General features: G+C 41.5%; 1 protein-coding gene across 2 annotated transcripts; it reads left to right on the top strand.

Annotated features, from left to right (window-relative positions):
- Nucleotides 1–26,197: 26,197 nt before the first annotated feature.
- LOC133402666 (PDZ domain-containing RING finger protein 4-like) lies at nucleotides 26,198–97,741 on the top strand. 2 transcript variants are annotated; one of them, XM_061676652.1, is made up of 8 exons: nucleotides 26,198–26,406; nucleotides 73,735–73,988; nucleotides 78,963–79,065; nucleotides 86,378–86,476; nucleotides 90,074–90,136; nucleotides 92,750–92,851; nucleotides 94,630–94,758; nucleotides 95,412–97,741. In XM_061676652.1, the coding sequence occupies exons 1-8, from the start codon at nucleotides 26,338–26,340 to the stop codon at nucleotides 96,846–96,848; spliced, it is 2,256 nt and encodes a 751-aa protein (XP_061532636.1). In that variant the 5' UTR covers nucleotides 26,198–26,337; the 3' UTR covers nucleotides 96,849–97,741. The 2 variants fall into 2 exon arrangements, with proteins under 2 accessions (XP_061532636.1, XP_061532637.1); XM_061676653.1 differs by lacking the exon at nucleotides 26,198–26,406 and adding an exon at nucleotides 67,752–67,807.
- The last annotated feature ends 25,664 nt before the right edge of the window (nucleotides 97,742–123,405 follow it).

The following is a 123,405-nucleotide window of genomic DNA, read 5'->3' as shown; positions in this document are numbered from 1 at the left end:
TATGACTGGCGCTGTGATTGACATGGCAAATGGGGTATGGGATTGGAGATGGCTGAGCAGAGTGTTGGCGTGAGGCTCAGTTGTGTTCCCTTCATTAGACAGGCCAGAGAATGACCCTGACGACTCCGGGCTGACCCCTCCAACACAATTACAAACCATAGGCCTGGCCGCCGCTTATTGATGACCGTCACCGACATGAGCTGATGCACAGGTCCCGCTCACTAATGTGGCCGCCTGTCAAACGCACTGAACTATAGACACACACACTGCAAAGAAAAACAAGAGTGGACCTGTTGATTAGAAGTTGGTACCTAGTAGCAGTAATGTTAGTGGGTGTAATCAAAGGTAACTGGAGTAAGACCAATGAGTTATTGTGTTACTTTCACTTTGGCCATAATAGCAAGAAACAGGGAAAGAGTAGATTTAAACATTAAAGGAGATGCATAACACATTTGTTCACAATTTGAAACAGTTCCTATGTATCTTATGTATAAAACATCTGTGACATGCCTTCATCAAAATTAGCAATTATATACCCCGCCCCATGTACTTCTGGGTCAATGGCAAGTCTGACTTTTGTTACCACAACGACCACAACGTCTTGACTACAGTGGCTTCGACTTGTGAGAGTGGAAAAAAAGTGAGTGCCTATAAAGCAAAAAAAGCATTTTTCTCGTGGCGGTATCAACTTTACCAATTAATCAAGCATGTACTGCTTATCAGAAGCTAACGCTAATTTGTGCATCCGACAAAAACTAAATGTAGCTTTTCTTACCTTTTTGGCTTTGACATGAAAACATGCCCATCATGCCTGTGGAGGATATGGGTGTTTCTGCACAATAGTGCCTCCACATGATCATGTTTCAGACAGTGTAGTCCAATGGATGGACTACAGCAGTTGTTTGAAAGTGGCTCTGGATCTTCTCACAGACTAGCTGATCATGTATTCGAGAGAGAAACTCAAAATTATGTCCTTGGTAGCGGTAATTTTCTTCTTTGTCACAAAGACAAACAATGAAAAGAAATAAAAATTAGTTCGCTCGCTAGCTTTCCCTAATTTTTACACATATTTCTATAATACAGTATTATGTTGGATGCAAATTGAGAGAAGTTATTACCCAACTAACAGAGAAATTTACTTTTTATTACAGTTGTAATTATAATAGTGGCTTCTATTTATTTTTTAAGCCTCTTAAATGTGTGGGTTTGCTGCACTTAGTTGTAGGGCTTGTGATATAATATCCTGTGCTGTGCTTTTGGGGGGGACAACTGGACAAACTTTGCAGCATTTGTTTCACACTTGTCTTTTTCGGCGGAAGGTCTATTTCTACCACTGTTTCTCTTTTGTGTTGTACACTTTATAGATGTCATGTCGGGTTGCACCACAGCATACCTGATCGGCTCTTGATTCCAAATGGATGTAAGGAATCCCTATTTTCTCCCTTGCTGAGGTAATGATGAGGAGGCCCCCACCGTTAATGAGCTTTTGTGGCTACTCAGTGATGGAGGGCGTCGCTGCTCCAGGAAATTGGCTTGTGTGATTAGTAAATTGTGCTTAATTAAATAGATGGAAGGGGGTATGGGCAGTGATAAAGCCAAGAGAGTCGCTGAATGATGGGGGGTGTCAGGCGAGGATTATAAAGGCTGAGTGCTCGGAGAGTCTAGTAGCCTTTAATAGACGGTCATTAAAGGCTATTAAAATTGATCAGACTAAGACAGAGCTGTTTTCACCTTTTAAAACCAGTCCTCGAATTTTAATACATATGTTAACTCCACTTAAAACCCTACGCAGGAACAAAAATTACAGTCTAGGTATTGGAACAGTAAGACAAATTATATTCTTACTGCAACAGACTGAAAACATTTAGGTTGGATATCGAAAGGTGAATATGAATCAAGAGATCCACATTTTAGATTTTATTTACAGGTTTTGTTTCCATGTAACCTGAATTTGTAAGTTAAAACACATTTACACAATAGTAAAGTTAATATTTGTATGAAAAACACTTCTAGGCCACAGATAAAAGAAAAAAAAAAAAAAAAAAGTACAGCAGTAATTGAGCATGCCTTCGACATATTCAGACGCCATGCGCCGTTTGAAACCTCAGAATGTCGTATGTGAGGACCGTCATAAACTGAGCCGAGTAGATGGCTAAAATGTTTAATTTATGTCTTTCATTATCGCTCTCAAAATGTTTCTGTCGTCAACTGCTGTTGTTCTCGATCTAGGGCACCAGGTATTGTTTTTTTCTTTGAGATTCCAAATGGTTGTACTGGCTTTGACCAATCACTCTGATTTTCCATCTTCTCTAAGCTTCTCAATTGTTTCTGTTTTTCAACCACCGACAACTCTCTGGTTTTTATGTTGGTTACAACTCTAACTACAACCCCAATTCCAATGAAGTTGGGACATTGTGTTAAACATAAATAAAAAGAGAATACAATTATTTGCAAATCATGTTCAACCTATATTTAATTGAATACACTACAAAGACAAGATATTTAATGTTCAAACTGATAAACTTTGTTTTTAGCTAATAATCATTAACTTGGAATTTTATGGCTGCAACATTTTCCAAAAAAGCTGGGACAGGGGCATGTTTACCACTGTGTTACATCACCTTTTTTTTTTAAACAACATTCAATAAACGTTTGGGAACTGAGGACACTAATTGTTGAAGCTCCTTTTATACCCAATCATGGCACCCACCTGTTCCCAATTAGCCTGTTCACCTGTGGGATGCTCCAAACAGGTGTTTGATGAGCATTCTTCAACTTTCACAGTCTTTTTTGCCACCTGTCCCAGCTTTTTTGGAAGGTGTTTCAGCCATAAAATTCAAAGTTAATGATTATTTGCTAAAAACAATAAAGTTTATCAGTTTGAACATTACATATCTTGTCTTTGTAGTGTATTCAATTAAATATAGGTTGAACATGATTTGCAAATCATTGCATTCTGTTTTTATTCGTCCCAACTTCATTGGAAAGCCCAAATCTGAAACTGAACAAATCTGAAACATTCAGCTGTATTGATCGTTTGTTTGTATAAACAATTTGATAGGACACACAGTTGAGCAACAAAGCAGTCCTGTCAGTTATGATCGTTTTTTTTTTTCTTTCCCTAACATAGCACCATTTATTAACCTACCTATCTTCTATGTTGTGCATCTGCAAAATTAGGTTTTGTGGAGGGGTCGCAAATCACACATTATACTTTCAGGCAATTTCAATAAATGCCCTACATAAGATTACAAATATAATATCTGACAAAGATACACGTCCAAGACGACCACTGCCTTCCGAAAGAAGCTGAGGGTAAAGGTGATGGACTGGCTAAGCATGTTACCAGACCTAAACCCTCCTGAGCATGTCTGGAGCATTCTAATATGAAAGGTGTACAAGGTCTCCAACAGCCACCAGCTCTGTGATGTCTTCATGAAGGAGGGGAAAAGGATTTCAGTGGAAACCTATGAAGATCTGGTGAGCTGTATGCCAAGCGAGTTAAGGCACTGCTGGAAAATCATAATGACCATACAAAACCTTGACACTTTGGGCACAATTTGGACATTTTCACTTTGGGGTGTAATCACTTTTGTTGCCAGTGTTTTAGACAGTAAAGGCTGTGTGTGGAGGTAATTTGGTGAGACAGTAATTTTATAGTGTTAAGCAAGCTGTACTTTACATCGTAGCAAAGTATAATTTCTTAAGTGTTGTCCCACGAAAAGCTGAAATAATATATTTAGAAAAATGTGAGCAGTTTACTGACTTGTCAGGTACTGTACCTTTGTGTTGACTCGGCCCAAGCGGTAGCCGCAGATAATTAAGAAGCTCTCCTTTTGTGGTTTATTCAGTTACGCTGGAGTGGGACGAGGACGGCGTGGGTGGAGCGGAGGCATAAGACGAATGGAAAATATAAACCAAAGTGAAGAGATTAGATTCATATCAGGACGAGTGTGAAGCCGATCAATCTCCACTATCGCACGTCCGCCTCCTATCTGACTTTGATTTATGTTGCTGGCAATACACAAGTCAGTGAGAGGAGAGACAGATTGAACACTATTTTATTTGCAAACGACAGGCCCCATTTAATCAACCTTTTCCAGCACATGGATCAAAGACTTGGCACACTCCCCAAATATAACTCCTATTTTTTTTCCCTGCTGATGTAAAAGTTGGGTGCCCCAATACTTCTGTCCATAAGTGGGAGTTAGTCAAGAATTAATCTTCAATTTTCAAGCAAGTCAGAAATTATTGTGGCAAAAATCAAACAAGTCAAGTCGAGTCCTTACTAAATTTTGAGTCTAGGAAACTCCTTACTTGGGTTAAGCAGGTCACAAGACAAGTCATACAGTCTTGCACATTACATATTTGCACATTTGCCAGTTCGCACTCAGTATCTGTACTTGTGTTAGTTAGGCATACTAACACATTCGCAATCACAGTTTTTTCATGTTTCTATACCAGTCTCTCTATTGTCTGCACTGCGCGTCATAGCATACTGCTGGGTGGCCAGGTTTGCGCGCAATATGCAAAAAAAATAATTTTCTTTCAAAAACAAAACAAATGGCGCAGTACCTTGAAAATGCAGATTTTCAAACGTAAACGGGCAATACTTGTCAAGTCTTGTAGTTCAAGTTTAAGTCAAGTTGAGTCTCATGACTACCAAGTCAAAGTCATGCCTAGTCTTTCCTAAGTTTTAGGGCTTTGTGGACGGGAAGGGTGCAGGACGGAGCTTGCCCATATTTGGTGCTGGTTGTGAAGTGACCAAACAGGAAGTAGTCTGGGGTCGTTTCCCACTGATTTCGACGTAAAGTGGGCTACCGCTTGTCAATATGTCACTTAAAGTGAGCTCCGATAGAAATGACAAATACTACTACTGACCTCTACTACTGAAATACAGTGGTATATATTTAGAATTTACTCCTATAATTTAAAAAAACATTTTTTAGATCATAATTTGATATACTATCGCTGCCATGTTTCAGCGTGTGCAAAAGCATTCTGGAAATGATGACGTAGAATGGCTATTGTAAAATTGTTACGTTGCTGCTCTCTGCGGATCTAAGATAGCCATTTGCGAACAACTTATCGTCTGCGAAAAGAGTTAAAAATGCCATACTGTGCCACTTTTGCATCCAATTTCCAATCAGGACGGAATGCAAAAAAGGAGGTAAGCATTCATAGCTTTCCCAAAGAGAGAGAGTAGAGAAACGGTGGGAGGATGCGGTCGGAAGAGTGAGCTGCCGAAAGATCCGCGGCTCTGTTCTCGGCACTTCAGCCCAGATTCTTTCTTTTTATTCTTTCCTCACAAGGAGACTAAACGGCCGCGTGTGACAAGCGAAAACCGAGCAAAAAGACAGGACGCACTGGCCACGTACCTTGATCAGCCCACTTTAGCAGCAGCTACAAATACACCACTGAATATGACCAACTCGAGTTTCTTCACACCTGTCATCTTCAGCCTCATTTCTTGTCTTCCTCACTATCTTCATTTCCCTGATCACACTCTGGGATGATCTGGGGGTGGGGGTTGGAGGGGATCTGAGCTGAACCTCAGATTCAGGTTCAACTCAGTTTTTCAGTTGAGTAGGGAGCAGTTTCTTTTTTACCACGTCATGGTCCGTCATCTGTCTTGTGTCTAAGTTTGGGACACAATTTCCTCCATCTTCACCTCCATGCTGTTTTCAGAATAAGAATCATCTTTATTTGCCAACTATGTCCAAAAAACACAAGGAATTTGTCTCCTGTAGTTGGAGCCGCTTTAGTACGACAACAGACAGTCAATTGACAGAGAACACTTTTGAGACGAAGACGTTGACAAAAACAAAAAAAAAACAATCACTGAGCAGTAAAGGGTTGCTAGTTATCTGGTAATGCCGGTACATTTATTTTTTTATTTTTTTATTTTCACGGAATAACTCCGCCCACATTTTCTCTCTGAAATCACTCCACCATCATGTCTCTCCTATTGGATGCACCAAGATCTTGTCACAGTGCGCTGCCGCCCAAATTGAACAAATTTCCGTTGGGTACGTCTGCCGTGGCACAACAGCACAGCACATACAGTATACAATGATTGGGTTGGTTGACCGCTAAGTGTATTGTGGCCTAAAGTTGAGTCAAGGAGACTGCCACTGATGGCGTGTGGTGCTTGTGGAGAGCTTTTCCCTCCGTCCGTTTTGCCTCTCAGGTGCCTGACCTCGCGTTGCTGGTGCGCGGCAATTAGTCCACAAAATGGCTGACTATAAATCTCCAGTGGGGGAGAGAGTTTATCAGGGGGCACCCCAGGGATAGCGCCGCAACGAGGAATTAAAAACACAGTATTAACTGGAAGCAGTGTTTTTACGAGGCGAGGAACAGAACAGGTTGAAGAGGAAGCGGGCGAGGATGCTCCGGGTGCACACTCGTCCAGGGAGCTGTATGCTTTACTGGCTCCTGTGTCTTGTGTACATATAGTATAAATAAGTAGTGATGACTCTGCAAGGGATGTGGGTGGGAATTGCCCGGGTGAGACAAATAAACCCATTTCCATGTAAAGAGCAGCCGGAGAGTGCTAAAACCTCATCCAAGGAAAGGCCAGTTGTGTGAATGTCACTGTTTCTTTTCCACATGCAAAGAGTAGCGAGATGTTTGGGATTCTCTGATGACTGCTGCCTCACTTTTGACTTTTTACCCAACTTTAAGTACACTGGCACAATCTTATTTATATCACTATCCATAGAGAAACAACCATTCACATTCACAGCTGTGGATTCATTGAACTTAACATACTTGTTTTGGCATCTGGGAAAGCCGAAGTACCTGCAAGAAAGGGAGAACATGGAAACTCCACAGAGAACTAAGTTTTGAACCCTGAACCTCCAGAACTGTGAGGCAGATATTCTAACCACAAGTCCTCCGCGCTACCTTGGTTTATAGGTTAGACTTATATTTAGCGACACGAGAGGGTCAAAATATTAGAAACAGTTCTCAGTATGATCCAGTTCAGTCATACACCACTGCAAACCACAATAATAAACTATATTGTATATTGACTATATATGACTACCTCAACAGTTGTATTAGATCGCATTAGTTTTCCGTGTAAAGTTTGTTGTCGCGTGAGAGTACAATGATAAATGTGCTACATATGAAAGGTTTAAAAAGTGTTTCCACTTAATTTAACAATATTTATATTTTTTCACAAAATATTGTTTTACATCATGGTTGTTCTTCAGAAAGCAATTTAGATTCAATGCAAAATATAGTATAGAATGAATGCAACTAAAAAAAAAAAAAAAAAATTCATTTTGTGGTATAATGTTATTTATTATTTTGGGTGTAGTATAATGTTATTTGTTATTTTGGGCGTAGTGGAGGATAGCGCCTTTCTCCACACTCCGGTCCGCCGCTCACCTCTTCACAACCACCTAGCTGGGCCCCAGGTTGTCATAGTAACGTAAAGCCATACTTGCATTGTACACCCCGCAGTAGCTCATTTGCATGAGACAGGACCACCCGCTCAAAACAGGCTCAGAAATGAGTGTGGCAAAGTCTTCTGAAATTCTTGATCCTTGTGGTACTTGTGGTACATGTTTTGGGAACTGCTATAAATTATGGAAAAAATCCTATTACATGACACCATTGTACATGTGTCCTAAGAAATCTGTTTTTCAAAGGACATGACGAGCCTCGGAATAATATTTTTTTTTCTCCCGACATTAGAGATGTACTGTGTTGCGTAGTCAAGTCGTTTGCAATAAATAAAGTGCCAGCTGAAATCTAAGCGAATGCACTGGTGACTTATATGCAGTATGGAGGCCAATGAGACAGTAATTTAACGAGCGAGCGCAGCCACGCTACCTTTCCACAGGAACGCTCTCATGCATTAGCGGGATTTGTTGGTGTCCCCGTAGCTTAGCTTCACCATGTAAAGTGGCAAAATAAGACAAATGTGTAAAGAGAACACCCGCTGTCTTTCGCAGAAAGTGCTGCGCTGTGCGGGGATATTCTGGGATGGCGGTGAAGACACCACACCACATGATGCATGTGTGTTTCCTCTTCCCTTATAACCATTGGCTGATTTGTGAATATTGTCCTCCTTTGGTTTCAATCCGCCATGTGCAGTGAGGCGGAAACTATTCCCACGAGGCGGCCGGAGGGTGTGGAGGCGGGGCGGCGGTGTTAATTTATCACCTGTGTATTAACTGGCAAGAGAAAGCATCCCGACCTTCTCTTCGCCAAAGTAAACACGGGGGAAAGCTGACCTCTGTCGGCCTAAAACCTTGAGACGGTGTCCATTAAACGATGAGCCAGACCATCCCAGGGCGCATCTGAGTTTTTTGTGTGTCACCCCGCCGCGTTACCCTGACAGACGTTCATCCGCCGCTCCAGAGTCAAGTTATCCCCCCGTGTATCGCTGCAGGACTACACTGATGGGGTCACCCTTACAGATACAATAGCACGCTATATCTGATCAACAGTGAACGGATTCCTCAAGGCCGACAAAAGAGTAGTCAGTTGGAGACAGCTGCAGATTTGTTTAAGGACTCCTCGCAGGCTATATGAGGTCCATCAAGCAGAACAACAGAGGAATCAATAAAACGCCACCATTCAAGATGCATAATCCCATGATTTAAAAAAATAAAACTAAAGGAGGTTCTGAAGATGTATGGTCTCTTATGCTTATACAGTAGCCTTGGTCCATGCTTCAGATTTAAAGCTGCTCTTTTTTTTTTTTATTGCTGCCGGACCTCACTTTGCCAGTCTTTTAAATCAACGCTTAATGTCGCTACAGTAATCTGTTGACTCAACAAAGCAAATGCAGTGGAACATCCAATGTTGAACACTGAAAAAGATAATTATTTTTCCAATTTTGGGGAAAATGTTTTTTTTTTTCCAAATTTAAAAAAAATACACTTCAAAAGTCAAAGCATCATACGTACCTTACGAGCAGCAAAGCTCTTGGCTTGAGCTCAATGAGTATCAAAGTCACGAGTGTCATACTCAATTCTGTGGGGCTAGATAGGACACACCACATCATATTGTGTGGCCCACTAAAGCAAGGAAACTATCTCAACTTCATGCTTCCTGCTAAATGGATTTGTTGTTATGTTGGGAGAAAGCATGTATTGCCATCATTTTCCATAACTTCTCATTTCAAATTCAATTTGTTGTAGTAAAAAAACAAAAATTAATAATATGATGGTCATTTTATATTGATATGGTTTACAGCTGGTTGTACAAACTTTTTTTCCACGAGGGAAACTTACAGAAAAATCGAAGGATTGAAGGACTTTGAAATTCTTCAACTTTAATGTATTAAAGGTCCCATATTTTGGCTATTTAGACCTCCATATAGTGCCTCTCGAACATGGACTTAGTATAAAAGTGTCAATTTCATATCAATAAACACCTTGGTTTTGTCATAAGAGTGTCCAGAAAAGGCCCCTCTGACAGCTACTTCTGTTTGACCCAGTTTTGTATCCGCTTTGTCCATATTTGGCTACGACCGCCCCCTTTCCTCTGATTGATTGTCTCCGTGTAGAAGACCCACTTGTGAGAGTGCACGTGTTATGTTGACAGCGCTGGCTCGGGAGCGGAAAGGGTAGGCGGAGATCTTCGCTAGTGACGTAAATAAGCTCGAGAAATTTTAATGACCTGATTTCAGTTCTCTCGGCAGAAAAACGTTTGGAACACAGGAATGTGTGGGCGATTTTAATTTATATTTCACGTTTCGGGAGGCACCATGGAGACAGTATTACCTCCCATATACTAGAAAAAGTTGGTTTGGCGAAATACGCGACTTTTAAATACACTAAAAGCAGCCTGTCAAGCAATATGCCAATGTTGCACTTGACTTTGCAATCATGTTTTTTTTCCTCCTAATTTGTCTTACGCTACCTTGCATTGCTCCTCATGAGGCTCCCTTGCTGCACTTTGTGTGTGGTGTGTATGTGTGTGTGTGCCTGCGTGTGTGTGTTGCTTTAATGGCAGTTAGTTAAAATCATTGTTTACACTGTCTGTACAGTTAATAATGCTTTCGTAATGGCAACATTTAGGACCAGGAACCAAATTAATTATTTTCTATTATTTCCATTGGAAAAAACGGTTTTGTACTTAGATTAATGGTTCAACAACCATTCTGTGTTCACGTTTGGAGGTTCACCTGTAAATGCAGCCAGTACAATATCTTGTTCAAAAACATCCTGGTGGTCAAACTTTGTCAAGTTGTTAGCATGCTAGCTTGAGGTCTAGCTAGAATCCTTGTCTACCTCCTATTTTTTTTCCCTCATACATAACATTTGTATGTGAGCGACTGGTTGTCACGGAAACCCAAACCAAGTAGCGCTGGCCCCGTTGTCGAAAGCAATGCTTGATCACACAAACACTTAATCATCTGACATCCGATAGTTTGGCGTTGATTATAAGTGAAAAATCAATTGCTATCCTTGGGGGGCACAAGGAGTTTGTTTGGTCTGCATCCGCCATTGATTGTTTTTAATATCAGCTAATTAAGATCGTATGTGCTTAACTTCCATAGTTTGATTGAGTAAATCTACTTACATTTAATTTGCTTTAATACTGTGTCAATTATTTTGGAGGACACTGGAAAATGTTTTTTAAATATATAAAGGGGCATAGTAATACATTTGAAGATCGTAGAAACGTTCAGTTAGTTAGATACATAAGATACATCTGTATCAATAAGTGATACATACATACAGATTGTTAACATGTAAGAAAATACTTTTAAGATGGCCAATCCCTACCTAATTTCTATTTATTTTTATTATTATTTTGATTATTTCTGATATAATATTGTAATTTATTGGGTTGGTGGATTTTGGGTTAATCATCAAAATTCTTAATTCTTATTTCACTCTGTGTGTAATGAATCAATATAGTTTGAGTTTCACTTTTTCTAAATGAATTACAGAAATAAATAGTTTGCTACATTATTCAAAGTTATTGCGATGGACCTGGATTGCAAAGGTTTTTGGTAAAATAACAACAACAACAAAAAAATCCCTTTGAATTATCTTTTTAAAAAAAAAATAATAATAAAAAAACACTATAGCATCCTAGCCGGGTATTTTACAGCATTGAGTTAAAAGGATTACGGTACCCTCGCCGAGCCTTAGCGTAACCTTGGTACAATTCTGTTGTCGTTATCAAGTGTAAACTTAAAAATATAGACTAATTAACTGGAAAAGTACTCCTCTATATTAACGTGAAACTTTTGAGGCAGCAGTTTAGTACACATGAAATCATTAACTTTGCCTGTGTTTGGCTTTTTCTTGGTTTATTTCAAAAGAAGGACCAGTCTCAACAAGCTTGAGAAGTTACAGTATGTACTTAGAGTAGTTGGACTTAGTAGTTGTTAACTTAGTTTTACACTATTATTGTATGTTAAAATACTCTTTAAGCATTGCCTGTACATTAAATACATGTTTTATGATGCAAATGGAAATTTTCATGTGAGATTTGTTTCGTTTTTTTTAATTTTTATTTTATTCCTGGAGCAGACCGAGTTTGGCCTCAGTTGGTTCACCTTTAGTATGGTTGAAGATATCTTTTGTTAAGTTTTTGCTAAGGTTGTTCCTAGGGTGCGTGATCCAGATGTGTTCTTTCTGTACTGGAGTTTTTCAAGATTTTCAAAATGAAGTGAGCATAAAACACTGTTGAGACTACTGTGTGACGGAATATTACGCTGTGTGTTTTGTCAGCTCCGACGCTGCAACACAACCCATCGCACGCTATCGGCAAGCAGCATAGCATGTTAAATCACACAGATCTCCCTCTCCTGTCTGTTTTCCTCCTGCTGCTTGTCGTCTGCTTTTGTTATTTGAACAGCAGGATGAAAAAAAAAAACCATTCCTGCATCCTGGATTTCATCATAATTCCAGACTAATCTGTGGCTGAATAACAAGCCCGCAGCTGTTATTACTACACAATGTGTGGCCATTCTGATTCTGGAGTTGTTTGGATCAAGGCTTTAGGGATGATCCTCAAGGTGCACAGGTGACTTTCTATCAGTGTGAGGAGAGGAATTTAGATGTGGTTAGTATTTGTTTGCAGCGTGGTGGTCTTGTGGTTAGCATGTCTGCTTCTCAGTCGAGAGATTGTGTGGTTCGACTCTCCAAAGGAGTGGCCCCCTTTGGTTCAATGGATTTTGCATCTTCTTCCTGTGGTTGCATGTGTTTTCCCCGGCGTCCGCCCAAATTCCAAAACATGCATGTAAGGTTCATTGAGTACTCTAAATTGTCCATAGGTGTGAATGTGAACGATTGTTTGTCTGTACGTGCCAAGCAATTGGCACAATTTTATTTTGTTTGTACATCATTACTGTAAATGGTGAATCACAGACATGTTAAGAGCCTAGATCTCTTAGCTTACCTGCTATAAATTGGTGTGTCAAATACACGTTCAAAGGTCTTCCCAAAATAATGCAAACCTATTTGTTAGATATATCTTAGTAGTTATCATTTATTTGCTTAGCTTGCATTAGTATTTTGCATTAGTAGCCTGCATTAGTATTATGGACAATATTTAGATAGAAAGATGTCTCGCCTTCAAGAAGATGACTCAGCAACATTTGATGGAAAGGCGCCTTGACCAAGGACGTGATCGGATGTGGTCGGGGACGGGACAGGTGTCGTCTGGTCCTATGTTTTGTGTTGTGTCTTAATGCTTAGAATATTATGTCTTGTAGAACTCTCCTATTTTCAAATAAATGTAGGAGCGACGGGGGAGATTGTTTAGAGCGTGTTGAGAGGCTGTAACCTGAACAATCTCCCATGCGCCCTCCTCATGAGTAAAATGACCAACGTCTTCATTCCTTTTGTGTTTATTCATAATAATGTTTGGTGAGATAAATCCAACATTAAATTGGTCCTTCGAGCCGGATGTCAACACACCCGAGGATTCCAGTTGTGGAGCCGACACCCAGTTAAGAGACCGTGGCCACGGCAATTGAGACCCTTTCCGGGACTGGTCTTCGTTCTTCTCAACTGGGATCTGAAGGTTGACGACAATCCACAGGATTGAAGACGACTGGTGAGTTAAATTTTTTAAAATTTTTTTGAATGAATGTATCGCGCGACAAAGAAGTCTGCGGCGAAATGAACCTTGTGTAATACTAGTCACTGGCAAGTAACTGATGGACGGCGGAGTCCGACAAATTCCGCATGGACGGCGGAGTCCTATACGTGCTGAAATTCCGTGTTAAAATAAAAAAAATAATAAAAAAAATAAAGGACGGCGGAGTCCTAGACGTACTTAAAATTCCGTGCCTTCGTGTTTCCGTGTTTCCATGTTTTCGTGTGTTTGTTAAAACGTTACTAATATCGTGTGTGTGTGTGTGTAAAAGTTTGGATGTAAGAGACTGGATTGTAAGTGACAACTGAGTTTGGAAGCAGAGGCAAGAAACCTCCGCCCCATTCGGGGTAGAAGGTTGAGGTTTACCAGAACTCAGACATTCATTGTCACCCAGTCATATTTTGAATAAAGTCAGTATTAGGTCACTCTAGGTGCAAATAAACTGACTTCCAAATTCACAAAAATGGGAAACAATAACAGTAAAACGAATCCAACAGAAAGCCTGACGTGTAAAGATTGGAAATATGTACAACTACAAAACCCTTCCAAAATAAAACATTTAAACACGTGGATAACCAAATACAGTTTCGCTGGCCAGCTGAATTCGAGAAAATTAGTTCAACTTCGAAACAAAATAAAGGAACGGCACAATAATAATATATCACAAATGGGAAAAGATGGATTTGACGACTTACTTTTTTGGCTAAATATGGCGTCTAAAAGAGAAAAGGAAGAAGAGAAAAAGAAAAACTTAACAGATGAACTAAAAGAGCAAACAGAAAAGGATAAAAATATATTGTTCCAAAGACAGGAAGATGACGAGACAGGACTAAAGATAAGAAATGTTAAAACAAAGATAGTTGAAAAACGAAGTGAAAAAATGATGAGACACAAGCATCAGCGCCCTTGTACCCGGTTTTGCCACCTCATGAGCATCCTCCAACTTGTGAATCAGAAACTCATCGAGTTTTACGATCAGGAGGAGTACAAATGCATTGGTCTAAAAATATGGGGGAAACATTTTCTCCCGTTCCCAAAATGGCAAATACAACCTCAAACGAGGGGGACATGGATTTATATCCGATGATTGAGGTGGCAAATCCAAATGTACAAGAGGATCGCAAAGAGACTATTTTGGTCTATAGAACTTGGACTAATGAGGATGTGAAAAGAGAGGCTGTAACCTGAACAATCTCCCATGCGCCCTCCTCATGAGTAAAATGACCAACGTCTTCATTCCTTTTGTGTTTATTCATAATAATGTTTGGTGAGATAAATCCAACACTATTACACCGGTATGTGTCAATACCAGATTTTACAATAGTCCGATAGCAATGACATGTTTGGTATACATGATCTCTTTCGACTTGAGTAACATAACAACAAGATACAACTTTTGCTAATCATTTCCAGATTTATTTATTTTTACAAATCGTAATTTCAAAATAGGCCGCCATTGTTTTTTTGTCGCAGTGCATTCTGGGTCGTGACGTCAAATGGAGATGTGCCCGACGTACGGAGTTTTTAGCAGTAGCCACAGTAGCAGCCCCTGGCAGCGATGAACGCTGTTCAGCCAATTCAGTTCGAGCCAGAGTGTGATCAGGGAAATGAGAAGAGTGAGAAAGACACAAGAAATGAGGCTGAAGATGATGGGTGTGAAGAAACTCGAGTTGGTCATATTCAGTGGTGTATTTGTAGCTACTGCTGAAGTGGACTGATCAAGGTACGTGGCCAGCGCCTCATGTCTTTCGTGTCTTTTTGCTCAGCTTTCGCATGTCATACGCGGCCGTTTAGTCTCCTTGTGAGGAAAGAATAAAAAGAAAGAATCTGGGCTGAAGTGACGAGAACAGAGCCGGAGATCTTTCGGTAGCTCAACTCTTCCGACCGCATCCTCCCACCGTTTCCTCAATTCTCTCTTTCGGAAAGCTATGAATGCTTACCTCCTTTTTTGCATTCCGTCCTGATTGGAAATTGCATCCAAAATGGCTAGCTTAGCTCCGCAAAGAGCAGCAACGTAACAATTTTACAACAGCCATTCTACATCATCATTCCCAGAATGCTTTGCACATGCTAAAAGATAAAACACGATAGTGTATCAAATTATGGTCTGAATTTTTTTTTTAACTGATAGGAGTAAATTATAAATATATACCACTGTATTTCAGTAGTAGAGGTCAGTAGTTGTAGAATTAAATGTATTTCTCATTTCAATCAGAGCTCACTTTAAAAATGTATGTTGAGTGCCTGAATGGATCAGCCTCATCTCGTATTGATGACCACTTTCTCAAGAGTGTGAAATCGATGATGTGACCGATATGCACGTTGGCTTCAGTGACAACTTCCACCTTTCGTAACAATGCAGTAACTCTTAACCACGCATATTAGAATATCAAAATAATGCACTCAACATGAAGCAACTTTAGGTGCTTCATTGATTTTGAATGCTTGTTCTTTAGTACCTTGTCTATTGTCTATGAGTTGTCTATTGATTATGAATGATATCAGACATAATGGGCAAGGTGGTTGAAGTCAAATATTTGATTGGTGGGTGACATTTTCTACTCCTTGGCAAATGAATCAAACCAAGAATCCAACAGATTTTGGAATGGTGGAAATGGTGCCCGAGTTAGCAATTCAAACAACAAATCTGTTGTTTTTCAAGAGACATTTTTGAAACTGTGGATCATTATTGTGTTCCTCCAAGTTTGGTCTGTTAATTTTTAATGATACCAAAAACAATACTTCCAGACGCCCAGGGTACAATTGTTGAGTGGCTATGATGTCTGTATTAGTTCCAATGTTTTATTGATGATCAAGATTGTTGATTAGCAAGGATGTAAGGAACTGCATTGCTACATATGCAAAACTCAACCTGAGGAAGAGCTAAATACCAAATTTTAAAACGATCAACTTAATCATCCTAAATGAGGATTTTACGTCACACAAACCCCTAATAAAACACTCGCTGCACTACTGTGGAGCCGTTTCTGCTGACAAATTGCCCGTAGCAGTAACATATGCCTCAGTCTGAGCCTCCACTTCGTGTCCCTCTCGCTGTAAATCCAACACCAATGTTCGTGTGTTTTCTTGTAAATGACTTATGATCATCCTTAAACGTGGCATTATACCTTATTCCGATAATTTTAAACTTTGTCCCAGGTGTCCTGATAACATGTGTAACATGCTTTCATCAAACTACCCCAAGAATAATTTCTATGCAATTTTTCTTGGCTTATAGACCTTTTCATTATGTTTGTAAACGGTAGAGGTGCCAGGTTACTTCTGGGCAATTGAGTACCGCTGACTTGAACTGAAAACAATGACAAAACCTTTGGGAACGTTAATCCCGGTTCCAATCGGTTCTCAATCCTCGATGCCCAACCCTAACAAGGAAGCAGTTACAGCTCTGATGAAGGCTGGAAGGACTGCCGAAACTGTCCGCAAAGAAATTTCCTCTTAACCAGGGGGACAAAAAAGAAAAATGTCTGAACAAGAACAAAAGAAATCTAAAAACCTGGGAACCAAACCTCCATCAACGGGTTTTTTGGTGACACTTTCTCACTGGTATGTATAAAAGGTTTAGTTGGGTTATCTTCGTGTAATTTAGCAAAGTATAATGGATAGCATGCTAGCTAACATCAGCTCTATATAGCATGCTAACGATTTTATCAGAGCAACAGAAGAGTAACTTTTTAGCAGGTCCCTCAATTATCATGTTCACTGTCTGACTTTCCACCACATCTATTTTTCAATCATCTTACCTCTTGAAATGTAAATTCTGGCCAGTCGACGTTAGTCTCACTAGAAGCAATTGATCTCACGTGACATATTGTTTCGCTCTGCCGTACTCAAATGACATTGTTTACAAGTGTTGCAATCAGACATTTTACTACTTGCAGTACCGGTATGTGTGACACCATGGTGAAAACGTTTATACTGGTCAGCCAATGGCAAGTCCAGCTTTTGTTATGACGACGATCAGAAAGCGGCATCCTGCGAGAGTGTGCAATGGCCAGCTGCTTGCATCTACTAGCGAGAGCACAGTGTGTTTGGGGGGGGGGGGGCAAATACCCTAAGAAAATGAAAACATTTTACCAAGTGTACATATCAGTCCAGAGATCCAGAGACCCAAGTATTTTTATACAAAAAATGAAAAGTACAGTTTCCCTAACATGTCCCCTTTAAGAGTGGGAACCTTATTGAAATAACTAGATTTGAAATCAAAGAGACAGATTTTAACAAAACAATGTTGATTGCCTGGAAAGCAACGCTAGATGTGTTATCATGCAAAGCTACACACCATAATGTGCTATTTATAGCCACAGCCACATTCCCACATGAATTAAAGATGCAGTTAATAATTTATCACCACTGAGAAAGATGTTTTGGTCGGCCTCCCGCGGTTTTTGACTGCCAAGCGCTCGCTTTGAAGCCCCCACCTGTGCGCTTTTGCGTGCTGACACGGCTGGACCGACCACTGTCAGAGCTGCATCCAGTGAGATGAATTCGTAGAAGGCAGCCATTTAATTACTCCTAAATCAGGTCATTTCGGTTCTCAGGAGGCAGCGGGTGATCAGTTTTCATATCAAAGTCTGTGAATGCTTGGTATTTCACACAGACATCGCCATGCACTCCCGGGATCACAGCTTGGAATGCTTTATTTTAAATATATTTCCCACTATTTAAAGGTGCTACTTTGTGTGTTGCCTCGGTTACGGAAAGTGAGCGTTGGGATAAAGATGTCTTTACCGCCAGCATGTGATGAGCCACACTCTTCTGCCCTAATCCAGAGCTTTGAATCCAGAAAATTTGATACTGATCTCTCTGCTTTATAAATGTGGCTCCTCAGCCATGGTGTAGCTTGTTAGTTGATGCAACTGATGGAAAACCTACCGGTCAGGAACACGGAGTACTTAGAGAAAAGCAAACAAGCACAGGGAGAACATTTGGACTCCACAGAGCTGTTTCAGCACTGCTTTGAACCCAGATCCCCTGGCTGTGAGGCATATGTGCCAAACACAATTTCACCGTGCCATAGTAAAACTTAATAAATCATGTACTCATACTAAACTGTAATGAGGACGGATGACTGTGAATGGAACTGGGAGGTGAGTCTCTTCACATTAAGTTTAAATATAGTTGATTCAACACGTACATTCATTTTTTAATTTTTATTTATTTTTTTAATTCATTGGCCATATTGTGCTGAGCAGCCAGAACAGAAACACTTTTACCACTTTGGTCACTACACTGCAGTAGGTTATCAGTATTGGTTACCATGACATCTTGCTATCTATGGTACACTGCTAAAAAACTAAAACGGCACACACACAAAAAAAAACAAAAAGCCAAAGAAAAAGCATACGACACATTATTTTGACAGTCCCAGTGTTTTTTGTGACTTTGAGGCGGATATTTCCTGTCGATTTTGGTTGGTTTCAATTTTTCCAGCTATCCCTGTATCGTAATTTAATCTGACTGTAATTTTAAGTGTAGAGGGAGCCCTTGAGCAAAATCTATGTAAAGACCTTGAGTTACGTTTATTTCGTTACCAAAGTTGTAACTCAAATGACTTGTATATCAAATCAGTTTTCCCCATTGAAATGAACTGAAATGCCATTAATCTGTTTCAGCACACCCAAAAACTTTCACAAGGTTTTTGTTACGTTTCTGTTGAAGCAAAATGGTACTTTATTGTATAATACAAATTATTAAAAAAAACTTAAAAAACATGACTAGCACATTAAATTAAATAATCCGTTATTAAAAAGTGTAAGACGGAAGTCTCACACACACACACGCACGCGCACTCACACACACACACACACACTCACTGTCGTGCACTCGTGTGAATGTCGTCTGGAGTTTCCCACAGTTCAGTGTTAACATTTGCTCCTTGCAAGTGTTTTGCATTTGTGTTTGACTGTTTGTCTCCTAATAAATGGCGGAAAGTGCATCGTGTGAGCATTGCTTTGTTCCTGTTGTAGAAAGTCTTCCCAGAAAAGTGAAAGCTGTTATGACCAGCTCCATCTTCTTTCATTTGTTTCCATTGCGTTTAAGTAGGCGTAAACTTTTTAAGTCCTTTCCTAAAGGTGACGTAGCGTTCTGACGGCTTGCGATTTTCAGTGCAACATGGGGTAGAAAAACATGAATAAGGTTTTACCGGCACATCTCAGGGCCTACAGGTTTACAGCCTGGCCATAGCTGCATTCCACACTTGGCTGAAGGTTATACCTCAGGGTTTTAGGGGAAGCTTAAATATCAGTTTGTCAGAAACGCAATTGAAGAGGGCTCAAAATACAGCCATCACGGCGAGGACGGATCGGCTCGGCGTGCCTTGTGATGTGAGGCCCATTAACTGGGGGAATGAACACGGTGGCGGGCTTGTTTCTACCCGAGCGGGCAAAGCGCTGTCCGGCTGATGAACGACTGGTGGATGCTGGGAAAGGACATTTAGGAGACTGGAAGGCCAGTCATATAAATTTGATACAAACAATAGCAGCAAAGACAGTGACTTAATTTAAGTATTTTTAACTTAATAAAATAAACAACTGCCACAGATCTTTTGAGGTGTTAGCTCCAATTGGCTCCCAGGTAACTCAAACTCTAATTAAAACATAACACGCACATAATATTGTACCTTTTGAACACTCGCCGACAAGCAAATGGCAACTAAACGGTCAACCAGCACGAGACTCTTAACGTAGCAGTCTTCACTCCAGTGCTAATTCTTGTCAAACATCAGCGACAGATGAGATTCAAATGCTGGACACCAGTCACAGACGATCCAAATCAAAGCTCAATATCACCGGTTGAGAGTCCTATCAAGCCAATGGTGATGGAACAAAAAGAGGAAATATAAACCAACCAAAATAAAAACCAGTAAAAGTGCTAAACATAGCTTAACAGAAGCAATACTTATACAGTAATTTATTCACGGTTCACTATTCATAAATTCACTGATTTGCTTTTTTTTTTCTTTTGAACATTTCTCCAGTTATTTGCTGATAAACTCAAGCTTTGTGTCTCATGGAGAAACTAAGTTTACCTTACCTAAGTAGTTAGTGGAAGTTACGGTCTTCGCCACGTGTATGTACATGCGCATGTCTGGTGCATTTTTTCCAAAATCAAAGCCCTCATAAGCCCTTTATTTTTAAGGGTAATATTGTAAGACGAGTTTGAAATGAGTTTGAAATGTGTTATAATAGTTTGTGGTATATTTACAGTTGAAAATATAAATACAGGCAATTCTAAACATGTTTAGAGGTGTGTCAATTATGGTTCTTCACTTCACAACAGTGCTGTCTTTTCTGTACAGAGCAGAGCAGAAAGAATATTAGTATATATAACTACCGCAATATCAATGCTAGCTTTGTTAACTGGTCTGTAGTGTTTTGCAGCATGTGTTAACAAAGCTAGTCAGCATCAGAATCTTTATTTGCCAAGTATGTCAAAAACACACAAGGAATTTATCTCCAGTAATTGGAGCCACTCTAGACTTTAGACAGTGTGGTTTAGTTCATTACACAACGTGTAATTACCTTTGTTTTATGTTTCATTTTACAATAAACGTCAAGTAAACTGGGAGTGGCAATAAACAGTCTTAGAGGTAGCACACTTTTTTTGAAGAAATATTTGCTCTCTGAAATACTGGACATGGCATGCTGAGGGAGGGCCAAAGCGACATTATCTGCTTCTTCTCAGCACTCACTTTCTTAGGACCCATGGCTGGAAAAAAGCTCACTCGCAAGTAACATTTTTGCTTCGACTCGAAGCAAAAAAACTGAGACTACTCGTAACTCGAAAAACTAAATACAGTGAGTTGTAGCACTCGTAAGTCAAGGTATCACTGTTTATCTGTAAATGGTTTTACTGAATGAAACCATCGAGTGCAGCTCACCCCCACTCCTTAGGTCGCACTATATATAGAATTCAGCCTGTCACTATGTAAATCCTATGGCCGTAAAGTGATTGGGAAGAGCTTTTATCAACTTTAATGCACTTTCCCAAGAGCATTCGTCACTCGGTGAGTCCCATCGAGTGGCGCTGCTTGACCGCAGGCAGAGGGCTACTATATCAGTCTCGCTTCACAGATGATGAGATGGACCATTTGGGTGACTGATGAGCATCTTAACCTCAGGGGTCACTGATTGCCACGTCACAAAGTAACGGTCATTTCTCCGCGCCAGCTAATAATGGACATTGTCAGCACATTCTGGGGCTCTTGTATTTGTCTTTTTTCTGTGTAGAGAGCTCATTGTGTTTGGACCCCCCCAAAGTGTCCACATCAACTACCTCCTCAATTACAAGCAACAAACTAATGTACAATTTAAATAACTGTCTCGCTTCTTTCTTGCAACAGAGCCTTGTAGCTCAGTCAAACATGGTACATGTATCAAATTAAGTAGACCTCACTTCGCAGACATAATCAATTCCAGAGGATTATTTCAGATTCGCAATACTCACTTAACCATCGGTTTCTTTTTTCATTTTGCATTACCATGAGAAATACAGAGGTTGATGTCTGATTTGTTCCCAATGGGAAATAATGAAACTGAAACAGAGAGAGGAATCGAACATCAGTTGATACAGAGTCCCATTATCATATTTGGTTTTTGATTTGGTCCTGGATACCTGTTTGACTTTTAGACTACTTGACAGTTTGTTTGGTTTTTGTGTCGAATGTTTGTGTGTTCAGTGGCTGAACCATTTCGAGGGTCCGCTGTATAAAATTAAGGCCCCTTTTACGCTGCCTCTAAAAGCTGTCATTTTTATGATTTTATATTACTATTTTCTCATTTGTTATTATAATCTGGTTGTAGGATGATGTGTCACTGTGTCAAAGTGCATAACGCGATGTTATTGTGAAACATTTCTGTGTTCTATATACGAGTACAAAGGTTAGGAACATTTCCGGTAAGTTTCAGAAAAGTTTCTCCTAAATTTCCATAGGATGTTAAGGGAATCTTCTAAACATTTAAAACTGGAAAATTTCCATGGAAATTATAGGACTTTATTGGAATTAACTGGGAATCAAGGGTAATTTAATTTAAAAGATATCATATTCAAGCATAAATATAAACATTTTGTTTTGTCATAAGTGGACATCCATGTAAATTAGAAAGCTCTTCTTGCCCACATGACTGCATTACAATACAGTATAATGAAACCTCGGTTTTCGTGATTTTCCATTCGAACATATCTGACAAAAATCAAATATATAAAAACAAAAGCACTATTTCTCATGAGAAATAATGTAAATCCAATTTATACGTTCCAGACACTCAAAAATATTCACAAAAAAATACATTTCCTAGATGATAACTATAGTTTTACATACAGGAAACAATGTGATGTACATATAAATGACTAGTGAAATGGACATATAAACATGTAATATCACTTTTAGCTTTATTAAGGCTCTTGTTGGCGACGGATATCGCCAACAAGAGTCTTAATAAAGTCTTAATAAACGATAAAACTGATCACTGCTGCAGCCTTTCCATACATCTCGTTCTTTCTTTAATTCTTTCATATTTCTCACCTTCTTTATCAAAGCACTGGCACTTTCTTTTTCCCATTATGACCTATTTAGCAGTCGTACTCAATCAAGAACAAAATAACAATGGATTGTTGCAAAATGCTTCGAATGAACGCGCGGGGTGACTCAACAGGAAACAAAACAGACTGAGTCATAAACGCATGCTTTGTGTGGGTGCTCGATTCCAGGAAATGAGAGGTTGAGTGACATGGGCAGGCGGGCTAGTTTGGTACAGATTCGTACGAAAGCTCCCTATTACGAGCCCAAGGTTCAATTTTGTAAATCCTGTATTCCCGTTTAGTTCTATAAATTCCTGTTAATTCCCATGATTTCCTGTTAATTCCCATGTAAAGTTATCAACTTTCTCAAAATGTTGCAACCCTAGTTCTGTATATAAAGCTACATGTCCAACAATGCCAGTTCCATTTTGCAGGATGTTTGTATGAAAGAGGCTTATCCCTCCCAACATGACCTGCTAATGTCACTTTTTGGGTTTACAATTGCCTAGCAACAGCAGAAAGCCCTCACCTTGTTAATTCTTGAGGACGTTTTTATATGGATGGTGGACACAGGGTACAGCAGAGTGCTGGATGGTATTAGCCGTAATGGTGCCGTGTGATGTAGCTTTCCGTCTGGCTCGCCTCCAGGCAATCGCACAAAATTAAAGCCTAGAAAATCGGATTATGGTCGTCCCCGGGGACGGGATGCCCACTAGCCCCGCTGATGAGCGCTCATCTACTCTATTCGGCGCAGCAAGGCCCCGTCGATGGCTGGGAGGCCAATTTGTTAACAATTATTGCTCGTTAGCCGGCCTTCCCGCTCGTCAGAGAGAATTTCACAGTGGAGACGATAATAGTGAAGGTATAGCAATTATCGCAGTTTGAGGGGAGATGGTAGCTGATGTGGATTTTCTCTGAAATCCATATATGCTGTTTGCTAATTTACCTGCCATTGCTGCCGACACCTGTGGCGTTTGTCGCATTATAAATTTGCAATAAGCTGTGTCCCCCAATTATTTTTAACCCAGTGTCAGCATTAACAAACAAGGCCAATTCACGTTTGACTGTTGAGACAGCTGGGAGTTGCAGCATTATGGTAAAAATAACGACCTAATCCAGCCCTGAAGATGTGTGCTTGGCTTCTAATATATTATCCTTTTACTGAAATATAGTGGGGGGGGGTTGTTCATCTCACTTATTTCTCAACTGCTTGACAACAGAAAACGTGGAATTACTTAGACCTTGAAATCTAAAGCATGTATTTTATCTCCTTATAAGGACTGTTTGGGTGGGGTGGGGGTGCTAAAATGTGTAAATTAACAAAGGTCATTCACAAGAGATATATTCAGGTGCATCTCAATAAATTAGAATATCATAGAGAAGCATTTATTTCAGTAGTTCAATTCAACAATTTTAACTCATATTCAGTAAAGAACAACTTCTTCCTGATTTCTATATTAAAAGCATTGAATAATAATTTTTATTTTTTTCTGATTCTTATGTGATATTTCTTGATGATGATTTGGGACTTTTTGATTGCTGTAACATATGATACATTTTTTCTTTTTCCTTAGCCTACTCAATACTTTGCTCAAACTGTGCAAGTAGAAAAAATGTAAAGACCTTTCTTCAGTAATTTATTTTTTCTGCGCCTTTAGAAGCAGACAAATTGGCCCCATTAGTGGTGTAAACAGGTCAATTTTGAGCCATTTCCATTGTAAAATGGCTCCAAAATCATAAAAACCTGTCACTGCTACATAAACTACAACAAAATCCTAAGGCCTTTATCAGCCCCTTTCAGGAAAAGAAACATACATGTACAATATGGTGATTATTTTAAAACATTTCTAACTAACTCTACTGTTAGTTCAACACAAAGAACGAAGTCAATGTTTGATTATCTTATTCCAGCATAATCCAATCTCACAGTTGAAATACAATAAAGGTGTCAAATTCAAGGCCCGGGGTTCAGATCTGATAGGAGTTCTATGATATAATTTCATGTGGCCCGCGTAAGCAAATCATGTGTATATACTCTACTTCATGTTCTTCAGCACCAACATTTCAGATTGTCTTTATTTTTAAGCTTGGGAAATGGCAAGCATTTTAAAAAAGAAAGTGACACTTGGCAGGCAGATGCGTTTTGCATATGGACCATAAGAAATGGAAGAACTGTTCCCACAAAGTTGGGAGCAATGAATTGTCCAAGAGCTCGAGGTATGCTGAATCCTTCAGAGTTCCTTTCACTGGAAATAATGAGCCAATATTTTGTACAATTCCATGCAACCAAATTTGTGGGAACAGTTTGGGGATGGCCCATTCCTGTTCCAACATGACTGTGCACCAATGCACAAAGCAAGGTCCATAAAGACATGGATGCGAGAGTTTGGTGTGAATGAACATGATTGGCCTGCACTCCTGACACCAACCTGATAGAACGCATTTGGGATGAATTCGAGTGCAGAACTGCGAGCCAGGCCTTCTCGTCCAACATCAATGTGTGACCTCACAAATGCGCTTCTGTGAGAATGGTCAAAAATTCCCGACACACACTCCTGAACGTTGTGGAAAGCCTTTTCAGAAGAATTAAACATGTTATACTGTAGCTGTAAAAGGTGGGCCGATGTCATATTAAACCCTATTGATTAAGAAGGGGATGTCACTTGAGATCATATCTGAGTCAAGGAAGTTGAGCGATACTTGTGGCAATATAGTGTAAGTACAATTAAAATTATTTTATTTTGTCATGTGAGTTTAGGTTTACAGTGAACTTAGACTGGCGTGTTAATAAACTGCTTTAAGCAAGCAACATTCACTCTTACTATTTACTACTATGTTAGCATCTTAGCAACCTGTTGTTGTGATGACGTGGGCGCTTCATGCCATCTGAATAGAACTGCTGAAGCGGAGCAGGGAAAGGACTGCTTGTATAAGAGTGGTAAAATTTGAAATTTTATATCCAGTCCTATCCGATCTGATCCTTGTTTTTGTGCTGACAGCAGACCGATTTCTGATCACAAAGATCGATGATTACAGTTTACAGAAATGCAAAACCCGAATTTCACCATTTTAAGAAATTGTAATGTGACATTAGAAACAATCAGTATAATTTTCACTACATTAGTTTCAAGAAATTATTTAGAAATCAGCGTTATGCATACATAATGCCTTTTTGATTATACCATGACTTTGTATAACATAAGTTACACTTTTTTAATAGAGTTACTGAAATAAATCAACTTTTCTATCCTATTCTAATTCATTGAGACAGATTATCCGCTTATGGAGCAGTCGAGTAGTCAGTGAAAAGCTCCTCACAAAAAGACGCCTCACCATCTAACGGCGTGTCGGTCGTAATAATCCGACTCCCTCGAGCCCCTCAAGATCCGCCTCTCTCCGCCAATCTCCGCCTCCGACCCCGCCTCTTGCCAAACCCGCCGCTTAAACCACCTGCCTCATTATTCATGAGCTGCGAGCGTCGTCGTCATCACGGGAGGGGGAGTGTCCCTGGCATAGCCACAACTCCGGCGTGCGGGCGCGTGTGAGCGGAGCGCAGTACACGGCGGCGGATGCTGAAGCTGTGCGCACCTCCCAGAAGATGCTGGCCGAGGAGTGACTGATGAGAAGCAGCGCGGTGTGGACCCTGAACTCCCCCCTCTCCCCCTTGTGTCCGTCACCGGGGAGAATTGGACGCCTGCCGTTTCCACGACAACTATAATGGGCTGCAATCTGTGTACATTACAGAAGCGCGAGGAACACTACAAGCTGCTGTATGAGATTGCACAGGTGAGCCGCTTGTCGTTGATCAGATGGCATTGAAGGAGTGAACAAGGGATTTAAATGAAATGCGGGAGAGAGAGTGGCTCTTTTCTGGTCAACAGATGTGTTGTTGAGGAATGAGCTGATAGAGTTGTTGGCATGCAGCTCATTCATCCTGTGCTGAGGGAGCAACTTTTGTTTTTATGGAATAACGTTTGGGATCGTCCCCACGGTATCGTCATGCGAGTTTGTCACACCTTATTCAGGAGTGTTTGAACTTTCTCCTCCGGGGGCCGAATTTATACAATGTTGTTGTATATTGCGAAGCGACAAAGATTTTAACACAGAAAAATCAAAGGATGCAAGGGGCCACTTTGAAATTCTTACTTTTATTTATTAGATGCTCTGAAACCAATCCATTATGTAAGTTATATATTATAATTCCCCAAAAATGTTTTTATGGTTTTCTGTTAAAGATGATAAGGCAAATAGGTTGGAATTTTCAGAATTTTGGGATGGCCCGCCCGCAGCCCTGTGGCACACTTAGAATAGAGCTGCCCCTACACTGATAAAAGTTGAATCACAGCTCCACATTCAGGACCAAAACAAGAGCAATGAGTAGTGACCATTTTTAAAGCATTTACTTGAGGATCAGGAGTGTGATGTGTTCACAAATCAGACCTTGACTTGGAGCTGAAAGAGGAGGAAACCATTTTTGCTTTTGAAACTGTTACGAAGATTTTTTTTTTAATTACTAATTTAGTTCTAAATTGTTTCTTTGCATCTTCGCATATCTAGAAAAGTTCAATGTTAAACCAATTTGCGCCATGTCAAACATTTTTAGTATATTCCGTGTGCCGCCAAAAATTGGACGACAGGCCACAATTGGCCCTCACGCTGTAATTTGGACACCCCTCTTTTATTTATGTCTCCTTTTGGCACTTTCAGGACTGCTTGATGTCCCAAAAATCATTTGAAATATGGATATCTGAGTAACTACTGTACATGTCCTTCATGTCCTCGGCAAACAAAATTATATAGAATTAATTTTGAAAAAAAAAAGATTTCTATATAAAAAATCCAAAAGCATTGTCAAATGGATGTAATTTTATAACCAATTTGTGCTATTATTCTTGGTCCTTGGAATATTTTTGCCAAAGCATTTTCACAGACGTTTTATTAAGACCCTTTGAAATTGTTTTAAATTGTTGGGAAAATGCATAATTTGTCTACTTTAAACTTAGTTTTTACACATCTCGTTAATATTTGTGCACTATTAGCCAATTATTGAAACAGTCATGTGTTCTTATTTTGTATTTGTGCGTTTGACTCTTTGTCCCATTCAATAAAAGGCTGGCAATGCATCAGCGACTATGGCTCCCCTTACACACATGCAAGGGCATTACCTTAATTACTCCATTCCCCCCTATTGTGCGACGGCTTATCCAAGGCTTAAAATTTGGCTCGCAACAAAGCAAAAAATAGACCAAACAACGGTTCGTAACTCCAAATCTTGTAAGTAGGAGCACTCGTACGACAAGGAAACACTTTTATGTTCTTCCCTGCAGCGCCTTTTTTCTTTAAATGGACTCTTATACCATCTTAATGAACATTGTACAGCACCAGTCTGTGATAAATGTTGCCCACTCGACATCTAATGCAGCCTGGTCATCCTGGAAGGGAGATTCCCCCCACCCCTGCGTGGTCCCTTCTCAAGGTTTTTTATTTCCCAAAATGGGGTTTTGAATTTTTCTTTGCCCGTTTGGCAGGTTTAGATTAGGAGATGCCGTCAATCGTTGCCAACTGTGGGCCTGTGAAGCCCTTTCAGACTCTTTTGTGATTAATGGCTTTACAAATAAACTTCCCTCAACATACAGTACAACGTTTAACAGTGGGCAGTAAGGTAAAACACCATGTTGCCGCTAAGATAACAATGCCATCAAATCACTGCATTGATATTTTACAGGGAAATCTACCCACCAGGCACTTGGTTTATTCAAACAAATTAATGGGGATTGGCTCCTTCGCTTTGTGTCTTCCAAACAAAGTGAATAGGGGTTGTGGTCTAAAGTGGAATTACTGTATGTGCCAATGCAGATACTTGTTAAAAATATGTTCACATTGCTTTTTTAGATTTACACTTTTAATAGTAGATATAGGATTCCTAATCTGTAAAAAAAATAATGATCAAAGTGGACTTACAAGGTATTCTCTGGAAAGCTACAATATGTAGTATTTCATGTATGCCTGCAGACACGCACAAAGCTATTCATATGCAATGCAAAATAGCTCAAAATTGGCGTGTGTGTGGGTATGCCTGATACACAACCAAGTGCTCACCTACCCACCTCCACCACCTCTCAGCAGCCGTGTTCAAGTGGCAGGCTAATAACTGTGAAGCACCCCGTTCCTTCGCCTTCTCCCTCCGTAACGCCTGCCTTCACGCCGCTGTGAACACAGCTCTCATTAGCTGTTTTATACAACCGCCCTGCGCATTAATTAGACGTGGAAAATGTCCTGCGTGAAGCATCGTTGTGAGTGGATGTGGAGGCGGCAGACAAAAGATGGCTTAACCGCTGCCTGCGTGTGTGCAGCTTGACACGCTGCCAAACTCGGGTCGGCGGTGGCTATTGTTCACTTTGGAAGTGTGCATGAGACTGTTGGTAGATTTGGAAGAAATGAACGTTGCGTCCACTGATGGCCTGTTTATGTTACACTATATGGATTTAGATATTGAGACACAAGCCATTGGTAGTGTACTGGTTTGCAAAGCTTCAATTCACTCAATATACTCTTATTGACTGATGGATGATAATGAGACAAACTTGCAAATCAATCAGTCAATCTGGGGTTGGACTCGGACCTTCATCTTCACCTTCACTTGTGAAAGACGCTACACAATGAGAGTACAAAATGTGTGGGCTTGCTGTGTTTACAGTGTGTGGTGTACTCCACAGTCCGTGGCTTTGCCAAACCTGATGTTGACCACAAACATAAGCGTTTGCTATTTGTAAATATTGAACAGGTTGAACATTTACGATTGCCATCCCCGACCGTTGGAAGGGAGAAACCACACTTAACGCCGTGGTCAGGTTACACGAATTTCGCCCGATTTTGACCCGACAGACATGTCGCAGACAAACGTTGACTGTCATGGCCGATTATTGGGTTATGAGTTGCAGAACAAATGTCGTTACCCCGTGTATTGTGACATAATCACAAATTGCCGGTCTGGCATCTAGGACCACAGCACAGGAAGTCTGGCGTGTCAGAATGTTTGTTTATTTTCCCCCATAGTGTGACATGTCTTACGTGGTCCTCTCTTAGGATTATCCAACTGACCAATAGGAAGACAGACAGTAGCCAAATCATTAATATTTTTCCCTCTTGTTTATAGTAAAGCTGGTAGCAAACGTTAGCTAAGAGCTATTCGCAAACATTGTGTTAACAAATTCGTTACCTCAAGTTCTGTTTGGAGGATAGACAGCCCATACTGCCCTCTACCCACCATCCAGGAATGAGTCCAAAGTCTCCTTTTTTTTTTTTTCCTGCCCTTTCCGAGCAGAGGACACCTCCATGACACAAAGTGCTTCCATTGTCATGTCTGATTGACAGCTACTTGTCTCGCCTCCCTAAACACCTGTGCCCTTGGACCAGCTTCTCTCTCACAGCATGCCATGATCGGGCAGGGTCTGGTTGGTGTTATACTTGTAGTGTGGCCACTTGGCCGGTCCAAGACACAGAACAAATTTGTGTCACCGTGTCTGTAATCTGACGTAGCGACCGTCGTGAACGACAATAAAAGTCGTGTTGTCTGAGCGCCACATAACACCCTACACCACAGGATAATCGATCAGGACAGATAGAGACATCCGAGAATCGTGCAATGATGGTTTTAATCACAAGGGAGAGAAAATGCTCAAATTTGGCCCGATTGTTGCTATGTGTGAACCCCGCTTCACCAGGACAATTATATGCTTCTAACTTTGTGAGAATCATTTGGGGAAGGCATATTTCTGTTACCCAGTGCACAAAGCAAGGAACTCTTGGATGATGAAAGAGCTTCCTAGAAGAATGTAATGAGAACCTGCTCCATATTTATCCTCCTATACTCCCCATTTTCCAGTACATTTGTCTATATTGTGGAGCGAACAAAGGCAGTTAAAGCAGTATGAAGCTTGGCATTCGCTAGCATCTCTCCTCCTTGAGGACGGCAGATATCCTCTGCACACTGTGCCAGCAAGTAATCCTTTTATGGTGGACTGGCGACAGGGATTAGCTCCACTAGGTGGGGGTTAGGCTGAGGAGGCGGTTCGCTGTTAGCAGAAACTCTCGGCCGGATCTGTCCACCCGCTGATATACTGAGCTGCTTTAGACGGGAGTCACAACATCAGCATCTTCTCTCTGATCGCCCACTGAGGGCTAAAGCTGAGAAGATGCAGGGGATAAAAACCGTGAGGAAAGACAGCAGGTGTATCCTAAAAAAGCCACTCTTCAGACATGTCAAGGGCTAGGCTAGAACCCTTAGTACTTTCCAAGACATTTTGGACAATTCTCTGCTTCCAACTTTGTGGAAACAGTTTGGGAAAGGCTTGCCTCTTGTGTCCCAGTGCACAAAGCACTGTCAATAAAGACTTGCTCAGATGAACTAGGACTGAAGTTTTAGCCCAATGTTTAGCCTTTTTTTTTTTTGGGGTCATCGGCGCTTACATTGAAGACTAAAATAAACGCTAAAAACCATTAGTGCCAAAGTGCAAGCAACCTTACCTTGTTAGCTGTCTCAATGTTGGCATAGACGTATTTGATTGTTTCACTCACCTAGTTGACTGAGAGTTGACTTAACTGAAGCTCCACGCGGTGTAGGCTGAGGCTCGGACCGCGTCAGATGCTACACATCGTGAAATCCTGCTTTGCACAATGTAATCTTATTCCAAGTGTTGCACTGAGGCGACTGGTCATTCATTTTAACAAAGTTAAGATACACTTTTATTCGCCGCCGTTTGGCACAAACACGTCATCATGTGCATTCTTCTTAGTTGGTTTACGCCGCTTTTCGCCACTTCTTCTTTGTGGCTGGAGCACGAGACATCGAAACTGGCAACCGAAATTTTTTAATTTCTACGGCTCTGGGAGAACCGGAACGTTCGTCCCGTTTCCAATCGGTTCTCGATTCTCGATGCCCAACCCTAGTCTTTGCAGAAGAGAGGAGTTTGTTATAGCTGCTACCTGGAGGTGCAATTGCCTGGTGTACTAATACGTTTGTAATATAGCATGTAATAAAAGACTGAATGAGGAACAGATGTGTACGGCAGTATCTAAGTAAGTTTTATTTTTAATTTTTTTTAAATTATTTTTTATTTATTTTTTTCATGTGAGAGACCCCACACATGATGAAACAAAATCACCAAGTGTGGGAGAAATAATAGTCATAAAAGTACATAGCTAGGCTAACTGTTAGCTTACCTGCTTACTTCATTGCAGTTGCAAACTCTTGTTCTTGTCATTTTTATTGTGGTAAATGACTTGGGAGACCTGTTATGCAAACACTCAACACCACCAGTTGCTCAATTTGTGTCAGCTAATAGTGCCAGCTTCAGATCTCTTCCTAATTGTCTATCGTTAAGTTCCAAATCACCATCACTAACTCGGTGTTGACCACACACACATAAGGATTTGCAATTGTATATAGTAAACAGGTTTAATATTTACGATTGTCAGCTCACATTGTTTTTCTGAGCAGATCGGGGAGGAAAAATCACTCTTAACAGTACACACCCAATGATAATAAGTCAGGACAGTCTTTTAGAGACATCAAAGAATTAGGGGTTTGAGCGTTTTCCGTTCCTTACATTCAAAATCAGCAAAATTGTGTACTGCGATTTAGTAATCCGTAGAAGTGAATTGAAACAGCAGGAAGCACTCGCATCATGACCTAATCCTCACTTCTCATCTGTCCAACTGGCTCACTTCCACTATTTTTCATATATACAGTATAGTGTATCTCCCCACTGCCGTATTATACTCTGACACACACACACACACATCTTCCCTGGCGTTTATGCAGAGTTGGGTGAATGTGTAAATGCAAATGAGGCAGATGTGGTTTTGCTGGTGTCACAGCATGACCGACCGCCGCTTGATTCAGGGAGCAGAAGTCGGTCACGGCGGTTGGTTCGCTGCCGCCATCCTCCCTTTCCGCTCACACACACAGACAATTTTGACGACCCCCCCCGTCCGCCTTCACACTCCCTCTTGCCTGACCCTACGAGCGGTGGGAGATTTATGACTTGCTGGCTTCTTCCCATTGCCTCCTCGCTTTTCTCACAACCGTGGGTGTTCTGCATGGAAGCATGTGCACCTCTCTCAGCGTGGCCTGCAAATCTCCGTCTCGCAAGGAGGACATCTTTTATTTACAGCATAGGATAAGTTTTCGATCATCAACACACCTTTTGTGAAGCCACGGTCCAACTGTGTTGGGTCCACCAAGTGCGAATGTGACGGGTGTGGTTTTCCTTCCTGGGTTTGCTGATGAGGTTTATCTAGAACCAATACAATTTTGTTGAGCTTTTTTTTTCCACAGTTAATTTAGAATTTTAGATGTATTATACCAAACTTACAGTGCTTTGTAAACAACTTTATTGGTTCTTACCAAAAAATACAGAATAAAATGTACAAACCCAATTCCAATAAAGTTGAGACGTTGTGTTAAACATAAATAAAAACAGAATCCATCCATCAATCCATCCATTTTCTACCGTTTATCCGGGTCGGGTCGCGGGGGCAGTAGCTTTAGCAGGGACACCCAGACTTCCCTCTCCCCAGCCACTTCATCCAGCTCTTCCGGGTGTATCCCGAGGCGTTCCCAGGCCAGCCGAAGGACGTAGTCTCTCCAGCGTGTCCTGGGTCGTCCCCGGGGTCTCTTCCGGTGGGACGTGCCTGGAAGACCTCACCAGGGAGGTGTCCGGGAGGCATCCGAATCAGCCACCAGCCACCTCATCTGGCTCCTCTCGATGTGGAGGAGCAGCGGCTCTACTCTGAGATCCTCCCGGATGACCGAACTTCTCACCCTATCTCTAAGGGAGAGCCCTGACACCATGCGGAGGAAACTAATTTCGGCCGCTTGTATCCAGGATCTTGTTCTTTCGGTCATGACCCACAGCTCGTGACCATCGGTGAGGTTAGGAACGTATATCGACCGGTAAATTGAGAGCTTCGCCTTGCGGCTAACCTCCTTCTTTACCACAACAGACCGATACAAAGTCCGCATCACTGCAGATGCTGCACAGATGCGCCTGTCAATCTCCCGTTCCATTCTTCCCTCACTCGTGAACAAGACCCCAAGATACTTGAACTCCTCCACTTGGGGCAGGATCTCATCCCCGACCTGAAGAGGGCACGCCACCCTTTTCCGACTGAGGACCATGGTGTCAGATTTGAAGGTGCTGATTCTCACCCCAGCCGCTTCACACTCGGCTGTGAACTGCTCCAGTGAGAGTTGGAGGTCACGGCTTGATGAAGCCAACAGAACCACATCATCTGCAAAAAGCAGAGATGCAATACTGAAGCCATCAAACCGGACCCCCTCTATGCCTCGGCTGCGCCTAGAAATTCTGTCCATAAAAGTTATGAACAGAATCGGCGAAAAAGGGCAGCCTTGGCGGAGTCCAACCCTCACCGGGAACGAGTCCGACTTACTGACGGATATGCAGACCAAACTATGACTCCAGTCATGCAGGGACCAAACAGCCCGTACCAGGGGGTTCGGTACCCCATATTCCCGAAGCACCCGCCACAGGACTCCCCGAGGGACACGGTCAAATGCCTTCTCCAAGTCCACAAAACACATGTAGACTGGTTGGGCGAACTCCCATGCACCCTCAAGGACCCTGCCGAGGGTGTAGAGTTGGTCCAATGTTCCACGGCCAGGACGAAAACCACACTGCTCCTTCTGAATCTGAGATTCGCCTTCCCGACGGACCCTCCTCTCCAGCACCCCTGAATAGACCTTACCAGGGAGGCTGAGCAGTGTGATCCCCCTGTAGTTGGAACACACCCCCCGGTCCCCCTTCTTAAAAAGGGGGACCACCACCCCAGTCTGCCAATCCAGAGGCACTGTCCCCGATGTCCACGCGATGTTGCAGAGGCGTGTCAACCAGGACAGCCCCACAACATCCAGAGCCTTTAGGAACTCCGGGCGAATCTCATCCACCCCCAGGGTCCTGCCACCGAGGAGCTTTTTAACTACCTCGGTGACCTCAAACCCAGAGATAGGAGAGCCCGCCTCAGAGAACCCACACTCTGCTTCCTCATGGGATGGCGTGTCGGTGGAATTGAAGAGGTCTTCGAAGTATTCTCCCCACCGACTCACGTCCCGAGTCGAGGTCAGCAGCGCCCCATCCCCACTATACACAGTGTTGGTCGTGCACTGCTTTCCTTTCCTGAGACGCCGGATGGTGGACCAGAATTTCCTCGAAGCCGCCTGGAAGTCTCACCAAACTCCTCCCATACCCGAGTTTTTGATTCAGCGACCACCAGAGCTGAATTCCGCTTGGCCAGCCAGTACCCATCAGCTGCCTCAGGAGTCCCACAGGCCAAAAAGGCCTGATAGGATTCCTTCAGTTTGACGGCATCCCTCACCATTGGTGTCCACCAACGGGTTCGGGGATTGCCGCCACGACAACCACCGACCACCTTACGGCCACAGCTCCGGTCGGCTGCCTCAGCAATGGAGGCGCGGAACATGGTCCACTCGGACTCGATGTCCCCCGTCTCCCCCGGAACATGAGCCAAGTTCTGTCGGAGGTGGGAGTTGAAACTCCTTCCGACAGGGGATTCTGCCAGACGTTCCCAGCAGAACCTCACAATACGGTTGTGCCTGCCATGTCGGACCCGCATCTCCCCCCACCATCGGAGCCAACTCACCACCAGGTGGTGATCAGTTGACAGCTCCCCCCCTCTCTTCACCCGAGTGTCCAAGCCCAAGCTGGTGTGTGAGGTCGAGAAGTTCCGACTAGATATAGTCGGACTCGCCTCCACACACCGCTTGGGCTCTCGTACCAGTCCTCTTGAGAGTGGTTGGACTCTCTTCCACTCTGGAGTTGCCCACGGTGAGAGGCGCCGAGCAGGTGTGGGTATACTTATTGCCCCCCGGCTCGGCACCTGTACGTTGGGGTTCACTCCGGTGGATGAGAGGGTAGCCACCCTCCGCCTTCGGGTGTGGGGGATGGGTCCTGACTGTTGTTTGTGCCTATGCACCAAACATCAGTTCAGAGTACCCACCCTTTTTGGAGTCCTTGTAGGGGGTGCTGGAGAGCGCTCCCGCTGGGGACTCCATCGTTCTGCTGGGGGACTTCAATACTCACGTGGGCAATGACAGTGAGACCTGGAAGGGCGTGATTGGGAGGAAAGGCCCCCCCAATCAGAACCCGAGCGGTGCTCGTCACGGTTTGTCCATAACGAACACCATGTTCAAGCATAAGGGTGTCCACACGTGCACTTGGCCTAGGTCGAACACAATGATTTGCAAATCATGTTCAACCTATATTTAATTGAATAGACTACAAAGACAAGATATTTAATGTTCAAACTGATAAACTTTATTGTTTTTAGCAAATAATCATGAACTTAGAATTTTATGGGTGCAACGCGTTCCAAAAAGGTTGGGACAGGGTCATGTTTATCACCGTGTTACATCACCTTTTCTTTTAACAACATTCAATAAACGTTTGGGAACTGAGGACACACATTTTTGAAGCTTTGTAGGTGTGAGTTTTAACGTACTCTGGGCTAAGCCAACAGTAAAGTCATAAAGAATTATTTTCAATGTTTGTATGTAAAACAGACCGTCTTCACCATAAATATAAAAAAAAAACAGCAAGTAGGGTGGTAACTGATCATGTCCTCTTGTGCCACGTGATGACATATTCATACACAACTGCGCAAACCATTTGTGACCTCGAAACCTCGTATATCAGGACTGTTGTAACTGATGTTAGCCGTACAGTCATTGTCTTGGCCAGGTTGAATTTCTCTTCTCATTTTGAAACAGCATTTACTGTGAATTAACCGCCATTATCGACTGGAGTTCAGCGGCTTGAAAACGCGCTCAGCTAGACACTTACAGCTTATTTTCTCTGACATTTTAGCTAACAAACTGTAGCCGATTCACTGTCTGCTCCCACACAGCTTCATCATTCCTATCGTGTCTGTGCGCCGCCACCCCCAACCCCACAACCTCCCACCCCTCCCGTGAGTATCACACGTCTTGTCTGGACCGGTGAAGCTCAGTGATGTGTGTCTTTTTGGGCTCTAATTAGCAGGATGGCAGATGTTGATAAGAGGCGCAACACAGCGCTCCAAACTTGCGTGGGGGATTGAGCGATTTTTGCATCACATTTACTGATCTGCAATGTCTTTGTAGCAAAAGCTGTTTCCTAAAGGATTCAAGCGTACTAACTTCTCAAGGTGTCAAACAAGGTGTCAAAACTAAAGAAGACATGTCATAAGCAAGGAGCCAGGTAATTTATTTTCCAGACTGAGCCTGGCTTCTTGCTACTCGTTTTGCATACGGCATATCTGGTTGTTATAAGTATTATTAGAGCAGCAGAGCACTTCGCTGCTGCATTTGAGAAATAAATGGGAGGCAGCTTCACGGCTCATTGAGGCACAACAGTCCCTGAAAACTTGCTGGTGCATGTGATTGAGGCACCTACAGACGCGTACTGTATGGACCAGCATGAAACCAAAGTTGGAATACAGTAAATTCCTGGGAAACGCAAGTAACTAAAGCGCCCCTAAATATTTTTATAATTGTCTATATAAATATTCTGAACCTTAAATATACCAAAGACTATAATCCCAAAACACTTCATTCATTTCAAATGAATGGTTTACAGATGCTTGAGCTTTTGAACTGCCAGTCAGCAGAGCAAAATCATGTGGTGAAGACTCTCCGTAACCTTTGCTAACAAACCCAGTTAAACTTAGCTTCTCCCTGACATACAAAGAGCTTAATCTCTCAGTAAATTTCAGTCATTTCAGCATACTTCCTTGACACCAATGACGTCGACTTCTTTTTTTTTTTTCTTAGTTAAACAGAGCTTTTTCAGAGAGGAGCTGAAGATTGTTTCTACAGAAAAAAATGCATAGGTATGCAGGTGTTCACTGTAGTCTGAATAGTTAATGAATACACTGTGTTCATGATTCTAGGACAACATTGGAACCTTTGAGGTAGAACTCAATCTATTCCAGGACCAACCTCCAATTTGTTTGGGTTTTGAAACTATGGAAATGATCTGTTCCGAGATCCAACTGACGCCCTTATGAATTTCAGCCACGACTTTGCAACATATGATCAGTTTGACAGACAGTGAAACCAAGCACAACCAGCATTCATTTGTCAGGACAAACCTCAGGAGTGTGGTCCTAACGTGTCTGTGTGTAGGGAGAGATTACTGAGGTCTTTGAAGTAGCAGCAGATGTGAAACCTGTGGACCGGAGAAGTTCCAAGCGGGACTTGGCGGACCTACTGTTTGCTCATATGACACCACTGGTGGCCATGTGTGTAATGGATATGCAATCGGTAAAAGGTTGAGAAGCTATCGCCAGCAGCAGGCTCTCTTTTAACATGGCCCAGAGACACGGGGAACTGTAAGCTTGTGTTGCCAGTGCTTGTAAGTTTGTAAGGTAGCTCGTATCACATTTGTAAATAAATAAAAACAGAGTAGTGTGCCAGTAGTGTGGGTTCCAAGTTTTAGCTTTGCTTTTAAAAAATAAAATAAATAAAAAAGGACATTTTTGTGATTGACAGCAGCGCCAAATCAAGTCCTGTGTGGCAGGAGAAGAAAAGCAGGAACAAATATGCAACTTCCTCCAATTAAATATAGGAAAGAAGACCCTAAGGCCATGTTTCCAGCTGTGCAGTTCAGATTATGTCACCATCATATGTTTTGGAACTTTGAGCCAGTATATGCTTGGAAATATGCATATATTACAAATATATACAACACTCTATTCTAATGTGTCATTGTACGAGGTATATAACGATTTACTTTCCTCATCTCATTTACAGCTAGTGTCTTGTCTTTTGTTGTCTTCTTTTCCTATATTTTTTCATTACCTTTTCCCTCTCTCCTTTTTTCTGTTTCTGTCACTCCTCTTTAAAAACTTCGACTGAATGACTGTAACTCTCAATAAATATCCATCAGTATACAAAGAAACCACAGTGGCATCTTAAAAAAAGTCAAATGTGACAGTAAAATTGTTCCAGCATAAAAAGGATACAGTCATCTTTACAGCCAAAGAGGACAAAATAAAACCAGTTGCACAGATCAACACTAAATCGGGTGGGATATATGTAACAGGGCGCATTTAAAAGGTCCCTGACCCTTGGACAAATCTGAAAATGAAGCCAGCCATTTGGGTTTAATGGCTTGCCATTAGTTCAGTTGTGCAGCCCAGAATTTGGGGCAGAATTCTGCCCCCGAAGCCAGTTTTTTTTTTAGCAACATGAAAATTTGTTGGCACGTCTGTCATGACTAGACCTACAAAAAAGTACCATGCCCAAAAAGATACAGGGAATCTACCATTTTGGTTTTAAGTGCCCATTTTAGGCTGTTTTGTTTCAACATTTCCAGGTGTCCACCAAAGATGAACTTGTTCTTGGAATTTTGTCTTGAAGCAGACATTTTGGGTGCATTCCAGTGCTTGTACTTTGACAAATCTAAATGAACCCCAATCAGAAGTAGGGATCTTAGACAGATAAAGAAGCTTTTTGCCTTCACCATCGAGTGTGGGTGAATGGCGTTAAGGTTTGGTGAAAAAGATGGGGTTGGGAAGACCCATTCATTGTGCTTTTAGTTTTATTTTCTTGTATCCATTGCAACTTTTAACAACCAAACGATAAAAAAAAGTGTCTTGATAAGCACAATTTGCATAGACATATGTAAAGTTACAAACCCTTTAATCATGCTGTAAAGGAATGCATTTCTGCTAGCTTATAGCCACCATGGCAGATGGATAGTTTGACTTCTAACTACAAAGCTACGCAGTGCAATGAAACAACTACCTATGGCAGGCAGCAAAAAAGAAAGGACATGATAAAATTAAAGGCTCCTTTGCTGGGTGCCTATAGAATAAGACACCCAATGGTAGTTTTAGGCTGATATAACATTCCAAGACAATTTCTGTATCAACCATCAGAAAGCAAGCCACGAAATTAAGGCCGTTGAACCTTTCACTGCCAGCTATCTCATCCCCCACCACCATCCGCTCCATCCTCACAACCTTCCAGACGGTTAGCTACAAATGTTGTCATCCATCTTTGGTGTCCCGTTATGTCTTTTGAAGGATGTCTCTCAAGCACTAAAAGTGATTGCATGAGTGAAGAAAGAGCGAGCGCAGAAATGAAAGAAACACGTCACTTGATTGATCTGCAGTCCACCAAGATGGCTATGGAAGGAAAAAATAATGTATTCCAGAATGTAATCTGGGTTTTCAGCACCACTTTTTGTCAATTGCCAACAAATAGACTTATGCATTGTTTTTTGATGCCTGCAGACAGATGGTCAAACAAATAAAACAAAATTATGTTTTTCTCCCAACGTGCATTAGGACCCCATTTTTTTTCTCTTTGAGCACTTTATCTTATACCTTCAGGCCACAAGGGTTTGATTACCAAATGAGCAGCTCCATTTGCGATATACTGTAAAATTCAGACTACAGGCCGCGACCCCTCCCCATATTTAACCCCTGTGGTTTAATCAAAGATGCTTTGGAGATTTTCCCAATCCCGGGAGCAGCACGTTCTCCTCTATTCTTTGATTCTCTTCAACCCACCAAAGTAGTCTTTTACTGTTCGTGAATTTTTTGACGAGCCCCATGTTTATCTACCAAGTGTAAACTGTTCACATTTAAAAGCTGCACACATTGAAGCATGATGAGGGTTTGCGCCATGGGCAGAGCAGATCTAGTGAATATCAAGCCGAATGCTTCAATGTGTGCAGATTAGATTTTTGTTAACACTTCAACATGGACCTCATCAAGGATTTCATTAATCGTTAAACGAGGTTTTGGTGAGTTATTGAGAAGCTAAGAATAGAGGAGAATGTGAAACTCCTGGAATTGTGAAAATCCGCAAATAAACTGCATTGCTTTTCTTTTCGCAAGCCGCAAGTGTTAAAGCTGAGAAAAAAAATAGCTCATAATTTTTGCAGTAATAAGTGTGGCTTACATGTGAGTAGTGGGTGCCAGCTACGGGCCATGCATCTAGTATTTACAGTATTCCTTCAGTGGGGACTTAACCTAATCCACCACGTGGTAATTATTAGAAACCATCAATATTGTACAAAAACATAATAAACTGTGCCATGGATATCATCTGGAGTGTTTGGAATCAATATTTATGTAATAACAAAGACAAAAACATGAAAAAGTATATATATAATTCATCGTACTCAGCACAGATGCTCATTATGAATAGACTTTACACCGATCTGATCAGCTTGATCGGTATCGGCCAATAATTAGCATGTTATTCTGGTCGGCTTTAATGTCATAATTCGCCGATCTGATCAGTGACGTCATTGATTGGCTCCGCAAAAGACATTTACTCCGTTTCGCCATCGTGTAGAGTATGTTAGAATCCAAAAGTTGTTTTATTTTTAGCCTTGTTGCGTGTCTTTTGACGTAGTACTGTAAATATCTGAACCCCAATAAAGTTATTTGAAAAATAAAAAACATGTTGGCGGTGTGGGACAGATAACACGTCTGAGACAGGCAACGCGTAATGCCTTGATCAGACTACAAGACAAGGTTGGTCTTTCACGATTGCACTATGTGAGACTACTGCAATCAAATCTTATATTCTGATACCACCGGATACCGTCTTTTACGATCACTGGGCTTTATCTTGTCAACTCAAACGCGACTGGATACACTCGTTACCATGGTGAGAACAACAACAATGGATCGCGTATGATAAGAACAACATGGGGAAAAAACGTGGTGGTGGTCAACGGTGCTCGGGAAAGCACTTTAATTCAGTAGTCGAACTTGGCTTGGTTTGACCAAGCAATCAGAGGATTGAAAAATGCTAATGTTATTTTGTGCCAGCTAGCTGGCCCTCTGAGGCAAATTTGAAATCTTATTGGACAAAGTAAATCGAATTTCCACATACATGTCCTGGAAGTAGTGCAGCCAAGAGAAATGCTAGGAAATTAAGAGAATAGATTGTTATAAAGAGGATTAAGTTAATACAATTTAATGGAGCAATATTAGAATTCAGGTTGTAAATGTGAGTGCTTCTGATAGTGTTTAGGCCAGCAAAGGCCATTGATGGCACTGACTCCCACCACTAGTCAGCGCGTTGTATGTACCGGTGAGCTCAAAAGACCGACTTTTACAGTAAGTAAGCTTGGGTTGTTATTTTCCAAAGGTGCAGTATTTACATCCTCACTTGCAAGCTGCCCGCTAATGCTATTCCACCACGTACCAGGCTGCAGATGCCACCGCCGTGTGACTGTTGCGTAAAACGCAGCCTCACACTGACTGTGTAATTGGATATTTCATAGTCTAATCGTCTTGTGGAATTGAAAAGCACACCAAAATCCAGCTCAGATGCAAACGACGCCTATACACAGGAAGACGAGACATGGAGTCAATGAGTTTTTATCAGCGGGCGCACTAAATCTCAGCGCGGAGCAGTGGAGGGGATTGAAGAGGGGAGCTAATGATGAATTGACCTTTTCCCTTTCATCCTTCTTATCTCAATAAGAACCCAGCTGACCTTTTCAGCCACACATCAAATCGACTGACACCCTCAGACTTGGCACCTCCGCGCACCTTTCCACGCTAGTTTCTTTCATCCCTCCGCTACCTGTGAGAGCCCCTCTCAACCCCATACAGGGCGTGACATACTGTTTTCTCCTTCGCTGTTGGAAGACGCAGATAAGGAATGATGGAAGCATAGGGATTATCATCTAAAGCCCCGATTTACGCTCTCCCCCGTCTTTCATTTCGATCACCTCATTAATTCATCGGAATAAGAGCTGCTTTTTCTCAGGTGTGGTGGTGACATCAGCGCGGCGTCACCTGTGAGTAATACCGGGACTTGCGCACCGTCCGTTCTCACGTGTGCTGTCAAAGCCTGTCGAGCAGAGTTAATTGTGCCATTGGTTACATGAAAGTTGTTAGTCCTTTTGTTTGAGTTAATAGAGGCCTTTCTCGGATAATGGTTGTTTACTGCCTTTCGTTCGTGGCTAAAATTCATTTAGTTTGCGGTACAGAGTTATCCTTGTTGTGGCAGGTTGTGTGTGAATAATAATTTTTTTATTTTAAAAGTGCACCAGTGGATGTCTACAACTGACCACGAGTGGAGGGATTACAATTCGTTCTAACTAGCAGTAGTTGGCCATGTTATATTAGCTGACGATGTTTACTTTATCTTGGATGTGCAGTTGTGTAACTTTAGCCAGTTGTACTTTTTAATAGGCACATTACACTTTAGCTTCTTTTATGAAGTGTGAAATTATCCCAAATGTTTGACATTCTCTCTGTTTTACTCATTCTTTCCTCCTGGCTGGAATAATCTCTCATGCAGTGAAGCCGTAAAAAGTTAACTGTGACAAAGCGCGTGACGACTGTACTCTCAATTCTTATTTGTTCAGCTGCGGAGAATACCATGCTTTTATTAAGACAACGGTGTTGATTAAGGAAGTTTTTTTGTTTTGTTTTGTTTTTACATATTTTCAGGCTATTATTTGAGGAAATATGGAAAATTGTAAATCTCAAAACACTTTTCCAGTGGAGCAGGTTTAGAAACAAGCTCCTCAGATATGCAACTGTGATTTAGTGCAACTAGCAATGGCTGATCCATAATTTGTCACCCTCAATGTTTCTCTACAAACACTGAGGTATGCAAAGAAATATGTCACATTACTTGTCTTTGTCTAAATTCATTTGCATTCATTCATGAGTCAGAGTGTGTGTGTGTGAGTCGTAGTGCGTTTGTGTGTCTGTGTGTATATTCCAGGGTCTGTGTGCAAACAGACATGACAGTTTGCGCATAGGGTGGAAACAAAGAGTTGCAGACCACACACTTGCCAGAGGAGGGGAGGGGATGGGTGGGCAGCACGTCTGGGTCCCGGCGTGCCTTTTAACTGATTATCCATGTTTAGGCAGACTGAAGAGTCCTCATTAATTTCTTTGCCATTCAAGAGACGTGCAATCACCCTTCGCATCCCAATCGTCACATGCTGGCAGACCGCACGAGACTCAAAACATCTTCAAGAACTACTGTGAAGGTTAGAATGAAGACTTGTGCCAATGTAGAGAGTCATTACTGACTTACGTATACAGTGGATGATCAACAATTGGGACCATTATTGAACATTCTGACATTAAAATAAGTAATTTTGCTCTAAAAATACAAAGTTTTTTAAAATACAAAATAGTTTTAAGTTTTTTTTTGTTTCCATCACAGGGCCGGTATGACTGTGGAAATCAGTGTTTTAGCAACATATTGAATTGGAAAACAGAAGTTATGGCAAATAGTGACAACCAATTACTTAGGTATACAACTGTTCATTTCACGTTATAAAGGGATTTGGTAAAAAAAAAATGCTTCTATCTGTTAAAAGGGAAGAAAAGTTTGGTACAGATATTCTGCCAAAATAAAATACACAAATCAATTTGGTAAGAAACACGAAGTAGACACTTTATTGCAACTAAATAGGCAGGTGAAAACTTATCTCCTTGTTTTGTAGTAAATGACTTAAGGCATGTTATGTAAACAAACACTCAACACAACCAGTTGCTCCTCCATTCACGGGGCAGCTGTGGCCCAATGGTTAAGCTCATCGCCTGCCACCGTGGGGGACCTAGGTTCAAGACCCCGACTGGACCATCCGCCAACATCCCCCGGACTCACGGCTGTGGTGTCCTTGAACAAGACACTGATACCCCGAAATGCTCTCCGGGTGCTTCAGCTGCCCCCTGCTCCAGTGTGTTCCACTAACGTGTATGTGTTCACTGTGATGGGTTAAATGCAGAGAACAAATTTCGTGTGCATGCATGCATGTTCATGACAATAAAAAGTGATTCTTCTTCTTCTTCTTCTATTCAGCTTCAAGTCACTTCTAATTGGCTATCCTGAGCCAATCGGGTAAGAAATTATCACATTCAACACCCCACACCACAGGATAATTGGCTGAGGATAATACTCCTGAGTTATCCGATACTCGGTCATTTGTAGACTTTGATCGGAAGAGAGGAAAAAAATGCTGAAATTAGTATGTGTGTACCCAATTTAAGTGTTTCTTTCTTTGCCTTCCCACTGGAAAGGATAAAGAACCAAGCTTGTTGCCAGTTTACTTATCAGTGCCTTGCAGCATGTTTTGCGTCTAAAGAAACCCCACCATCCTCCAAGCTGTAAGATATCAGCTGCAACATCTGCGCTGACATTTGGAGAAATAGGACAGTGTCAGGCAAGGTGCTGCCTGTGTGATATACGGTCGATAAAGAGATAAAGAGTTCATGGATGACGGCGGTGATGCCTCCCTACTCTCTCTTCCGTCGCTCTTACTTTCATACCCCTGAGACATTGAGGTGCATGTGTGAAATGAGTGAAGTTGTGTGTGTGTGTTCCGGGTGGATGAGGTGTCGCACAGAAGGTGCCAGGGTGTCACTGGGACCAAACTCTACCCCCCCACCCCACACCCACCATCAACACCCCCCTGGTGAGGCATCGGTGCCGGGTGTCACTCCACAGGTCAGCGCCCTTCCCCTGAAGCTCCTGTGATAAGCTCAGCCTGACAGTTATTTGATGAGAAGTCTGACATGTATTCACACCCTGCCGTGGTCTTTGTCTGTCTGGGGACCACCGCGATAAGGACCACCCCTCGCGTCGCTCGGCTCAATGCATCCATCTGCTGTGCTTAGCCTTAGAGGTATGAATTTTGTCGAGGTGTTTGTGGTGAATCAAGAAAGAAATCATTACATTCTGGTAGGGTTGCAAAGGGATCGAAAATTTTAGATACATTTACTGATCAGGAGACCTTGTGTAACGTGTAACGCAGGCGTGATTGCAAACAGATGTGGAAGCTGATCTACTAACCAGGAGCACCCAGGATTGCGTATGCTAAATGCGCAAAAGTCCCGTGCAGTTTATTTGGCCAATTTTTGTAGTAGTATATGCAAATAGATGATTCAGCATGCGCAATGCAATTTATCAAATCTGAGATGTATTGCAATGGCTGATTTGGTATGTGAGAGGCAGGTCCAAACCAGCAAGCATAGCAGTGCTAATGTAGCACAGGCAAAATGAGAGGCGGCGATATTTTCTGCACATAAAATTCCAGAAACAAATATTATGGTGACATATTGTCTACTCAGCAATGCAATTTTGGAGCTTCTGAATGATCTAAAGGCTTACATAAAACCAGTCACAAGAAGCCATTTCATCTACTGTATGACTCCTTTTAAAAGCCTCTTTATACTCCCGCACTCGTGCGGCCGACAAGTCCCGCATTGCATCACATGATCGACGCATTGGCCCCTATGAGACACTTGACGCGCACACGGCACAAATTGTCGCCATGCGTAGAATGCCGCGGACATCATCTCTCGTGATTGGTCCGTTTTAGTCACATGCTGTGATGACGTACTCAGCGTTCCTCTTGGTTCCACCTACCACCTACGCCGCCGCCTTCTTGAGCGATTTTGCAGCATAATTAAACATATCTGGTCATCTAAGTCCATTTGTTCTAGCAGACGCTGTTCCATGGTCGCCATTGTTGTTGCTTTGTTCCTTGTTTCGGAAAGGGAAGTAAAAAAGGTGACCGGAAATTGCCAAAAAATGCAGAGGAAACTCCATCCTGTGGCGTCCTAGCCAATACCAGCCGTAGTGACACCCCCAACTTCGAGGAGAACTGCAGTACATTTTCAAAACTGCGCGCGTGGGTTGCGCTCGACTATAAAGGCAAACTGCGCGTGGGATAGCCGCAGTGACGTCAGCGCGGTCACCGCCCGTGCGAGTGTAAAGAAGCCTTAACTCTGCATTTTCTTGGAGCTTGGTCATTTTATTTCAACATACTCACATTGGTGCTGGCCTCTCCCAGAGCAGTTTTCCCGGGTTGCTGTCCCAAGTTTTAAACGCATTATTATGCAGGAAGGGCACATACTGTACATTGAATTTGCACACAGTCGGGCAAGTTAAATCAAACAGGACATGGCTTTTATGCGGTTGCTGGCTTGCCCAAACTTGTTGTGCGATAGATTGTCCAACTCGGTAAGATGTTTGTTTGTCTTCCATTAACATTTCCAATTCCATCACTTCAAACTTCATTTTGCGCTTGCTGAGCTCTTGTAAATGTTCCATGATGAAAACCATCTGAGTTAAAAAAAAAAAAAAATAATAATAATCAGGCCCTTTGTGTTTTCCCAAACTGTATGGCCAATCATACACACACAAGCCCTTAATTATATCATTTTCTGTCTTTGTACTGCAGTTTCTGGAGGGTTTAAGTCGATCCATACATGGCGAGTAGAGCCGTGGCTGCAACTACAGCTATAGCACTTCCAAAGGCTGCGCTTTTAATGAGCTGCATTAGCAATGAGAGCATCACAATGGCTTTCTAAAGACTCCTATTGTCACTCCAGATCAATGCCTTGTCAAAGCAAGCGAGTTCTGTCGACACCTAATTTCATTCCAGTCCGATAGCTTCAGCGTCTGCGTGTTGATTGATTTGCCGGCAGTCCAAAGAAATAGGTGTTCTCTTAAATGACAGTGTTATGACGAGCAAAAGCAAGGCGACACATGGCACATAACACGAGGATGTGAGCAAACTATTTTTACGCCATGTGTCGCGATACAAACGCTCACAGAAGTTCACAGTGAGAAACGGATGCAATTTTTGCGAGGTTGGAATGATGACTATGTTTTCTCACCCCTGCGGCACCCTAGTCCAACTCGGCACCTCCCACGCCAGCCAGATTCTCTCACAGAGTCAAGCTGGCAGACTGAGCAATTGCAGGAGAGGAGCCGAGAGTTGCGCTGGGCGGCTCCTTGTTCGGCAGCGACAAAAAATCTCACCATGGGAAAAACAAACAGATAGTGACTGTAATACATTTTTGGGAAAGATTCTTCACACACAAACATGAAAGCTTGTGTGCCCCTTTGAGCTCTGTTGCTAACTAAAACAGCCAATTACACTGTTTCCAGAAGATTCTCACAGGTGGTTTGCTCCGCAATGTTGTTTGCGTCCACTAGCAGTTCTCTCCCTTCGTTTTTGCCATTTCTCTGCATTACTCCATAATAGTCCTACTATGATCATTCTGTTTTAAACTATTTTCAGGACATATTCTCATATACAAGTGATAGAAGCTGGATTGTGATGAAGAAAAAATGGTGAGCTGGGTACATATACCCAAAACTGTGCTTAAATTGAGCATTTTTCCTCTTACGTTCAAAGTAAAGGGCCGATTATCAGAAATCTCTGAAATATTTTCATGAGTGATAACCCTATGATGGGAGGTGTGTTAAGTGATTTATCCAATTGTTTTTCGTATTGTGTGGGATCTCTTCACAAAAAAAAATGGTTAAGATCTTAATAATTGGTGTATGTATACCACTGAAGCCAAATTCCACAGTGGTTCCTGAACTACCACCTTACAGCTCTACAAGCCCTTTAAGATTGTTCTCCAGCTGCTGTGTTTTTTAGTAAACAAGCCAGATAGGGTTGAACAGTCAGTTCTCATAAGCTTTCAAATATTGTGGTCCTGGGATTGGTCTGATGTCCCTTCTGGCTGCTCTCTAAATGCCATTGGTCCCACAGCTTTGCTTTATGTACACACATTGTAGGCCTAAATTGCTGCGGCTGGATAAACATACAAGCGTATTAAAAATACACAGTGGTGGTCATGAACCTGTGCAGCTGACAAGTGAAGGTCTTTGTTTGGCGAGTGAACACTGTGCAAGTGAGGCCTCAGCGGGCGTCCTTTCCCATTGATCGCAACGTCCTCTCGGGCAAAACGGTGACTGGGAGACAGCGGTGTGCATCAACAATGATGAGACGGGATAATGTCAGGGGAGTGTTAGTCCATTAATGTCACAAGCACGTCACCAACTCTGACCGTCAATGGTCCATGTTACCATCACCCCGTCACATTCGAGGACACAGCTGTACCGTTTGCATCAGGCAAAGCTGCAAACGCTGCTGTCCTCGGCTGATTTATGTGGCTTTTGTGTGATTGGCTGCGCTAAAAGGTCTGCTATTGACTGTAGAGCTGACACCAACTCAAACATAATCGTCGTTAAACAGAAGTAAATTCAATGCAGGAACCGTGTATTCCTTCGAGGTGTCTTCGGTCTAAGGGAGGCTGCCGAGGGGGAAGTAGCACCGAGGCAATCAATCGCAGGGATGTCCGTTTTTATACACTGAGTATTTTAAACTGAGTTAATCAATAGCGGAATATGTTCGGAGAAACACGATGTGAGAAGCCGGGGGTTGGGAGTTCCGGGTTGCTCTTCCTCCTGAGGGCTGCGATCTATCAGGTCGCTGACACTACACGGAGCAAGCGGCTAGATCCTATTTGACACTTTGGTGTTTGCCGCCTTTCTGTCTGGGAGTGTGTCCAAGTGTGTGTGTTTGTATGCCAAGATGCCAAAACACCTTTTATATCTCCACTACATTTGCTCGCTCTTGGGGGAGACTTGCAGACAAGTGTGGAAATACCCCTGTTGCTTGGGGAAAATCTATCACACTAGCACTTCCTCAGTGCAGGAATGAATTTGGCAGAAATTGAGGGGGTTTGGCTTTTTTTCTATTTGTTTGACACGTCTGCCCAAGCCAACCTTAGTGTTGTCTCAGAAATGTACAGCTGATCTTATTGTTACAATTGTTCACATACTGTATGAAACATCATACACTGAAAGCTGTCTCACTGAATTATTGATAATAACCACAGGCAATGGTATGGCTAACAATGTGGCCTTTGACCGAATTGCTCCGGGTTCATTGGATAGTGACACTTTGCCCTCGCATTCACAGCCAAAGCACCCCTGAGCCTTCAATTCCTTCAAGCTCTTGACTCTTTTCTCTTGTGCTATGTGTTTGCTATGACGAGTCAAATTCATTCAATCAATGTACACACTGAGAAGAGATGTTCAGCAGGTGGACGGGAGCTTACCTTTCCCGAGTAACTACCCCTAATTGCAATATTTTTGTTTACGGCAGGACTTGAACCCATGATCTTCAGATCCAAAACCAAGTCCTTACAAACTCAGCTGGTCAAAACTATAAAAATGTATAAATGGGTTCATGACATTGAAATGGCTAAATTAGAAATAGAATTGATTGATAACCCATTTATTTGTTTGGTTAATACCTCAACCGTAAGGGTTTTTCCTTGATTCTTTTGGAACTCTTAGAGAAGCGGCAACAAAAATGAAAATGGTTTGATTTTCAACATAGGCTAGTAATGAAACACTGAAGAATAAGTCGATCTTCTGTAGTCATGTTGCTTTATATGCACGATAACAAAGCTTGATTTGTTTCAGTTAATGTCATTTACGTAGTGCTTCCACATCAATAGGAACATATTATAATATATATGTATTGACATATTAATAGGCAGCACATGAATGTACAATATTTCGTGAAAACTACGCTACTTACAAAAAGTCGGTTTTACTTTATCTTATCATACCAAGATTAACTTAATTTTACACTATTATGTAGGACTGCAATGATTATTCAAATACCTCGAATGAATCGTATTGTAATTCCTCAACAAGTGATAAAGGATAGACACAGCCGCTGGGGCACTTTCTGTCAAGTTATTGAACAAATGCTAACAAAATATGTGCATTCGTACACTAGCTACTACGGCCATAACAGACGCGCAGGGACTCAACGTGAAGACTGCCTAACCTGAGTTAACAACAGCCAACAACACTCTCATTAGCTATGTTCCGTGTTACTTGCCAGTCCTCGCCTTTCAAAGCCACAAACACACACACACACACACACACACACTAAAGTCACAGATACTACAGTGGACGAAAGTACTACTTCACCTCATAAGCAGATTTTGTATTGTTGTTTAATAATGAAAAAATCAATTTTAATCCAATTCCTCGAATAATTAATGGGATGTTGGTAGAATAATGTATTTAAAAAAATATTTAACAGCTGCAGCCGGAGTATGCCAGTAAGGAATCTTTTGACATTGCCTGTACTGTTAATAAAGCCTGTATGATCCTGACCCTGGAAATTAATTAATTTTCTGTTTCCTATGGGAAAAATCGCTTCAATATTTGAATAGCTCTGAATGGATTATCCTCTACTGTATCTCACCAGGACATTACTATCCATACTTATCATGCTCTTGATTGAAAGACTGAGATGACGGAAGTATTTGTCAGAGATGAGCTCCCCCCCTCAGGTTTCTGTCTGGACTCCCTCATGCCGCAAGTGTCTCTCCATCACCGGGCGAAGAGCTCCGCAGAGATACGCTTAATTACGTCCTGAAACTCATCATACCGTGTCCATATGGACTCCCCTTTTCCCCGCCCACTGAGCTGTCATGCTCCTGTGCTAAATGTTGCCGTTTGGCAGAGATTTAAATGTGCAATACAGCGAGCGAGGAAAGTCGGCGTACCAGATGTGAGCGAGCTTTAACAGGTTGCCCCTCTGCTGTTTGGGACCAATTAGTGTTTGTCATGACACACTTCCACCCCATTGCACCGTTGTGTGCGTGTGTGTGTGTGTGTTTGTGTTTTCTAACACAACTTCATTTTCACCAGCAATATGGTTCATATTTTATTAGTCTGGCTAATTGTTTCTGTTTACAGCCTGTTTCCAAGTTTTCAGAATTGTTATCAGAGAAGCACAGTGGAGCAGATGCGGTGTTGCCAAGCAATTGAGCTCATCAAATTAGAAAACCTGAGCAGATGCCCTCCACCGATCCAGCAGTCTGCCCCCTTTGCTTTCCAATCGTGAGAGCCATTTGGTCTCATTCTAGTGTTACATTGGCTCCATGTGGAGCGTTCATCCTTGCCAAGCGGCCGCCTGAACCAACGGAATCTCCTGCCAAACCTGTACACTGAACAGAAACGCAAGTTTCGCTGCACCCCGCCGTTAGGCGGCATGTCAACCTTCCTCAGCCCTCAGTTTCTTGCTTAAGGGCTCATGTTTGCAGTGAAAAGAGATGGTGAAGTGATTGTATCTCAGGCGGTTGCTCTTCTTGCGGATGATTAATTGTCCTTGCTATTGACAGGGATGCACCGCAATTAAGCTTCACTGGGGTTGCAAAGATAAAATAGCAAATAGCACTTTGCAGGCCCTACAAAGTGAGCGCTAATTAGATGGAACTTTATATGAGAGTACTACATGCACACAATATAGTAAAATAACATAAGAGTCTGCAGTTGGTAACAATAATTGCTCAAGTCCAATCCAAAGCATATTAGGACAGTGAGCAAAACTGCAGTGGCTGTGGTGCTGTGGATGGTTGTCATGGATGGAGCCTTAATACTACATTGGTTCCCATTCTGCACTCTTGTAGAAACCCAGATGTTCCTACATTTTGAACCAAGTCCTCTTTGTTGGTCAAAACATCTTTTGCTCCGTCACATCCATTACCTTCAGCCATGATCCGTCAAAGCGAAACAAACCAATGTAGCACATGCCTGACTTGTTCTTGTTGTTCTTCATACAGTTGACAAACTTGACAGCAATGATGATATTTGATTTGAAATTGTAATATTAACCTGAAGAAAAGTCAAAAACGTTACCATTATTATAAATTTCATCCCAAATGAAGTGTTTTTTGATTGCTAGCGATTGTTCAAAATAATCTGACATGGAGCAGTAATTAGTCATCGTATTGGATGGTAGACGTTTGATATATAATTGTACTCAGTTGACCTTTATCAAAGCCATCATAAGCATTTAATGGGCTCTTTGCTGTAACATATCCGTTGCATATCATACGGTCCACCCTCTTCGAGTTTAGTAAACTACGACAGCTGTGTATTCATAATCTCGAGTAAACAGCAGAGTATGAGCCTTATAAAATATCATTTCCCCCCCCCATTCGAAAAGCAATACAAACAATACGATGAACATTTTTGTGTTCCAATGTACTCGTCGCCATCCAAATTCAACAAGTAACCACGGATTTCCCAGAGATGTTGAACTCACTCATTATTACGTGTATTGTTCTGCCGCAGAACCTGCTTTCCTGGACACTGCAGTGCATGAAAGCATTAAATTAATAGCAGAAAAATATGAGTTAAATAAAGATATCTGGGAACTAAATATTAATTCAACAGTTGGATTACAAAACTCGCTGGCTCCGATGATGACATCATGGTGTCTGTGTGAAAGGGAAAGCTGCAATCAAGCGATAGTGGTGTGAAGTTTGTCCAGTCCTGTTGTATTGAAAGCAATTGTCGCTCTCCAATGAGTCTTTTAAGCCACACCAGACGCTGGTGATGTCGTCACGCATCTAATAGCCTGTCGTGTTGTTGTAATACCCCGCCTTGGCTAGATTCTGTGTAAAAAGCAAAGGCTGCTTAATAATCATTTTTTGCAGGATCTCTGTGTGAAACTTGTTTACAGACGTGCGACCAAGTAAAGATTGGAAAGTTCTCAGAGTTTTCAACTTTTTGCACCGTTTGCAGGTCAGCAACCTGATCTGTTAACTTCATTGAATATCATTTAAATTCATTAGTATTCCTAAAGTGTCCTAACCAAGCATGGTTTGGATGTCCCATATTCCCATGAGTATGCCAATTTGTCAAAATCATTTTTTTCCCCCAGGAAAGCACCCAGAAGCGTTATTTGTTTTAACACAGCTTTAAATCCCTCAGGTCTCCTTCTTCCAGTGCTCACATCCTTTCCCTTGCTTCGTTACCCATCATACCTTGTGTTCCGTATTGTGACGCCAGAACAGCTGTCATTCCTCTCTGCCAAGAGATTCTGTTCAAGACCAACCGGTGGCCTGTAGGCCTGGAGGACAGGCTGCACAGTTCAGTTGTGGGCCTCTAGTGTCTGTGTTAGCTCTCATGGGAGCCAAAGCGTGGCTGTGATCTGGCTGAACAGCTGATTTAAATTTTAATCTTAGCCTTGCAGCAGTACGGATAAAGCCTGGTCTAGAAATACTAATTATGTGCAGGAGCAATCGCACTGCAGACACGCGGCATAAATCTATCTAGGTATCAACCGTGGAGCGGAGGAAGATATCCCCTCGTGGTGCTGCACAAATAAGTGGACCCGAGCGTCAACACACAGGTTTACACGGTCCTGCGTGACAGCGTGAAAACGCCTACTGCTGCCACACATGCATACCGTTACCACATTACCATCACCCCTAGATGCAAACGCCCCTCTTTCTGCCAATATGAAAACTGTTGCTTGCCCACTTGTTGGATTCTCATAATAGTGCAGCTCTGGATAACATCCATTAGCTCAGTATGTTCATCACCATATTTTCATCAGAATCACTAAAAACATGTTTTTATTTTTTTTTCCTCAATGCTGCTTCTCCTTGTCTGAGTGACAGGGAACCTGGAGGCACTCTTGAGTGATTTAGGATAGTACACCCTGGCATGGTTACCTGGCAATTACAGGAATGACATTAAAATTATACAGGGGGGTTCTTCGGTTTTCGCGGGTCCCCACGGTTGCTAGTGCTAGTATACTGAAGTAGTTTGCACAGCGGCGTAAGAATAAGTGGTCAAGTGGAACAAGATGGCACATTCTGTTGGCGGCATATTTAAATTTTTTCATTCGATTGTTCTGTATTTTTGGCATAGAGGATCATACCGATATTTATTCTGTTTAGGATGCCAACTTTAGTTATAGATTACAGTATGTACCAATTTGCGTACAAATTTGGGTTACCCACTTTAGGAACGGAACTCCATCATAAACCGAGGACCCTGAAATGACAAATTCAAGTCCACTCCTTGGCAGCAACCAGCAGAGATGCCATTGGTTCAGGCTCAACTTGCTTGCTCTCTCATGAAAACCCACATGACCTCTGCTATGGAGATGTGAGCTGCATCCACACTGTGTCACACCTCATCTTGGCAACATTATTATAATATATGCTCAACACGACATTGGCTCAAAACTAGGACATTTTGTCAAATGCCCATCCCTGATTTCAGTGGGACAGATAATTTGGAAGCCCAAAGTATCACTCTGCCTAGCTTCTTTGGATTTGAAACTTTTTTTTGTAAATGCTATTAGAGTGTTGAAGTTGTACATTGAATTTGCAGACCAGCCAAGCTTAGAAAAAGTTGCTTTCAGCCAATTGGGAAAGGTAAGGCATATAGGTTCACTGACTCTGAACTGGATAAGTGATGGCGTCGGTGCGCCTGGTTAGTAGACGGATGGATGGCGTGCTTTTCACAAGGTTGTTTTTACATGGTCTTAAAAAGGCCATGGTTGGGAAACCCAGGAATTTTCTTGCTATCAGGCTAACCACTGTCACTGTTCCTCACCAGACAGTGTTAATCCTCCTCCAGAAAAGCTTAATAGAGACTTGTTTGTTCTTTTTCTTTTTGCATACATTACAATCGTCCGCCAGGTGCACTAAAAGAAAAAAGGTAACGTTACAGCTCGTTTGCTGCGCAAAGCTTCAGGTGGTGCAACTTGTTTCGACAGGTGTTTCATTAAATTCCAACAGTGTTTGCTGTCATCAGAGGTCACCTGAGGATTGTACGTGAACAGTGGTCAATTCATTCAAATCAAGTCCTTAAACAGTCAGCATGTCTGCCTTGAAAGTTACTTGTGACTCGGACGTAGCTACTTCAGCAATTTTGATCCTCGGATAAGAGGACAATGCTGATCTATGATGTGAGCTGATATGTTTGTGACAAGAAATGGGATATCAGTTAGCTTGTTTTCTTCTGTGCCTGAAACAAAGCAATAAGTGAATATGTTGTCACAAACACTCATCCAACAAGTGCTCTTTGCGCCACTCACCATGATTTTTTAAGGAATGAATATTTCAAATGAAATGCCTCAAACACTAAAAACGTACCATAAAATAGTCTGTTTTTCGTAGCCTTCTCAGAGTAGGATATGCGTGGCATGTCCACCTTGTTTTCTGGAGTATTTTGACAGGTCTTACCATGGTTTTGTGCATTGCTACAAGGGTTTATACTCTGGCTCTTATGCAAGTGCTTACCTTTTGTCGGATTTGCTACTAAAATGTCCTCAAGGATCATTGAGACGTTTCATCAATCAAAAAAGCAAATAAATAAATACATTTTAAAAAACCTGACACTTCAAGATTGTTGACTTTAGTTCCACAATCATGCATCTCTGGTCCGATGCAATCACGATTCTGTATTTATTAAATAAATAAAGTGTCTCTTCCTCTCATTCTACTCTCCATGTCTGAAACTCCTTTTCCAACTGTGTAATCAGGACACAGCATGAAGCACTGAATTGCCTACAATTTCCTCTCGCTTCCCTTTGTTTATTGACTGCGCGACCTGACTAGGGCTGAGTGAGATTGGAGGTGGGGGAGGGGAGGGGGGGGGGACTACATCCACTCTGGCGACCTTCTTCTCTCGCGAGGCACATTTTTTCACAAGCGACCCAAAAGGGCGCCTCGAGGCAGATTGATTACACGGGCGATCACTTTCGGAAGATAACGTCCTTCGTTTTAATCGTACATTGTGCCACTGCTTGTTACCAGGAAAAGATCGGGGACAGCAGCTTCATCAATGTCTCCTTGTGAATGCCGCGGAAGTTGGGATCTTTAAAACCACTTTGCTCCTCTTCTTTTTGTGATCACTCTCACTGAGACGTTATGAAGTAGTCTTTTGGATCTTTATTGTTTGACACTAAAGTCATGATCCATTCTGAGTGTCCTGGAGTCCATAACTTTCTATTTACTTGGTGTAGACTAGTTCATCAACCATTTTCTTTCTGCACCCCTGGGCTATGTTTACACCACCAACCAAACTTATTTTCCATTGTCACAACTTTGGGAAGGCAATCCTTGTGTACATCAGTCTGCAAAACTGAGGGATGAAAGACGTTTTATACTTTAAAACATCAAAATACAAGTAAACTTTGTCAGTGGCCCGTTTTTCCGCCAATGGTTGTATTACTTGTGCAACGCTGCATAACTGTAACAAAAATATATTAATTTGGCGGTCGCATGAAAACAAATGAAGTCAGGCTGTTTGACGCAGTAGTTTTCAAGCAAATTAGGCACTTTCCACTGGTCGTACTATCACAAAAACTACCTCTAATGGAATGATCCTATCGATACAAAGTTTTAAATAGCTGTAGTGGACAGATGGGCAGTGCTGAATTATAAAACCTTTGCATCTTTTTTTGCCAGTAAATGTGGGCAGACTGTGACATCGAAATTGGTAGAGAATCATTTGCCATAACTCCACTCCGAATGCTCAGATGTCATTCCAATTCTATCAAATAGGTGAGGACAGGCAACTGAACCTGATTCATGGGTGCATTTTTGGTTCTTTTGTTCAGTTGTCAGTTTTTTTTTCATTCATTTGTCCTCTTCTGTGCACTTTATTGTACTATTGACAGTATTTGCATTAAACAATGAAGTATTCCCTTAAAAGAGGTTCAATTCCCAAATGCCAACAATAATTAAAAACTAAATAATCGCATTAGATTTGTCACAACTCCACTCTAAATCCTCAGATGTCCTTCTAATTCTATGAAAAAATGTACTCACTGGTGCATTTTGTTATTTGATCGGTTGTTTGTTGGTTCATTGGTCCTCTTCTCATATGCGCTTTATCGTACTATGTAGCTTCAGTATTTGCACTAAACAATGAAGGATTCCCTTAAAAGAGGTTCAGTTACTACCCAAAGTAACCCAATCAGGGGTTGAACTGATTAGTCAACAAGGCAACTTTACTACTCTACATCAACATTTAGATCTTGAAGTTGACTCATCGCTAATCAAGTGTCTTCGTTTTCCAATCAGCCAATTTACAGAGGACGTACGACTCGCCCGTCTGCTGCCGTCACCGAACTATAAAGCTTGGTTGAGCAACGAAATGTCTGGCCAACAATGCGATCCAGTCTGCATAAATCCCAGCGGGTCCAAGAGTCTGAAAATAAGATTGTTGCAGATGATATTAACAGTCAGCCTCACTAGCTTTGGCTATTCCAATCGCAGCTGTTAACATAGTCTTAAAATGTTCATACCAGTGGGACTGGCGGTGAGGAATGAGGGCAGCGGCGCGAACTGAAGCTGCATCACTGTCGTCAAAATGAAATGTCCAACAATATGTGGGCAACAACTGTGTGGTAACAAGAACTTTAGTCATATAACAATCCGCACCAACATCTAGACATCTGTTGCTTTACGACACTGTGTCTGAACAAGACCGCAAGAAGGCATACGCCAGTGCTACGTTGTAAGTGTGTGGAAAGATATACCAAAAATCAGACTCGTAGCACAGTCACTTGCAAAATATGCAAGTTTATTTTGTAATATTATAAAAACACAAGTGAAATAGAAACAGTGAAACAGAGAAATGTAAATTTTCTGGGAGCCTGGCTACAACAGCTCATCTTATGACTCGCTATGCTATGGAACACAAGGTGAGACCAGCCCCTCGTTGAAGAGAAAACATGCACCAGACTCACTCCAGTAATTATAACAACTACATTCAGCTTTATTTTTTTAATATTTGTTTCTAAGCCAATCCGTCAAAATATGTCCTCATGTGAAACCGAAATCATCGATTAATCGACTTAGACTCAACTTTCATCATAATATGGTCGACTACAAAACAAAATAAATCCAGGGAACTTACATTCCCAACTTTCCGTTCCTCCATCCGGCCTTCAAGTTAATGGCTAATAGGCAGATCATTCAGCAGCTGCGGATGGCCTAACTGACCTCTCAAACACTCCTTGTTCATTATTTACAATGCTAAAGCTGGATGTGCCCCCGCTTGTCGCCACTCTCGCCACTCTGTGTCCTCACAGACCTCACAGAGGGGAAAGGACTCGGGGAAATTGTGCTCACCATTACGTCTGGAAGTGTGTAAATAGTGCTTATCCGCTTTTAATTGCATCATCTGCCAACATGAGCATGGAGCAATAAAAGGGGCTCATATGCTGTTTTCAAAGTCTCCCAGGCCACCACGAGGGGACCTTCCCTGGACGATCATCTGCCATCTACCACCTGTGTCGGCTCGCGTTTGGAACCCCATGGGAATTTTTAAAGATAGTGAGATTAACAAAGAATTTATGCATATCTTATCACCGCGCTTTCAGTTCTTTAAGAGGTGTTCCGGCACCAATTAGTTCTCACAATCCCCACATCTGCACCGACTATACCTTTACCAATTACCAGTGATTAACAAAGAGATAGCCACCCCATCGCTGCTTTTGCCCTAATTTGATTTTCTCATCCATTCCACATTAAAACCAGATCCAAGATGGCAAAAGAGATCTTTACAGTTAAGTGCAGAGATGAAATGAGCATCTCAAAATCTCCCCAACAAATATACCCCTCTTGTACCATTGACCTTGAGCAAGCTTATTAACTTGGCACTCCCCCACCAGTTGAAATCCGCCATAAAATTTCCCTATCCGGCCATTCTCCTTCATTAAGGAATAAGCTGTTCGTGACGACATTGAAGCAGAAGATTGGTGGACGGCCATGAATATCTTTGCTTGTGAACTTCTCCACTCCCGATCTCGCTGTGGTCTAACCTGACAAACCAGACAGTTTTCCAAATCCATGTGGGGAAGGATAACATAAAGACTGCTTGGCAAAATGTGGAATGCGATTGGATGAAGATTGTGTGTGTCATATCCATTTGAGGCCTACTAAATCAAATTAAGTATTAAGTGCTAGCTTGACAAGAAGGACTGTGTCCAAAGTTTGCAGCTGCATCCTTCCGAGCTTGATTTTGAAGGTTGATGATGTCATAACGGGGCACGAAGCATGTTCCAATCAGAGGCGGGGTACACCCTGGACTGGTTGCCAGCCAATCGCAAAGCACATACAAACAAACATTTGCACTCACATTCACACCTACGGGCAATTTAGAGTTGTCAATTAACCTACCATGCATGTTTTGGGGATGTGGGAGGAAACCGGAGTGCCCGGAGAAAACCCACGCAGGCACGGAGAGAACATGCAAACTCCACACAGGCGGGGCCGGGGATTGAACCCGGGTCCTCAGAACTGTGAGGTAGACGCTCTAACCAGTCCGCTACTGTGCCGCCAAATATTGACCAATGCAATGTAAAAATCTGGTCAAGCAGTTGCAGGTGGAATGAGTTGTCAGTCCAAGTGAGTTTTATTTAGTCTTTTCATAAACATCACATTGCCGCTCTGCACATTTAGTGGGAAGAATAAATGGTTTTCTTTTACAACAGCTGTCCTTGCACCAAGCGATTGGATAGTAAAAGCAAAGCAGTAAGGTGGTGGGGTAAAAATATAAAAAATAAAAAATAAAAATAAAAAGGTGATACTTGTACAAGGTGAAGGACTCCATACACAAGATTGGGGCTTTGGAAAGAAAATTGGCAGAATTCATCAACTCTTATGCTGGTTTAAAACGGCAGCGGCAGCCTTGTGCAGAGCCCTTAAATGTGAAAATAACCCAGCCGCCCTGTGGGAGTGTGTTTTATGTGGTTGGAGGGGTTCAAGTGGGGCCCATATATTGGTTTGTGTCGAGATGTCGGAGGGTTTGTCAGGTTTCCCTAGTGGCGCGTTCGCTCGCTCGCTCGCTCAGTTTCATGTCACTGGAGCGTTTCTCCAACAGTAACGCTGACTGTGTAAGAGTGATTTATGCAGTCATAAGAGCGAGCGGCCCGTGCTTCATCCTGACACCTATTATTAAAATGAGACATTTGAGTGTGAAGAGGAAACAAAGCAGGGAGAGGATGAAAAAGCGGAGGCCACATCCAACTGTATATCAGCCTTGAATTTATTCTTAAATAAACTTCGTAGCAGTAGTACTTAGTTGTTGCCCAATTCAAATTGTGGAGTGCACTACTTGGCTGCAACCAGCAGAGGTGATGTTTGTTTCTGCCTTAACTATCCATCCATCCATTTTCTGAGCCGCTTCTCCTCACTAGGGTCGCGGGCGTGCTGGAGCCTATCCCAGTTGTCATCAGGCAGGAGGCAGGGTACACCCTGAACTGGTTGCCAGCCAATCGCACGGCACATAGAAACAAACAACCATTCGCACTCACAGTCATGCCTACGGGCAATTTAGAGTCTCCAATTAATGCATGTTTTTGGGATGTGGGAGGAAACCGGAGTGCCCGGAGAAAACCCACGCAGGCACGGGGAGAACATGCAAACTCCACACAGGCGGGGCCGGGGATTGAACCCGGGTCCTCAGAACTGTGAGGCTGACCCTCTAACCAGTCGGGCACCGTGCCGCCTCTGCCTTAACTACAAACTCCAATTCCAATGAAGTTGGTACGTTGTGGAAAACCTAAATACAAACTGAAAACAATTATTTGCAAATCCTTTTTTCAAGCTATATTCAATTGAAGACAGTACAAAGACAAGATATTTAATGTTCAAACTGATGATCATCATTGTTTTTTTTTAAATGCAAATATTCTCTGTATTCTCTCTGTACCCCTCCTTGAGCCGTCACCTTATCGTGGTGGAGGGGTTTGTGTGTCCCAATGATCCTAGGAGTTAGGTTGTCTGGGGCTTTATGCCCCTGGCGGGGTCACCATGACAAACAGGTCCTAGGTGAGGGAGCAGACCAAGTACGGCTCCAAAGACCATTATGACAAGAAAAATTATTGGATTGCATTTTCCCTTTCCCGGACGCGGGTCACCGGGGCCCCCCTCTGGAGCCAGGCCTGGAGGTGGGGCTCGAAGGCGAGCGCCTGGTAGCTGGGACTGCACCCATGGGGCTCGGCCGCGCACACCCCGAAAGGGTAACGTGGGTCCCCCTTCCCATGGGCCCACTACCTGTGGGAGGGGCCATAGATTTCGGGTGCATTGTGAGCTGGGTGGTGACCGAAGGCAGGGACCTTGGCGATCCCATCCCCGGCTACAGAAGCTGGCTCTAGGGACGTGTGACATCACCTCTCTGGGAAGGAAGGAGCCCGAGCTAGTGTGCGAGGTCAAGAAGTTCCGACTAGGTATAGTCGGGCTCACATCCACACACTGCTTGGCCTCTGGTACCAGTCCTCTCGGGAGGGGTTGGACTCTCTTCCACTCTGGAGTTGCCCACGGTGAGAGGCGCCAAGCAGGTGTGGGTATACTTATTGCTCCCCGGCTGGACGCTTGTACATTGGTGTTTACTTAAAAATAAAATACAACTGACGAAGCACTTAAAAAAAAAAAATACTATACTGTACTGGATTTAAAAGTTAAAACTTAACCACTGTTGCATTTTGCACAGTTCGACCATTCAATTTAGTGATTCTTTTGCATACCATATGCTTGCGTAACATACCAAATTACTGCTCTACACCTATGTTTTAGGGTGAAATTTCTTCGAAGTTCACTGTACAAGGGGTCCTCACAATTTTCCTCTTTGGCTTATCATTGATACTCTTCCTAAAGGGTTTATGCACATAAAGAAAGCCAAATAAAATGCAAAAATCACTTTGGAAAAACTTGATTGATTTCATTTGTTTGGACCATCAATCCATTTCGTATACATAGCACTTGTCCTCATTGGGGTCACGTGTGAGCTGGAGCCTGTCCCAGCAGTCTTCAATGACTCTAACATACGTATTTTGGGAATATGGGAGAAAGCCAGAGTACCACACCAGCCCCCCCCCCCCAAATGCAGATATGGGATAACATGCAAACTCCATCCATGAAAGCCTAACCGGAGATTCAGAACCTTTAGACTGTGAGACAGACATACTAATCACCATCACCCCATACCGCCTTGTTTTTTTTGCTTTGAGATTCGGTCAAATTTGAACTTGTTCGATTCACTGTGTTGTGTTTTTTAATGCAACGTTAGTGTCACGGTCAAAGACGGATTGGAAAATAGGCTGATGCTTTTGAAAAGGCAGTCTTCAGGTGTGAGCAGGGGGGCGTAGCAGTGTTTTTCCACTCTTCTCTGCTCTATTGTTGCTCAGACAAGCTGGAGAAACAACAAGAGACGATAGCGAAGTCAAATGGGAAGGGTTATATTTGCCACATAGGGGTCCCGAAAGTATTAGTTCTGTTTATCCTCTGCGTAGACACTGCTCCGCGAGTGGCAGTGGGACGACATCTGAGGTAGACGAATATTCCAAAAGGATTCCCGGGAGCTTCAAGGCGCACACCATATGAATATCTCCCAACCCGTTGCTTTTGAGCAACGTTATCTGCATCCTCTCATTGGCTATCTATATGCTGCCATTTCCCAAATGAAATGCCACCAAATATTGAAATGAAGCGTAGCTAAACAAAACCATGAAGCTAAACTAAAAAATGAAGCGTAGATAAACAAAAACATCTGCAACCTCGGAGGGGGGTTGATGCTAAGTTTGTAAGGATTCAACATTCTGTTGTGTGACAGCCTACCATTTCTACTTGGTGGCACAGTCGTTACTATGTGTTTCTTCCAGACATATTTATTGAATGAAGCCGTGTCAGAATAAGTCAAAAGAAACTGTTTGAAAAACAACAGCACGTTATCCACTTATTGGTTTTGTTGCAGGATATTTAGGACAAATACCAGTACTTCTGTTTTTTACCACAGAGATATAAGTTTTGTGGTTTTGTGCAGCCATTTAGAGGGCAAGGAATCATATTTGGTGAATAAAACCTGGAGGAGATATGCATGTTTTTTCCCCCTTCAATTTAAAACAGTTCCCTAGTGTTCTGTGGCATGCGTTTTGTCAGAATGCCTCAGGATCAAGAATTATAGTAGGGCTTTCACTATCGAAACTTTTTAGAATCGATTAACCTCGAGATATTTCGTTGAGTGATCACCACCCCTACTCCCCTCCCTTTTATTCATTTCATTTATTTATTTTACAACTAACATGCATTTTATTCTCATTTATGAGGGCTGGACTTATATCCTTGAACTGCATATGCTGGTCCTGAGTGTATGGTATAAACTCTGTACAGAATTTGATACAACAAAATCAGCCTCTGCTAAATGGTTAGCATTCACGATTAGCATTAGCGGGCTAGCGATTACCATTTTAGGTTTAAAAAAAACAAACGCTAACTACCATTCAGCTCATTCATACATCATGTTATATGTATATTACACATCAAATCGTGTCTTAAAAATCACTTACAGGTGCTCCGCTGTCATTTTTGACAATATTTATCAATAGTCCAACAGTGCGTCCATCTGCAACAAAAGTCCGTGCAGTAAACATGGACAGTGGCCAAATGGTTCCGGGCAAATATACGTTTATTAATATTTTTTATCGCCTCGAGGCAGACATTTTTGCGTCAACCAATTTCTGTGGTCGACTGAGTGTTTTTTTGTTTTGTTTTGTTTGTTTTTTCACAGGCTTGAACTATAACCGCCTTGTTAACAGCCAACCCGAGTTGGAGTCAGAGCTCCTGATGTCATTCACTAGGCCACACCCCTTAAAGGCACACATCAAAACACCAATACTACAGTGTTTAATACTACAGTATCAGCATTTCACTGGCCAATAGCAGTGTCTGTCCAGTGCACAGTGACACCCCTGTACCTCCTCTTCATCTGTCGCTGTTCCTCATTGTCCGTATTCACGTGAGGGCTCTGTACAGCTGAGTGACCCGCTATGCTGAGGGGTCATGTCGGCCCTTTATTTTCCTCATCTTCCTCCTAAAAAGACGAAGAGTCGGCATGTAATCGGCCCTTGTAAGTGCCACACTCCCGAGGCTGTATGACCTACGTTAGACTTTCTCCATCTGCCTCCATTCACTTAGCACTCGCCAGGCCGCCACTCACACAGCAGGTGCTGGCACATGGAAGCTTGTGGGGGGGGGTGAGTGTTGGGTGAATGTGGATATTTTGCAAGTAAAGATACTAAGAGGCAAAGCCAAGGTCACACTAGTTGGCTAAAATCAACCTCTGGATGCTCTTTCCACTGTAGGCTTGTTTGCTTGTGAATAACGATGACCTTGCTTCATTCGTTCCAGTTGTGGACTAGTCCGCATCCGCCTGCACCTTGAAATTGAAAACAATTAATTAGTATTCAAAGCCGTAAAGTAATATATGCAGTTAATTCTGAAGCGTTAAAAGCTAATGGACTCGCTGAGTCTTGCACCCAGGGCTGCCGCGCAGAATGAGTCCATCAATCACTTCTATCAGTGATCCCTCGCAAGCTGACGGCTGTGTCGGCGCATCTTGACAAGGAAATGGGGCCTAGGCGGCATCCGCCGTGGCTTATGTTGACATCTTGAGAGATGAACTGGAGCCATTTTACTGCTGCTGTCACGACATTTTGCCCTCAGTCTCTGATGAGGAGTTATTCTTGTACAGTGGAACACTATCCATTATACCCATGGCAAGTCCATCCACAGAGCTACCAAATGTTACAGAACATCCGTGTCACGGAAATCACTGAACTGACTCGTTACAGTTATAACACTGATTGTTCTGGATATTGGAGAGGAAAGAAAAAAAAATCCAGCGTCTGACAATACCGACGCATCCACATTGAACAGCTCTTTGGTGGATGCTATTTTATTAGGCAAACCCCCCCACCGCTCCAAGCCACCGAGCAGTAAGTTCTCTTTGCGTCCAGTGTAAATGCATTGTAAGTCGTCGCCTCCTTAGTCAGAATCAGAATCATCTTTATTTTGCCAAGTATAAGTGATTTTGTGAAACAATACACTTGTCACATTGGTCTGGCTGGAACTGTGTTTTCGCAGAGATTAACCAACTTTGAACACAAAATAACAGGACCAATTACTACATGCTTAGAGATATAAATATAAAATAATACACGTCCACAAAGGACGCCACGTCTAAAACGGAAATTAATTGGTACGTCACTGCACACGTCACTTCAGAACGTGGACAGTTTAAAAGTATTTTATTTGCCCTTTATTAGTCCCACAATGGGGAAAGTTTCCTAATTTCAGCAGCAGTTGTGGATATCAGAAATAGGAAAAGGAGAAGACGTACTTACATTTCTTGCATGGCGAAGCACTGTCTGAAGCTGCATGCAACTCAAACCTGCTGGATAAATCCTAAGACAAGCACAAAGATGAACACCATAGCTGCAGAAATGGCAACTTTTCCTCACGAACAGCTTTAGGTCATGCGTTGTTTGCCAAAAGTACACTTTGGAAAAGTATTTGTCTGCAGAAAAGGGATTTCCTCTACTAAACTAAAGTTCCTCCCCTGCATTTGCCTTGGCGTAGCTTCCAGTTGTCTTGTGGGGTGGGGGGGGGGTCGCCTTGAGCGGAAAACCCGCTCTAGGCTACATCTGCTGAATATTTTTGTGCAAACAGACGGCAGATGCGTCTTGGCCTTGCTGCTCCATTCTGCTCGCACGCCTGTGTTGCCAAATGACTTCTCATGAATAATTGTTTGGTTCCGGACTGATTGGATAAGTTGACTGCACATGTGGAATACTTCACGCCATTAAGCATCTGCACTCGATCAACACAACAGCTGTTTTATTGCCTGCATGAGCTTATGAATGTCGGAAGGGGATGAGACGTTGGATATGTAGTACAGTAATGAGTACCGAGCCCTACCTTCCTAACAAAAAAATTTAGTAATTGATGCACCCCAAAATAATTTCCAATTGCCTGTCTTTATTTTTAAAACCGTAAATACAGTATACCATAAACTATGATCCAAAAGTTTAATATCAAGTGGTTTACAAATGATTTAGAAAAAAAATGCACCTGAAGTGCAAGTATAAAAGCGGAAAGTTGCTCTTCCACCAACAACCTAGGCAAAACGTAGCTCCTCCCCCAAATACAAAGCTTGTGTCTCAAACGAGATGTCACTTCAATATACTTCCTTGAGACCAATTCCTATTTAGACAAGGCTATGGCGCTGTCTTGTGGCAACAAAAAAACGCAAATACTGTAGGTGAAATTACAAGCCACAAATAGTCAGTGAAATAATGTAATACATTTCACAGGTTTGCGTTAGCGAACAAAGCTAACGGTGCAGTCCGTCTGTTTGTGGAGGATCACAAACAAGTTGACTCAAGCGTACAATACCAGTTACGCATGGTCCAAGTTCACAAAAATCTGCCCACCTGGGTTGTTCCAAGCAAATAGGAATGGGAAAATAAAATAAAACTAGTAGCAATTGTGCTCAGTCATCCAAATTAGTGGTGATCGTGAGACTGAAACATGCGCCAACGCTGGACCAAAGTACACAGCCTGAGTCTTTTCTGCTCGGGATGCAAGTCCATTTACTTCACGCTAACCTCTGCTGGATATTCTTCTTCTCTTACTGTTATGGTCCTTTTAGAAAAAAGGCCATAAAAAAATCCAAAGGGAGAAGCAAAACACATACAGAGTTAATCCTTTGATGCTGGCTGTGAAATGAGTTCCACTGTGGTGCTTTTTTTTCCCACCCCCCTTTCTCGAAACAAACAAACGGGTGCAGCAGACATCCTTTTTTTTTTACCATTCACGGCAGAGCACGGTTCAATAGCAAAGAAATTACAATTGACGCTGCCCCCAAAAAGGTTTATAATTTTCTGTTGCTCTCACAAGATGGCAGCAAAGCACTACTTTTATTTAAAAGAAACTCCTCAACTCACATCAGCATAGTTAATTCGCACCAAGATACTAAAAGATGGCTGCAAAGCACAACTTTTGTCTAAATGAAATTCCTCAACTCACTTCAACATAGTTACTTGCCACAAAATGCTGCTGTGGCCTTGGACTTAGCACAAAAACGGCAAACAGGCGAGTTATTCTGAAAATAATTGGAGCATAGGTTCCCAAGAAAATCTGAGATTAGGTGAATTCATGAATACCGATCCCTGAAGACGCAAGGGTTCTCTGTATCCAACTCAGATCTACTGTGGTGTGCTGATATGATGTTGTATGACGTATGATGGTGGTCCAAAAAAGTTTTTAAAAAATTTTGGGGGGAAGCTGCTGTGCTGCAACCTGAAGTCATCTGGCGTTCACCGCGGGAAAGGCACACCTCACACAGAATTTCTCAATTAAAATTAAAATAGAGTTCTTATTCTCGTTACAGTAGCAGGTGAACTGGGGGCTTTGTCCGATCACTAAGAGGTAGACTCAACAATCAACCATTCACATTGAGATTTACACCTATGGACAATTTAGAGACTTAAATGAATCTATCATGCATGTTTTTCAAAGGTGGGAGGATGCTGAAGTACCCAGAGAAAACCCACGTGAGCAAAGTGAAGCAAACTCCACCATAGGAGGAACTGAGCCCAGATTCGAACCTGGGATTTCTCAACTGTTAGACACACGTATGAGCCGCTTGTTTACTGTGATGCTCATAATAGGATATACAGTAAGTGAAATAAAATTTGAGTTTGTTTTTTCTGAGGAACATTTTTGGATTTTTGTCTGTTTAGATATAATTCTCAAAGAGTCCCAGATCAACCTAATTGGCTGTTTCACATGTAAAACAAAAACAAATCAATTTTGATGCATATTGGGGAAATGAAGGCTCTGTAAATACAAAATATTCCAATGCCATATGAAAGGAATGAAAACACAGGATGTTTCGAGAAAATCATGGTACTGGTAAATAATTTGTGTGTGACTCACAGAGCAAACGTGTTTGTTCAGATAAAGGTGTATTAAGGAAATGCATTGTATTAAGAGAGCAGCTGTTAAAAGCCACTGATGAGCAGCAAGCAAGTATTTAAAGCTGCTGGTGTCTCTGGAGACCCAAGAACCACTCGATGCAGGATCCTCTAAAGAACATCTACAGTAGCTGTACATCTACAGTACAATAGCTGTATTTTGGTCTACCCTTAACCAATCTTACTTGGCGAAATGTTTACAGTGGGTTGAGAAATAGTTTTATTTACTGATTAATGACATGCTATATTTTTCACAAATCAATACTATTGGTCAGGGGGGACAATTTTACAAATTATTGACCAATCCAAAGTGTTGAAAATGGCTTGTTCTCTTTGACCATGCAGTGTTAACGGCTCAACAAACATGCCGTACGGTTTTCTTGAAAAGTGATGGTTTGGGAGGATTCTGCCCGACACCAGCAATATCTCACATTAGAAAAATCTCACAGCACACCGCCAAACAAAAATGTTAGAGCATACAGACTGAAATAATGGTCTCATCTCAATTTACACACAAATGTACTCAGTGTGAAATCTGGCCCTGTTCAGTTGGACTCAAAGCTGTTATTCTGTTTTATGAATGGCAACAAGTGGATACACAGGTAATTTGTACCTTCTGCCATCTATTGAAAGAGCATTTAATTGTTCTTCCTGTCACTATATGTCGCTGACATAGATAGATGGACAAAGATACATTATTTCTAGTGAATAAAAGATCATATTCAGACCACTGAAGCGAAATTGGATATTTTCCTGCAGAACAGTGGTTTGGAATCACTGCTTTAGGGTTCCTGAAGGAGACAAAATGGGATTTTAACTGACCAATATCTGTGCCTTCCACATTAAAATGATTGCCATGCAAGACAATATACCAATCCACACTTCAAAAGATACCACTGAAGCTTATGCTGCTATGGGTATAGAAGGGAGGAAAGTCTCACCATGACCTCAACCCTATTGAGAACCTGTGCGTGAATGTCTGAGTGTGTTATCTCAATTGACATCCACGATCAGACTACCTCATGCAGTACTTAAGGCCACTTATTATTCATGTGTTGATTGAGGATTATTGTTCCATCTGGATTTCATGGCTACAGAGGACTTTAAAGAGATGTGGAAGAAGCAGCACCTGATGTTGGGTTTAAGGATGCGGGGATAGCGAGGAGCCAAAACACAGGGGCCGGGCTCTCTAGAGCGGGGGGAGCCAGGCAATGAGATCTTTTCTGCAGGATTGTCATTTGCCATCGGATGCCTCATTTGTCTGCTCCTTTGTTGCCTGGCTCCCCCACAAAATTCTAGGATTAAGCTGCAGGGCAAGCAGGAAGAAGGGGGTAAAAGAGGGACATGTACCATATCAGCTAATTGTGATAGCGCCTCGTTTTACTTAAAATGTAGTACATCATGTACATGCTGCATTCTTAATAAATGCTGAGTGGCTCCAAACTAACACTAATGAAGGATGCTGCTATGCAACATTTCTGGAGTGGGTGACCCAGTTTGTCTGCTGCGCAGGTGATTAATGCAGCATCACTACAAATAAAGGTCAGTGCCGGGTCACGGGACCTGGGGGAGTTGCATATGATTTGTCTGGCGGGAGTAGTTTTTCACGGCATCACTAACTTACTGTACAACCAAGTAATTATGGTGCCAAGGAGGTTTTTTTTTTCCAGAGCATTCTTATTAGCTCATTTTCAAAACACTGTAAGACGGCAGTTACCAAATGGCGGATTCCGGCAAAGGTACTCCATCTGGACCTTTTGGCATGCTTGCAAAAGGTAGGGTTGTTCTTGAAAACAGCTTTTGCTAAACTATCAACATTCAGACCTGGTTGGCGTACCTCCTAGGACCTGCATACATGCCTTAAAGACCGTCCTGATATGCTAATGACGTAAGAATATATGATAGCCAAGAAGGCATGCTGCGGCACGGTGGAAGACTGGTGAGAGTGTCTGCCACACAATTCTGTGGAGCGAGGTTCAATCCTCGGCCCCGCCTGTGTGGAGTTTGCATGTTCTCCCCATGCCTGTGTGGGTTTTCTCCGGGCACTCCGGTTTCCTTCCACATCCCAAAAACATGCATGGTAGGTGTGAATGTGAGTGCGAATGGTTGTTTGTTTGTATGTGCCCTGCGATTGGCTGGCAACCAGTTCAGGGTGTATACCGCCTCCTGCCCGATGATAGCTGGGATAGGCTCCAGCACGCCTGCGACCCTAGTGAGGAGAAGCGGCTCAGAAAATGGATGGATGGAAGAAGGCATGCTCAGTTACCACTGTTTTACATTAATGACGTATAGGTGCTTTTAATACTAATATTTACATTTATATTATATTTCTGATAGACTAAGGTAGATGGTAAAAAATTAATGTCAGGTTAAAATGTTAAAACCACATTTCTAAACGTTACAAGCTTAGTGTAGCTTGCTATCTAGCGGCTAGCTTGTTAGTGCTCATTGCTAACGTTAGCAGTCACTCAGAAGCTTTAATATTTTGAGCTTGACTTCTGAGGCATATTTTTTTTCGGTCAAATTCCTATTTTGAAAGTGTACTGTATGTACAAGAGTTGTGTATTGATTAAGGTTCTGTACAGTATTTACCTGTGAACCTCTAAATCAGGATTGTTAAGCCTTCTTTTCTCTCGTGCAGTGCAAACACTTTTTTTGCACGTTCTGCTTGCTTTGCCTCTGTTTACATTTTTTCTTGCTGATAAGCTTGTCTTTCTTCGAAAAAAAATTTGAAGCAGCCACTCCTGGATAGTTTTAAACCTGTGGGACTGTATTTTTTTTTTTGCATGTGTCAAGCAGACAAGGAGAAGCTCATCCATGCTTTTATCTCAAGTAGACTTAACTATTGTAATGGTCTTCTGACTGGACTCCCCAAAAAGAGCATTAAACAGCTGCAGCTCATTCAGAATGCTGCAGCTCACGTTCTGACCAGAACAAAGAGGTCAGAGCATATTATTCCAATTCTAAAGTCTTTACACTGGCTGCCAGTCAGCTTTATAATAGATTTTAAAGTTCTGCTTCTGGTCTGGAAATCACGAAATGGTTTAGGTCCTGAATACATGAAATAAATGCTAATGGAATATGAACCCAGTGGGGCTCTGAGATCGACAGACTCGTGCCTATATATGGAGCACAGAGTCCAAAGTAAACATGGTGAAGCAGCATTTAGCTATTATGCTGCACACAAATGGAATAAGTTTCCAACAGAAGTGACGTCATCCCCAAGTGTGAACGTTTTTAAATCCAGGTTAAAACCTCTTCTTTTTTTTTCCTCATGCTTTTTAGAGTATTTCCATTTTTAAATATTTCTTGTACTGTACGCTGTTTTAATTGTACATTTATTTTTATTTTTATTTATTTTTTTATTTCTCTGTTATGTTTACAAGCTTTAAATGCTTTTAATCATGTAAAGCACATTGAGTGACCTTGTGTATGAAATGCCCTATATAAATAAATTTGCTTTGCTTTGCTTTGCTTTGCTTTGTATAGATCTTCTGTCCAAAATAGTTTTTCCCCTCACACATACGGTGAATATCCATTCATTTTCTATACCGCTTACGTATCCTCACTTGGGTCACGGGTGAGTTAGAGCCTGTAATACGTAAATATTTTATATGGACTTTTGCAGAATTTTTTGTTGAGCAATGCAAGTAGGCCGTATTAAAATACATAAAGTGTGATTATGCATCTCTACGGTTTACCTAAATGATCATCTCCGCTTTCACTTTCACCAAGGTGCTCCACATAGCTATCAAGGTGACATCTCTTCCAGAGAAATTACCGCTGCTAAATGAAGCGATGATTTTCTTTACCCGTGCCACCTGTAGCACAAATAGCCTTCAGTCTGCCGGAAAATTCTGCTCCTTTCATAGTTGATATGAGGGATTTAAGGAAGACTGATTGAAGTCTTTGAACGTCTCTATAGTGTTGTAGTGTAAAACTGCTTTTCGCATGCCTTTTCCCCACTTGGCTTCCAATAAATAATCAGACTTGAGTAAATGTGTGGGAAAATCTGAATGTTTGATGAGGACAAATTGCCCAGAGCATTTTCTCCACTGGGAAGTTTTGTTGTGATCTGGAAATTTCCATGAAATATTTAAAGTACTAATAATTTTGATGAAAGTGTTCCCTGAAGAGTGGGCTTGTTAAGATAAGTGTAATCACCCCACTGACCCATTTTTTTAAATTATCTTTTATTTTTTATTTTATTTTTTTACCCTTTGGATTATTTCTAGTCTTTCAGTGTATTTCTATTGGGTAAGGGGGCAGTTTTCATGAATAACTGGAGAGAGGAGCAATCACATGAATAGTATAATTTTACATTGCAAATGTGCTTGACATGGACTAAGAGTGGTGCCTTGAGATACAAGTGACCTGACATAAAATGTTTGAGATACAAGCTGTCATTTGCCTGCTTTTTTTTTTTTTTTTTTTTTTTGTAGATAAGCGCCGTGTTGGCAGTGAAGAGCCTTCAAGCTTTTTAATGCCACACCCAGTTGAAGTTTACTGTCAACCTAAACATGAAACATCCATCCATCCATTTTCTTTACCGCTTATCCTCACTAAGGTCGTTGGCCTCTGGAGCCTATCCCAGCTATCTTCGGGCGGGAGGCGGGATACACCCTGAACCGGTCGCCAGCCAATCGCAGGACACATAGAAACAAACAACCATTCGCACTCACATTCACACCTTCAGGCAATTTAGAGTCTTCAATCAACATACCACGCATGTTTTTTTGGGATGTGGAAGGAAACCGGAGTGCCCGGAGAAAACCCACCCAGGCACGGGGAGAACATGCAAGCTCCACACAGGCGGGGCCGGGATTTGAACCCCGGTTCCCAGAAATGTGAGGCACCTGTGTTAACCAGTCATACACCCTGCTGGCCAAACATGAAACAAACAGAATGGTACCTTTTGTTTTTACAACAACCACATAGCTTTGCCTTAGGTAAGTCCATTTAGCTTAATGCGAATGCCAAAGCTAACGAATAGCCTTAGTGTCACGCTGTTATAACCCTTTAAGCAATGGCTATTTGAGCATAATCGGTGCAGCAACCTATGTAGGCAGACAATATAACAATACTCACGGGTATATGCAGTATATTAATGATTCCCAAAAACGACTAATATAACAGGACAGTCTCCATGTGTATACAGTATCTGTTTGTCTGTATTATACTGCCCCCAGTTGGCCAAGGCGCGCACACCAGAAGCAGCACAATGTCCATTGAATTGAAGCAAAAACTGTTTAATTCTTTATATTCTGTGTAATTATGTCACTACTGTGTGTGTTTATGAAGTACAATGCAAAGAGTTCTATCTTATTACACAATTTTTGGGATGCGAGTTATGAGCATGGTCACTGAATGTATTAAACGCGTATCTCAACGCACCACTTTATTTGACTGAGGATTATCTGTAGTCATTATTTTTATGTGTGTGTTATTGTTAATATTTGCCAAAGGAACATTTGCATTAATTATGACACGTACTATACATGCATGCAAACTAGCAGGCGGCCTTGACATTTGGATTAGTCCTAGTTGGTCTTTTTATTTCTAATGTGCAAATTCTCATTCATAACAATTCTCATGATTTTCACATGTACGTCGCTCCTTTCCTCTTCAGGTCAATGGCAAAGAGCTGTCCAAGTCCAGTCATGAGGAGACGCTGGAGAGCTTTCTCCCCGCCAAGGACCCCGTCGTGGTTCAGGTCATCCGACGGACCCCCAGTGGCCGACCCCACGGCCCTCCTCAGGAAATCCATGTGGTAGATGTGTGCACACAGACTGACATCACCTTCGAACACATCATGGCGCTGGCAAAGCTGCGGCCTTCGACGCCTCCTGTGCCTGACGTCTGTCCCTTCTTGCTCAGCGACAGGTGGGTTCGCTTTGTTACAAGCTCGCGTTAGGACATTTGAACCGTACTTGAGCTCGCTTCACATCTAAAGTCTGACACATTTGGCCAGTGTTGCGTACTCTTTGGTACACTTTGGTCATGCACAGGTACGTGCATACAACATAGAGTCAAACGATTACTGTAACACTATTGTTCCTTAACACTTAACACTTAATTTAGGATTCCATTGTAACATGCTGCCAATTTTGTTTTGAGATTATTATCACATCTCTGTCGGGCCAATTGTACGTTATTCGTGCACTCACTGTAGTAGTCTCGCCACTCTATACTATTTGGACATCTGCTGTTGCCCAGTACTGGCCACTCATGTGCTTGAGAAGTACCTGCACCATTTGCACAATAGACACTGTTCCAGATTATCGCACTACTAGTCACTTTAAACTGCTTAAACTTCTTGAAGTCTGCGCCATTTGCACAATGGTCACTGTACCAGATTATGCCTCTATTGGTCTTTTAAAACTGCTCTAAATTGCTACAGGTCTGCATCATTTGCACAATTGTCCAAAATATATATATATATATATATTCAAGAAAATATATATATATTTATCAGCATTACCACTTTACTGGTAACCTTTCATTGCTCAGTGACATCCCTCTCTGACTCATTCTCTCAAAAGTATTTTCTGTCTGTTGTCATACTAGAGCAGCTCCAACTACCAGGGACAATTTCGTTGTGTGTTTTTGACATACTTGGCAAATAAAGATGATAATTCTGATGTTCCATCACTTTGGATTTGAGATCAGCACAGCTTTTCAGTGGAAGATAAAAAATTAGGCGGTGAATCTCAGCTTGCAACGTGAATTATGAGGGAGAGAAATGCCAACACGTTGGAAGTTGGACATGTTTTAGTGCCTCACACGCAAAAACCAGTACAGGTGTATGTGTCGCGGTAGTTAGAAGAAAGTGTGTGTTGCGATTGTGCGAAAAGATGACGCACTTCATGGAGTGAGTGGTGAACACAATGTAAAAAAGCCACTGACAGTCAACTTGAGCCATGTGGTGTGCCAGCATCACTCATGGCGCGTTTCTTAGTTGTATATTTGTAAATAATTATTTTGCCATCAATCCCTTTATTAGTCTTTGTTGTTGTTTTATAGTTTGAGGTCTCACAAAAACAATTGTATATTAGCATCAAAGTCCCTGTTCTGCTTGTCATGTTTTCACAAAAAGCTCATTTCATTTCATTGGTCAGAAACTAGTAAAACCAACCCATGTTCTGCCGCTGATTACTGAAGAACAGAAAAAGTTAGAATTTTTTTTTCTTCTGGTGAAAGAGGACAGTCTACTCTTTCTTTTGGTAGGTTCAGTGCTTACATTGTCACAGAACACAATATTCTGTGGGTCTTGATAGATCAGTCAAAATGCTCTAAAACTGCTGTCAATATTTGGAACTCTGCTTCGAAAACATCTAGCAGTGATTGAATTATTTATAACCAGAACTTTTCACAATAAAAATAAACAGAAGGACTGAAGACATCATTTTTGTTACATTCGTGCCTAATTGTTCACTGCCATCATCCTTATTGACCACTATGCTGTACAACTATTTCCCCAGTCCGATTTTATCATCCAACACGAAGCACAGGTGTTGTTACAGTATTTATCACTAAAATGAATGATACAAATATGTACATACAATCAAGGGGAGTATCAACAAGAGGTTTTCCTTGAAAAACAACAACAAAAGAAAAAGGAGTCATTATTTCCCTTGGTGTCACTTTGATTTTGTGCTTTGCACATCACAAAGCAACAAAGAGAAAAAGTTTAGCATATTTTAAAAAGTAGGTTTCACCTCCTGGGAATGGAACGACAGCAACTTTTTTGTTTGTCCTTTACTTTTTTCTTGAATTTATTTATTTATTTATTTTATTTTTTTACAGACGATTATTATTTGTGCCACAGTCATCGCTCCACAGTTGCTCTGAAGCACAGAATTATTGACACGTGAATGTTTTGCACAAATACAAAATTCCCCCACAGGACCTTGTTGGCAATTATAGCAAGGAGGTCCATTTAGACTCATCGAAGGTTTACTAGGTGATTAAAGCAAATGGGCTCGTAAAAAAAAAAAAAAAAAAACCTGGGCAACACATTGGAGCGGGCCACTCGCAGCCCTGCGGCACTGAGCCCAAATGTAATCAATGCGTCCCATAAAACCCCCATTTTCTTCCTCTTCAACTCTGCGATCAGGTGTACGATTCAATATCGCGCCAATTTGATAGATATGACAAATGTTGTGTCACGCGTGATTATCTCCCTTGCAGCGACTGCCAGAGGCATTGTTTGTAATGTGGACAGATTGTGACAAATTCTGGTCTGGTTTCTGGTGCTCGGTAATAACACGATGACATCTCCCAGCTGAAGTAGACTACATACAGTAATCCCCCACAAAAAGCGAAAAACTAATTGATGCCCTCATTAAAATGTTTATAATTGCCTACACGTGATCACAGCAACATGTTGCTAAGGTGCTAACATGCTAGCAAGCAGTAAGAGTAAATGTTGCTTGCTTAATGTCGTTTATTGAAACTCCAGTTGAAATTCACTCTAAAACTAAACACGCATAAAATAATTACACCTATTTAATGTTCAAATACATCACTGACTTCGTGTCTTTCTTGGTTTTTGTTCAGAAAAATCGGTAGCTCAAATCGAACACACAATGAATGAAGGACACCATTGACGAGCTAACGAAAATTAGCATAAAACTCACGGCACTTATAGCTCTCAAAATTATAAATATTGGTACACAAACTGTGTATAAACACATACAAAAACACAATATAGCAATACTCTAAGGCATACATACAGTCTTCCAACTCTGTGAAAAACGAGTTATATTAAAAATATTTGAGCGTGACTTCTACTTTGTTACTGCAAGTGTGTATCTCATTGTGTGCACCATACTGCCTCTCAGAGGTCAAGATGTGCACAGGAGGAACCGCGAATAAGACTATACCCCGGATGCATTGCCACTACACGTGGAGAAACCAAACGCTGCTCCCACTATATACTGAGAGTAAAAAATATCTGAATTGAGCTGGTTATTTTTCACTTTAAAAGTATAATTTGTATTTATTTTTTATTGAGGTTATTTTTCAAGGGACAATCTAATCTGTAGAATATGCTTACTGTATGTTTAAGTTCAGCAGTGGTTATGTTGCAATTTAAAGATGTTTTCTGTTTTTATTGGTTTTATTGACGTTATTTTTCAGAATTTTCTATAATTTTTATTTATTTTATTATTTATTGTAGTACATTCCTATGTTTAAAATTACTTCATGTAACCCATTGGTTAATAATAAAAGGGTCAATGTTTCACATATGTACTGTTGCTAATTATTGTTCTCTTTTGAGTGGTATCACTGGTTCAAGCCTTTTCTAACGTTCCATACTACACAAAAAGGAAAGTATGTATGATTATAGCTGATATGGGATCGGACCGATACCGGTATCAGCCAAAACTCAAGGCTGCAATATTGATATCAGATCAGAAGTGAAAAAGTTGAATCAGGACATCCCTATATTACGTTGCTATTTAGACAGGGCTTTGGCGGTATCTTGTGGCATCTTTAGCGCATATATGAAAGAGGGCAAAAAATGTAGATATGTATTTGGGAATAGTGAACCACGAATATGCAGGAGATTAGAGTGTACTGATTTTTTTATTTTTTTAAATAAAGATAGCCATGTGTTCTTACTGGTCTTACATCAGTGGTTTTCAAACTTTTTACACCAAATACCAACTCGAAAAATACTTGGCTCTCCAGGTTCCATCATAATGACCAATTAAGCCCAAGTGTTCATCCAAAATGAGGCAGTCACATTATTCCTAAAACGTACATTATGCACAGTTTGAACATTTACACTGCATTTGAATATGGGAAATATATATATTTTTTAAAAGTACTTAAATAATGATTCAATTAAAATGTATTGCACATAAAAGTCTAATAAAATTTTACCTCAATGTTTGCAAACGAACAGTCCTAATCGATTAAATGCAAACGTATTATACTTGAAAGTTAAATACAACTAAACTGTCCTGGATTTAAAAAAAATAAAAATAAAAATAAAAAAGTGTAAGCAACCGCAACATTGTGTATATTCTTTCTCGTACCACTAGTGTTATCACACTTACCAAACTTTGAGAAACACTGCTCAACACACCACGTAACATTCTTAGTTGTAGTACTAAGACTGACCTGTCAGAGGCAGCATGGTGCCACAGTGCATCGAGACTGAAAGAACAAAGAAGGAAAGAGTAGTAGTAGAAATAGAAGTAGCTAGGCTAACTGTTAGCTTATGTAGTCTTTTTGTCATTTTTGTTGAGGTGAATGACTTGGGAAAACGAGTATACAAACACTCAATACACGTTTTCACGATGTGTCCGGCAACAATGCAAGCTTCAGGTCGCTTCCTTCGACTGTCGTTCCATTTCACGTCACAATCCCAGATTCCACGGCTCAGCCAAACTTGGTGTTGACCTCATAGATAAGGATTTGCCATCGTAAATAATGAAGAGCTACTAACATTTTTTATTGTCGTCCCTGACTGATTTCAGATTGCAAAACTTTGGCCTGTTTGCGTGTGTTTTATTATCGTGTGTGGTCCTGATGCTGCCTCACAGTAATTCTAATTGATGGCATCTTAATAAGCTGGTGCTGCACAATGAGCGTGTGTGAGGGGGCTGGTTGTCAGTCAAGGGCGGCAAGCAAATCACAGCAATGAGCTGTTATTTAGCGAGCGGGTTTACTTTTATCGCACACACTCAAGCCGCAGTGAAAGCCTTCTACGCCGCCTTTATTCGCCGTACTGCAGCCGAGACAAAGGAGACAGGAAATCCTGTCACTCGGCGTCATTGAAGGGCTTCAAAAGAAAATGAGCAAGAGGATGCCACTTACATCCGCCTCTTTCTGCTCCCCTGACAGCTGTCACTCCCTTCACAACATGGAGCAGGATTACTACGAAGGCACCGACTACCTCTCACCACTTCCGGCCGACGGCGAAAGGACGGAAGAGTTGGAATATGAGGTGACAGTTCCACTTTATTTTTGCGACTTTACTGTACAATACTTTGCCTTCAATCAATTGTGATATGATTTTGCGATAATCAACTTGTTGGAAAAAACATAGGCAGGATATGTGTAGAACTGATAAAGGGAAAACGTGTCCAAAACGTCTTCTTGCACATTAAGTATAAATCCATTAAGTCCAATAAGTTAATTGAGTAGTTTTCCTGTCCAATTAAAAAAGAAAAAAGAAAAAAAGAAAACAAAAAAGGTTTGACAAATTCACCAAAAATCGATATTTACATGTGAATCGCAATAAATGGAAAATAATGTAAAACCTCATTTGTTTTAGTAGGTTCAATTCAGAAAGTGAAACTTGGATATTATTTGCTGTAAAGCTATGTACTATAATTTTGATTATAGCTTACATAAGAAACTAAATACAGAAATTAACAGTTCGACTTCTGTCAGGTATTTTCCTATGTTGAATGAATATTTTAATTTCAGTTTTTGATTTACTGAAATAAACACCTTTTAAAAAGGAAAAAAAATGTCTTAAACCCCATTTTTATTCATCGGCTTTCAACTCAGTAAGACACTATTTTAGTGTTTTAAGGTTTTTAACTTGTTTTATCTTTTTTGGCTTGTTAAATTGTATTTAATTCCTATGTTCGAATTTGTTCATTTGATCTCTGTACAGGACTTTGTTTCCATCTGCGGTTGTTTTTAAAGTGCTTCATAAATAAAGTTGAGCTTAGTTGCGTTTCTACGATATCCAAATTTATTGAGATGCACCTGTACTTCAGACAGTGACAGTCTCAACACCTGATATTGGCATATCAATATTGTTTTGTACCGTTCCGTTAAAGAAAGAAAAAGCCACGATGGTCACAGAAATAATTTGGAACTAATGATGCTGGTATTTGCCAAAACGAATATTAAAAAGGCACAAAGCTTCTGGGAGAATCTGTCTGTTTTGGACAGATGAGATAAAACTGGAGATTTTTGGCAAGTCACAAAGTATTCCTTTTACTAGACATCATAATGTATATTATATTTCAATTTTATATGTCCTCCTGTGATAGACAAGTTGCTGAAGTTGCCTAATGATGTGTTTGTGTGTACAAATACACACTTGATGCACATATTTCCTCAACAGCACATTTTTGATTATGTTTACAATTTGGTGGAAGGATCCAAATACTAATTGACTCCCAATGCGTATCTTGTAAGGGGGACATATTGGAGTGGTGGTGACAGATGAGATTCCACATTGAACGCAGCATGAATCATTTGCCATCATGATTCCTTATTTGTCAAGGTAAAATGTAGAAACTCTATGCCTTCTTATTGTTTTCAATGCTATGCCGCAAGTACTTAAATCAGGCATATCAAACTTGTTTTCGTCGCGGGCATCATTGTAGTTATGGTTTCCCTCAGAGGGGCATTATGACTATGAAAACCATATACATGTATGATCTACACATTACATTATTACATGTACACAATTGCCCCTACATTTTATTATCATATACTGAGTATTACAGTCTGTGAACAACAAACCTAATTTGAAGTCGTAAAATTAGTGGCATACAAATAGTAGTTTGGACACTTCTGATGTATAGTAATACAGTAATGCTATTTATTTTTAAATTAAAAACATCAAATCTGTCCTAAAAAATATATATCCTAAAATACAGCCTGAGTCGTCATGTTAGCGTATTGCACACGAGGCCTCGTGACTGCTGTCACGTCCAACGACAGCCCGCCTCTCCTCCCTCTTGATTTGTTGCATTCTAATTAGTTCGGAAACGCTCCCACCCACAGAGCCCGGAGACGTAGAGATTTGTGCAGCCACTCAGAACACTGTGTCACATTGGAACAAATATAATATATTAAATCCTCTCTGTATGCCTTGTTGTTATTAACAAATCCTATTACACTCGGCAGGCTTTTTTGGTCGTTGTAGCTCATGACGACACGCTACTGCGGACGAAATGCTTCTCGTGGAAAAGATCTGTCTCTCACCGAGCCTAAATAGAGGACACAGGGAAGACATTCCTTTAAATGACTTTACTTGGAGGCAAGTGCCGCCACTTCGCGTGAGAACCATTGAAATCCAATTCACTTTTCCAACACGTTCCCCTCTGTGAAATCCAGGTAGCTTGTTTTCTTCCAATCCTAGATCCAATTGTTCTTGTTGGACATGTTGCGTCTGAATGTTGCTCATGCTCAGTGCAGCCTTTGTTGATATTTTCTTTGTTGTTTATCACATTCCAAACTCAACAATAGCGCTTTTCGTTTTCTGAGGAGGTGATTAATTCATTAGGAAAGCAACCAGGATTTTACATCGCATTTGTAATTATTTACACGCTTTGAAATGTTACATTTATCCATCCATTTTCTTCCTGGTTTATCCTGTTTAGTGTCACAAGGAGCCGGAACCTATCCCAGCTGACTTTGGGGTAAAGGCAGAACACACCCTGGTTGCTAGTTAACCACAGGGCATGTAGAAAGACAGACGACCATTAACACACAAATTCACGCTGACACTGACTGGAAACACAACCCACGCTGCCTGGACCAAGTCAGATGAGTGTACAACTATAGGGGTCGGACTCGCCCTCTAAGTCCCAATTCGTTATTTGTATTGACAGTAATAATGACTTCCGAATCACAATTGAATTGTTACTCCTTGTACTGTTTCGAAAAAAAGACATAATTGCCCAACAAATGAAAACTCCAATGGGATTTTTTGAAAACTATCTATTGAACTGGAACGCTTGCACGGTTTGGCTTCCGCTTCTTCCTGCGGGAATGTTTTCTTTTTTAGTTTAAAATGGCCTACTTTAACCAGGATCCCTCACGGTACTGTGGCCAAAGGTTGAACCCGGGTTGGTTTTGCACCTTTCAGTGCCATAAATCCTTGCTGGCTGGGAACAGCCTGCCTCCTCGCTAGCTAGCTCACCATCTTTCCCGCTGTGTTGGATCAACTTTCTCCCATTCATTCATCCACCTCGGCGATTGCTCCTTTTCTGCTTCGGTTGTGGCGCAGCCATGAATAACCATGCAGCTCCTCGGGTTAGGCTAATGGACGCACCGTTCTATAGTTGTGCTATAGCTACAACTGCGTACATCCATAGAAACTATGCGCAGTAAGTCCAAATGGCATCAGCCATAAAGAGAGGCTAGAAATTGTGAAATATCTTTTTAAGTAAATGCAGCATGGCAGCAGTTGCGGCTCTTGTCAGAATAACGTAAGTAGTACGTTATTTGATTTGTTGTGATTCAAATCCAAAAATTCTGATTCTGCGTTTTTTGTTTTTGTTTTTTTACACCGGGCTCGAATGCTAGTTCGAGCCACCAATGATTCGTGAACAGCCCGAAAAATTGCCAACAGTGAATTTTGGGAGCCGGCACGTTGGATGACTGGTTACCACATCTGCCTCACAGTTCTGGGGACCAGGGTTCAAACCCCGGCCCCGCCTATGTGGAGTTTGCATGTTCTCCCCATGCCTGGGTTGGTTTTCTCCGGGCACTCCGGTTTCCTTTCACATCCCAAAAACATGCACGGTAGGTTGCTTGAGGACTCTAAATTGCCCGTAGGTGTGAATGTGAGTGCCGATGGTTGTTTGTTTCTCTGTGCCTAGTGATTGGCTGGCGACCGGTTCAGGGTGTACCCCGCCTCCCGCCCGGAGATAGCTGGGATAGGCTGCAGCAACCCGCGACCCTAGTGAAGATAAGCGGTAAAGAAAATGGATGGATGAATTTTGGTAATGTCTGCTACTTAAAGTCATAGACTTCAACAATAGGAACACTTGCACAATCTCTCCATCCATTTTCTATAGCGCCTGTCCTCATGAGGGTAGCAGCTGATTTAGGGCTTCCGGCAGGGGTTAACCCCGGACTGGTCGCAGGTCAATCTCAGGGAACATATTAACAACCATTCAAACTCAGTTCACAATAATGGACAATTTCGAATCTTCATGCATGTTTTTGGAATGTGCTATTCAATGCAAGAGCTGAATCAAATCAAATCTGCCGTCATAAAAAGTTGTGCTCAATTTTGATTGACACTGTCCAATGCTGGTGCTGTCAAACTATACTGGATCATACTATGATGAACGTCAAATGGAGTTAAATACCAAAGGTATGATCATCACTACAATCACAATAATAGACTATATACTGTTAAATGAATTGCTGTCAATGAGCCACGTCCTTGTTAAAACTGTGGAGTGATCACGAGCTGCTGTTTGTAATTAATCACTCGGAGGCAATCAATCGTGGTTGTTGTGGTTTATTATGTTGATGTGTTGCATATAAGTACCATTATACCAAATGAGGGGGGGGGCACATTAATGTCGGATACATTTTGTTTGTGATATCAGCCGCTGCCTTTGGAGAGTTACGGCAAAAAGGAGCCTGACCATATTTGGTCAAGAGGAAGTAACTGCGGTGTATCTCCACAGGAAAATGACAAACCTTCTGCTTGTCGACAGGCTTTCCTCTCAATCTAAGTGCATTCATGGCTGCTTTTTCAATTACTGCTAATCAAAGGTGCCATTATGATGACAGCCCACAGTGCGCCCTTGATGGCGGGACGACAATTTTCGCGCTACATCATGCAACCGCCGCCATTCATTTACTGTCAGCTCTTATCTCTGTGTTGTGTACTAATCTCCTACTGGGAACTTCAAAAACAGATTCCTAGTTTGGAAAACAAAACATATATGTACAGTAGCTGCTCAATGAACAGATGAGATGTTTTCAGACAGACGGTTCAGTTTATTTTCAGATTTGTACCATCATCAAACACGGTGAAAGCTAAATACAAATGGATACAACATCAATTCCGATATCAGGACAAAATACAGTGAGGCATACAACTGTCTTTTTATGAGCACAAAGACAATTACCTCATTTGGCATCCCAAGGGAGTTCATCTAAGATTGAAGACTTCAGGTTTGTTTCTTCTTTATGGAGCTTTGGTCTGTCTTAGACATTCTCTTGAGATGCAGGACTTATGTGTCTCTGCTTTGTGTCCTGAAACTCTTTCTGGAGTTTTGGTCTTTCCTGGACATTGACTTGGGATTGCCCAATTCTGTGTGAAAGAGTACATGTAAAAACACTGTAAATGACATGCCATATACAGTATTTTTTTTTACCCAGAAGGAAGGTGTAGTTTGTTCTCACACGCAACTCGGGTCTACGAGGCAGAAAAGTGTGATGTCACGCCCGCTCACAACTAATTTGCGTTGTTCTTGGATGGTGGAAAACATTGCCAAGGATTTCAACATTCTTCTCACATTGTATTAGCATGCAAGGTGTGCCACGCTGTCTCTGGAGCTCCTATTACCACCTCCGTAGCACCATGAGATGTGCTGGGATAATATTCCTGCCAACATCAGTGATGGCTCTTGGTGCCCGGAAGCATTTTTGACGTATGAGACAACACATTCATTTTCGTGTCTGTTCTTCCCACTTCCACAAGCAAGATTTGAAGCTGTCATATCTGCAGAGGCAGTCAGTCAAAGATTGGAGCTTTGTTTGATTTTGTTTGAAGGTGTGAGCTCTCAGGTCACGAAAAGTGCAATATGTTGAAACGTTTATCAACAGTTACACCTTAGTGGGATTCCCCACACTTTTTGTTGCTTTTAAAGTTTTTTTTTTTTTTTTAAGTTTTAATAATGGTGAAAGTTGGAGCTTTGCAACCAATGAATTCTATTTGAACTCATTCTTGAGAATATAACTGATGTGTGTGTGAGAGCACATTTGATTTCTTCTTTAGTAAATAATACAATTACGTCGTTATTCAAGTGTGTGTGTCTACTAGTCCCCCCGTACCTCCTATCATCCTTGACACGTGAACACACACACACACACAGTCACGAAGGAAATAAAAAAAAGACCCTCCAATCCTCATTTTCTCTGCCCTCATCCCATCCCACCCCGGTCTCCACTCGGGCAGGCTGCCGAGCGTCGCCTTGTTTCTGCCCTAATGAAGACCTCAGGAGGAAAGGTCCCTTTCACACTTGATTCCCTCCAACACCGTTGATATGTCGCTGTATTGGGAGACTGAGTCACTGGTGCACATACCAGAGGGGGGGAAAGATTGGATGGAGACATCGAATGTAACGAATTTGGAGATGGGAGTCCTGCTTTCTGCCCTGGAAGTTGAATGAGGACTTGATGCAGCTGCGTGGCTCATGTAAGTCAATAGTTTGTTGAGGTCTCACCAGGGGGATGTGAGGAATTATTTAGTGCGGCAGATATCGTATGTACGTCTGGGTGCATTTGCATAATTCGATCTTATTTATGGTGTGATGGTCTATATTTGGTGTCGACTCAAAACATTTTATCTCCTGTGACATTTCAATTCCCCACTCATGAGAACGTCTATCATGATCAAACGCCTTCAGACTCCCAAAAGTCAGAGGGAAGTTTGCCTTCCAGTACGTTCAAAGTTATAATTTTCTGCTTGAACTTCGTTTGATCTTCATTTTATTTTCCGTTTTATGTTTTATCTTAAACCTTTATGTGCAGCACTTTTACAGGTTATTTTTTATAGGTACAGGTTATAGGTATTGTTTTAAAAAAAAAAAAAAAAAATTTAAGTACCCTATAACTAAAGATGAGTTCAGTGGAGATGTGTTCTATTCTGAAATATACACACGAGAGTGAATTTAGTAATAAAACCAATTCATACATATTGTAGTTTTGCAATGTTCAATAGTTTGGCATTTAGAGACCTTTTCTATTTGTGTGGAATTTCATTGTCAAGCCTCGCCCTCGGCTGGCAGTAGTTAGAATCAAACAATCCGACACAAATCACATAACAAACAAGAAATTGGTTGCAGGAAATGTGCCGACATAAATTTTGATGGCCAAACTTTTCAACTCAAAGGCAGCTCGACATCATTTATGGATGGTCTCTGTTGTTTTGGAGTCGATTCGATGATTAAGTAGCATCGCCGTTCCTTTGATTTAAATCCGTGCAGGCTCTTATTTGAGGCTCTACTCTGATATTAAGCTCTGTTTTCCACTGTCGTTACCTTAATTAAACCATGTGCAAATAGGCAATCGGCAGCAAAGTGAGCACACAAGCACATTAGGACTGTTCATCTCATCAATCTGGTGCACTGCGATGGCATTTCCATCGTATACCAATTCCTTCCACACGTAGGCCTTCATAATGTGCTGAAATGCCAAAATGGAGCAGTTATTTAAGTAGTAGTCAGAACAAATTCAACCTCAAAGAATCGCTGAAGAACCACAATTTCTGTACAACACCCAGGGCAACGTTTTCTATATGTTTTCCCACCTCGACACAGGAAGTGGAATTGTGCCGGCTCAGCAGCCAAGAAAAGCTTGGCCTGACTCTGTGTTACAGGACGGACGAGGAAGAGGAGGTGGCTATCTACGTCAGCGAGGTGAGTGCTAAAACATATCATTACAGTGGAACCTACACCTATTTATTGTATTACAAATAATTCAAATCAGAATAATTTCCCTCAGGAGTCCAAAACAACAGCCTAAGTCACATTCTTAACTGTCATAAAAATATATATTAATGTATTTGGCAGTTTTGAAAAGGTTTATATTATCTGTGTTTACATTGTGTTCACATTGTAAGACATGCGATAAGTATCAGATTTTTATCCATATTTGGAAGTAAATATTCATTCCATTTCATGCATTTTTTTGTCTTTACATTGTCCTTTGTATATTCCAATTGTGACACTTGAGACCACAAAGCCATACACCATACATTTAACCATAAATTGCAAATCCAGCTTAAGACACATTTCCAGGCTCGAAAATGGAATTGTAATGTCAACAAACTGCCCAAATATCATTGGTCATTGTGTTGTTTTATATTTTTTTACATTTGTTGTAATGTTCATCTTTTTTTTGGTTTTTAATTTACTGTCCTTCATATGTTAAAATGTTGAACTATGCTCTAGTTTCTTTAGTTTTCAGTACAGATGCTTTAAAACTGGCAGTTTAAAATCAATATTGAAAAATTGTGATCATCGACATTGGACTACAGGAAAAAAGTACAGTATGTTGTGATATTTTTTTTGCCCTATCGCCCAGCCCTACATCAATTGTTCATTTTCCACAAAGTCGACCACCACTCGTCCTATGGTAGATTCAGTATTTTCTCTGTTACAGGAGGCCGTTTGGTCAATTCAATGTAGGCTCGTCATCAGCTAGCATTAGTGTGTGCATTTTCAGATGGGCACACATACAGTATGTTGCTTATATTTTATTTAAGGATAGACTTGCATATTTGTCAACTGATCATTCTACATGATTGCGGCACTTCTTTGTTTGCTGTACTGACCTAGCACCCTCCTCACCTGTTGCTTTCTGCGAGGCCTCCATGTTATTAAAGGTCCCGTATTTTGCCAAATCAACTTTTTCTAGTATTTAGGATGTAATATTGTTTCTATGGTGACTCAGTAAACATGGAATATGAATTAAAATCGTCCACGCATTTCTGAGTCCCAGACATTTTTCTGCCGAGAGGCCTGAAATCAGGTCATTCGAATTTCTCGAGCTTATCTATCACTAGCAAACACGTGTGCTCTCACAAGTGGGTCTTCTACATGGAGGCAACCAATTAGAGGAAAGGGGGCGGTCTTAGCCAAATATGGACAAAGCGGATACAAAACTAGGTCAAACAGAAGCAGCTGTCAGAGTGGCCTTTTCTGAACACACTCGTATGACAAAATCAGTGGTTTTTTTTTTTCGTTTTTTTAATGAAATTGACACTTTTATACTAAGTCAATGTTAGAGAGCCACTCTATGGAGTTCCAAATAGACAAAATATGGGACTGTTAATGCCAAAACACATGTTGACTATTTTAGTTTTTAATTTTCTAAATGTTAACACGTTGACGATTAATCGACTTCAAGCTCCTAACTGTCATTGGGGAGTGGTTAAATCAATTGACTAATCAGGTCAACCCCTATACTGAATACATGTAAATCTATATTTTGACTTGCCTGTATACTGTAAAAGCATCATTATCTTATCTAGGTATCAAAATATTATGGGCAAACTAATGTTGTCGAGGTTTTGTCTGACTCACTTTTACAGAGATGAACACGCAGGCTCACTTTCACGTGTTCATGCCCTCTTGCTTCAATTTCTCTTGACTTTTGTTTCAGGTTCGTTTGAAGTCGAAAGCCGAGCGGAATATAAATCTGCGGTCGACAGCTCCTGGCAGCATTTGTTGGGAAAAGTGAGGGGAGGGGGGGGGGGGGGGGGGGTCGGCAAGTGCTCTGCATTTAGATGAAGTGGCTGAATGTCACTGTCTATAGGAGGTGTTGCCCTCGTTGATCTTGAACGCAGCACCTTGGTGTATCGAAGGTCGTCTCACTTCACGATGTTTCTGACTTAGTTTTCTCAGAATTCACTGGGTATATTATTCAATGGACTACAAAGAAACATGAATTTCCATAGCTTAACAGCATGGGTTTTCTTTACAGCTGAAAATATATTTACATCATAATCTTACGATCAGTGTTGTAGCCTACTGGACAAAGTCAGTAACAAAACACTGTTACTTGATTAGCACTGTTTTTACTTGATTACTAGTGTATATTGTTGTTCTACTGCCCTTGTTGTGGCTCATTCTTTTTGGGAATTAGTGTCACGAAAGAAAGAGAGAGAAAAAAAAATGCATCATTTGATGCTCGCTTATCTGGTCTCAAATTACGCTGAGGTTCCACTATAAGGTGTCCACACATTCACCACTCACCAAAAAACAAAAAAAAAAAGTGCATGCACAGCTCAGTGCAACGCAATAATTTAGTCTGCACATAAAATTTATTTATTATTTATTTACTTTTTTCATTTGACTCCCTCAGATTCAGAGCCATATACAAAAGAAATGATAAAAGTATCTCCAATTCCACACTTTGCTGATAGTCTTATAATGTTCACCTTTTACATCTTTTATCTTTTATAAAGCCATACCTTTTTGGGCAGTAAGTTTGGAATAATCGTGATCTTCCTTCTAAACAATTACACACACTATAACTTTCAATTCCCTTTTTGCAACTTTATCATTGTACCTTTATGACTTTCTCGTTAACATTAAAAATGTATTTTGTAACATTACTTTTTGCCTTGTAAAATCTAGTTTTTATTCCTGTAAACTTTTCTCCTAATATTACGACTTCCTGTAATCTTGTGACTGTGTCATCACTACTTTTATCTTACTCCAGTAATAAATAAAATAAAATATAATAACTACATAATGAAATAACTTTTTTTCTCATAATATTCCAACTTTATCTCCCCAAATTACAACTCTGTTCCCAAAAATTTTTTTCTTGTAACGTTGCAACTGTATTCTTGAAATATTATGACTTTACTTTGATAGCACTACCTCTTAATTCTCCTAACCTTGACAACTTTTTTTCTTATAATGTTGCAATTTTATTCTTATATTTTTTATTCCTGTAACCTTGTGACTTTTTATTCCTTGCAACTTTAAACTGTAACAACTTTACCCTTGTAGCATTTACTTTTTTTCTAATAACAAAAAAATATTGTAACATTAACATTATTATAACACTTTTCCTCATTACGTTACTACCTTATTTTGTAAAGTGGCGCCTTTTTCTCGCCTACACTTTTGTTTTCATAACAATGTGACTTTATTCTTACATTTGGGTAGTTTTAGTTGACTGTCGCTACCTCCCTTCCGACTAAACACAATATAACCTTCAATTCCCTTTGTTCATTGGAGTCCAACCCCCTCGGATCTGTCTCGAGCTACCAGCAGTTTAATGAGTGTTGCTCTGTATCGGAGTGGCGTGTGATGAAGATGAAGTGCCACAGCATCCTCAGAGACAATAAAAAGAATTGGCACACACACACACAAGTCCCGCCCCCTTGTTGTTTCACATTAGCTGCAGCAGGTGCACACCGTGTCAGGTTTGAGTGATGATCACCCGGTCTCGGTTCTAACCTAACCCCGTTACGTCATGTTGTCTGTCTCCTTCTGCAGATCTGTCCCAACAGCATCGCCGCCAAAGACGGTCGCATCCGAGAGGGGGACCGCATATTACAGGTACGGGAAATAAAAAAAAAAGACCCTGATCACTTGCAATCGCTGTCCCCCAGGATGAAGAGCCCCATTCATTTTTCATAGCTGCACATTAAAGGGGGATCTTTACCCCCACTGTGACTGTTAAAAGGTGAGAATAGCCCCCCTGGCTTTTTTACTTACAGACTCAGCACCAACAGTTTATTTATTTTTTTTCGGTTGGGGTGGGGGAGGAGTTCTGGATGGTTTCTGTGCTGCAGCTTCACACCTCCTGTGGGAGAGCTGAGATGCAAGGCTCACATACTCAATCCCAGTTCTCGAAGTTGTCACATCATTTGTTGATTTGTTTTGGTCACTTGGAAGCAGCAAAAAAAGCTAAAAAATTGTGCTGAACTAGCATATAGAGCTGTCCCTAATATTTTGACTGTCCTGTGATCTCAGTAAGGCAGCCAAATTATTAGAAACACTTTATTTCTGTAAATGTATTCTTGTAATATTACTTTATTATTGGAACCATACTACTTTATTCTAATTTGCTCCTTAACATAATGACATTTGTCCTGTTACATTGCGACTTTAGTTTGACGTTATTCTCATAATATTACAACTTTATTTCCCTGAGATTCTGATTTTATTCTTGTGACATTACAAGCTCTTTCTCATAATATTATGACTTCATTTCTTTATTTTTTTATTTTTTATATTCCAATGTTAATGGTTCAACTTTATTCTCATAATATTCCAACTTTATTCCTATAACATGACAACTTTATTCTACACTTTGTGTGTTTTTCTCTAAATATTATAACATTATTCTCATATAATTCCAAATGTATTAATGTATTTTTACTCAAAACGCTATGCCGTCATTCTCGTAATGTTACAATATTGTCAAAACATTTTAGACTTTTTCCTCATACAGTGGGTGCGGAAAGTATTCAGACCCTGTTAAAATGTTTCACTTTTTGTTATAGTGCAGCCATTTCCTAAAATAATTTAAGTTCATTTTTCCTCATTAATCTACACACAGCACCCCATATTGACGGAAAAAAATGGAATTGTTGAAGTTTGTGCAGATCTATTAAAAAAGAAAAACAGAAATATCACACAGCCATAAGTATTCAGACCCCTTGCTGTGACACACATATTTAACTCGGGTGCTTTTCTTTCTTCTGATCATCCTTGAGATGGTTCTACACCTTCATTGGAGTCCAGCTATGTTTGATTATACTGATTGGACTTGATTAGGAAAGCCACACACCTGTCTGTATAAGATCTTACAGCTCACAGTGCATGTCAGAGCAAATGAGAATCATGAGGTCAAAGGAACTGCCTGAAGAGCTCAGAGACAGAATTGTGGACAAGGCACAGATCTGGCCAAGGTTACAAAAAACATTCTGCTGCACTTAAGGTTCCTAAGACCACAGTGGCCTCTATAATCCTTAAATGGAAGACGTTCGGGATGGCCAGAACCCTCCCTAGAGCTGGCCATCCAGCCAAACTGAGCAATCGGGGAAGAAGAGCCTTGTTGAGAGAGGTAAAGAAGAACCCAAAGATCGCTGTGGCTGAGCTCCAGAGATACAGTCGGGAGATGGGAGAAAGTTCTAGACAGTCAACCATCACTGCAGCCCTCCACCAGTTGCGACTTTATGGCAGAGTGGCCCGACGGAAGCCTCTCCTCAGTGCAAGATACATGAAAGCCTGCATGGAGTTTGCTAAAAAAAAACACCTGAAGGACTCCAAGATGGTGATAGATAAGATTCTCTGGTCTGATGAGACCAAGATAGAACTTTTTGGCCTTAATTCTAAGTGGCATGTGTGGAGAAAACCAGGCACTGCTCATCACCTGCCCAGTATAGTCCCAACAGTGAAGCATGGTGGTGACAGCATCATGCTGTGGGATGTTTTTCAGCTGCAGGGACAGGACGACTGGTTGCAATCGAAGGAAACATGAATGCGGCCGAGTACTGGGATATCCTGGACGAAACCCTTCTCCAGAGTGCTCAGGACCTCAGACTGGGCCGACGGTTCACCTTCCAACAAGATAATGACCCTAAGCACACAGCTAAATATAAAATATAAATGTATAAATAATATAAATTTAACAATATAATAATAATAATATTAGAGTATAAATGTACAGCTTAATAGCTGTTATATTACCACTTTGACATTGTGACTTAAGGATGTAACATTTAACACAGCTTTTTCTTTTCAACATGGGCCTAATTACAAACATTCTCATCTCACACTGTATATCTTTCTTCTACACTTTGTTCAACGTTGTTGTGTCTAATAGTGTAGTGGTATTGGGTGAGTGATCTGATCTAGGAGTTGGGCTTGGGGGGGGGGTTTGTTTACGCGTACACTAGCACCATTTTCCTTCGATGACAGCGCCATTAGTCTGGCCGGCAAAAAGATGGACGCTCGCTGTCAGTGGCCAGTTAATTGTACTGCGAGATGTATGTACACGCCGTCTGTACCTGCGTCCCATTCATAATAACTGCCGCCGCATTGTTGTGCTCGGGGCTTTTTATTGCATATGAGCTGACCTCTTTTTGCGTGTGTAACTACTATACAGTATGTGCCCGTGTATGCCTGTGTCTCACACTAATCCGGTTTGGGTGTCATCTTCAGATTAATGGGCAGGATGTGCAGGACCGCGAGGAGGCCATGGCTACGCTCTCCAACGAAGAGTGTCGCAGCATCCTGCTGCTGGTCGCCAGGCCCGAGATGCAGGTTAGAAAGCTGCCCATTTGGGTGTACTGTACAGTATGTGATGCAGCTTTTGAACCGCCCACCATAAATCATTTTTTAAAATTCATTCATCCATTTGCTACACCGCTTGTCCTCATTAAGCCACCAAACTGCACGAGTGCAGTCAATGAATGGCCCCAACATTGCCAATAACCTCTCAAATATCCACACTCTCTCCTTTATTTCTCGCCTGTTTCCTCTCTTTGCCTTATTATAAAATAATGACAGCAGCCATGGCAATCCGCTTCTTCCTTGACAATCGTGTCACGTTATTTGTGGTTCATTAGGAAATAATACAGTACAGTCAGTGTATGTGGTGCCTCAAAAAGTTGTTTCCTGATATGAACAGGGGTCGCAGTTTTTCTATTGTAGCAAGTTGTGTGTGTGTGTGTGTGTGTGTGTGTAAGGGTCAATCGCCTGGTGTATGGGTGTGAGTGACCGACTGTTTATTTTTGTAATTGTTTTAGTCGGACGGCACGGTGGCGACTGGTTAGCGCATCTGCCTCACAGTTCTGAGGACCGGGGTTCAAATCCCGGCCTCGCCTGTGTGGAGTTTGCATGTTCTACCCGTGCCTGGGTGGGTTTTCCACAGGCACTCCGGTTTCCTTTCACATCCCAAAAACATGCGTGGTAGGTTGATTGAAGACTCTAAATTGCCCGTAGGTGTGAATGTGAGTGCGAATGGTTGTTTGTTTCTATGTGCCCTGCGATTGGTTGGCGACCGGTTCAGGGTGTACCCCGCCTCGAGGCCGAAGATAGTTGGGACAGGCTCCAGCAGTCCGTGACCCTGGTGAAGATAAGCGGTAAAGAAAATGGATGGATGTTTTATCCGGCCATGTTCGGCCGCGTCAGTCGATGTGCACCGAGGGTTACGGTTGCGCCTGAGCTGGAGCTTAACCGAATCTGACTTGAGGCAAGAGGTTCATACATCCTGGACTGGTTGTCAGCCAATCACCGGACACGCAGACAAACACGCACTCCGTCCACACTCACTATCACACCAATGGACATCTTGGAATCTCTTGGAAGCACATGCATCCTGGTAATAATGTATGTTAAACACTTTTTTGAGTCATTTTGTAAAAAAATACTTAACGTGACTGAGTTTCCATACATTCTTTCCTTCTTTCTTATTGTCTTTATTTTTTATTTATTTCACCATTTTGTACTGAGCAGCCAGGACAGAAAAGACCAAGTTCTGTTTCCTGTTCGAAGGTCGTCATCGCATTGTCAATTGTTAATTTTAGTATATGCCACGGGCTACAAAAAACAGACGGTGGCCTGCAAATAGCCCCGAAGCCATACTTTGGACTCCACTGCTTTAGGTGCAGGGTCAGCCTCATCAGTGTGGGGTTTCTTTCCTCTTACCTCCCATCTCTTCACACCAAAACCACTCTCAGAAGCCACCAGTGAGGCTCCTCACTTTGTCCTATTTTTTATGTAGCGCCACTGTAATTGACTTCTGACGCTAAAAGCTACTGACATGTTAATGCGGAGCGGGTTCAGGCCCGCGGCCGAATGAGTGGAAGAACCGTGCCTCAGTGCAGATACACCGGCAGCCATTTGTAATTAAAAAGCATCGCTCCGTCGTAAATTGTAAAAATTTTCCGTTACGGATGATTCCGGTCCAGCGTGAAAACTAAAGAGATGGACGACATGGAGACAAATACTAGCTCATAACGTCGCCGGTTAATCCCGACAGAGCGTCGGCGCGGAGCAGCCAACTAGTTTGTTTTCATAACAATTTCCTGCATCCGCAGCTGGAGGAGGCCTGGCTGGATGACGAGCACAGCGAGTTCCTGGAGCAGCTCAAGATGGAACTTCTGGAGGAACAGCGGCATGAGGAGATGGAGTTGGCCGCCTTCCAGGAGGAGCACGAGAGCGAACAGGTCGGACACACGCTCCGGGTGACTGCATGACTGACTTTGCTGGGTGTGTGTGTTTGTTTGTGTGAAAAATAAAAAAATGAAGCCCTAATACATACTAGAAAAAACTTAGAGACCTTGACTTACGTACTTTAGAAGACTGATTCTCAACTGGTAGGTCGGGACCCTAAAGTGGGTCGCGGAGAGCTTGTAAAAAATTTGTAATTTGTATTCTGATTTTTTTCCCCCTTACAGTACAGAAGTGTTCCCACATGGAACATATTAGATAAACGACAGGAAATGTTACTCACTCGTGCACTAGTCACTACTTGAGTCCATAAACAAATACGGTGTTAGCCTCTGGCTAGCAATATGCTTTTGACGGTATGTCAAACTAATTTGAAATGTAAATCACGTACTGTACATGTTTTCTGAGGGTATTTTTCAACCAACAAAATGCTTTATTGTTCTTAACTTTTATCAAAGTGAGTCACAACATTGTAACAATAGGAAAATGCGGGTGCCAGGGTGACAACAGTACAACTGGATTTAAATACACTCAAGGGCTATAACCCCGCCTCTTCACTGTTCACCATTCACAAATTCATCTACAGCGGATATAGCAGATAAAATCTCAGAGACAAGAAGTTTAAGGGTGTGTTTGTCGTTGTTTGCAGCGGGACGACGACGACAAGCCCACTTGCTCCACACTGCCTCAACATCAGGACAGGGGTCGGGTCCTGAAAGAGAAACTAGACAATTCCGAGCACAACGTCCTGGCGCACATCCAGAGGCGCCTGTCGCAGTGCCTCCGGGACAACCGGGACCCGCTCTGCCCGGAGGGCCATGAGGACGAGGACGAGGAGGCGGCGGAGGGTGAACGCTTCCAGCAGCTCCTCGAGCTCAAGTGCCAGATCCGGAACAGCGGAGAGTACGACCTTTTCTACAGCCGCCGCAGCACCATCGAATGTAGCGTCGGCGAACCGGGCAGCGTCCAGCACGAGCTGCGCATGCTCAACGAGGAGCTGCGCAGCATCGAACTGGAGTGTCAGAACATCATGCAGGCGCACAATCTTCGCAACGGCCAGCGGTCGGCGAGTCCCCATCGAGGGGAGCCCAGCAAAGGGAAGGTGGCGGACATCAACGAGAGGCTGGAGAAGTCGGACAAGGAAAGCTCCAGCGCCTACAACACGGCCGAGAGTTCCCGGAGTACCCCTCTGGCTATGGATCGCTCCCCGGAACACTCCCTCCAGAGGATGGTGAGCCTCACCAACCAGAGGAACCTCCGCAGCAGCCTCGCCGCCGGACCCTCGCTCAGTCCCAGCCCCGTCCCGGGTTGCCGGGCCCCGCTCCTTGGCAAGAGCAGCAGCCCAGACCACAGCAATCCCTCCGAGTCGGAGCAGATGCTTCAACCCGAGGAGGACCGACGCCGAGCCAAATCCAAGCCTCGGGTGTCGCAGATCCCTTACTTCTCTCCGTCACACAGTTCCCAGCATCGGCAGGCCAACATCCCGGCACACGCCCGCCACTACCAGAGCTACATGCAGCTGGTCCAGCAGCGCTCGGCCGTAGAGTACGCCCAGAGCCAGCTCAGTCTGCTCAGCGTGTGCAACAAGGAGCCCCAGGCACCGCCTCTCCTTCTGGACGAGCCCAAGATGGAGTGGAAGGTGAAGATCCGCGGCGACGGCACGCGCTACGTCACCAAGCGGCCGGTGCGTGACAAGATCCTGCGGGAGCGAGCGCTGAAGATCAAGGAGGAGCGCAGTGGCGGCATGACCACGGACGACGACGCCATGAGCGAGATGAAGATGGGTCGCTACTGGAGTAAGGAGGAGAGGAAGCAGCACCTGGTGCGCGCCAAGGAGCAGAAGAAGCGGCGCGAGTTCATGCAGCGTAGCCGCCTGGAGAGCCTGAAAGAGAACCCGCAGAGCAGCGGCGAGGCGAGCCGCAAGGAGGTCAGCATCATCGAGCTTAGCCACAAGAAGATGATGAAGAAGCGCAACAAGAAAATCCTGGACAACTGGATGACCATCCAGGAGTTGATGACACACGGGACCAAAGCTCCGGAGGGGGCGCAGGTACACAACGCCTTCCTGTCAGTCACTACTGTGTAAAACAAACAGGTACTTTCTACCCGTGGTGGTATTAATCTAATTGCCTCGTTCAATGTGGCGTTTTTATGAGGACAATAGGAGTATTTTTCACACTTTGTACACCCAAATAGCATTTTGTAAAGAGTTTATCTGTGGCGGTATGGCATTCCCTTTGACATTTTTCTACACATTGATGACATTGTCACCTATTTTCACATTTTCTGCAAAACTATACAACTCAAACGTGTTTGTTTGGTTTCTGTGTCATGTTTCAATGCAAAACCCAGCGGGTCTCATTGCCTTTTTGTCAAATATGTTCCCTCAACACCCAAGTCTCTACACCAGGGGTCACCAACCTGAGAGAAACTGACAGCTACTTCTTGGGTACTGATTCATGCGAAGGGCTACCATTTTAATACACACTTCTGAAAGGAGACATTTGCTCAAATTGCCTTTATTTATGTTATGTCGAATAATGATTAGGGCTGTCACTGTTGAATCTTTTTAGAATTGATTATCCTATAGATAATTCGAGGAATCGCCACTCTCATTTATGACAACTGGACTTCTATCCTTAAACTGCATATGTTGTACTGAGTGTATGGTGTAAACTGTACAGAATTTGAGGCAACAAAAATAGCCTTTGCTAAATGGTTAGCATTCAAGGTTAGCATTAGCGCACTAGCAATTACCATTTTAGGTTACAAAAAACAAGAAAAACACTACCATTCAGCTCATTCATACATCATGTTGTATGTATAATTACACATTTAATAGTGTCTTAAAAATCACAGACCTCTGTCGTTTTTGGCAATGTTTTTCACTGGTCCAACAGTGCGTCCGTCTCCAACAAAAGTCTGTGTTTTAAACATGGACAGTGGCCACATGGTTCCGGGCAACGCAAATTGGGTCCGGGCGGCGTAAATATGCTTTTATTCATATTTTTTATTGCCTTTAGGCAGAAATTGTTGCATCGACCAATTTTTGTGGTCGACTTAGCCGAGTTAGATGATTTTTTTTTTTTTTTTTCACAGCTCTAATAGTGATATTCATCGATGTTAAGACACTGATCATGTTAATGATTTTTCACTAATTATCAACAATGATTTAACAAGGAGTCACTGATGTTGTAGTGGTACACTCGCCTGACTTTGGTGCGGGCAGCGTGGGTTCAGTTCCCACTCAGTGACGGTGTGAATGTGAGTGCGAATGGTTGTCCGTGTCTATATGTGCCCTGCGACTGACAGGCGACCAGTTCAGGGTCTAGTCCGCCTTTCGCTCGAAGTTAGCTGGGATAGGCTCCAGCGTCCCCCGATCAGGATAAGTAAGCGGTGTTGAAAATGGATGGAAATGGATGGATTTAACAAGGTAGGAAAGAGATACAAATCAATATTTCTTCTTCACTTTATTTCTATAAATCTCTACAAATGTTCACATTTTTAAATGATGACTTCTGCAACATTCTTAGAAAATTACAATGTCCCATCAGGCCCATGGGCTACTCATGTGGACCTTGGGAGCAACCTGGTGCCCGCATGCACCATAATGGTGACCCCTGCTGTCCGCAATATTTACAGGGTCCGATATCCCATGTATTGTGACAACTCCATCTCCATAAATTAGAATATCTTAGAAAAGTTCATTTATTTTAGTAGTTAAATTCAAAGTGAAACTCATCCTATACTGAGCCATTAAACAGAAGGCCAATTCCTACATAATTTATATATTCAAAACATATTTGATTGGTTCTCATGTAATATTCCAATTTCTTGAGGTGGTGAATTTTTGCCTTGCTGTTAACCATAATGCTCAAAATCATGAACTATTTCAGTGTGTGGAGTGAATCCATATTATGAGTTTTACTTTTTCAATTGACCTACTAAAATAATTTTTTTTTACAATATTCTAAGTTATTGAGATGCACCTGTATGTACACTCAATGGACACTTCATTAGGTACAGCCTAAGAGCTGTTTCCCAAATGTTGCCTCGATGAAGATGATAAGCTCATTATTTGATATTACGATATTACAATGTTATAACACTGATGACATGAGTTTCTATTACCTGGCTCTCTTTTTTACCTATACAGGTATAAGGTAACCACAATATTAGAAACAAATATCATAGTGATAAAGTAATACCTCCCAAAAGTGAGCAATACTATAGAATTTCTCTTGCAGGTGTACCTAATATTGTGCCCGGTGAGTGTCCACAAACTATTGCAATAACAAAGTTATTCCAGCTGTGCCAGTTCAGGTATAGGAGATACAAATCCATAACAAAAAGCTTCATATTTAAAAGACATCATTTTCTTTATTTTTGTTGCATTATTCAGATTGTTTTTCTTTCTTGATGGATTTCTGTTCCATACCTGAATTGTATAGTTTGCCACTGAGCAGGACTCAGCTGATTGGATCTCTTATTATAAACTCAAATTGAAGTTGTAGTTTATTTCCATGTGAAGTCATTGCTTAAAGAAGGAAATAATGTAAATTTCACATATGGAGCGGATCCCTTTGTCTTTGTTTTGAGTCCGTGTGCCATGGTTTCACGTGAACGCGTAGTCGGCAAATGTGTAGCCAGTTGAGAAAAAAAAAAATGTGATGATGGTGCTCTTTGCAAAAATAAATGATAATAAATTGTAAAAAAAAAAAAAAAATGTTTGCTTTTGAGGCTGAGCTGCTTGTGTTCTTCGATCTCACCTTGAAAGAATGATGTCCATCCAATACAAGATGACAAATGGCCCAAAGTGATTACGATTCAAATATTTTGTACTCTTAGCTGCTAAAAAAAAGAGAGACACATTTCACCTCAAAGGTGTCCGATTAGCATGGACCGTGTCCTCCTTCGATGCCAAAGAAATCTATTCATTTGTACGAGGACAACTGTTAGTGATGAAAGTCTTGTACATTTAGCTGATTAAAACAAAACAAAAAATCTGACATTCTCTATTGACGCACGACTTCATTGTCATTGTCTATTCCGGGATCAAATGGACAAACAATCAGTGGGGATTAAATTGATTTGCACATCTAGGTAGGTAAGAAGGTATGTGGAACAAATAAAGGTAGGTTGGTCAGTAAATATGTAGGTAAGAAGGTAGAAGAAAAAAAGAAGTTAGGTCGGTAAGAAAATAGGTAAGTAAAAAAGATAAGTAGGTAGGTCAGAAAGGTCGCTATGAAGCAGGTACGTAAGTAAGAAGCAATGTAAACGGGTAAGAATTAGGCTTTACACAATCGGGATTTTTGGGGTCGATCAGCGAGTTTAAAAAAACGATAACCGATCACAAGAAGGAGCAATGTGTCGATTTAAATGACTTGTTCATTTACTTAATTGCACAAAAAAATGTATATTTACAATAAATATATCTTTGTTCATCTATTTATGCCAGTGAGGCATAGTAACAGAACAGACAGAACAAATAAATGCTGTTCTCCTAGATGGCAGGAAGTACATACAGTAATGAATGTATCCACTTTTTGTGACATTTAGGTAAGGAAGGAAGATAGGTAAGACAGTAGATGGTGCGAGACTAAGTCGGTAAGAAAATAGGTAAGTAAGAAGGGAAAAAAGTTAGGTCGATCAGAACATACAGTATGTAGGTAGATAAGAAGTTAGAACGAGGAAGGTAAGTGAGACAATATGTAGGTAAGAAGATAGGCTGAACAAAGAAGGTAACAGCTAAGTAAAGAAGAAGATAAGTAGGTAAGAAGGTAGACGAAATGGAGAGAGGTAAGAAAGTACAACCCCAATTCCAATGAAGTTGGGACGTTGTGTTAAACATAAATAAAAGCAGAATACAATGATTTGCAAATCATGTTCAACCTGTATTTAACTGAATACACTACAAAGGCAAGATATTTAAGGTTCAAACTGATAAACTTTGTTTTTAGCAAATAATCATTAACTAAGAAATTTGATGGCTGCAACACGTTCCAAAAAAGCTGGGACAGGGTCATGTTTACCACCGTGTTACATCATCTTTTCTTTTAACAACAGTCAATAAACATTTGGGAACTGAGGACACACATTTTTGAAGCTTTGTAGGTGGAATTCTTTCCCATTCTTGCTTGATGTACAGTTACAGCTGTTCTACAGTCCGGGGTCTCAGTTGTCGTATTTTACGCTTCATAATGCGCCACACATTTTCAAATGGCGAAAGGGTGTTGATAAATGGCTTTTGCTTTGCACAGTAGAGTTTCAAGTTGCACTTACGGATGTAGCACCGAACTGTATCTACTGACATTGGTTTTCTGAAGTTTTCCTGAGCCCATGCGGTTATATTCTTTACACATTGATGTCAGTTTTTGATGCAGTGCCGCATGAGGGATCGAAGGTCACGGGCATTCAATGTTGGTTTTCGGCCTTGCCGCTTACATGCAGTGATTTCTCCAGATTCTCTGAACCTTTTGATGATATTATGGACCGTAGATGATGAAATCACTAAATTCCTTGCAATTGTACGTTGAGGGACATCGTCCTTAAACTGTTCGACTATTTTCTCACGCACTTGTTCACAAAGAGGTGAACCTCGTCCCATCTTTGCTTGTGAATGACTGAGCAATTCAGGGAAGCTCCTTTTATACCCAATCTTGGCACCCACCTGTTCCCAATTAGCCTGTTCACCTGTGTTTGATGAGCATTCCTCAACTTTCCCAGCCTTTTTTGGAACATCTTGCAGCCATCAAATTCGAAGTTAATGATTATTTGTTAAAAACAATAAAGTTGATCAGTTTGAACATTAAATATCTTGTCTTTGTTGTGTATTCAATTAAATATAGGTTGAACATGATTTGCAAATCATTGTATTCTGTTTTTATTTATGTTTTAACACAATGTCCCAACTTCATTGGAATTGGGGTTGTAGTTTGAAGACAGGTAAGGAGGCGGATAGGTAAGTATAAGGCACAGGTAGGCAAAAAGATTTGGTTTGAAGGTAGAGTAGCTGGGTAATTTAGACAGGTAGGTAAGAAGGGTTAACATTGATTTCTGGAAGCTCCTTGTGAAAGTGAATGACTCGTGGAGTGAACATCCATCCTCGCCCGGCTTCCCCCCTCTCCTGCCAGCGTGTCAGGCCGTTCAGCTGGAGGAGATTTCAATTAAAATGGCCTTCCACTCGAATGGCTTTATGTTCATTAGGAGGGAGCAGCCACTTCATCATCTTGGTCTCATCGCCACACAGCACTGGTCAATGCATTGTCTTAACTTGAATTTTTAATGTGGACACGACTAACACAACAGTTGCTGTGGCTCCGTGTCTCCAGCGTGGTCCTTGCCTTCTGTTTAAGCGATAGATCTTAATATAATGTTTATTAATAAATAAATAGGTGCCAGGGTACTTGCAGGTGCCAGAAAGTGATTGACTACCTGTACCTGTAATGTAATGTTTTTTCCCCCCTTAAGAAGAAAAAATCGAAATGAATCTGTAGGTGAGGAGAATATTTAAAAATGGATGATGTAAATAGTTGTACAAAGAAGATCGCAAGATGTAGTACCCACTTCTGGAAGGACAGAATGGGAACCAAACCGCCATCATTGAGTTTGTGCCAGACCTTTTCTCACAGGTATGTATTAAATGTTCGGCTGGGCTGTCTATGAGTAATTTAGCAAAGCAAAATGGCTACCGCGCTAGTCGATGATTATCGGTTTCAGGGTCAAAAGAGCACATCTGTGCCATTAATCCGAGCAACAGAAAAGTCAATTAAGTCATTCAAAGTAGAGTTACCCATGTTGCCAGCTGTTTTACGAGCATTTCCACTACTCCTTGAAGACCAGCAGAATAGTGTTCAGTGACAATATACAGTGGACCCCAACTATTCGTTGGGGAAAGGGATCAGGCCCGATGGCAAACGGCAAAAATATGTGAATAACAGATTGCCATTAAGAATTACTTTTTTTTTTTTTTTTTTTTTAACCCAGAAAATTCTTGAATAACGAGGCTATATTGACCATAAGCATTTTTGGGTTGGTGCACCCCACCCCCATCACTAAAAAAAAAAAAAAAAAAAAATTCAAAGAAATCTGCGGTGAAAGGTGAATCCGCGGGTACCAAACCGTGAATATGCAGGACTCCACTGCAAACACCAAACTTAGCAAAAGAAAGAGTCTACGTTTCTTTCACCAGAAAAAAAAGTTTGTTTCTAGCTTTTACCTTTCAGCAGTAGAACATGTTGGTATCACCAGAAACATAAATTACTGACCAAAAAGGGGGGGAAAAACAAGCTTTTTTGTGGAAAGAAACGTGTCAATCAGAACAGTGACTGATGCTAATGTTTTGCATCTGTGGCACCTCGTTGATTAAAACAATAAAAACAACACTGAGAAAGCAAAGCAAATTTATTTATAAGGCGCATTTCATACACAAGGTAACTCAATGTGCTTTACATGATTAAAAGCATTTAAAAACGAAGAAAAAAAACAGAAAACAAAGAAAAAAAATATAAAAATACAATTCAAACAGCGTACAGTCAAAGAAACATTTAAAAGTAGAAATCCTCTAAAAAGCATGGAAAGAATGAAGTGTTTAACCTAGACTTAAAAACATTCACACTTGGGGCTGTTGGCAATTCCATTTGTGTGCAGCATAATAGGTAAATGCTGCTTCACCATGTTTGCTTTGGACTCTGTGCTCCACTATTTGACCTGAGTCTGTCGATCTCAGAGCTACTGGGTTTACATTCCTTTAGCATTTTATTCATGTATTCGGGACCGAAACCATTTAGTGATTTATAGACCAGTAGCAGAACTTTGAAATCTATTCTAAAGCTAACTGGAAGCCAGTGTAAAGACTTTAGAATTGGAGTAATATGCTCTGACCTCTTTGTTCTGGTCAGAACCTGTGCTGCAGCATTATGAATGAGCTCCAGCTGTTTAATGCTCGTTTTAGGGAGTCCAGTCAGAAGATCATTACAATAGTCAAGTCTACTTGAGATAAAAGCATAGATGAGCTTCTCCTGGTCTGCTTGACACATGCAAGCCTTTACTCTGGATATGTTCTTCAGATTGTAGAAGGCAGTTTTAATAATTGATTTGATATGACTCTTGAAAGTCAGGTCGGAATCTATCAGAACACCAAGGTTTCGGACTTGGTCTTTGAATTTTAAAGAGAGTGACTCCAGGTATTTACTAACCGCAATCCTCTTTTCTTTATTGCCGAAAAAAACATTATCTCAGTTTTGTTGTGGTTTAATTTAAGAAGATTTTGGCTCATCCAATTATTTATCTTTTAGACAGTGACACAACATCTCAATTGAACTGTAGTCATCTGGAGATAGATACACAGTTATATAGGATATAACTGTGTGTCATCTGCTTAGCTGTGACAGTCAAAATTAAAGTTCTAAAGAATTTGACCCAAGGGTAGCATATACAGGCTGAACAGGAGGGGTCCAAGAACTGACCCTTGTGGGACCCCATAGGTCATTGCCATTCTATGAGATTGAACACTTCCAATGGTTACAAAATAACTCCTTTCCTCCAGGTAGGACCTGAACCATTTAAGGACTGTTCCATTTAGTCCTACCCGCGTTTCCAACCTGTTCAGCAGTATATTATCTACCGTATCAAAAGCCGCACTGAGGTCCAACAAGACCAGAATTGACACCTTTCCCGAGTCAGTATTCAACCTTATATCATTTAGCACTATGATAAGAGCAGATTCTGTACTGTGATGAGTTCGGAACCCCGATTGATATTTGTCAAAAAGTCCATTTAAGTTCAAGAAATTGCTGAGTTGATGAAAAAAAAAAAACTTTCTCAACAATCTTTGCTATGAAAGGGAGATTTGAGATGGGTCTATAGCTTGTTAACATGGAAGCGTCCAGCGTTCTATTTTTTAGCAGAGGCTTAATGGCAGCAACTTTAAGAGCTTTAGGAAACTCGCCTGTCTGAAGTGAGCAATTGATTATTTGCTGCAAATCAGCTAGCACAGACTTCGCAATAGCTTTGAAAAAGTCTGATGGTGTTGAGTCAAGACAGCTCGTTGATGGTTTCAGCTGCTGAACCGTTTTCTCGACAGTTTTTTGGTCAACTGTATCAAATTTCAAAGAGTTTTTCCTGGGTGGCTTCAGATATAGTATCATTTTTTCATTTTGCTGATTTGTGCTAATATTTAACCTGATGTATTGTATTTTTTCACTAAAATAAGCAAATTCATTGCGTTTTTCTGCTGTTAGGAGTTCTGGAGCTCTCTGATTCGGGGGGTGGGGGTGTTGTGAGCTTGTCAACCACAGCAAACAGAGTGCGGGTATTGTTGAAGTTCTTACTAATGAGTTCAGAAAAGTGTTGCTGTCTAGCAACTCTTGACTGACTAACTCTTGGTAAAAACTGCAAAGATTGTCTGTAGAGGTCATAGTCAATTTGGAGTTTAGTTTTTCTCCACTTATGTTCTGCTTTCCTACACTTTGATTTAGAGGTCTTTACCATCATTGTGCTCCTCCACAGTGTTCTAGCTCGCCTCAAGAAAGTGCTATTGACGGCAAAATGTTTTTTTATTTCAATTTTTTTACATATATACAACTAAGAAAAGCGTCGTGAGCGATTGACTCACCGTACGGCTGAAGTTAAACATCAGTGGCAGTTTTTTACATTGTGTTTGTCATTCATTCATTCATTCTTTTTCCACGATCTCGACACGCACTTTCTTTTACCTAGTGCAACACATACTCTATACATACATTCAAGTGTGAGTTGGTCTGCCTGGGTGAAAGGACATGGAAGGTTTGCTTACGAGTGGTGCAATTGGGTATCGCTCGGTCATTTGCCACACGGAAGTACGTGATGTCATAGTGAGGTATGTTGCCGCAGTAGTCGTTTGAGCCACTGGGAAGTCGCCAAAAGCGCTTGCCGGCTAATTAAGTTAATCTCCGAGCCCCTAACAGACCTGACCAGGTGTAATTAAAAAGCGTAAGGTGACAGCCGTGGCATTTGTCTGAGCCGTGGGCAGTTCAAACAGCAACGCTGGCACAAATGCCAACTCGATAGCAGTCCTCACAAATCTCACACACACACACCTCCTCTGTTATGATCATTTGCTCGTGACCTTTGGGAATCCCAGGATACCGGACACCACAAATTCACTGTCCTTTATCACAACTTGTGTTTATTGGAAGGTGTGGAAAAGTAGAACGGATGTCTCAACTGAGTGATTCTCAAAGTGTGGTCTGAAGAAAAAGAAAATGGGGGGGAAAAAACAAAATCACTGAATTAAATGTTCAATCTTTGCGTCATGTTACAGCGGCTTAATTATTTCTAATACTTTATATTATATTGAAGTTAAATTCAGTTGTATTTAACGTTTAAATGCAATACATTTGCATTTAAATTTTTAGACGCTTTAGTTTTTAAAACATTTATTCAGGTACAATTTGTATTTATTGTGCATTATAATGTAAGTGTATTTAAGTAAAGTTTTTTTATGTTTACAGTGGCATGCAATATTAATTGTACTATTTAGGAATAAAACCTGGCTTGTTTTTAATGATGTTTTTAATCTAGGCCTACAACAGTACTATATTTGATGTTGGTCATTGGTAGTATGGTAGTATTGTTTTATTTTTTTTAGGTGGGTTTGGTGTAAAAAGTTTGAGAATCACTGTCCTTACCCTTTTCCCACCAGATGTTGCAGTATAGCATCATCTTAGTTGACATTTATTCAACTCCATTGTGATTGTTTGGTTGTGTGCTTGTGGTTCTGGTTACAGAGTGTCTATAGATCCTGAAAATGTCTTGAATTTGAAGAGGAATAAGGTTTATAGGTACACACCTTGACTTTCCTTTCAGAATCAATATTTTCTATGGCATACAATACTACAGATACAGTGGGACCTTACAGCTCACAGTGCATGTCAGAGCAAATGAGAATCATGAGGTCAAAGGAACTGCCTGAAGAGCTCAGAGACAGACTTTTGGCAAGGCACAGATCTGGCCAGAATGGAAGACATTTGGGACGACCAGAACCCTTCCTAGATCTGGCCAGAATGGAAGACGTTTGGGACGACCAGAACCCTTCCTAGAGCTGACCGTCCGGCCAAACTGAACAATTGGGGGAGAAGAGCCTTGGTGAGAGAGGTAAAGAAGAATCCAAAGATCACTGTGGCTGAGCTCCAGAGATGCAGTCGGGAGATGGGAGAAAGTTCTAGAAAATCCACCATCACTGCAGCCCTCCACCAGTTGGGGCTTTATGGCAGAGTGGCCCGACAGAAGCCTCTCCTCAGTGCAAGACACATGAAAGCCCGCATGGAGTTTGCTAAAAAAAAAAAACACCTGGGCTCCAAGATGGTGAGAAATAAGATGAGACCAAGATATAACTTTTTGGCCTTAATTCTAAGCGGTATGTGTGGAGAAAACCAGGCACTGCTCATCATCATCTTTCCAATACTGTCCCAACAGTGAAGCATGGTGGTGACAGCATCATGCTGTGGCTGTGTTTTTCAGCTGCAGGTACAGGATGACTGGTTGCAATCAAAGGAAAGATGAATGCGGCCAAGTACAGGGATATCCTGGACGAAAACCTTCTCCAGAGTGCTCAGGACCTCAGACTGGGCCGAAGGTTCACCTTCCAACAAGAAAATGACCCTAAGCACACAGCTAAAATAAGAAAGGAGTGGCTTCAGAACAACTCCGTGACTGTTTTTGAATGGCCCAGCCAGAGCCCTGACTTAAACCCAATTGAGCATCTCCGGAAAGAGCTGAAAATGGCTGTCCACCAATGTTCACCATACAACCTGACAAAACTGGAGAGGATCTGCAAGTAGGAATGGCAGAAGATCCCCAAATCCAGGTGTGAAAAGACTCATGGTTGTATTAGCTCAAAAGGGTGCTGCTTCTAAATACTGAGCAAAGGGTCTGAATACTTATGGCTGTGTGATATTTCAGTTTTTCTTTTTTTAATAAATCTGCAAAAATTAAATAGGAGGGCTGGCAGTGAATGAGTTTTAAGAAGTAGATAGGTGGGTAAGAAGTTACACTGGTAGGTCAAAAGGTTGCACTCAACTACACAGCACCCTTTCTCACAGCCAACCATGTTGAAGCTACAGTATACAGTAGACTTCATTCAACTCCAGTAGAGACTAGAAAGAAAGTTGCACAGTCTTTTTCAGAGTGACCCAACTGCACGGCTCACAGCTCCTACTTTTGGCTACATTATGATGAATGCGTTTGTGTCTTGTGCATAGCGAATGGCTTCTCTGCTTTATAGCATTTAAACACCTTGGGATTTTGACTTTTCTTGGGATGCTGTGTCTAAATTTACGGTGCTCTTGTTGGGGGAAATAATGAACCTTCTTGAGGTCGGAGCTCCTCGAGTGCACCTTGTGGGGATGTGACCCCAGAGAACAATAGAAAATCGCTCATACAGTCAAGCTACGAGCTCTGTAATCAATTACATCTGCTGTATTAGTCATGTCTTTAAGCAGATTGCTGCATAAAGTCATTACGGGGTGGAGAATTTTAATTATCTTGAGTGCGCGCAATTTTGTTTAGGCCAGCGTTTGGAAGAAACATCTATTACCTCTTGCTCATATGAACAGATACACCACTGACTATGATACGTGTCATTTGTCAACTAAAAATCCATTAAACGAATTGTTGCGGAGATCTTCTGTGCCATGACATCGTTTTCAGTACAGAAGCGTACAGTGAGGTCATACAACGGAGCAGCGTTAAAGGAACCCCAGAAGTCCAACACCACTAAAGTTACACTTAAAGGGGAAGGAAATGCAAAAAAGAAAAACAAAAAAAAAGATTCGGCAAGAATATGTTGTGTGTGTCCCCAGAAGTCCAAACACAGTATTCTGATAACATTGCATTTGTGGAATAAGGATTAAACAGATAAATTCATCGATTTTTACCGATCTCAGGTGGTCACCATGTTGAGCAATATCATCCTCTGCTCTCAACTGAAATTCGTCACAAGTGCCCTTGCTCTTGCATTGCGAAAGTCACGTGACCAAATCTGGGAATCAGGAGCGCATACTGCAATCACTAGCAGAAATACAGGTTGATTACATGATGGTTTCAACCCAAACATGCTAGAATATTGCAGGGCGTCCAGGTCCTTATTTAATAAGCAGCCCCAGACCATCACACTACCAACTTGACTGTTGCTATAAGGCTCTTTTTCTGAAATGCTGTGTTACATATACGCCAGAAAAAATGAGACACACACCTTTCAAAAATTTTAACTTTCATCTAATCAGTGCAAAGAATAATTTCCCAAACGTCTTGGGAATCATTCAGATGAGCCTTTGTGTTCTTTTTGGTCAGCAGTGATTTTCGCCTTGTAACACTGCCATGGATGCCTTTTTTAATTTTTATTTGTTTTTGTCTCTTCCTTAGTTGTTGACCTTAAGTGAGGCAAGGGAAGCCTACAGTTGTTTAGATGTTGTCCTGGTTCCTCTGTGACCTCCCGGATGAGTTGTTGCTGCGCTCTTAGGGTCATTTTTGTAGGCCGGCCACTCCTAGGATGGTTCACCACTGTTCCATGTTTTCTCTTTGTGAATAATGGCTCTCACTGTGGTTCACTGCAGTCCTAAAGCTTTAGAAATGACATTGTAAACTTTTCTAGACTGACAATGTCAGTTACTTTTTTTGTCCTTTGTTCTTGAATTTCTTTGGATCGTGGCCTTTTGTTGCAGCTTTTTGAGATATTTTTTCTTATCTTTTTGTCAGACAGGTTCTAGTTAAGTGATTTATTGATTTAACCGGTCTGGAGGTAATCAGGCTTTGGTATAGTCAGTGAAAAATGAACTTAGCTTTCCAAAAAATGTGATGAGCTACAGTTTATTAATTATTTAGCAAGGAGGGCCACATTTTCACATGGGGCCAGGTACCTTAAAGGTTTTTTCCCACTGAATTATTAAAATCACCATTTAAAAACTGCATGTTTACTTATTTTTACTTTGACTGACATTTAAATTGATTTGATGGTCTTAAAAAAAAAATCGTAAAATGAGGAAACTATGCAAAGAAATAAGAGTTTGAGAAGGGGACAAATACTTTCTCCAGCACGATACTTATTGATCCAGGCCATGTCATTCTTAGGGCATTGAATCGATCGCAACTGGACAATGGATCGATTCAATGTCGTGAGAAAGGTCCTTAGGTGTGAATGTGAGTGTGAATGCATGTTCGTCTATACTGTATGTGCCTGCGATTGGCTGGCGACCAGTCCAGGGCGTAACCCGTCTCTTCCCCAAAGTCAGCTGAGATAGGCTCCAGCACACCTGTGACCCTAATGAGGATGACTGCTATAGATACATGAGGGACTTTACCCTTGTATATACACAGTTAAGAAGAATATTCGTGTTACAGTTGCTCCATTCTGTCTGTGTATTTTCACTATATTTTCCAAATGGTATCAAAACATTATTTACAACTTGGTAATAGCATAATGTTGCTATTCATCTTGGATTCTGTCAGGCAAAATAAAGCTCTGAATCGAACAGTAAAGACAAGCACGGTTACCTCAAGTAAGCATGTGCAGTAAGTTTGCGGATGAATGGCATCCTCTATTATTCTCTTTTATCGTACTGAATTTTCCTCTATCTCCTCTCTCACACACATACGCTTATTAAATATATATAGGTAAAAGTTGTAAATTGGATTCTGTTTAACAATGTAAGATGAATAGCTGTTCTAATATTTTCTGGGATGATGGGAAACAGAAGGACCAGATAGCCGTTGGTGTGTGGACTATTCATATTACCACTGATCCATAGGGCTCACTATTTTTTTCCGCCCCATCTCATTTCATTTCCCGTTTCTGATGAGAATCAAACAAAAGGAAGCCTTATGGAATTTTAGAGAATAAAGGGTTTCGGTCACAAGGGTCAGGCAGTACAGAATTACGATTCTTTTGTGTGTGTGTGGGGGGGGGGGGTTTGGGTGCTGCCTTTGGTTGTAAGTCAGGGTGCCTTGCGTTTTTCAGCTCCTTCCACAGATGATCAATAGAGTTTAGATCAGGGCTCATGAGAAGGCCATTGCAGAATAGTTGAACAGTTTTTGGTCAATATCCTGGGGATATTGATTGCCAGGAACCGCGAGACCAAGCTTTCTGACAATGGGCAGCACATTTCATTTTCATTCTATCCTGCACGGATTCCAGACACCCTATTGCGGATGGAGCAAAGCCGCGCCAGAGCACAACCGAGCCTCCTCCATGTTTTACATTACAGTGTTTTCTTTGTATGCTTGTAAACAATGGGTGTAGATGTTAGTTTCATCTGAACTTTAAGAGGAGAAGAAAAAAAACAAAAAACAGAGCTGTTTCTATCAAGAGTCACTGGTGGCCCTGTGGTTTACTTGCCTGAATTCAGTGCAGAGAGCGTAAGTTCAAGTCCCGCTCAATCACGGTGTAAATGTGAGTGGAAATAATTGGTCTCTGTGTGCCCTCTGATAGACTGGCAACCAGTCCAGGGTGAAGTCCACCTTTTGCCCGAAGTCAGCTGGGATGGGTTCTGACTCTGAAGAACAGGATGACTGGTATAGAAAATGGATGTTTCTATGAGCTCTTTATCAATTGGACTTGACCAGTTGGTTCAGTCACTAGCAATTGTTCCAAATGCAAAAGACATCAACATACAGTGTGAGGTGTTTCTTTAATAGAATTCAACACTGACTGGAATTATGACTTCATATACTTTATATACTGGAGTATCTTCGCCGCCTAAGGGATTAAACGCCTGAGATTGCGCTGTCTAGCTGGTTACAATCTGAGCCATACGCATGAAGTCAGGGTAGCCTCGTAAATGCCGCAATAATAGTACTGAACGCTTCCATATAGCATCTCCGTGGCAGTTTTGTCGTGCGTTATGGGGTTCGCGGTGTGGTGAAATGGAATGTGAGCGTCAAAAAAGCGCAATGACTTCCCCCGCCAATAACACCAACACGGCAAGCGATGAGCAATCAAAAAAAAAGCTGAATGACCTTCAGTTGCATGCCGACGTAGGCTGACATAACCGTGCATCATCCGTCCGTCACCAGCTGCTCACGTCGGGCTTTGTGCTCAAATGCCAGGGATGTTATGAGAACGTTTGTGGTGTACATTTCAGCAGGCTTTGTCACTGGGAATTACCACATCGTTCCCCAGTTCCTCAATCGGTCATCCGGGAGGATCTCAGAGTAGAGCTGCTGTTGCTCCGCATCGAGAGGAGCCAGATGAGGTGGCTGGGGGATCTGATTCGGATGCCTCCCGGACGCGTCCCCGGTGAGGTGTTCCGGGCACGTCCCACCGGGGACGACCCAGGACACGCTGAAGAGACTACGTCTTTCGACTGGCCCGGGAACGCCTCGGGATCCCCCCGGAAGAGCTGGATGAAGTGGCTGGGGAGAGGGAAGTCTGGGCGTCCCTGCTAAAGCTACTGCCCCCGCGACCTGACCTCTGATAAGCGGTAGAAAATGGATGGATGGATGAATGGATGGTTCCCCCTTGTTGACAGTTTTGCTGATTAGGCACGGACAGCACATGCCAGCCGTGTTATCCCACTTCGCCGCGGCAATTTTAAACAAATACGTATGTTTCAAAGAGAAATGAGATGACAATCAACACAGACACAGTAGAAATAGCAATTGTGTCAAAGTGTCTGTTTGAGATTAACGCAGAGCCTGTTAACTTCCAAACACAGTGCAGATTTAATGCAGCAGTCAATCCAGACGGTGTTCTTCCTGTGCTGCTGTCAGCTTGTCTACAGTAATTGACGCAACATGACTGGAAAACTACCAATCGGGAAAAACAAGTGTTTGAGTGTCAAAACTGCCCTTTTGACAAGGTCCAGTGAATGACGACACACTATCTTCATGTAACTTTTTATGACGTAACCCTTGCCAGAGAAAATCTGAAGCTCTAAAATAGGAACACATTTTTACTCTATGGGGGGGGGAATCCCAGTACAACTATGGTGGTGTACATGAGCTCACTGCCATACCCAAGGGTTTGGCTCTTTGGTGTCGCGGTCAGTGTTCCAGTTTTCCAACTTCACAGACCTGGGTTTTCAGGTTAACCGAATTTGGGTAGAGGTTACTATTCCTCAGACTTCTGTGACACTAATGTCAAAAGTGGGATCCGAATAGATGACCCATATATGATAAAGATTTGGACAATTTTGTAATGGGGCACCAGAAGGGTATTTTTGTATGTACCCTGTACCCTTGGGTTGTAATTTGGTTTGAGGCTACTACTCCTTACAGGTCTGTGATACAAGGTATCAGAAGTGGGACAACCATCCGTGTGTGCCAAGCTGGACGGACAGGTTTCCCTTTTGATGGGCAAGTGGTGTGATGGTGCGTACTAGGAATGTTGGATACCAATTTTTTTTTTGATACGATATCAATGCAAGTAGTCCCACTTGAGTACTCAGCGAGTACTGATACCACTGGTATTTTTGATATTTACAATATCAATGAACACAATGACATAATTATAAACAAAGACCTTTCTTTCTTTTTGGCACACATGATTCGCTGAAATGTCAAACCCACCACACTGTAGTACCAACTACTGGCGAGGAGGACTTAAGGTCAGATTTTGTCACCCTTAAATATCGTTGGTTGCTATCGGCAGCCTTCACGAGTACCTGATACATTGAAATCAGGCCGATACCGATACCTGGCATCGGTTCTCTCCCATCCCTAGTGTCTACCAATGTACACTAATGTTGTATACATGATTTGCCACATGGTGTCAGAAGCGGGATGACTATCTGTCGTGTGGCGATTCAGAGAGACGCGTTGGTAGTGTGACGGCACGTATCTTTACTTGTGCACATGATCTGGCCGGTGTTGTCAGAAGTGGGACAACCAGCCATGGTGTGCCCAGTTGGAAGGACAGGGCGACTGGAATGGGGTACCTGTGGGGGACATGGCCCCTCTTTTTGGGACAATGACTGACTTATCTTCACTTTTCTGGTCCAAGAGCACAGGTGTCAAACTCAAGGCCCGGGGGCCACATCCGGCCCACCACATCAATTTGTGTGGCCCGCGAAAGCACATCAAGTGCGTCGACTTCATGTTTCTTGCTAAAATAACAACATTGCAAATCGTCTTCCCTTTCATATGTTGATTGCAAACATTTTTGTTACCAATCCCCAAAATAAACTAAATTAACTTTTTACCGTCTTCTAGTTTCAAATATAGTTATTCATCGATTACATTTTTTTGGGTGTGTATATATGTAATAACATGAGGCAATTGTACATTTACTGTATGTGTGTTCGCGCTCACGACGGCCCTCCGAGAGAAATGATGGGGCCCGCAGCAGAAATGAGTTTGACACCCCTGTCCTAGTGACTGCAGTTTTACCGGGGTTTGTCGCACTCACTTGTCCCCATCGAGGTGCCTTTAATCTACTTCTATTATTGATGTCACCGAGGACATAAAAGAGAAAAATGTCATCCTCTGCGTCATTTAGTTGTTGTTTACCTCTTTTCCCCCGTCGACCAAGCGAACACACCCACTCCTGCCACTGCGGCATGCTTCTCCCTTAAAGAATAGTCTTTTTTAAATTCTGTCAGGAAACACAGAATGTGCGCTGAGATCTGAAGCCGTCTTCCTGCCACATGCCCTGCTTATCATTCCACTAATGGCTCACGTAGCATCAACGTGTGTGTGGCAGCTGTTTGTTTGAAGATACCTTAACACCCCCTTCCCATGAGGCAATGGTATGAACCGATTTTACCCTCTTGTTGGGTGTCCTACTTCGCGCTCCTCCAGATCCGCAGCTTTAATGTGACATCACAGGCTGCTGTACCTGGTTGGGACCTCCTGCTGTGCAAATTCAGCAAAGAACTTGGCATGGTTTGTCTGTGTGGGTTTTGCGTGATTTCAGTTGCTTTCTTTGTACTGAGGAGGAGGGAGTGGAATGGAGCAGCTCATGTGGTACCATGTAACCATTTACACTAATCTGATGTACTGTATGTGTGATGGGTAAACATCATGTTCTAAACTCTTTATTGCTCCTTGATTATATTTGATCACCCTTCACTTCATTTGTAGTGAAGTATACGTATGAAATTAATGTACTTCTCCAATAGTGAGAAGTATGTTGTTTTATTGTTTTTATTGTTTTTTTATTTTGTATTGCTCTGTGGGTTTGATGATGGTGGAGGTGTTATGAGCTCAATGTTAATTGTTATGGTTTCTCTTGCATAAAACTAGATTTTAACACATGACATAAGGTCATGGTGAAAAGAAAAATTACACTACAGAGGATAATGTAACATTACACGACTTGAAGACATATTTTTGTGTAAAATGGATGTAAAGTCATAATTTTACATGAATAAAATTTCAATTTTAAGAGTATAAAGTCGTCATAAGACTGAAATCATAATTACATAAGAACAAAGGTGTAATTTTGAGAAGAAATTCAGAATTTTATAAGATTACAATCTCTATTTTACAAAGAGTCTGAATTTTATGTTGTCATTTATAACAAACTCAAGTTCATAATTGTATCAGAATACAATAAAAATGGATTTTTATAAGAATCAAATATTGATTTCACAAAGAAGTCACAATTTTATAACAATAGTCATGTTATAAGAATAAAATCCTAATTTATACAAAGAATATAGTTACAAGAATGAAGTCATAATTTCAAAATAAATTGAATTTATGAATAAAGAATTTTCATTTTTCAAGAATAAACTCTTAATTTTACAAAGCACTAAGTCATAATTTTCTAAAGAGTCACAATTTGATAAGAATCATCCTTTCATAAGAATGGTAATTATAAAAGGTCATAATTTTACGAGACTAAATTATCATTTATCAAGAATAACATCATGATACAAAAAATATATTTTTTTAAATTCTCAAAAATTAGGCTTTTACTCCTTTTTTTCCTCTGTAGTGTAGTGCGACACTTCTTCCTAATCCTCCTATATGATTACACTTGTACTACAGTTACCTACGTACGTTACTCAAAGTCAATTAAGACCTATTTTAATTCTAAGTGCTGTATTTACACAAGGATTAATGCATTGTGAGTAGTTGCTAAATTATGCCTATCGGACAAAAAGACGCATTTATCACTATTATCTCCTTCACAAAAGAACACACTCTCATCTCTTCATGCTCTTTGATTTGATTGCCTTCCACTTTAACTAACACATTCTGGAAGAACGTTTTCAGCTACATTGGAGGTTTGCAGGTATTCTTTGGAATAAAGAAGGCATGGAGAAGCCCCCACTTCCCCGATGGAGTCGAGATATAAGGCTGACAACGTCTCAAAGTGGAGTAGAGAGAGAGGATTTGAGAAGAAGTACAGCGGCCTTAGCGGTTCAGTGGGCCTGCAGATTAGAACTCACCAGCTGTTCTTGTGCGCCAACTTGTCCTTTGTTTGGCTGACAGGCTCGCTGGCAGCCGCGTGAGAGACGGCGAGAGGCACCTGTCAAAATTCTACGTGGAACTGCACAAACAACGTCTGCGGGAAAGATGACGTGACAAACAGGCGGCGGGAGAAACAGCAAGCATACAGTAGGTAGACCTGAAGATCCGATACAAGAGTGGAATCAAAAAGTCTCCCATTTGCAAAGATGCTCGTACTCATGTTTTCAATTGCCACAGAGGTATTCGTTTAATGATATGCGTATTATTACTACATTTTCACGTAATATGGAAAACACGGAACAAGCTATAGTTTCCCATGCAGCGACATGTTTCTGCTTATGCTGCTAGTAGATAACCTTGTTTACAGATGGGCTCACCCCACCCCCCACACTAACCGGCTGGTCCCGTTTGGCTTCTTAATAATCACAGCACTGCAAGTAGATTTCATAGCTCAGTGATAACGTACCTGGCAGCAGGTTTCTGCACCCAAAAAAAAGGTTGTGTGGCTGCCTCCCAACAATAGAAAGCCCCTCCTCCAATATACTCAAAATACTCTTGTTCTTAGTATTGTAGGAATCGGTACCATCATTTATGCTAATCCATTGCAGAGCATTCAAAATAAGGGCAAGGCTGACATAAGAAATGCCCAGGAATGAAAATAATGATTCAAATGAAAGTTGTAACGTGTCGATGAGGAGTCTCTGCTTGATACAAAAACACCTTCTGTGTCTCTTCTTTTGTTTTCTCATATTCACAACAATGAAATGTTTTTAATTTTTCATGATTATTGTCTTCATTATAGGAAATAATTCCCATGTCTGAAAAAGGAAGCTTCTAATGATACTGAGGAGCTGCACACTTGCTCTCTGTGCTCTTATCTAAGTCTCACTTTTAAACACTGAATCCATTACGCAACGTCCCACAAGCTCCTTCAGAATAAAGTTGAATACAGAAGATGGATGAATGGATATATGGATAGGGTTGGGGTTAGGTTTAGGGTCGGGTCAGATCAGAGGTAACATTAGGGAGCAGGATTAGTGCTTGAGTTAGCGTTAGGGTTTAGGGTTGAGTTAGGATTAGGGTTAGGCGAAATCGCGAAAGAAATACAGTCGGGGACTAACACCCACACACCAGATTGGCCTTCGTACATAAACAATGTGTGGCAACAGAAAACTGACACCTGGTGCTCTTAGTGGGAAACACTGTTTTCATGTAGCACCTATACTACTATATATTTTGTTTTATTACACCGCAAACAACATCGTATGATTGTCAATATTGTATTGGTACAGTTTGGCGGCAGCTGGCTGGATCTCTGTTTGTACCCAGAAACGTAATTTTTGCTGTGAAAGCTCATGTGATACAACATGGCATTTTTGATTGGCCGTTACATCTGCAACATTACAACGTTGTTCACCTGCAATACTAGCGGCCAACAGTTGGTCACTCATGAAAACTAGTTGCACAATGCGCGACAGGTCAGTTGCGTTCAGTCTCGTTGCTCGTGTGCGGCGTTCTTTAGAGTACAGTTTGGCGGTTTAGTGTTAGGGTAGGGTAAGATTGCATTGGAGTAAGGTCAGGGCATGGTTAGCGTTCGGGTAATGCAGGTTTAAGTTTAAGGTTAGGGTAGAGTTACAATTATGAGTTAGGGTAGGTTTAGAATTAGGATAAGGATGGGTTGGTCTTAGACATTGGGTAGGGTAGAATTATGGTTAGGAGACAAGGTATGTTTGGTTAGCATTAGAGGTAGGATAAGGTTGAGGTTAGATTTAAGGTCTGGTTAGTGTTAGCGTTAGGGTTTGGGAAAGGTTAGTTTGGGGTTAGGGTTAGGTCCAGAAGTATAACAGAAAGAAAAAAGCTTTCTCAGGAGATGCAGCCAAAAGCTCAGAGTTAAAGGTTAAGGGTTGGGTAAAGTAGGATTAGCATTAGGGTTGGTGTTAAGGATTAGCCCTCCGGTGCACATCTATGTACTGTCTGAATGCATTCATGTTCGCATTCAATGAGACTACATGCTTGTGAAATGCTTGGTTCAAGTGGAAAAAAAGGCTGTGGCTCTGTTGTTAATGCGGGTCTAGTGACCGGAGGGTCGCCGGTTCGAATCCTGTTCTCTGTCTGCTGTGAAAGTGTCCTTGGGCAAGACACTGAACCCTAATTTATTCCCTGTCGGCCTGGCAGCAGTTTGCATATCAGCAGTCGCCCTCTGGTGTATGAATGTGTGCATGAATGGGTGAATGCTCTTTGTAATGCGCTTTGGGCATCGTATGGTGTCGATGAGGCGCACTCCATTTACCATTTAACATTAGGGGCAGTGTAATGTTGGGTAAGGCTTGGTGTTTTAGTGTTAGGGTAAGGTTGGTTAAGGATTAGGGTTATTGGTTAGAATTATGATCAAGTGGACTTCCAACCCTAACCAAAACCTAATGTAATCCCCAATCCTTTACTGGTATCCCTAACATCCTATCTACCAGTGGTTTTGGACCTTTTTCTAAAGACTGTATTTACATTCATTTAATTTGCTTAACAGTTATAAGTTGAATTCTTTCAACAGTACATAGATGTGCACTGCAGAGCTAATTTGGAGACTGTGCTGTTTTGCTGCCTCTTTGGGATTGTCTACATAAATATTCTTTGAATGGACTTCTGAGCGCACTTGCATGCTTTTCATGCTGCTCAACAAAACGCTGAGAATGACCCAGCAACGCTGCCGTATGCATTATTACACCACCATTATCCCATTAGCGAGGCTTTGAACTGGGTTTGTAGATGGTGAATGAAAGAGAAATATTACAGGCACAGTGAATAGATCTGCCAGTGTTTTCAAAGATAGGAAGACGCAGGGGAATGAAAAAGCACAGCAAATAATGAATGCGCTGAAATGGAGGGGTATAATGAACCTCTTTGATGGGCCAGATACGTTGTCAGTTGCACAGAGACTGTGGCGCTATACATAGATATCATCATTTAATTCAACCTGTCTATTCATATTCAGAAGGCACCAGCATAAATAGCGGTGGAACACATGTATGAGGGAGAAAACGCATTGTCTGTTAGATTTGATTATTATTTTACCAAATATTGCTCCAAGATCAGACTGTAATGCGACAGACAGCTTGTACAATAACGCTCAGAGCGTGTTGACATCAGCCAGAGGAATAAAGTGAGCGGTTTACTTTGAGAGCTAGCTCATGTGATATGAAACCCTTGAGAAATGTTAGCAGTTCCTAAAAATAAAAGGTCTATAAAAGGACTTGGTCTACCTACCTTGGTCTACCTACACACACTGGCAGTAATGCAGCGGGTTTCCGCCTTCTGCGGTATTATCGGAGCGTTAACTGATCCTGTGTATAAGGGAATTCGGCAAGGCAGACACTCAGCACTCACTTCTCTCATCCTGCTGTGTTGAAAGCACTTCCCATTTTCTGACATGTATTTTATGTCACACATCCTTCTTCGTTGGGTTCAGTGTTAAAGTCAAAGACAAATAACTAACCTATCTTCTTTTACAACACAATGAGGCAATTTGTTTTGTGGAATCTGTGGATCTTTATTTACAAGCTTGCCATCACTAAAGCACAGTACAGGATTCTGATTGGTCTGCTCAGTTTTTGACCAGCCACAGTCATATCCATTGGGTTAGGGTAGCGTTAGGTTTTGGATTAGTGTTTATGGCTAGATTTAGGCTTCGGGTAGTTTTAGGGTAGAGTTAGGGGGTTAGGTTTAGAAAAGTATGTACAAGACATCACATGCACGGGCACAGGTTACACATTACTGTTTTTCGTCAGTCCTTTATTTTGTTCATATACACTTTTGCATAAAGATATTCACACATATACATACTTGAGTTTTCATATATTGGTGTTGAAGTATATTTTAAATGTTGAGACAAAGATCACGAGGCTCCGTACAATCCAAATGTTTCCATTTTTTACAGAGGTTATGGTTGGCTGGTTAGAATTAGTCTTAGGTTAGGATAGAGTTAGGGAATGTAAGGTTAGTGTTAATGTAGGGTTAGGTGTTAGGCCTAGGCTTAGATCTACAATCGTATCCGGTCTGTACAAATTCCTGCATTCTTGAATAGACATTTTATCTTGAGCAGCACAGAAGTTGATTGTGACGATCAGTGTTTCATTCATCCAACTCATTCAAACTTTGGATATGTTTACTGCCAGCGGAGAAGCTCCTGTGCGAGGCTCAGCCATGCTCAAAGGTTTCATTATCTTTTTCTCACAGACAAACTCATCCATGGGCTATATTATGAAAACACAATCTAAATGCAAATGAATAATTGCTTTCTGATTTTGTGGTACCGCTTTCTTTGGGCCTTTGTTAAACAATTAGAGGTGCCAAGGGTCCTAATTAGACTTCTACTACGTTGTGAGGCAGACAAGGCTGACATCAGTGGGCACGCTCATTTGTGCTCAGATCTATTGGTAAGATGCAATAGTATAAGACCATGAATGGCTTTGCGCAAAACATTTAGTCTTCCTGTCCTGCGACAAAGCAACAAGTCCTACTGGTTTGAGTGATCTGACACAATCCGGCCAATGTATCTATAACAGAAAACTAAGAAGCCTGTTGAGGACAACGACAATTTTACAGGGGTCTCTTTTCTACAATTTTCTATTTCAAAGCAAAAACCTGATTGATTTTGCTAATATACTGCACAAGCATGTACAGTTGGTGGGGATCAGAGATACAGAAAAATATATCACTTCGAGTCAGTTTTCAATTGAGCTACTTCAATTGTTTTAGGCTTTGCTGTTAATAAGAAACCCAAGAGCCCCACTGAAAGGTCTTGAAGAACAGCCTTTGAACATTTGTTTTTTGTACGCCGTGTGTCTGTGGAAAAGTGCAGCTTCGCTGGGTTCTGTGTCAAAGGCATACGGAAGGTTAACAAATGCTCGGTGGCGAGTTGAGGAATCTCTGAATAATTGGGGGCTATTGTTTTCAAGCTTGTCATTACCTGTCACTTTCAAGACATTTTAACCATGTGCCAGGACACTAATTGGGCCACTTAGTTTGTAACTAGTCACAACCGTATGAATAGTGTGACATTCAGCTAAGGGTAGGTTAGGGATTAGTTGAATATTTTTTTATTTATTTTATTTTATTTTTTTTACTTTAATACACGATCAGATAAAGCCAAGTGACTCCAATGGTTTTTAATTACTGGCCGCTCTTGTCCACGCTTTGATTCAGTGCTTCTCTGTAAATGAATTTCCTTTTTGTTGGTTAAAGTACTCGCTGTGGCTAATTTGAGTCCGTTGTGTTTCCAATCAATGATGCTCTCGTCTTTGTAACCTCTGTAGTGTTGCATCTCAAATTAGGGGAAACTCTTGGGGGTTACAAATGCAGGAAGACAGCAATTAGTGTTCACAATATGGAGCAAATTGATTCCCCATCGTGGTAAAGCCTTTTGTCAATGTGGTCGCCAACATTGACAATTACTGAAACATTTAAAAATATTTGTTGGTGACAAATCAGGTTAAAGTCAAATTTGGCTCTGGGAATGCATTTTCCTCAGTAACTACAGTACATCTGTGTTATCATTTGGAGGATAATCACTGTTTTATTCACCTTTTCCCAAGATATCCGCTCTAATGTTTCAATTTTGGCTTTTTTTAGTTTGTTTGTGTGTTTGCGCGCGCGTGCGCATGAGCATGTGCATGTATTGTGTGTGTTTTAATCCATTCCCCACACAACTATCCCCATCGGAGCTTTACTGAGAGAACGAGAGCAAGCACAAAGGAAATGGAGAAGATTTTGTGGCTGGGAGGCAATTCCACAGACATAGAATATTTCTTATCGCTACTTTGAATACCTGTGATGCTTGTGTAATATACAGCGGCTTAAATTTATGTATCTAACACGTCATCATTTTTCTCACTAAATATATTTCCAAAGGTGTTATTGACCTGAAGGTTTCACCAGATGTTGGGAACAACCCAAGTAATCCGTACATACAAAGAAAATAGAACAAATGAGCTCAGAGATTAAGTTTGTGTAATAATGTGAAATTGCACAAGGAAAATCTATGATTTAATACTTTGTACAAAGGCCTTTATTTGCAATGATCGCTTCAAGACGTCTCCTGTATGGAGAAACTAGTCGCATCCGTTGCTCTGGTGTGATTTTGGCCCATTCCTCCACACAAGCAGTCTTCAAATCTGGAAGCCACGCAGCTGAACAGGTTTAAAAAAAAAAAAAAAAAAATCTTTTGAAGGTTCCATGAGCATCTTTTATGGACCTTGAGTTTCAGTTCTTTCCATAGATTTTCAATTGGATTCAAGTCGGGTGATTAGCTGGGCCATTCTAGCAGCTATATTTTTTTCTTTGAAACCAATTGAGTTTCCTTGGCAGTATGTTTTGGATCATTCTCTACTGAAATGTCTACCCTCATTTTATTTTCATCATTCTCATAGATGGCAGCAGATTTTTGTCAAGAATGTCTCGGTACAGTTGCCCATTCATCCTTCCTTCAATAATGTGAAGTTGACCAGTACCATTTGCTGAAAAGCAGCCCCACACCATCATGTTCCCACCATACCAACTTCACTGTTGGTATAGTGTTTTTAGGGTGATGTGCAGTGCCATTTCTCTTCCAAACGTGGGGTGCATTATGGCATCCAAAGAGTTAAATTTTTCTCTGATCAGACCAGATTATATTCTCCCAGTATTTCACTGGCTTGTCCAAATGTTGTTCAGCAAACTTTAAATGAGCTTTGACTTCAGCAAACTTTAAACAAGCTTTTTTTTTTCTTCTTCTTTCAGCAATGGGGTCTTGCGTGGTGAGCGTGCATACCATGCCATACCATGGCGGCGGAGTGCATTACTCACCGTTTTCCTTGTGACAACAGTACCTGCTAATTCCAGGTCTTTTTTAAGCTCTCCACAGGTGGTAAAAGGTTCTTGGACAACTCTTCTGATTATTCTTTGCACTCCTCTGTCAGAAATCTTGCAAGGAGCACTTGATCGAGGCAAATTTATGGTGGTATGATTGGCTTTCCACTTACCTATTATGGCCCCAACCATGCTCGCTGGAACATTCAGAAGCTTAGATATGCGCCTGTAACCAATGCCATCGTTATGTTTTGCAACAATTAATTTGCAATGGTCTTGAGACAGCTCTCTGCTCTTACACATCATGAGATGTGTCTTGACTCACACCTTGGCAATGAGACCTTTTTGTAGGCCATCAATTAGGACTGAACCAGCTGGTATTCATTTGCACTGACAACGGATGGGATTGC

This window comes from Phycodurus eques, chromosome 5 (genome assembly GCF_024500275.1).
Source record: "Phycodurus eques isolate BA_2022a chromosome 5, UOR_Pequ_1.1, whole genome shotgun sequence".
NCBI classification, from domain to species: domain Eukaryota; kingdom Metazoa; phylum Chordata; class Actinopteri; order Syngnathiformes; family Syngnathidae; genus Phycodurus; species Phycodurus eques.
This window is presented reverse-complemented; position numbering and strand designations above follow the sequence as displayed.

Excerpts from the sequence above, each read along its gene's own strand:
- LOC133402666 (XM_061676652.1), top strand. The coding sequence starts at position 26,338 with ATGGGCTGCAATCTGTGTACATTACAGAAGCGCGAGGAACACTACAAG. Across the intron at positions 79,066-86,377 it reads CGGAAGAGTTGGAATATGAG|GAAGTGGAATTGTGCCGGCT; the intron begins GTGACAGTTCCA and ends ACCTCGACACAG. Across the intron at positions 92,852-94,629 it reads TCGCCAGGCCCGAGATGCAG|CTGGAGGAGGCCTGGCTGGA; the intron begins GTTAGAAAGCTG and ends CTGCATCCGCAG.